The 144,179-nt window shown below is 42.2% G+C and overlaps 1 protein-coding gene across 9 annotated transcripts; it reads left to right on the top strand.

Moving 5' to 3' along the window:
- Positions 1–23,974: 23,974 nt before the first annotated feature.
- rnf220a (ring finger protein 220a) lies at positions 23,975–142,259 on the top strand. Of its 9 annotated transcripts, none has more exons than XM_083541754.1 (16): positions 23,975–24,436; positions 33,453–34,281; positions 112,576–112,705; positions 118,188–118,236; positions 120,179–120,274; positions 122,345–122,387; positions 124,772–124,852; positions 125,794–125,837; positions 126,537–126,663; positions 131,487–131,583; positions 131,685–131,771; positions 131,868–131,923; positions 132,059–132,158; positions 137,366–137,474; positions 138,330–138,404; positions 140,233–142,259. In XM_083541754.1, exons 2-16 carry the CDS (start codon positions 33,636–33,638, stop codon positions 140,302–140,304), a joined length of 1,812 nt encoding a protein of 603 aa, XP_083397880.1. In that variant the 5' UTR covers positions 23,975–24,436; positions 33,453–33,635; the 3' UTR covers positions 140,305–142,259. The 9 variants fall into 9 exon arrangements, with proteins under 9 accessions (XP_083397880.1, XP_083397879.1, XP_083397878.1 ...); XM_083541753.1 differs by having other exon boundaries at positions 131,682–131,771; XM_083541752.1 differs by having other exon boundaries at positions 125,794–125,915.
- Positions 142,260–144,179: the final 1,920 nt, after the last annotated feature.

The raw sequence follows: 144,179 nt of genomic DNA, 5'->3' as shown, positions 1-144,179 counted from the left end.
GTTCATTACAGTCATTTTCACCCATTTCTGTGGTGATTTTCTTCCAGTGTCCACTTCAATCCTGATTTTGGTGTATTGTCTGTGTAGTGTGTTTGTGTCTGTATGGGTTTTCTCCTATCTCTCTAAAACATACCAATGGGTGTATCGATTATGGTAAAGGATATTAAGAGCATGAAATCACTGTGACCCTGAGCTGTATAAAGGGTATTTGAATGTTTGCCCATTTGCTTAAAGGGTGCCAATAATTCCGGATTTAACTATACAGACTTGCAATCGCTTCATACTGAATCACTCCTTCCATTAGTACTATGATTGGGAAAGCTACCTCTGTCTAAATGAACTTACCTGGCTGGTGCTATATCTGTTATGTAGAGTTTGCCAGTGGAACCCCTTTCAAAACATCTAAAAAGAACCTGGAGAAAACCTTTTTTTTTTTTTATTTAAGCATAATGTGTGAGGCGTGGCCATGTCCAAATCCAAAGAGAACTCTATTTGTTATGTTCACTGTGTGAGAGCAGACCAGTCGATTAATTTAAACCAAATTAAACAGCAGCAAAAAATAAAGGAGCGCATTAGTGAGAAGCATCACTGTGACGCAGGTCTCTTCATTGTAAGATCCTCAGAGACACAAGAATAAGAGCAGGCTGTAGAGGGACAAAAAAAACTGTGAGGACACACACATACACACATAAACCAAACGTATATGCTTATGATTTGCTCCTAGAAAGAGATTCAGCTATTACAGTCCAGAACACACAGGGTCAGAGAAATGCGAGTGTGTTGCAGTTAATTGGGCGGCCCCTAGGGCCAGAAGAGTGATTCTCTCTCGTGGACATAAATATTGGATGAAGCATTCAAAGCCAGTGTCACCTATGTCTCACCCTCTCTGTCTTCTCTCTCTCTCTCTCTCTCTCTCTCTCTCTCTCTCTCTCTCTCTCTCTATATATATATATATATATATATATATATATATATATATATATATATATATATATATATATATATATATATATATATATATATATATATATATATTTATACCAGCCCACCTTCATGCATGTTCAACACTACTGTATACATACACACACATATAATATACAGCAATACACAAACTGACAGGATTAGTTACACTGAAACTGTTTCCGAAATACTCAATTGAGTTCACTGTATGAGAAGAAGGGAATGAAAATAAAATAATTGAGGAAATTCATTAACAAACAATAGAGAGGAAATACTGTTGCAGACAATTAGAAATAAACAATTGATCCATCCTACGTACCCCCGATTTAACATCTGTGGTGCATCTGGGGGAAAAAAATCAGTTTATTTGTCACACATGTATTGCCTGTTCATAATAAAGAGAGAAAACAACTAGGTTTTGTCCATTTTATTCACCCTTATGTTTATATAATATAAGGGATATATAAAATCGAAATATAAGTCCGTTGGCAAATGTACATCAAACATACACTCAAAGTCAGAGTGTATTGTCGGCATAAATGATTGAACAAATTTAGTGGGTTCAGACAATGCCTAAGTCTGAACTTTTTCCAAACTTGTTACACCTATTTGCAGGAATGTATGTGCGCTGCGGCCCGGGTTCGCTCCCGGTCAGGGAACCAACCCCAGCCACTCTTAGTGCCGTTCCCAAGCCCGGATGAATGGGGAGGGTTGTGTTAGGAAGGGCATCCAGCGTAAAAACATGTGCCAAATCAAACATGCGGATGATCCGCTGTGACGACCCCTAATAGGAGAAGCCGAAAGAAAGTACTGTATGCTAGCTTTTGAACTTTGTCTTGTACAACTTTCACTTAGCAAATGTGGTTACAAGCAATTGGCATGAATAAAGAATACATTTAAATAAACTTTGCAGTGCCCATTATATCTGTTTATCCAACCAGGAAAGTCAGATTGCTAGCAAAGAAGTTACCATATGTATCTTGCTAGTTGGCTAACATGCCTAATACTGTATGTCCTTAAGGAACATAAAAAGCTCACCTAAATAAAATGAGTTATCCAACGTTCTTGTTCCATGTTCTGGCTAAATAATTTGTCACTAATGGACATGTTTAGCTAGCAAAAACAGGCGGGTATCTGTTTGGGCCTGCTTAACTTTATTGACAAGTCAGCTTACAATTTAAACAAAGGTGATGTTGTTTGAATAAAAGTAATCTTGCATAGAGTTGTATACCATTAATTTCTCTCGAACACAAACAGCTGTAAGTTTGTTTTAGATATGTACAATATACTGTATATGCAGTGTTGTGCTAGTTACTAAAAAAATTTTAACTAGTTACAGTTACTCGTTATTTCATTAAAAATGTAACTCAGTTACTTTGTTGATTATTTACACCAAAAAGTAATTCAATTCAATTCAATTCATTTTTATTTGTATAGCGCTTTTAACAATGAACATTGTCTCAAAGCAGCTTTACACAGATAATGCGGTGATTAAAAATGAATATGTTCTTTATGAGTAAGTTTGTCCCTGATGAGCAAGCCGGTGGCGACTGGGGACTGTGGCAAGGAAAAAGAGAGAGAGAGAGAGAGAGAGAGAGAGAGAGAGAGAGAGAGAGAGAGAGAAGAGAGATAGAGAGAGAGAAGAGGGTGACAGGAAGAGAAGGATATGGATTATTAAGTGTACCTATTGTTGCATGAGAGTTAAAGTCACTGTGCAGTTTGGACTCCGGCAAGACTCGCTATGGCAGCATAACTAAAAGGGAGAACCAGAAGGCAACACAGACATGAGGGATTTCTGGGATAAGAGACGGCCCACCACACCACCATCAACAAACCTGAGTGAACACGTGAATGTGAGGGGACGACAGCGTACAAATATCCCAGTTCACCAAACACTCTATATCAATGTTCCCTCCAGATCTGAGCCTTTACCTGAGAAAAAATCTACTGATTAAAGGCTTGACTGAATAAATATGTTTTCAACCTCGACTTGAACACTGAGACTGTGTCTGAGTACCGAACACTGATTGGAAGGCTGTTCCATAATTGTGGGGCTTTATAAGAGAAAGATCTGCCCCCTGCTGTAATCTTCATTATTGGAGGAACCAACAGATAGCCTGCACCTTTTGATCTAAGTAGGCGTGGAGGATCATACTGGTACAGAAGTTCACTCAGATACGGTGGTGCGAGACCATTAAGTGCTTTATATGTCAATGCTTTACTGTTAAAAGTAACTTTTTAGTTACTTTTTTAAAGAACGTTCTTTAATGTTTCCCATTAATGCCCTTTTATGCGTTATGGTCTATACAAACTCAAAACTGACTTAAACACAATTTTTAAACACTATTTTATTAAAGTCAGACCAACACAAACTGAATATATAACAAGGATTTCTGAAATAAATAACAAAACAAGCTGAATAATATATTCAGAATCAAAAACTAAAGCGGCTTCTGCATCATAAAAGCTGTTGTGTTGAGCTCTTAAAAATTTTCCTTTCACAGCTTAAGTATGAAAATTATCAACAATGTAGCACAGAACACCGGGTTAGCTTCTAGCTTCTAGCTTCGTCGAGGCATGGAGTTTTTGGAGGATCTTTGACAGATTGGAGTTGCTGTTTATCGTAGTAGATACAACCTTCGAACCAGAAAGACACAGCTTACATTTGACTAAAATGTTTTTGTCTTTATACTCAACTAAAGTGAAATAATGAGCATATTTCCACTTTGAGAAACTCGTCTTGCTCTCGCCTCGACTTTCCATTACTGGCGCACAGACCCGAATAAACGGAGACACGCCCACAGTGCGTCTTCTTCGTGTTTACAGTTGTTCATCCACCAATCCTACAATGTGTCACTGCTGTAAACAGGTTAGACTGTAGGCTACACTTCAGCCCAAATTCATTCATTTAAAAAAAAAAAAACGGGTAACGCACCATACGGTAATGGTAACGGAGTTACTTTATTTTTAAAAGTAACGCGTTACAGTATTAGTTACTGTCCCGTTACTAGTAACGCTTTACTGCTCAACACTGTGTATATGTATAGCCACAGCAGGCTAGGTCATCATTTAGCATTACTTAACCACTAAAAACACACCAAACAAAAGGATCCTCTTGAGCAGAGCTGCCCACACCTTTCTAACTTGATTGAAAATAAATGTTGCATCATACCAAGCAATATATTAAAAATATATTAAGGTTCTACCCATTTATGATATTATAATATTGAAAATTAAAAAAATAAGTAGAAACATGACTCTGTAATCTGCTTAACTAATTTAGTTTTATTTTCAAAGTTCTAGCTAATTGAAATTTAAAGCACATTAAGAAATAATTAAATTTATTGTACATTAGAGTTCAGTGTTTAATTCAGCTTTTTAGTGACCTTTTATGAAAGACATGAAGTTTTTCTTCTTCTTTTTGCTTCTCCCATTCGGGGGCGCCACAGCGGATTATCCGTCTCCATACCCCCCTCTCCTCTACATCTGCCTCTTTCACCCCAACCACCTGCATGTCTTCCCTCACCACATCCATAAACCTCCTTTTTGGCCTTCCTCTTTTCCTCCCTCCTGGTGGCTCCATCCTCAGCATTCTTCTACCAATATACGCCATATCCCTCCTCTGCACATGTTCAAACCATCTTAATCGCGCCTCCCTCACCATGTCTCCGAAACGTCCTACATGCACTGTCCCTCTAATAAACTCGTTTATAATCCTGTCCATCCTCGTCACTCCCACCAAAAACCTCAACATCTTCAGCTCTGCTACCTCCAGCTCCACCTCCACCTCCTGCGATGTTGTATGGCTTAGAGACAGTGGCATTGACTAAAAAGTCAATGCCACTGTCTCTAAACCATACATCTCGTCTTACCACAATCCAAAAACGTTCCCTTTTACTCTTGCAGATACTCTTTTATCACAAATCACTCCTGCCACTCTTCTCCATTCACTCCACCCTGTCTGAACTCTTTTCTTCACTTATCTAACACACTCTCCAATACTTTGCACTGTTGACCCCAGGAACCTGAACACCTCCATCTTCACCACCTCTTTTCCCTGCAACCACACCACTCCACTGCCCTCCTTCTCATTTACACACATGTACTCTGTCTTACTCCTACTGACTTTCATTCCCCTTCTTTCCAGCGCATACCTCCACCTCTCCAGGCTCTTCTCAACCTGCTCCCTACTCTCACCACAAAAAACAATATCATCAGCAAGCATCATCGTCCACGGAAACTCCGGTCTGACCTTGTCCGTCAACCTGTCCATCACCACTGCAAACAGGAAATGGTTTAGAGCCGATCCTTGATGCAATCCAACCTCCACCTTAAACCAGTCTGTTACTGCTGTAACACTGTCCTCAAACATGTCCTGCACCACCCTCACATACTTCTCTGACACACCTGACTTCCTCATACAATACCACAACTCCTCTCTCGGCACCCTTCATACACTTTCTCTAAATCCACAAACACACAATGCAACTCCTACTGACCTTTTCTATACTTCTCCATCAACATTTTCAAAGCAAATATTGCCTCTGTAGTGCTCTTCCTCGCCATGAAAACATACTGCTGCTCACAGATGGTCACCTCTTCTCTCAGCCTGGCTTACACTACTCTTTCCCATAACTTCATGGTGTGACTGATCAACCTTTTTCCCCTGTAGTTACTGCAGGTCTGCACATCTCTCTTATTCTTAAAGATCGGTACCAGCACACTCCTTCTTTATTCCTCAGGCATCCTCTCACCTTCCAAAATACTGTTAAACCATCTTGTTAAAAACTCCACTGCCATCTGTCCTAAACACCTCCATGCTTCTACCAGTATGTCATCGTGCCCTACCGACTTTTCACTCTTCGTCCTCTTAATCGCTGCTCTCACTTCCTCCTTACTAATCCTATCCACTTCCTGCTTCACAATCTCCACACCATCCAACCTTCTCTCTCTTTCATTTTCCTCATTCATCAGCTGCTCAAAATACTTCCTCCATTTTCTCAACACACTCTCCTCAATAGTCCACACGTTTCCATCTCCATCCTTTATTGCTCTAACTTCCAGCACATCTTTCCCAGCTCCGTCCTTCTGCCTGGCCAATCGGTACAAATCCTTTTCTCCTTCTTTAGTGTACAACTTCACATACAACTCTTCATATGCCTTTTCCTTGGCTTTTGCCACATCCCTCTTTACATGCTGCCACATCACTCTGTACTCCTGCCTACTTTTCTCATCACTCTGTTGATCCCAATTCTGTTTTGCCAACCTCTTTCTCCTTATGTTTTCCTGCACTTCCTCATTCCACCACCACGTCTCTTTGTCTTCCTTTCTATTTCCAGATGTCACACCAAGTACCATTCTAGCTGCCTCCCTCATCACTCCTGCAGTAGTTGCCCAATCATCCAGCACCTCTTCACCACCACGGCGCCCCTGTCTGACCTTTTCCCTGAACCCCACACTACAGTCTTCCTCCTTCAGTTTCCACCATCTTATTCTTCTTTCAGTCCTCACTCTCCTACTTTAGTTCTTCAACTCTAAAAAAATCCTACATACCATTATCCGATGCTGTCTAGCTACACTGTCCCCTGCCAACACCTTACAGTCTCCAATCTCCTTCAGGTTGCATCTCCTACATAGAACATAGTCCACCTGTGTGCACCTTCCTCCACTCTTATATGTCACCCTATGATCCTCCTTCTTCTTAAAATAAGTAATCAAGTAATAATAAGTAGCAAAATCTTCCACTATCTGCCCTTCCACATTCCTCTGCTTAAGACCATACCTACCCATCACCTCTGTTCCCTTCACCTACATGCCTATTAAAGTCTGCCCCAATCACCAATCGTTCATTCCTAGGTACAGCTTCTACCACTCCATCTAACTCACTCCAGAATTTTTCCTTCTCCTCCATCTCACAACCCACTTGTGGAGCATAAGCTTTGATGACATTTATCATTATCCCTTCAACTTCCAGCTTCAAGTTCATCCTCTATCAGAAACTCTCTTCACGTCTACTACACTCTTACTGTACTCTTCCTTCAGAATCACCCCTACATCATTTCTCTTTCCATCCACACCATGATAGAACAATTTAAATCCACCTCCAATGTTCCTGGTCTTACTCACTTTCCACTTGGTCTCCTGAACACACAACATATCTACCATTCTACTCTCCATCATATGGATCTCTCCTCAGCTACCTCTCCCCCTTTACCAGTAATAGTACCAACATTTAAAGTACCAACCTGAACCTCCACTCTCCTACACTTCTCTTTTCCCTGCTGTCTCTGTAGATGCCCTCCTCCTATACTTCTCCTCCTTTGGCCAACAGTAGCCCAATTTCCACTGGTACCCTTTTGGCTAACAATACTTGTGGTGGTCCTTGGCAACCCGGGCCTCGACCGATCCGGTATGAATTTCTGATTTGTGAGCCCTCCCTAACACAACCCTCCCCATTTATCCGGGCTTGAGACCGGCACTAAGAGTGCACTGGCTTGTGCCACCCTAATGGCTAGGATATGAGAGACATAATGTTGGTCTTTATTAAGTTTTTACGTTTTTCCAATTTTCCCCCTTTTTTCCTCTACTTAATTAAATCGAGGGTCAACTCAGGCCAACTTTGGCCCATGGTCCCTAGTTGGGTCATCTCTACTCTAGAATTACTTTAGCTCAGCTTGCTAGGCTACTCAGGTTTCTTAGTTGCCAGACTCTGACTCCTGGACTCAGATAACCATTAGATATAGTTAATTACAGACAAAATAATGTTATACACTGGTTTAATGAGACTGGCATATAGTGCAACAATCAAAGACACCCTCTCAATTTGACTGAACAAAAAAAAAAATATATTTTTGTGCTCTGTGTTTTGTTGCTCCTTGACACCCAACAGTCCGGGCCTTATAAATCAGTCCTCCTCCCAGCTCAGGATGTTGAGTGTTTCATGGCTGATCATCTTAGATTTATCTCCAAATATACTGCTGCGGAATGTACTGTCCACTCAGACAAGTTGTTTTGCCGGGATTTGCACTCTGTTCCAAAGAGTTATGTACACGCAACAGTTTATGTCTCGAGTCATGGGGACAGAGCCGTTTACCACATATAGCAAAGGAGCTTTCTAAATCCACTTATCAATCTCGGACAAACGATCCCTGGCACCCGAGGCTTGAAGAGACGGCGTCATCTTTATGGAGTGTCTGTTTTGTTTTTTTTAAACCAATGCCAAAGCGTTGTAGTGTAAACAAGGCTGTATTTCAGGTTCGTCACAAGCAATAACGTTTTTACTTGCCCTGTGTGCAAGACTGTGCCTGTCTAGGAATGTTTCAGAAATTTCTGAAAAGGAATTTTGTACGGAGATGATCAAATGAACAAGCCATTGCATCACTTCCAAAGAAAAAAAAAAAATCTGATAAAATAAAATAAAAAAAACAAGCAATCAAGCAAACCGAAAATAAATGTAGGAAAAAAATCTGCCTTGTTTTTATTCTTTTTTTTGTTTGTTTTTACGTCCTTCTTCTCTCTCTTTTTCTTTTTTTCTTCATTGCTTTCTGTCTTGTCTCTATCTCTCTCACACACACACACACACACACACACACACACACACACACACACACACACACACACACACACACACACACACAGAGCATGACCTTTGGTACTTAGTGGTGAAACAGCAGGGACTGCATGTTTTGCCCCTAGTGTTGCCACTAGTGTTGATCTGTGGTGGCCTGAAGCAAGGCATATATCTGTTAACAGTAGGCGACAGATACAGGTGTCACTATGCAGGCTTTCCAGTATGACCATGGGCTAGAACAGGGCATCTCTCCCTCCAATATCACACTCCCTCTCTCTATCTCTCTCCCTTACTCTTTAGCTCGACCTCACTCGTTTTCTCTCTTTCTCCTCTTTGTCTTTGCACCGGCCTTTCTGTTCCTCTCTTTATCTTTCTCTTTCTTATGTATCATTTCGCTCTCTTTTCCCTTTTTCTCCCTGCGCTTCCTTTCGCCCGTCCTTCATCCGTCGTCTTTTCTCCGCGCACTCTCCGTCTCTCTTTCTCTCTCTCTTTCTCCCTCCCTCTCCTTCTCTCTGTCGCTGCCTGAGGGCTGTGAGGATGGCAGGACCCATGCTAATCACGGGTGACACATCATTGAGGGGAGCGGGCTGTTTGCTGTCAGCAGTGTTTTTGGTTCATAATTATTTCACGAGTGTCACGTCAGTGTCAGGCTCCAGGCGAGCCGGAGAGACAGGCGGCCTGCGGAGGGAGAGACGGAGGGAGGGAGGGAGGGACAGAGATAGAGAGAGACAGAAAGATGGAAAGAGAGAGAGAGAGAGTGAGAGAAAGAAGGAGATAGTGGGAGGGAAATGGGGGATGTCACTAGACCTCACTGTTAGCCATTTTCTGCCCAACACTTGCACTCCTTCACTGTCGCCTGCACTGGGAGAGAGAGGGAGAGAAAGAGGGGTGTGATTAAGGCTGTAGGGTCACTCTTGGGACTTGTTTTCTAAATCACTGTCAGATCTCTGTTAGCATTGAGCGCACACAGGGTCATGAGAGAGAGAGCTCTCACAAACGTGACTGAGTGTTGTCATTTTATACCGAAACGACGTAAAGACCCAATTCAGTCACAAAATCTTCACCACAGCAACCAGTTACAGAGTGGAATGAAATTTTGCATTACAACGATACCATGCTAAGACGTGCATTTTGTTGAGGTTTATTTCATAAACACTGTGCAGGCCATGTGGATATCGGTTCGAAAGCATCGCGTCTGGTGCACAAACACTTTTGTAATAATTCGGATGTTTTTTTAAGAATGTTAGTCAGCTACAATTCCATTCAAAATATTATTTAGAAAAAGTTGTCAGTTTATATGAAGCAAAACCAGACAAATAAAAAAGAATTGTGGAAGAAATAATAGATGAAGACAACGAAGTGAAGATTCGGACAAAGGTGGCAGCGAGAGCACCAGTCGAAGATAGGAAGAACAAAGAGTGCAGCGTGGGCTTGCTTTTTTACTCCTCTTTCTCTGGTGTCACGGGCGTCAGCGGCACAGGGGAGGAGGGAAGCAATCAATGATTTAAACAATAATGCTGCTCTCTGTATTCCCTGTCACACTCGCGCCTGCTTGCCGCTTCGAGGACTGTCACACACTGTCTCCAGCTCGACAGCTTATCTCCCGCATCCTGCTACTCCATCTTGTAGCTGTCCGCCAGTGTCCTCGTTCACACACACACACACACACACACACACACACACACACACACACACACACACACACACACACACACACACACACACACTCCTTTCACTCCCGGTCTCCATTGCTCTTTCTCTCTCTTTCTGAGCAGACTCTGTTACTCACATGATGCCTTCACTCCTGGTTAATACACTGTGTCCCTCCGTAACCCTCCATCTCTTTGGTTTCACAGCTCCTCCTCTTCTTCCTCTTCACTCGTAGGTTGGAGTGGCAGGGCCACCACTTTAACTGAGGCGTCCTTCCTGCTTAAATATGGAAAGGCCTTCAGCTTGGCATTCGCAAACTCATGTGGTAAACCACTGAGAAGACAAGTCGACAGTAACCCAGTGTGTCGTAGATAACTCCCACATCTTCGCCGTCGCCTGTATACACCCAATTCCACCTGCCATTTCACACGGCCTGCCTTGTGCTTAAAGACATCAACTTAAATTAAGGCAACAGGACAAACAAATTACATCTGTCACCTCTGGTTTTCACCGGGCCGACAGGAATTCAATATGGGCGGCCATGTTTGTTCAGTGGACTTCTAATCACACTTCTACGCCGCTTGCTCTGATCACCGACTTCAGCAAGGCGACTGGCTTCCACCACCAGGTTCAAAGGTTACAGAAGTCGCTCCTGTCTCTAACCTGCACGTGCTGAAAGGTAATCTGCAAAATCAATGGATTCATGGGGACAGACTTCTCAGGGGAACGTTAACCCCCTGTGCCATCGGGCAGGGTATGGCAACTCTGAACAGCTAGAGGTCAAGGGTCAAGCCATCCACCTACATGGCTGCCATGTGCTGCATCATTGGCTGAGCTTAGTAAGGAATGAAACTGTGGTTACTGTAGATGATTGCCAGGAAATGAGGAGTACTGATGACATAAGGCTAATCCAAGGTTAGGGCAGCACCAATGATCAGTTAAGGTCCTGTTAAGGCTTTGTGACTTTACTAAAATGTATAAAATGTGCATCTAACATGCACTGTTTAAAAAATTATGTATAACCGAAAGGTTTTACTTTAATCAAATAACAGGCAGGATATAATTAGCAAAGACACAAAACAAGGTTAGATAGCATCCATACATGAGGACCAATGGCATGAGGACATAATTAACTTTAAATATTAATATTTTTTTTAAGATTACAGGCTGTATAATGAAAAACTTAACATCACATTTTTATTGCAGACTTTTTCCTTCTTCTTTTCAGGACCTGTGCTGTGGTCAAATACTGTTAAGGGTTATAGTGATATTTATGCACGTCATTTTAATGATCACAAATTTATCGTCATAAACTGTATTTTAACCCAGTGTTTCCTGAGATTTAGTCATAGTATTACAAAAAAAAAAAAACATTCAATCTTCTTGATTAGGGCATGCCCACTTTTGTTTAATGGAGTGAGAGAATATTTCAATTTATTGATATAAATATATAGATATTAATAACAGTTACAGATACAAGCAGTGGCATCGTATTACATTCTTACTACAAAATAAGAAATATTTTTTTAAATGACAGGAACCAGAAGACCAAAACCCCTCTTTCAAAAATTATGATTTACTTAATGAAAATATATTTCATGCCAGTGTTTCAAGGGATTTAGTGATAGTTATTAAATTTCTCAACATTCTCTTTTAGCCCATGCCGACTTTTTAAAATGAAAAGGAATATGGATATATGGATATAGATATGGATATTCAGAGCCAGATAGTGTGAAAGATAGCACTGTGTTACAAGTTTACAACAAAGATATTATTAGGTAGGATGCCAATATAAAACCGTCTCAAGTGAATTTGAGCAGACGCTGCTTGGTCTGAAAGATGCAAAAGGTGCAATGGCTGCATTATTCCATAGTGCAGAGCCCATACTGAGAGCTCTTTCCTCAGGTCTCCAGCCACACCCATCACTCAGAACAGAGGTCAGAGGTCACCACACAGGATAATTACACGTCTTTGTTCTTCTAAATCTGACACGTGTGGTTATTAGCACGGGCTGAATTTTCTTAATGATGACAGAACTCGTTGTCAAACTTAATGAACACGTGTCAAATGATCTCCAGAACTACTGCAGAACGAACACTTTCAAGAGTATTCACGGTTCCTCTGAAATGCTGTATTTATCTGTTCCTGTTATACATGGGTTTTTTATACACACCGTATTATCAATATACTGTAGATTCACTGATGTTCTGATTTATTACTTGAATTAGTATTAAATCTGTTACTTCCTAGATATTGTGATTTATTGTGATCTTGACATTGGTTAAGATTGTATTAGAGGAAGTAAAGGGATACTCATTTGTGAGAAGAATATAACTGTAGTTGGTGGTCTGTGATCAGTGTTTTTGCCAACTTTTCTCCAGCGCTATCTGAGGCCTGGTCTGAATACATCTGCATAAAGTATCACTCAGCATTATATGAAAAAGCTTTGCCTTGCTCATTGTAGGAAATTCTACTTGTTCCTTCTGATGTGTTTTTATTATATATATATATATATATATATATATATATATATATATATATATATATATATATATATATATATATATATATATATATACAGTGAGGAAAATAAGTATTTGAACACCCTGCTATTTAGCAAGTTCTCCCACTTAGAAATCATGGAGGGGTCTGAAATTGTTATTGTAGGTGCATGTCCACTGTGAGAGACATAATCTAAAAAAAAATTTCCAGAAATCACAATGTATGATTTTTAAACTATTTATTTGTATGATACAGCTGCAAATAAGTATTTGAACACCTGAGAAAGTCAATGTTAATATTTGGTACAGTTGCCTTTGTTTGCAATTACAGAGGTCAAACGTTTCCTGTAGTTTTTCACCAGGTTTGCACACACTGCAGGAAGGATTTTGGCCCACTCCTCCACACAGATCTTCTCTAGATCAGTCAGGTTTCTGGCCTGTCGCTGAGAAACACAGAGTTTGAGCTCACTCCAAAGATTCTCTATTGGGTTTAGGTCTGGAGACTGGCTAGGCCACGCCAGAACCTTGATATGCTTCTTACAGAGCCACTCCCTGGTTATCCTGGCTGTGTGCTTCGGGTCATTGTCATGTTGGAAGACCCAGCCTCGACCCATCTTCAATGCTCTAACTAAGGAAAGGAGGTTTGTCCCCAAAATCTCGCAATACATGGCCCCGGTCATCCTCTCCTTAATACAGTGCAGTTGCCCTGTCCCATGTGCAGAAATACACCCCCAAAGCATGATGCTACCACCCCCATGCTTCACAGTAGGGATGGTGTTCTTGGGATGGTACTCATCATTCTTCTTCCTCCAAACACGTTTAGTGGAATTATGACCCAAAAGTTCTATTTTGGTCTCATCTGACCACATGACTTTCTCCCATGACTCCTCTGGATCATCCAAATGGTCATTGGCAAACTTAAGACGTGCCTGGACATGTGCTGGTTTAAGCAGGGGAACCTTCCGTGCCATGCATGATTTCAAACCATGACTTCTTAGTGTATTACCAACAGTAACCTTGGAAACGGTGGTCCCAGCTCTTTTCAGGTCATTGACCAGCTCCTCCCGTGTAGTTCTGGGCTGATTTCTCACCTTCCTTAGGATCATTGAGACCCCAGGAGGTGAGATCTTGCATGGAGCCCCAGTCCGAGGGAGATTGACAGTCATGTTTAGCTTCTTCCATTTTCTAATGATTGCTCCAACAGTGGACCTTTTTTCTCCAAGCTGCTTGGCAATTTCCCCGTAGCCCTTTCCAGCCTTGTGGAGGTGTACAATTTTGTCTCTAGTGTCTTTGGACAGCTCTTTGGTCTTGGCCATTTTAGTAGTTGGATTCTTACTGATTGTATGGGGTGGACAGGTGTCTTTATGCAGCTAACGACCTCAAACAGGTGCATCTAATTTAGGATAATAAATGTAGTGGAGGTGGACATTTTAAAGGCAGACTAACAGGTCTTTGAGGGTCAGAATTCTAGCTGATAGACAGGTGTTCAAATACTTATTTGCAGCTGTATCATACAAATAAATAGTTTAAAAATCATATATTGTGATTTCTGGATTTTTTTTTTTAGATTATGTCTCTCACAGTGGACATGCACCTACGATGACAATTTCAGACCCCTCCATGATTTCTAAGTGGGAGAACTTGCAAAATAGCAGGGTGTTCAAATACTTATTTTCCTCACTGTATATATATATCAACCATCAAAGCATATTCAAATAATGACCGAACTGATAGAACCCATATTGGCTACAATTAAGCCCAATATTTAATGTTCTTTTGAATAAAATAAAATTAAACCGGTGTGTTTATTGATCAATTAACTTCGATCATGTTCAGTAAAGTGCTCATTGGTGGACTGATTGGAGTTATGCGGATTTAATTTTGACTCATTAATAAAGGAGACCGGTGATCAATAATTAAGAGTTAAATGTAAGTTATAATATGGAGCTGTGTGTAAGAAACTTGTAAGAAAATGGAATGAGTGACACGAGTGAACTTCCCAGAGGAGATCTGTTATCTTCACTCTCCCCCTCTTGCCACTTTCATGGGTCAAACCATGTTTACACATTTGACACTGCAGGTGGCCTCTTTAAAAATACATGAACAATAAATATAATCCACCTTCTACTCCCCCCTGCACACACACACACACACACACACACACACACACACACACACACACACACACACACACACACACACACGCACGTATTCCTGGTGTCCACTCTTTCTAGGCCCCAGCTGCCCTTGTTTGGTGAGTCCAGTTAAATGGAAGACAGGAAATGAGAATGAAAGGCAAAGCCCCCTGCTTTTCCAGGGTGACTAATATCCTTTGTGTCAACATCAAGGCATCCTCTGCAGGCCCTATCCGAGCTTTATCTCCCACACCGGGCCGCACCACACCGCTCCATAATGAGGCCCATTTCAACTCCTTATCCAAAGCCATATAGCTACTTGTGATGGGCAATAGCGTTTGTGTTTCAATGCTGGTTTTATGGCTGCACTCAGGGTCAACATGGCAGGAGCATGAAAGTGCTTTCATTCATCAAAAAATATAACTATTTTGATCACTAGGGTATATCACATTATGAATTGTACCTGTTTTGTTTGATTATTCATCAAATATTTAATATTTTTGTTTTTGGGGTATATTTAGTGACATATTGACAAATGTTGACAAAGATTTTGCATTTGTCCTTTAAAGCAAGTCACACTTGCCACACTCACTGTGATGTAAACTTCCAGGACCAGCTCTGTCTTGTAAAATTCATTAAGCAAAAAAAGTGATATCTTTTGCGTTCTTTCAATGTGACATTACTGAGAAGTGCCAGAATGCGATGCAATTGCATCATTAAACAAATGACCTCTTGAGAAGACAGCAAAAAAAAAAACAAAAAAAAAAAACACTGGCACAAGGACAAGACTCTGAACAGGACATCCATCAATCTTGCAGGATCAATTTTCCAAAGGTCTCCCGAGCAGGGATAAAGGCAAACTGAGGTTAATCTGCAGAAATTATGCTCTTATTAATAACCATTTTTCAGATATCTAATGCCTGTGGAAGAGTAACTCAAATGTTAATCAAAAGTGATGGTGAATTCCGCTGTCTTCCTCCACCTCCCTTAAAAGCAAAGTCAGAGGCATTCTGGGGGAAAAAAAATCTTATTTTCTCTTTTTATTTATTCGGTAATCATATTTCTCTGTTTGCTTCCACAATGCAATTTCCCCATGATGTTGTCCTACAAACCTGGTACACAAGCAAGCCTTAAAAGTCTCTTTCATTTTTAACATCGGGTTAACAAAGCAACAGGGTTTCATGCCGCTGTAACAGTTTGCTGTGCAATTACAGTTCATTTGTCCCGATGAAAACATCTGAAAGCATTTGTCGGCTGAACTCGGGCTGGCTGTGTGAGAATATTCATGTCTTTGACTTTGCACGCTCAGGAGATAATTATTGTTATTACCATCACGGTTGAAATCACTCCACAAGGACATGTCATGACAGTTAAGATCCAATACACACACACACACACACATTTACACACATTCTCTCTCTTTCTCTTAGCAGAAAATGTCTTATTAACACCTTTCCAAATGCTAATCAATGCCTTTTTCCCCCCTCTCCATGACTTCACTATCTCATATGGCGAATGACTTTTATGTATACAATTATCCATTCCTTCTCCTCCATCCTCATGAATGCATTTATAGCTACAGTAGCATTATTGATTTAGCCATAACACTGTGTCATATCTGTATCATAAGCAGGGCCGTGCTGTCTAAACAAATGTCAGCAGGAACAATGGGGTTTAGTGTAAAACACGGCCACTCTGTCAGGATATATGATTAGCTGCTGGGGGGGTGACGAATAGGACGGCTTGATGCATGCACAAAAGGTGGGCTCAACCCTTTTAAAGGCAAACGAGAGGCCTCAAAGTGGACATTGCATTGACTTGCACACACGGCCAGAGGTGCAAAAGTCTTCCTTCTGAATGAGCTAGAAAAAAAAAATCAGTCAGCATCCATAAAAGTGATGCAGCACGTACCCTGTATACACATACAAAAGAGTGTGGAGGAAAGTCACTTTTCTCATAAGCTCTGGGGTTAAGAGATGCATGAGGACTGGGAATTCAGTGAGCACGAGCTCTGAAACAAAGTGCAAGCATACTTTTTTCCCATCCTGCTAGAGGGTTGTACAGTATTTTAAATGCAGCATTGCATGAGTTATCTGAGAACGAGCTCTGGGCTCGCTGCTGTATGAGAGCAGCTTTGGTGCTAGACTCAGACACATGACAAGGTGATTAGTGTAATCATTTGTCCTTATATCATTCTTTGTTCGTTTTCTACATGCTCTCCATAGTCACAAAGCAGACAGTGCATTAAAATGGTTGAAGGCCTGTTGTGACTAAGTCGAGTCCTCTGTAAGCATGTGACGAGTCACTACGTGCTACTTTTTCCTTGCTATCAATTTAACTTCTAGAATCAATAGCCTGAAAAAGAAAGGAATATTTCTTGTCCATATGTCTTGTCTTCATTTTCATGTTTCAGAAGAGTATAGCATAGTGTAATAATGATACCAGCTATGCAGTCAGGAACTGTTTGCAAGCAGCAGCAAAAACATGAGTGCTCAGCTGAACGGTGGATTTATAGGAAAGTCTATCGTAAGCTGCACTATGCAGTAAAAAAAAACACTCATAATCATACATTTTCAATATAATTTCTTTTAAAAAATCACTTTGCTCAAATTGAACAGTCTAAGCAGTGACAGGTGCAGGACCAACAGAAAAACAACATCATTTGTACCTAAGATTATTTCCTAAAGTTGAAATTGCTATTAAAAAAGTGTTAGATCTGACACATTATTGTAAAGCTATTTAATCATTGCAGTTTTTCGTTTAGTCTAGACAAGAGCAGAAGAAGAAAAGGGGGTGGGTCCTCCAAGGTGTCAGCTAAAATTGGAGAATTATACTAAACATTATATAAAATATAAGGTTGCCATAGTTTCTTATTATTTACATTTTTTAGATTTAATTATAAATAAATAATTAGAAATGATGACCTTGTAATCTGCCTAACTACTGTGAATTTATAACAGGGATTCTTATAGTACAAACGGAAAGAATCCAATTTATTGTTTAATAGATTTCAATGCCTAATACAGCAATTTAGAGACACGAAGCTTGCTCTGATTTTTCTTATTTTCTTATATATGGTATTGGGCCAAATCAGGTGTGGGCCCTAGTTTGGGCATCTTTGATATTTTGGATCACTCTTTTGGTGCAATTTTAAAAGATTGTTTATACAAGCATACTCTAATGTTCAGTGGTGGACAGTAACAAAGTAAATATACTATTTTTACTCAACTGCATTTTGCAAAATCAGTCGTTCTTTTTTATTTATGAGCGGATAAAAATGTTACTGGTCAAGCAAGCAGCAAACAACCAATCAGGTTAGAGCATCGCTCTGTTTTGAACTTGTTTTGATTGCTGCTCAGTGGTATCTACTCATCACGAACATACAGTTCAGCATCAGTTCAACAGCAAGCTGAACATTTTGAGAGGAATAAATGATGGAAGAAACTCCTGATTAGAATTCGCCACAACACCCGAGGCCTTATATACATGATTTTCTTTCAAGAAAAGTTGAGAGAGAAGTTAAAAAAAATGATGGACTCATGATCATTGTAATAGGAATCAATCAGTGTTTGACTCATTAATATGATTCTATTCATAGATCGGTGTGCTGAGAGTAACATTAGAGTCTTTTCACAGAAACTGATTTGAGTCATGGGATAAAAATGATAATATGAACATTATAGCCATAATAAATTCTAGTGCTTTGGATACTTAAGTACATTTTAAGGCAAATTCTTTTGTAATTTTACTCAAGTGAAAGTTTAAAGGGAGCACTTTTACTTTTACTGGAGTCATAATTTACCTACTGTATCTCTACTTTAAATTTAAACTACATGGTCTGTGTACTTTGTTCCCCTTCTGCTGATGTTAAAAATCTCTAGATATCAGGGCATTAGCAATTTCTGTTGTATCACTCAAACCTAGCGGGGATATGAGACCAGAGGGTCAGATATTTGATATTTGGTTACAATGCATAGAACAAGTTTTAGAAATTGAGGTTTCAAAGTGAAGGCTTTCAAATTGATTGTCATTCCATATTCATTCAATTTCCAAATTCATTCATTCCATATTTCCAACATGTTGGTCAGGGTCATGAACGGAAAGTCCTTCACACCAAGGGGCAATTTATAAAGTAGCCAATCTGCCTACTGGTATATTTTTTAAGACTTGGCAACAAAACAGAGAACCAGAAGACAACCTATGCAGACTCAAGAACTTTACACAGACAGTAACCTAGGTTCAGGAGCGAAGCGGGGACTATGCTTTTGTAAGGTGGCACAAGTACAACCCACTGATAGAAAACATTTTGCTGGATCACATTTAATTAAATGGAGAATTACTCTTTGGCTGCGTAGTTTAGCAAAAAGAAAACAAAAATCTGCCAGTTGACTAGAAATCTAAGACTCATAGTGAACTTTATTACTTAACCAAACATTGTTGCTTCTGCTTTACACCAATTTACTGTCAGTTCAATAATTCACAGCCAGATGAGTTTATGGCCCTGTCTGGGCAAGCTGCTAAATCTGAATGGTTGAATAACGAGATTTTAGCGACGGGCTCCTAAATTACCCTGGGATTTGTCGCTGCCTGTTTGTCAGTTGGCTTGTGCTCCAGGTCATGGGTGGCATTTGCTTGTGTGTCCCCTAATTGCTGAGTTGCACACAGACAGATGAGTGTTGATGCCTGATGTGCTGGACAATGGAAGCACTAATAATGTGCTGTTATCGGTGCAGAAAAAGGGAGTGCTTGTCTAGTCAAACTCTTCGGGTTTCCTTCTCTGTTCTGTTTTTTAATGAAGCCACGGAATGGAAATGTAGACCGTAAAGATTGCGTATAAGCATAGCGGCATACTGAGATGAGCAAATGTTATGCTTTATTGTTATGGCTAATGATGCCGGGAAAGAAGGTTTCGCGCTTTTTAAAAGAACAAACAGGCGATGAGAGAAAACGTATTTGTTCAACGAGTCAAAATATCCTAACATGGGTTGTGTTGCTTGTGTCGCAAAGTCTAAAAAAACTAAGTTATACGTACATTATATTTTTTACAGGCTGCTTCTGAATTGTTAAATCGGTCCAAATAGGTTTGATCAGCAGCTCAGGCAGAAATGCAAGTCGAATCAAAGATTTATGTTTATTTGCAAATTCATTATTGTTTCTATAACTACAGCTCATTCACTGGGACTAGTGTTAGTATTAGGATTAGGATTAATATTAGTATTAGTAGTTATTAATGAAACTAATAATTGGTTACGCTTTCTCCATTTTATGTCTTTCTACTTGTTATGATCAGCAACAAGAAAACAAGATCCTTTTTGGTCTTAATACATTCAGAAGGAAAAAAAAAGAGAGATGATTTCTTGTTTTAAAGTTGGTATAACAAGAGATAAGAGGATGTTGTATTGTAAAGGTACCACCACCTTTTACTGTTATTATTAACTAATAAAACAAAACAGTTGATCTTCTGTAACACTTCAGGACATGCTGCAATAAAAAAAGAACATCTGCTTTGCATTGGGCCACATTACACAGTAGCACAGTCAGTGTTATATTCCTGACATAATAAATTCTGTTATATATATCAATGCTTTTTTTCCGGTAGTGTGTACACTTATGAACTGAAAGACAATGATTGAAACCAAATCCATTCTTTTTCACTCTTACATTTCATCAGGTAATACAGACATGGTTTCGAATGGTTTAGATTAAAGAGAAGACATGTATTTGTACTTATAGTACATATACACAGTATAGATCTTTAAGCCTAACATGATAAACTGAGAAATTGGAAATAAGAGACGGAAGGAAGCCTCTCTAGACCATTACCATCACGGCAACAAAGCTAAGGTCCAATTTTTTAACAATATTCCCTCTATCATTTCCCGACTAATGGAGCAGCAAATAGGATAACAAGGCCGTGTAGATTTGTAGGCCGTCACTGGAAATTAACACATTTATATGAGCTCTGTCTGTATTAAACAAATCATTGATTTTATGTATGGGAGTTAAAATGCCAGAGCCAGGTGCTGACCCCTGATTGGATGCTCTGGCTGTTCAGTCTTCGCCCTTCCTACTAATCGCATCTCCTTCAAAGATGGAAGGAAGAAGAGAGATGCCTGGTAGACCACCATGGCAAGGAAATAATACCACTGCTCCTGAAATGGCATAGCACCCCTGGATGGATTGTTACACACACACTTTAGTTATATATTAAAGCTTGCTGTGTGTGTGTGTGTGTGTGTGTGTGTGTGTGTGTGTGTGTGTGTGTGTGTGTGTGTGTGGTGTTGGGGTGGTGGGGTATCTGGCAGGATTCTGCCATTTTCCGAGCCCCTTCCACTCCTTGCTGTTTGATCATGTTGCAGTGCCTCACTTAGAGATAGCTTATACTCTATGCACTTTCTCTCTCTGTCCCTGCCTGTGTTCTATTCTGAGCCCCCCTGCGCAGGCAGACACACACAGCTGGATGGTGCAGCAGACCTTGGCATGCTGCTGGGAACGCTGCGTGTCTTCAGGTCTGAGACTAAGATAAGACGGGAAGCCCTTAATGTAATTTCAGCGGAGGAGGCCGATCTGCCCCATGCGGCTCCCATGCCGGGCCGGGGTTCCTTTAATGTAAGGCGGCCTCTAAAGTGCACTATCACATCAGACAGGTGGCGGGAGGGAGAGACGGAACGAGAGGAAGAGAACCCGAGACACACAGAGAGAGAGAGAGAGAGAGAGAGAGAGAGAGAGAGAGAGAGAGAGAGAGAGAGAGAGAGAGAGAGAGAGAGAGAGAGAGAGAGAAAGTACAAGTAAATGAGTCACAATAGAGACTCCCACTTGGACATACTCATTAAATCTTTCTCTCTCCCACTCTGTCCCACTTTCTCTCTGTCCACTCTGTCCCACTCTCCGCACTCCATCCATTCCTCCTGACTTTTGCACGTTCCTTTTCAGCCATTACACTGAAATGATCATTCGTTTTTTGATGCAAAATAAAAACACATCACGTCGACTACACACTCCATGAAGTCCCTACTGGTCAGTTAGACACACTAACATTTCCGCCACGGTCGGATAGGGAATATTTTCCTCTTCTGTGCAGAGTATAGACAAATTCGCCGATTCATTTGGCACATCTCATAACCCTGCACGCTTCCACCGCTAAGTGACAGAAATGAATGGCTGTGTGAGACGAGCACCTGACAGACAATAAAAAGCAGGCACTCTTCATTCCCGAGCGCTGCTATGTCACAGAGGCTATTTTTTCTCGAACTCCTCTGAGTCCAGGAGCAGCAAAAGTAATAATTAAGACTCGAGTGATGGTTGAAATAACGTCTTGTTATTAAAGGTGCCAACTCCTCATAATCAATGGCTCGCTCAATTACTGCGTGGCCCTTCATTATCAGGATGTTTCAGGAAGTCAAACGAATCGGTGACGTGAGTGACTCTTTTGAGCGAATTTTGATGGCTTGCTTGTGCTTTTAGTCACTTTTGTGCTGGTGTTAAGTGAACATGGAAATCAGGGGTGGGTGTTGGCGAACACTTGAAGGGTGACATTTTGATTGGTGTTTTTTTTTTTTTTTTACCCGGTTTCTATACACATCCAATTTACTATTAACTTTTCTAATTTAAGTGATAAAAAGAAAAAAAAAACAAGAGAACCTCATACCTTATTCAGCCCAAAATGATACAAATAGTCCTAATTTTGAAAAAAGAAATTAATTATAATAATAATAATTCTACAGCCCTATAGAATATAAATAGCTTAAATTAAGTCAAAAAAATTCTCCACCCAGATAAGGCCACACAATGCTCAAGTGGAAAATAATATAAAACAAATGATTATAGTTTGCACATAAAACATTAACTACATGTCAGTGGCGTGAGTTTTATTGCTCTGAATCCCTATGATAGATCTAATGAGCTGTTAGCACATGAATAGTGAAGTGAGAAGAGACTATTTGCAGATGAATGAGCCCCTCCAGCTACTTTTCCTCAGCTTTAAATCTCCAGATCACCCATGCCTTGCTTATAATTTAGCTGTCTTTATTTGTTTGTTACAGTATCTGATAGAGTCCAGACAAAATGTAAAAAAAAAGCTTTAAATCAAATAAGAGAGAGTGAGAAAGAGAGTACATCTGTTAAAAGGAGCGTTCACATCAAAAGCACTCTTGGCCACTCGGCCGGCTCTCCACCAGTCCATTTAGAAACAATGTTTAAGAGACTGAAGGCTGAAATTTGATTTTGAATGGAGAGAGACCTGGGCTGTGGATGGCCTTTTTCCTCTTAGTTGCTCCAACTGAGGGCATTAACAACACAACAGAGTGCTAATGGTTAGAGGCCTTTCTGTGTTTCACCATGCACGACAAGGTCCCTGCCAGCAGCATGATTTCACCTTTCGACCTGTGTCGAGGTTTACAAAACAGATCATATGGTTAGTTGACGGTTGTAATGGATTTCTGCAGTGCAGTTCAACCGATTTCCAGCAGGTGGATGAGATTGATGAAGGAGTTCATTTTGCAAACAATCCACATTAAACAAGTATATATAGGATACATGATACATGTATATCATATATATTTGATATTCGTAATTGACTTGCGAGTCGAATCAAGTCAAACAATCTGGGTAGGCCATTGGTCATAGACAGTATAGCATGTTTAAATACATATATCAGATGTCTTTTAGAGCATATCAGTGAAGTATATATATATCTTATATATATCTAAGAATATATACCCTTGCTGAAATTTCAGCAAATATCCAGAAAGAAAAGATAGCTTCATTAAAAAAAGAATACAAATTATATAAACTAAATATCTATTTCCAGGCTTGCAGATGACATGAGCAGAAGCAGGAGCACCGTTATGTTGGTGTCGGTGTGTCCACGCTCGGCCCACGCGCTGCACGAGAGCGCGTACTCGTTCCGCAACACACTTTGCGCACTTTCATTGACTTTATTTCACACCGCGCCGTGGGTTTCAGAGCGAACCCTCATTCGCCCCCCAAAACGGCCCCGAAATCCCCTCGGGGACACGGTGAAAGGAAGGGAAGGGGGACGGTGTGATGGGGGGGGGGGGGGGTGGAGTGGAGTGGTGGTGGCGTTTAGAGGAGAGCAGAAAGCAGGTCAGTCAGTGAGCGGATCGGGCGCTGAGCGGCAGCACTGCACCTCTCCGACACAGCGCGCGGCACAGCACAGGACCAGTTACCACATCCACCTCCTCCCTCCCCCCCCCCCCCCTCTCTCTCTCTCTCTCTCTCTCTCTCTCTCTCTCTCTCTCTCTCTCTCTTTTCTTCGTGTGTCCGTGCGCACACTTTACCCCCTCATCGATACGTGCAACTGATACTACCCGGGAAAAACTCGACCTCACACGGCGATCGGCTCTGCGTGTGTGCGTGTGCATGTGTTTGTGCGTGTGTGTGTGCGTGTGTGTGTGTGTGTGTGTGTGTGTGTGTGTGCGCGCGCGCGCGCTCCGCAAACTTTTTTTTTTTTCCTCCGCGCATGGTCCTGTGCGCGCGCTCTCTGTCTCGATCTGCGCCTGGCACGGACCACGAGCACGAAAAAGTTTCTCTCGTGCGGGATAAAAAAAAAGGAAAAAAAAAAACACCAAAGGATCTGGCGAGGAATTACTTTATACACCGTAAGTACTCCGAAATGTTCGGAATGTTTTTGGTGATCTTGCATGGACGCGCACCCGTGTTTGTGTATGTATGTATGTATGTGTGTGTGTGTGTGTTTCCAGCTTCCATGCGTGCGTGTGTACGTTCGCGTGTAAGTGTAAGTGTGTATGAGTGTGTGTGAGAGTTGAGTGTGTGTGTGGGTTCAATTCTCGGGGAACTCGCGCTCGCAGAAAGTGTCGCGTGTCGGTGCGGATTATTTGGGTTGAATGTGAAAGCAAAGAAAAAAGTTCATAGTGCGGAATTAAAAGAGGGGGAAAAATACATCAAGTAATAAACATCTGTACGCTTAACATCTGTCATGCTCCGATTATGGCTTTTCTCGGGCATCTTTCTCGAGTGCGCACAGACCCACGATTAGGAGCAAAAATCCTTGCTTTGATTTGACACTTAAACACGAGCATAATATAGTAGAATACAAACAAACAAACAACAGACAGATTTTGCTATATATTTAAAGCAGTTTTTTTTAGGTTTAAAAATGCGCTTCTGGTAAACACCTGCACGGCCTCATCTGCCATAATCTGTCCTCAAGAGCACATAATAACTTCATAGCTCTATGTGAAGCTGTTTTATTTTTATTTACTATTTACATGTAAACCACTGTTGAAAACTTGAGTTTTGGACAAATCGCAAAGTAGTTCAGAGAACAGTGTGTGTGTTTAAAAAAAATTCATGCGACCTCAAAGAAAACTTTATTTTCTTTGCTGCTCTTTTGTTATCATGCATAAAAAATAAACAATAAAAATAATAATAATAATAATAATAATAAAAGATTTGCATGCACGCACTAACATCCTCGTAATGTTTAACGCTCCCAATCTCACACACTTCTCGGGTCTTTAAATAATTTTTCTCGGGTCACTTTTTTTTTTTATGTATTTATTGAATTATTTAAATTCATTCATTAATAGATTTGTACTCTATGTCTTAGGAGCGCGCGCGCACGCACCATGCACCAGACCACACGTACAAGCGCGCGCATATAAACGCATACAGCCTACAAGCATGCACTCGTAACCGAACACACACACACACACACACACACACACACACACACACACACACACACACACACACACACACACACTCGGATGACTTGTAACTTCCTTAACTTCAGCCATAACTTCACGATGTTTGGATCTGCGCTTCAGTAGTACAGTATGTGCAACACATTCAGGCTACACAAAAAAAATATCCCATGTGAGGAAACACCTGTTTAAATATACAGGATAATTACTCACAATTATACACACATCCTGCGCCTCAAGACAAGCAAAATGCACGCGTTGTCACTTTGTGAGCAACAATTCCGACTCTTATACCTACATGCACTACATCCATCCATCCCCTTAATCCAGGTCTGAATTGAAACTAAAATTGTTGAGGATTTTTTTAAATTGATTATTAAAACTGATGATGTGATTAAGTGTGTTGATGTGCCAATGCAGAATATAACAGATGTAACATTTCTTCGAATATGGGCGTAAAACTTTGGGCCCCAAAGTTTTTCTTTTATTAGTTTTTTAGATTTATTTTTTCATTTGAGCAACCGGCATATTTTTCAGCTTCTAGACAACTGCATAATAATGAAGTTTATAAATGACCTCTTAACACACACACTTCATTATATATATTACAAAAATGGCAACAAGATGAACAAGGATGAAGACCATTCATTTCAGCCTGGATAATATATATATATATATATATATATATATATATATATATATACAAAACCAATCATATGTTATGACTATGTTAATATATAATAACTATATTATTATTCATAATAAGTATATAACTATATCTTAATAATATATGCATGTGTCCAATTAAGGCATCAAAAAAACCCGAATTGGGGTTTATATTATTAATTTATTTGTTTATTTATATATTTATATATGTATTATTATTATTATTTTTTTTTTTCTGACATCCTTCTCGTGTGATTGAATAATGTTCACAACAATTCCGCCAACAATTCTTTCTCTCTCTCTCTCTCTCTCTCTCTCCCTTTTTTTCTTTTCTTGTAATTTCTGTTTGTGGTGCGCTTCATAAATCTTAATGATCCGAGTGGAAATGTTTTATAGACCGTCCCGAATAACGACGCTTTCCGCTGTTCCCCCGTCGTCCTGCGCGTCCTGGCGGCCGTTTCTTCACAGATAAATTGCATAATGAAATTATGACACTTCAGGATTAATGTGTTTATTGACACTTGCCACCAACCGGTCAAGACTGAATTATGTGATAAATATTGGAAGATGAACTTTGCCTTGGAGAATACTTGAGCGATCAATTGCTCATTTATTTATTTATTTATTTATTTATTTATTTATTTATTTATAAATGCGCAAAAATCTGCGCGACTTTAATTGTAATTCGATTTACACTTGAGAACCGATATTGGCCAAAGCGAATTCTGACTTGAGAAACAGAAGGGACACACTCATCTATTGTCCAACTGTGTTTTCCCTCTTTCTTTCTTTCTTTCTTTCTTTCTTTCTTTCTTTCTTTCTTTCTTTCTTTCTTTCTTTCTTTTTTTTTTCTTTCTATCTTTGTACCAGTTTGCGCATTTTAATATCTCATTCTTCAAAAGTGTTTGTTCATATTATACACCGGATATCTCTTTATGCATGGTCAGGATTATGTGCATAGACAGTGCACAGGGACCAATTTGTCCAAAAAAAAATGTATTTATCGCTACGTTTCTTCCTTTTTCTTTCTTCACCTTTTTTTTTTTTTTTTTTTTTTTGGCATATGTATTGATCCGAAGTAAAATAAATTCCGATTTCATTGAGTTTAAAAATCGATGAGTTTATTGTGATCTTGATTTGTGGGATTAAAAACAAGGAAACGAAAAAAAAGAAGAAAAAAAAATGTTTAAGTATAAAGACCAAGCCGCATTGTACAGTTGTACAGGATTTTTTTTCCTTTTTTTTTTTTGCGGGAATATTTTTTATAGACTTGGTGAAGAAGTGACAAAGACAAATCCGAAGTAAATTAAGCGCAGATTACTCAAATGTCCCGGCTTCATTAGTTCTCATCGACAAGCGCGGCTTGTTTTTTCTCTCATATATTAAAAGCAGATAAACAGCACCCACTCACACAGGCTCGGATACACGCTCGAGTGTTTTCATGCGGTAATAAAAACACGGCATGAAAGTGAAAAGCAAACGGATGTGATTTAGTTTATAGATGGTGGCATGATTGCGATTCGTTTCCGTTTTCAATCAGAGCAATTGGTTTGCGCAAACAGCATCAGAAATAAATAGAGAAGCACAAATTTCAAAAATAGTTTCAAAAATATCTCCCATAGAAGTGCTGGTTATTAAAATGAATACTAATTTGAAACGAACCCCCCCCCAAAGGCTGTGTCCTAAACGCACTTTATAAACAGCTACTAAATAGTTTGTCCAAAAAACAAAAAAAATGACGCACGAATTCTTCGAAACCAACACCGCACCAAAGGGGCCAAAGAATGTGTTCTCATGAGCCCTCATCTGCGCTGGGACTGAATACGATTTACTAAAGCAATGTGCGGTTTGGGACACAGCCTATAACTCGCCCTAATTTGTTTCTTATTATTTTGGAGCGGAGAGACACGCCTGATCCGTGTAGCTTTTCATTTCTTTGCCAAGCGGAACATTTCGGATTTTATGGTGCTGAAGAGCACTTTGTTTGCTTACAACGGGCGTCTGGACCGCACTCAGTCTCGTGCTCTAGTCCTGGGAAATACTTGTTTTAATTGCTCATTTTTTCCCCCCAACATTATTATTATTATTATTATTAATATTATTATTATTATTATTATTATTATTATTATTATTATTATTATTATTTTTATTGAATGATTTAATTCAATTTGTCTTTATGAATGATTTGATCATTATCAACTGTATTATTAATTAATTCATTTATTTATTTATTCATTGATTGATTAATTCATTTATTTCCAGGAAATGCAAAAAAACAAATAAACAAACACTTTAACATGTAAAATATGTGCTGTGCCCCCCACCAACCCAATGCCTGATTTTTTCCTAATTCATAACACCATTCTCAATTTGTATTATTATTATTATTATTATTATTATTATTACTATTATTTACTTTGAAATATATTTGCTAAAATCATTTCTTGTCTTTCCCGTTGCATTATTGCATTATATCAATATCGGCTATAAAAAATTTCTGTTCACAAATGTTTCAGTGGAAAAAAATCATCTGCCTAAATCATCTAAATGCACTTAATTACACCAAAGAATTGTTATTCCTAAAACGTGTATTTTTATTTAGAAAAAATTAGTTGTTGTCACATGATATTAGGGATCAGTCAGGCATTTAGAACACAGTTGGGTGTTTTTCTTTCCCCTTTTCCTTCTAGTCTCCTACTAGTCGATGTGAATGTGAGTTTCAGTGCTCGAGAATAAGTTAAGTTAATTTTGTGCTCCCTCCCCCAAGGCATTAGCAGTGCATTTGGCTGAGATCGATCATAGGCAGATATCTATCAACTTCTTCTCATGCTGCTCGTGACCCTCCCAGAGAGCCTGGGACTGGCCTGTCTCGCCTATGGACACATTTGCAAATGTCATTTACTCTACTCCATCCAGTATATCATTATAGGTATACTTAGAGATACATCTTATATTAAAACTACATCCTGTGTCCTGGGTTGTATTCAGTGATAAGGACTATTACTGCAATGCTGGGATGATGGAAAAATTTGCTGAATCGTCAGATCTCTAAAGATCGACTCATTACCTTTGGTCGGATATATATGTTAATAGGAAATGGTTGTCTTTCTCATTATGCATCTATAATGGAGAAGGATTCAGTAGTGAGCTCAGGCTAAGTCAGTGTTAAAACTCTGTCTTTCTCTCTCTTTCTCTCTCTCACTCCCTCTCTCTTTCACGGTGTGTCTGTGTTCATGCAGCAGTGGCCAGTGGTAGGGGTGGGTGGGGCGACTTCTTTGTAGTCCAGTGCTGGTTCAGAGCACAGAGGAGCCAGACACCTTGCAAATAATCTGGGCTTAGTGAGGAATTAGTTGGCTCAGGTGGGTGGGATGAGACAAACAGTCCGCCGGCCAGAGAGAAGAAGAAGAGGAAGAAGAAAAAAAACAGAGGCGAATAGCCAAGGCAGGACAGGAAACTTTGAAAAATCATTTTGTTCACAATGAATCAATGTTGCCCAGCGAGCCAGGCGCAAAGCTTTATTTGAAAAAGCAAATCCAAGCTCAGCTCGAGCCTGATGTCACTTCTGCTTTGTCACACGCTGAGTAAATTGTGCAAATTCTGGGAGTAGAGAGAGGAAAAAAAAAAAACGCAGTCGAACTTGAGTACCGGGCCTCACTTGTGTATATGCACATGGCCAGATCCAATAAAGGAGTGATTGATTATTGCTATTTATCGCCAGCTTTTATTGTATGTCATACACTGGGGGGGGGGGGGGGGGGGGGAATTTATTTGTTGATAGTGAAGTGGAGTGGTGAGACGCAGCTTGCACGAGCGGTATTGATCGAGTTTGCTGGATGTCCAAGTGTCATTATCTTTCGCCCGTGTGCTTGCTCTGACATTAAATCTCACTTTCGTGTCTGCCGAATGCAGGTGGCGTTTCTCTTCTTCTGCTTTTTTTTTCTTTTGTTTCTCATTCTGCAGCTGAGACACGTTATCGAATTGTCCCGTTTTAGATTTCATACGCAAGGGAGGTCTGATTCCAATTCGGCAGGATGTATGAGCTGCGTGCTTCTGAGTGGCAGCCCGAGCTGGGTTTTCAATAGCATCGACTGCGTTCTGTCCTTCGGCCTGGAGCGCTTCTCTCTGAATGAAGAGTGCCTGTTACTCATGCTTCCCCTCCCCTCAGCCCCCAACCCCGGCGTCGTCGTATGCGTCTCTTGTTGCAAATATTTGACGCTGCCAGAACTGAAGCCAGCGTGCTGGAACAGGCGACCTCCATTTCAAGTGTGTTTCTCTACTTGGTTAAGTAGCGGCTTGAGTGCGGGCTGCGGGAAAACACCAGTTTGCTCACCAAGGTGATTAAAGACTCTGAGGGGCTAGAGAGCTGTTAGACAGTCGAGACTAGTTTTCAAGAGCAAAGTAGCATGCTTTTAAATATGCGCAAGCCCGTATTGGTATTGTTTCCTGCAACATTGTTTAAGAACCCTCTGCTTCAGCTGCCGGGATTTGTGTAAAGCTTGAGTGTGGGGGAAATATTTACAGTTTTATATTAAATATATCTGTTTTTTTTATACTGTTTGTGGGTAATAGAGCATGCTCAGATCTGTGATGTTGCTAGACATTGTCCAATAAATGGCATGAAATCTTTTAGTCATGCACATGCTCGGGCCCAGTTGCCTGTTTTGTCTTTTTTTTTCATCTCCTTGGAGACTGGGAAACAGTGAGTGTGTATGTGTTTCACAGAGAGAGTGACTAAGTGTGTGTGTGTGTGTGTGTGTGTGTGTGTGAGAGAGAGAGAGAGAGAGAGAGAGAGAGAGAGAGAGAGAGTTTTTTTGGTGAGTATTGAATGACAGTGTCTGCCCTGTCCTGTAATAAAATGTAAGAGTGGCGCTTTCACGCTTGACAACAATCGCTAAACATACTGACAGACAGGCAGCCATGGTCTGAATGACATTCCTCAACGAAAACGCGCATTTCTAGGCCTCGATCGGGGCGTGCTGTCAAAAAGCCGCCGAACATTTGTTTTTTCTTCTTCACAGAAATCGAATTCATCTCCTCTCTGCTCTCCAGAGCGCACGGAGGAAATCTATTCTTGACGTCTTCCTACTTATCTTTATTGGGTCTCTGAGCTGCTTTTATCTTCAGAGTGAAAAAAAAAAAAAAAAAATATATATATATATATATATATATATATATATATATATATATATATATATGATATCACTAGGGCTGACAATTGCAGGTGTTGTTTCAATCCTGTTGAAAAAAGAAACCCAGAATTTTTGTGTGTGAAATGCAATGAGAGAATTATTTGTTGCATTTTCAGACTAGAGACGTGTGAACATTTTTGGGAAATGCTTGATTTGGAATGATTTTAATTCATTAGGAATGGAACTGAACTGAAATCATGTATTGGATGGCATCAGAAGGAAGGCCAAAGGGTCAAAAAAGCTGCTCAAGTCTCTTTCTGTTTTATACACACACTCTGTCTGGTGTGTCAGTGTGTGCCAGGCTGACTCACCACTCCCTTTGGTTGTTCTGGGACACTGGGCTTCTGTGTGTGTCTGTGTCTCTGTGTGTGGGGGGGCAGGGTACCAGGCAGACAGACCAGCCGCAGCGCTGCAGAAAATGATTAGCACATCTGTACAACACTTAGCCTACTTATACCTCCGCTCTCTTTCTCCCCCTTGCTCTTTCTCTCCCGCCGTTGGGGGATATCGCGTGTCCGTTTATTGGATTGTCAGTTTCACACTGCCTGGCTGCACTGATGGTAATGATAATAAAATTGAAATATCCAGGTACTTACCACTGTATTACCTTGCTATCAACACCCAGACACACTCATTTTTTTTACGAAGGAGAGAGATTCGATACAGTGACAAACATGCGGTGAGAAGGTAGAGAGAGTGAGAGAGAGTAAGAGAGAGAGAGAGAGAGAGAGAGAGACAGAGAGAATGAGAAACAGGGCGTTTGATATCGGTGCATTTCAAGGTGCCGGTTAGATTGGGTAAAAAGACAGCGGGTAATGTGATTCTTGGGCGCCTGGCCAGTGCTGAGCAGTGTAGTATAACACATTTTCCCCAGACCGGAAAAGGAGCACATTCCCCTGCCATGTATGTGATAATGTAAAGCTTTTTACAGGACCACACTGTGTGTGTGTGTGTGTGTGTGTGTGTGTGTGTGTGTGTGTGTGTGTGTGTGTGTGTGTGTGTGTGTGTAGGTGGGTATGCATGTGCTGGTGTGTAGATTTGTCTAGATCAGGTTCTAAAATTGATTCGAATGAGAGTTCTGGACAGCTGATATGAATAAAAATGCCTTGGTGAATTCCCCTGCAAGCTTCCCTGATGCCGCTTGATTTTGAAATAGCAGAGCTTTAACACAAGGCCCGTCCAGGCGAATTACTACCCAAATGCGGAACACGGATTCCAGATGGATCAGCTCTCGGATCAAGCCGATTTTTTTTTTCAGGGCATTTCCACAAAAACCTGCTTCGGGAATAATTAATTGGCAAAACATCTCTTGCGCATGATCATCACCATAGTGCATAAGCTCTGCTTTGTAATTAATGTATAGTGCATGTCTTAGTATTTGAATAATCAATCCGGGGTAGCCAAGCAGTGCATCGAGTTTGGATAATTACAATCAATTACCAATTTCATGTAATTCCATTCCCTGGCTACCTTGTAATAGTAGATCACCTTCGAGTTACCCCACAGGGATTTGGAATAGCATAACACACTGCTTACACACACACACTCATACTGCTTACACACAGGCGAGATTTGAAAAAAAAAAAAAGTTCTTTTCACTCATTAAATCCACTCACACTTCGGCCAGTCGGCTCATCTAATCCTCACGGGGCTCTTGGGCCGTTAGACGGCAATCAAGGGTCAAGGGGTGAAGTGCGACTAATTTATTCATTCAGTCAGATTTCCTGTGCAGATGGCAGGCAGATATGCTATCACTATGAGAATCCCATTGGTAGGGAGAGGCCTACTTCTCTTATCTGATCTAAGCGGCGAGGACTTATCAGCCTCAGACGCTGCTCTGCTCCGCCGCCACTGAGATGGAGGAATAAGAGGCTTATATGTGATTCGGCCGCAGATTTGCAGGAGGAAAAAAGTTTTGCTGGGGTAAAAAGTAAAATTTTTGAAAGGTGTATGTGTAGGTTGTCAGTGTTTAAGGTCTGCTTAAGATGTCAGTTGTAGGTCAATGCTAAAAGACCCATCCAATGTTTTTAAAGGTGCATTGCCCTATTTTGCCTTTAAATTTGTTCTAACCATGAGTCCATTCTCTTTCACAGGACGAGCCCTGTCGAGTTTGACTTGCCGGCAAGAGGCATTTATTCTAAGTATAAAGGACGGACCCAATCGGCACCATACTCCCCATACCATTCCCCCACGCTCTTTTCTCTCCACCCCTTCCCCCTGCCCCACTGAGCTCTCCGCTCACCCCTCCTCCTCCTCAGCCGACCCCCACTTCCAAGATGGACCTTCACCACCGAGCCGCCTTCAAGATGGAGAGCTCATCGTACCTCCCTGGGCCACTGGCGTCCCCAGCTCTCATGGTGCTGGCATCAACGGCTGACGCCAGCCGTGATGCCTCTGCCCCGTGCCAGCAGCCCCGGCCATTTGGCGCCCCCGTCTCTGTCTCAGACAAGGACGTGCACCTACCATTCGCCAACGGCTCCTATGCCTTCGCCTCCGTCTACCACCGGCAGCCTGGCTTTGGTGGACGTGACTTTGCGCCCTCTCTCCTGCACCTGCACCATCAGTTTGCACCACCTGGCCTGGACTGTCCGCCATCCATCGGTGTGCTCAACCACGGTGCTGTCGGAGCTTTCCGGCCCTTCGCATCGCCACCAGAAGAGCGTGATTCGGCCTCAGGTGCCTACCAATCAGCTTTCACTCCAGCGAAGCGCCTCAAGGGCTGCCTGGAGGCAGAAGCATCTCCACACCTGCGCTACTCAGACGCCGAGGGCAAAGAGTATGACTACGGTGGTGCCCACGTGCCCTCAGGCTCACCCGGTGCCCTCAAGGCTGTGGAGGATGCCGGAAAGAAAATCTTCGCTGTTTCTGGCCTGCTGTCTGACCGCGAGGCCTCATCCAGCCCCGAGGACCGCATTGAGCGCTGTGAGTAACTGTTTACCTTTTTACCACACACACACACACACACACACACAAACACACACACACACACACACACACACACACACACACAGACACACACACACACGCACACACATTCTATTAAAATGCATTTTGACTCTGTTGATAATTTTTTTTAAGCTGAACATTTAATGTTTAAAATTTCCATTTATATTAAATATATTTACAGCATTTATAGGTATTAAACTCCTAAAATAAAAAAATGTTTACAACAATTTTATTCAGTAGTAAATTGTTCATATCCCTGTGGAAAAAAACAATTAGTCAGCATGCATAAATTAATAATATTTGTATTATATCGTATCAAATCATATACTAAGCTACAACAAAATATATGAAACACAGTATTAAAACACAATGGCAAAATCACACATCACAATCACACATTTCCATTTTCACAGTGTATTTACAGTGTATTTTACTAAACTAATGATCTCATATCATTCAAAATTTTTATATTATTTGTTAAGGTAGATATGGGGTCATAATGTGTGCAGAAGCCTGCAGAAAAATGCTTTTATCAGTTTGTCTGTGTGACACGTTTGAGCCAAATAGTGTCCGTGTCACAGCCAGTGTGGTGGTGATGTTTGGACAGGGAGCCCCGGTGCTCCTCCACCTCACATCAATTCCACAGATACAACTAAAAAATGAAATTGAGTGGTTTCGTGTGTGCGTGTGTGTGTATGTGTGTGTGTGTGTGTGTGTGTGTGTGTGTGCGTGCGTGCGTGCACGTCAATCCATAAGGGATCTCCAAAAAGGGAGTTCAGGGGTATTATTGAAGGCAATCCATTCTTACTTCTCTTACTCAAATACATTAGGAATTTCAGTGAAAACACACGTGCACACACACACACACACACACACACACACACACACACACACACACACACACACACACACACACATATGCACACTTTCCTTATTCTATCTTGGGGCATATTACCTCTTGTAGGTTTGGAGCAAAAATTCCTAATGGGGATTAGATTAAAACTGTCATACATTCCTATAATTATGGATGCACATACACACACACACACACACACACACACACACACACACACACACACACACACACACACACACACACACATGCACACACACATTCAGAATCTACTCTCCACCTACATTTGGCTCACCTGCTGACACAGAGAATGTCAAAGTGTTTTAGCTCTGAAAATGTGTGCATGTGCATGTGTGTGTGTGTGTGTGTGTGTGTGTGTGTGTGTGTGTGTGTGAGTGTATGTGGATGAATGTATAACCTACATTATTGTTTGTATTGTCTTTTTTTTTTTTTTCATTTTCTCCTACAGCTTATTTGCCAGGTGTTTGTCAATTTCTTGGTTTTTGCTACTTCTCTATTTTTTCTCCCTCTATCTTTCTCCATCACAACGTTTTTGAACTCCTTCGTGTTTCATTAAATTTTACTTTGGTGTGTTTATACACACATCCTCTGCGACAGGCAAGCAGGTCAGGAGAGGCAACAGAGAACTAAAGAAGAGAGAGAGAGAGAGAGAGAGAGAGAGAGAGAGAGAGAGAGAGAGAGAGAGAGAGAGAGAGAGAAGGCTAGAAGGAGAAAAGGAGAGATGGAAACACCCTTGATCGAACAGATGAGAGACAGAGGCAGCGAGCTGAGACTGATCGGATAAAGAGGCTGGCATGCAGGCATGCAGTGCTGTGAATGACACCCAGCGACCGAGGTAGACAGGAAGGAGAAAGAGGGAGATGAGAAACAGACAAAAGGAAGCATCTCATCTAGGATTTCTTCTCCGACAGGGTCTCGTTTGATTGAAGGCATGTTTTAGCGGTACAGGATGTTTTTTTTTTTTTGGTCGTTTGTCCATTTGGGTGGTGGGATTATGACGCCTCAGCCTGGGCTCAGATTAACTGTGAGATAGCTGCTAATTCCGGCCTGTATTAATCTGATGCTCAGAGTATGCGATAAGGGGCAACACGAGAGGGGATTAAGGAGGGAGCAGAAGAGGCTCATGGCCCTTTCTCCAGCTTGGGAATATGGAGGAGAAAATAAGTATGAGAATAAAACTGGTTCTCTTGGCTTCTGTCTTTCTTTCTCATACACACACAGTTCTTTGGAGCTGTGTCTAATTAGATTAAACCTTAGGTCCACCAAGGGCCTTAATGCAATTGAGTTTCTAGAACCTGGAGTAGAAGAAACTTAAATTGGGTTTCCCTTGACTGGGCAATTTGCTACTGATTTTGAGTGGTATCCTCTTATTTGCTGTGTATGTATTTATATATATATATACAGTGAGGAAAATAAGTATTTGAACACCCTGCTTTTTATTTCATCGTAGGTGCATGTCCACTGTGAGAGACATAATCTAAAAAAAATAAATAAATCCAGAAATCACAATGTATGATTTTTTAACTATTTATTTGTATGATACAGCTGCAAATAAGTATTTGCACACCTGAGAAAGTCAATGTTAATATTTGGTACAGTAGCCTTTGTTGCATTTACAGAGGTCAAACGTTTCCTGTAGTTTTTCACCAGGTTTGCACACACTGCAGGAAGGATTTTGGCCCACTCCTCCACACAGATCTTCTCTAGATCAGTCAGGTTTCTGCCCTGTCGCTGAGAAACACAGAGTTTGAGCTCCCGCCAAAGATTCTCTATTGGGTTTAGGTCTGGAGACTGGCTAGGCCATGCCAGAACCTTGATATGCCTCTTATAGAGCCACTCCTTGGTTATCCTGGCTGTGTGCTTCGGGTCATTGTCATGTTGGAAGACCCAGCCTCGACCCATCTTCAATGCTCTAACTGAGGGAAGGAGGTTGTTCCCCAAAATCTCGCAATACATGGCCCCGGTCATCCTCTCCTTAATACAGTGCAGTCGCCCTGTCCCATGTGCAGAAAAACACCCCCAAAGCATGATGCTACCACCCCCATGCTTCACAGTAGGGATGGTGTTTTTGGGATGGTACTCATCATTCTTCTTCCTCCAAACACGTTTAGTGGAATTATGACCCAAAAGTTCTATTTTGGTCTCATCTGACCACATGACTTTCTCCCATGACTCCTCCCATGAATTGGCAAACTTAAGAAGTGCCTGGACATGTGCTGGTTTAAGCAGGGGAACCTTCCGTGCCATGCATGATTTCAAACCATGACGTCTTAGTGTATTACCAACAGTAACCTTGGAAACGGTGGTCCCAGCTCTTTTCAGGTCATTGACCAGCTCCTCCCGTGTAGTTCTGGGCTGATTTCTCACATTCCTTAGGATCATTGAGACCCCACGAAGTGAGATCTTGCATGGAGTCCCAGTCCGAGGGAGATTGACAGTCATGTTTAGCTTCTTCCATTTTCTAATGATTGCTCCAACAGTGCAGTTGCTCCAACCCCGTAGCCCTGTCCAGCCTTGTGGAGGTGTACAATTTTGTCTCTAGTGTCTTTGGACAGCTCTTTGGTCTTGGCCATGTTAGTAGTTGGATTCTTACTGATTGTATGGGGTGGACAGGTGTCTTTATGCAGTTAACGACCTCAAACAGGTGCATCTAATTTAGGATAATAAATGTAGTGGAGGTGGACATTTTAAAGGCAGACTAACAGGTCTTTGAGGGTCAGAATTCTAGCTGATAGACAGGTGTTCAAATACTTATTTGCAGCTGTATCATACAAATAAATAGTTTAAAAATCATATATTGTGATTTCTGGATTTTTTTTTTTAGATTATGTCTCTCACAGTGGACATGCACCTACGATGACAATTTCAGACCCCTCCATGATTTCTAAGTGGGAGAACTGGCAAAATAGCAGGGTGTTCAAATACTTATTTTCCTCACTGTATATATATATATATATATATATATATATATATATATATATATATATATATATATATATATATATATATATATATATATATATACATATATATATATATATATATGTGTGTGTGTGTGTGTGTGTGTGTGTGTGTGTGTGTGTGAGAGAGAGAGAGAGAGAGAGAGAGAGAGAGAGAGAGAGAGAGAGAGAGAGAGAGAGAAAGAGACACAGAATCTTCAAAATCTTTCCAGGTGAGAGCACAATGAATAAGCCTCTCTACTGTGAACCAGGAAACCTTGCTCCAAAAACCCCATCATGGTACCACTGCAGCTGATAAAGACTAACGTGAGAGGCTTATCTTTGTTTTTTTCTACTTAGAATACTGATTTCTTTTTTTTTTTTCAGAAGTGAACATTTCCAGAACTTTTCATTCCTGTTTCTCTTTTTTGTTGTCTGAATATGTGAATTCATACAGTACATATAGTATGTATGATATATGAGTGTGTTTGACAGCTAGGTCTTTGTTTGTTTTGCCTTCCTCAACCTTTTCCTGCACAAATCTTAGACGAAAGAGTTACTGAACCTGCCCCGAATCTCCGTCCGCAATTCGAGCGAGAACCTCAGCTGGAGCAAAGATGCTAGAGTGAAGGGGAAGGTATGGAGAAATGGAGATAAAAGGGAGAGATAAAAAAAAAAAATGAAAGAGAGTGGAGGGGAACGGCAAAGGGACGAGCGATGAGCTGAAAGGCAGACAGCAGCTGCCTTCCTGAGCAGTCGAAATAAAACGAGGGAACGAGGGAGGGGTGGGGAAAGGAAGAGGGAGAAGAATCCTTAAGACAACAGTGCACAGCCACGCAGGCTTCCTTCCTGATGTGACCAGGCCGTGAGCTGTGTGGGCCTGTCGCCATAAATCCCTTGCTGATTTACGGGGCAGTTCCACACTTAACCCCCAGTGCTCCATCTAGACTGGATTTATTTCCACCTGAATTGTGACAAACAAAAAAAGTAGAAAAGAAATTCTCTTTTTGTCGTGTATCACATGCATTGTTATGCTAACAAGCCCGAGTGAGGCCGTGGTGCTGAAGCATGGAGATGTATTTCTGTAGATATTTTTGCAGATCGTCTCTCCTGCCACTTTTGCGCTCGTCCGTCAGCCGCCGGCTTTGAGCCTTTAATTATCTGCCGTTGCTCTCGGTCGCCTCTCTTTCTTTCTCCCCTTCTCCCTTCTTTCTCTCTGCCTCCTCGGTTGCGATTGATTGATTCCTGTTTTCATGTTCCTTCGATTTGCCGGCGTATATCTTTTTCGGGGCGCATGCGGTTATTCCGCTGTCTCCTTCCCCTTTTTTCTGAGGCTCTGAAGAGCAACATGTGCTGACAGCTGTTAAAACACACACTTTTTTATTATTATTATTATTCCCCCCTTTTTTTTATTTCTTGTCTCTGTCAAACACCAGATTGCACCGGGGTTGTTTGTGTTTCCTTTGGATGCAAAAAAAAAAAAATAGAAGAAAAAAGCTTTTTGCAGGCAGAAGTGATAAAATTGAAAGGAAAGTGTAAGGAAAGATGAATGATGACATCTTCGGCTGATGAAGAGTTAACATATTCATCTCTTTTTCTGCTCTTCTTGTTCAGCTCTTTGCTTTTCTCTCTCTGTTTCTCTCCCTTCTTCCTCTGTCACGGTCTAGTGGCAAGGTTAAGTTCAGTAAGAGTGTTCTAATAATTAAGCACCACTGCCTGCGCTTTCCCAGATGTTAAAAGGCTTGTCCTCACATGGAACCTCCTGGTCAGGTCCCCATCCCTCCTCTCATCCCAATATCCTTTCTTTGTCACTCTCTCCTCCCCCTTTCTTGTTTGCCTTTTTTTTTTGCCATAAGCTTCAGCGATAGACGATGGACTGGGTGGCTTATTTTACCTCTCTGTCTGTCCCTTATTTTGTCCTCTACATTCCGTTCTTTCATGCAAGAAGGACAAGATGAATTAAAAGCGGTGCAGTTTGGACCGAGCAAAGTCCAGTTTCAGTTTCAGCGAGAGAGACAGATAGAGATGTAAGCTATGAGGGTGGGTTGGTTGGAGGGGTTCTTTTGCTCTGTCTCTATATCGGTGTCTTCGCCGCTCTGGGTGGCAGGGGGACAGCAGGTGTCAGTGCAGTAGCCCATAGCTGTGTGTGCATGTGTGTGTGTGTGCGTGTGTGTGGTGCGTGTGAGGAGCATTGGACTGTGCCATTGTTGCAGCATGACGCAGATCAAGGATTAGTGCTTCCCGCCTGCGCTTTGTTGGCTGCCTCACTCGAATTGGACACAGCCACCGTTTGGGAAATTAACAGGGGAAAATGAGATGATCACATGCATCCTCGTCGGAGAAACAGCTGGGTCCTCTACGCAAATGTGTACCCCCACTTCCTGTTCGTCAGTGTACTGTAGCATACACAAACACACACGCAAACACTTTCGCATGCAAACATTAATAAAACCAGGGTATAATTTGTTCCCGATTTAGTTGATGTGTTATCAATTGTAATTATTGTTAACACTTTACATATGAGCCAAAGCTGAAAGAGAATGTAGTGGGGCAAAGGGGTTAAGGGGTGTGGGGTGGGGGCTTGTTATTATTCTCCTCCACACATATGCAGACATATTCACACATGCTGCACATATCTCCAAGGTCTTGGGTCAGGCGTGTTCTTTCCTCCGGTCCAGATTTTGGGATCTGCAGCAGCTTCAGCGAGGCCTAATAAAATTGTCTACCGGGTCCAATAGAAACTCGCAGCTGGTATCACTTCCATGCTGTTCCTGCACCAGGTCATGGTGTCAGGCCTCAGTGTTGATAACTGGTGGTGTTCCTCAGAAACTCCTGTCATTTCTCTCTCTCTCTTCTTCTCTCTTTTACTCTTGCATTCTCTCTCAAATGCAGATGTGCTGAAAATCCTGTTTCCCCAGAGTGCCTTAAAGAGGCAGGAGATGAAAAACCTCCCTCACTGCTAACTGCTTCACCACCCAGAGCTTGAGCACACACACTCACATTATCTCTCTCTCTCTCTCTCTCTCTCTCTCTCTCTCTCTCTCTCTCTCTCTCTCCATCTTTCTACACACCCGTAATCTAATCTTCTCTCCTTTTGCGAGCGCACTCTTCTGTGACAGACTTTTTTTTTTTTTCGGTTTGGCTAAAAGACACAAACATATCATATATATTTATTACTTTCCTTAGATGTGAATTATTTAATGCAAGTGATTACAGAGTGGAATCCTAGGAGCATTAGAGGCACCTGGTCCTTATTTAAAAAAACGACACTCTCTGTGTGTAAAAATCGGGTTAAAACCCAGCATCCTGAGAGGAACCTAAAGGTAGCATACCAAAGGTGGCGCTAACCTCGTACACCTGTGGATACCTGCACTGAGAAGGCGCTCCATTATTTTGAAGCAGTGCATTATTACTGGTGAGTAAGTGTAGGGAAAAGGAGGCTCAGGAGGATCTATATGAAGTTTCTTTCTCTGAATGCCAATGGCCTGCGCAACCCATTGGAAAGTGTTGCCACTTTGCTGTCACTCTCTGTCGAGGTGCTCGCAGCAGCCTGATTAATTATTTAGCTGCATGTATCATCTATTTACCTTAGTAATCCATCTGTCAGCACGCTTATTGATCCAATCCTGCATTCTAATTGTGCATCCTCGCGGCACAACTAGCTCATATTTAAATGCAGCGCCTGTCACTGCGCCTGTCTGTTTCTGGAAGCCGGTAGCTGTTACCCTGCCTGTTAGCTGTTGAAAAGAGTGGCATTGAGCTACAGCTGGCTTGTAGAAACTAGAATGTGTGGGAGTTTTCTCTCTCTCTCTCTCTCTCTGTATCTCTCTCTCTCTTTCTGTCTCCCTATGTCTGTTTCGCGCTCTGTCACTCTCAGGTGTGACCGCATTGTACCTCCTGCCATGGTGCATGTGGAGATGTCGCTCTATTCTGAGTGACTGCGGTTCAGGGTGAAACAGAGACATAGAGGGAAGAGATGGAAGAAGTGAAAGTGAGGAGAAAGTATAAATGAGGGCATCTGTGTGTGTATTTGTGTGTATATGTGCTTTTTTTCCCCTTCTTCCCTGCCCCTTCGCTTCCCTGTTTCAGTCTTGGTTCTTGTTTTCAAGTCAGTGCTAACTTTTAACTGAGGAGGAATCTCTCTTATTCTCCCTCTCTTTCTCTCTCTCTCTCTCTCTCTCTCTCTCTCTCTCTCTCTCTCTCTCTCTCGCTCTCTCTCTTAAGAAAGTGGTCGCAGCCTCTTGCTGTGATTGACAGGAGTGAGATGGCAGGCAGTTAAGAAGCTAAAGCTGCTTTATGAGAGCTGTTGTTTGAATGCATGTGTGTGTGTGTGTGTGTGTGTGTGTGTGTGTGTGTGTGTGTGCGTGTGTGTGTGTTTTTTGTGTCAGATGAGGTACTTAAGAATCCCCCGATTGTGGTCCGCTGGCTCAGTTGTCTACTAACAAAGCTTTTGACATAATTGAATACAGCACCTCCTGTGGTGAGGAGATAAGTGTATAAGTGTGTGTTCATGTCTGTGAGTGTGTTTGTGTGTGCGTGTGTTCAGGTGTATATTACGTGAACATTCTGTTGAAGCACAGCATGTACGTGTTTATCTCTACCTCCTTAGTTAAAGATGTGGGGAAGTCACCCCCTTTGTTGAAGCAGTTCCTCCCCGAGTCTAATCAGAGAGGACACGTGAGCTCCCGGCGTGAGGCGGCGTGCAAATGCAGCGATCAGTAAACACTCACTGAGTTAATGACATCAATCAATGGCCTTTTAAAACTGCAATTTGATAATTACAATTATCAATGCCTGCCACCGTATACATTACAGCCTCTCCTCTCGGCCTTTCCCTCTCTCTCCCCCTTTTTACTCTCGCTTTTATTTCATGAGAATGGATCCGAAGCCCTATTATCCTGTCAGCGGAGAACGTGTTGGAATCGAACTCCTTGCGTGTAGGCTATCATTTTACTAGGGCTGCATCAATACTTAACATCTTAATTTAGAGGGATTTTAAGGCGAAAATGGGCTTTAGGACTAAAATAGGACCAATATGTAATATGGAATATGGTTTCTTTTGTATTATTGTTATTCAACCCCTGTATTAACAATTACTTGTGGAGCTGTAATATAAATCTAGTGAAAGAAGGATGGGGAAAGAGAACCTTTTGAACAATTCGTTTTCAAAGATCAGACTTCAAACCGACACTTAATATTATTATCTTGCAAAAATGGTTTTCCGCTGCCTTTTGGTCCTTTCAATGTTAGCCGGCAGTTGTTAGGACCGCTGTCTGAGCTGAGGTGTCTTCCTGTCTCTGTTCTCTGTCGCTGTCTTTCACAGCTCCATCTGATTGGCTGGGCCATGCTAAAAGTTTATTTTCACCACACATCAAAGACATGTCCACAACCTGAGCACATTGCTTTGCGGGGGGCGTAAAATCTTCTTAACCAGAGACTCCCTCTGCCCCACTTTAGCCCTATCAAAGCCCTTAACTGTCTCTTTTCAGCCTCTGAGGCCCCAGGGCCTGGTGACCCCGATCGGGGACAATTTCATAGGCGCAGAGCTGAAAATTGCCGCCGTCAAAAATGACACCTAAACGTGCTAAATGGGGGTCTAATCTGGAATTCTGCTTTTATTGGATGCAATTCCCCCTCTCTTTTACCCCGACGCGACGACCTCTCTATGTCGCTGCGTTGTTGGGAGTTAAGCTGCCTTTCACACGCTCGCTCGCGGTGCTCTGCAGGTGCTGTTTGGATATGGGCCGCCTAATATCACACCCCCGCACCAGAATGCTCGGCATTCTCTCCTCTGCCCTACTGAGCTGAAGAGTGCAAATCTGCCACTTCTCCCAACACAGATACCCCTCTGACCCCCATTCAGGGATATATTGATTTTTTTGAAGCTCGCTCTAACACTGAGCAGATGAGGGGGGTAGTAATGGTGGACGCTCGGGCTTGGTGCACAGTGTGATGGTCCTCTTTGCAAGTCTCCCACGTGCTACTCGTGCCAACATCAAACGATCTTCTCTAGACCTTTCAAGACACTATTGCTATCTCTGCATGAAACGCTACTCGGGCGAATTGCACCAGGGTGCGTGTCAAACAGAGTTTGCTTGTTTGTTATATGTCGCCGCTATATTGCACGTGTGTGTGTGTGTGTGTGTGTGTGTGTGTGTGTGTGTGTGTGTGTGTGTGTGTGTGTGTGTGTGTGTGTTGGGGGGGTCATCTAGTTTGCTTTGTGGGGTTTAAGTCGTGTTTACTAGGGGCCTGTGCGAGCCAGAGGAAAGATCCATGGTGCAGAAAAAAGCTAAATAAAGTGAGCACGTACAAACAAACTGCGTCAAGGGAGCATGGTCTAGGTCTCTCTGTGTGAGGCCATCCTTCAGTGAGCTGTCCTAAGCCATGCTTTTTACCTCTGAGTGTGTGTGAGAGAGAGAGAGAGAGAGAGAGAGAGAGAGAGAGAGAGAGAGAGAGAGAGAGAGAGAGAGAGAGAGAGAGAAACAGTAGAGCGTGGGCGGCTGGAGTGGAAGCTTGTTTTCTCAGACAGACTTACCAAGTTGAACTTCACAGAGGAATGTTTCAGTTCGTTTGCTCACGTGTTTGCATTTCATGCAGTGATGCACAGGAGGAAGATGGGATTTGTCTATTGCTTTGCCAGCAAGAAGCAAGTTTCCTCCCCATCCTCCTCTTCATGAGGCTTTTGTTTTTGGAATTTTTTTATTGCAACAAATACCTCAGACAACACCGATGTGAGAAAAGCTCAGACAGATGCTCAGAAAATGCTCAGACAGATACAGCTGCTACTATACTATATAGTAAGGTCTATCCAAACGCATGTACAATAACCTGTCACATTTCTACATGTTTTGCGGCTGGTCAAATGAAAAGTGGACAGAAAAACTTTGCATAGTATTATATATCAACATATCAAGCAGGCGTCTGTGTTCTTGGGTATTTTTTAACTTGCGGTTTGCTCAGTGGTACAATCGCAGTGTCAGGGTCAAAGGGCAACCTGGAGCTGTGAGAACAGGACTGAGGTGACCTCCACCTTCTCACATGGGTTTCTTAGATTCTGCGATGTCAGTACTTCGGCGAAAAAGCACGTGCGAGTGAAACTTTAAACAGTGCGCATTCAGTAGATGTATGCATTACTTGACATGGATTTCTGTGAGTGCATTGTAAGGAATTGTGGTTAATCAATCCATCATCAGTTTATGATATACTGTATAATGAATTTCTGCTAATCTAAGCAATGGAAATGAATGCCCTTTTTTTTTTTTTTTTTTTACTACACTCATATAATCCTTTATATGTATTCCCATAGCTCATGCTTTATTATACATAGAAAGATCGTCCCCTCTGTTTAAGGGGGGGTCCAATCTTAGGGGGTCATTCTTCCTATAGGGTCGTGGCCTGCTGTGTGTTAATAATACGCTGTCGATACCGTGACGTGATGAGCAGGCCTGTCTGCTCTGGACTGTCCTGCTCTCGCACATCCATCAACTCAGTGCTCTATGTCAATAACCAAAGCCCATGCTAATGGTGGCATTTAAGCAGCAGCCCTGACAAATTAACCAGCGCTGCTTTACAAGGGTTAAAATATTCATCATGTGTGTCTGTGTGTGTGTGTTGCACCGGGCCTTATAATGTGTCACTGGAGCTCAGAGCTCTGCGCACTACATCACTCACATTGACCTCCCGTATCGCCCCGGGAGCACCGGGGGGTTAAATATACTGCCTAGTTATACCCAGACAAATGCGACACTGGGCTATTTTTTACCTTCTTCTAGTGTCTCTTTTTAAGGTGAGGTTCTTCAAGGCAGCATGTAAACACCTATGTAGATGCTTGCCCTCATGAACCTAGTAAAGGGGTGTTATATAGTCCAGGACCTTCAGCCTTGCCTGGCTTGCTGCAGCACGTGGTGCATGTCTATGTTCAAGACATGAAAGCTCCCTGCTTTCTTCGGACCACTATTCCACTCGATTTCAGTATCTCACCCCCCCCCCCCCCCCCCCACACACACACACACACACACACCCCCCAACGCCTTAGCCTTGTCTCCTTTCCCTTCCTCCTTTTCTTTTTCTTTCTTATTCAAACTGTCCATCAGTAGCCTTATAAATAATTCATTGCTCTCTCCCTGATGCCTTGTCACCTTGCCTTCTTATTTGCCACCTTGTCTCCCTCCTCTCACTTCCCCTGCACTGGCCGCAGCGTAGCGGAACACCACAGGAGGCGACGAGCCTCAGACCACACACACACACGCATGCACAGTGCACTCACCCTCTCTCTTTCTTTCTCCTGCTCCTCCTCTCTCACCCTGGTACACCCCTGTCCCAGTGGTCATTGAAAGAGCTTCTTCTCTGTTCTTCGTTTATACCTTGCTAATTAATAGTTTGTCCTTTCTGGAGCGTCTCCTTCCTTTTAGATCGGTGCAGTCTCTGGAAACGTCTTGAGTTGGAACCGTGCATGCATATACCATCCTCTCGCACATGTTTTGTTTTCTTTACTCCTCCTGAGATTAAAAGGCAGAGCTTTTATGTTTTTTTTTTCCATTTTCAGCCCCTGCTGGGTGGCTTCCACTCAAATGTGTATTTTTTTGAGTTTTTGATTTAATATGCCGGCATTACATAGACAACAGGGATCGAATGTTCGAATGGGCCTCAATAGAGCTGTGAAGCGGGCATAGCTGGCGTAAGAGCACATAAGCCACAAAGTAAAGAACCAGGCCTCATCTTACGTCATGAAGGGGCCATGATATATTTAAAATGCAATGGCCATACAGCATACCGTGTGTCAGGAAAGAAAAGAAAAGGAAATCTTCTTCTTTTTCTCTTTTTTTGTTTCTAGTAATTGAATCCCTTACTGTATCTTTAGAGCGAGGGGGGAGGGGGGGGGGAGTCTAACCAGCATAGAGAAATTAAATAATGTCGCTATTCGAATCATTTGAGTTCAATACAAATAAATTCAAGTCATTCTGACACGTGTTTATTTTTCTCCCTGTTTAGGAAATTGCTCATATCGAAGGCAGATGATTATTATCAAATCAAAAAATTATTACGATCAAAAAGCAGTAAGCTCCCTCATGCATGCTGTGTGTGTGTGTGTGTGTGTGTGTGTGTGTGTGTGTGTGTGTGTGTGTGTGTGTGTGTGTGTGTGTGTGTGTGTGAACAGATATTGGAATTCAGCAACGAATGTTGTATTCATGAGCAGCAGCCCTTGTGAGACTTCCAGTCCATACAGAGTAAACACACTTTCTCTCACAAACCCTCACACACGCTCACACACTATGTCTGCACAGAGCTGTCTCGAGCACTAAGCATTTAGGACACTGTCTGTAGCACGATTAATACGTATCAAAAAATGTCCCCTCCACTTTCGCCGGCTGCTTTCCTCCGGACTGCAGAATCAGCAGTGGCCCCTCAGCCCAATAAGAAAACGATCAATCAAGCAAAGCTCTGTGATAAATTAGAGACATCAGCAGCCAGAAGGGAGGCAAGATCGAGCTGGCAGGGTTCATAGGGCTAGGCCATAGTCATACACACCATACACACAGTGATTGTGTCCTCATATGCACTCATATTTAGGTAAAAATAAGGCTAGGAGATAGGATTATAAAGTAATATGCGCTAATTGCTTTTTACATCTTGAATGGGATTCGATAGCTGCATTCAGAAAATGCATTTTTCGACACGGGTCTTGGGATTTAAAATCTTTACTCATTATATACAGTGATTTTTAACCCACTTTATTCCACTTGCTTTGCTTTTAAACTGTGAATATCTTTCTCTTTCTCTCTCTCTCTCTCTCTCTCTCTCTCTCTCTCTCTCTCTCTCTCTCTCGCACTCCTCCGATAAATTAATTGTAACAATGACAGCTCATGGTTCCTGGGCCGCCCGACTCATCTCGTGGTGACTCAAGTGACAGCTTTAAGGCTTGTTTTATTTAAGGCCACCTGTAATTACACGAGTATTTTAGCATATGTACAGAGAGAGATATGATTCATCTGCCAAGTGGGAGCTGGTAAAACATAGAGGGAGGGCAAGGGAGAAGAGATACGCTCTGGCAAATAAAAAAAGGGGGCATCTGTTGCGACAAAACGTTTCCCTTATTATGTCTCATTAGAGGCAGAGCCAAGATAAGGGTAACACCGGCTGTGAACGAGATCTATTGCTGCCTGAGCTGAAAGCCTCTGGCTGAAGAAAAGCCGATATCTCTGACACAGTGTGGGGGCTATTATTGTACATGCTTGAACCGGGCCAAGAAAAATGGCCGCCCTCTTTTTCCGGTCCGACCCTGCAGAGTGGGAGAGAACAGATAGTGCTTAGCACTAGCCCCCCGTGCTAATTGGCGGCGCTTTTATCGGAAAGATGTGTGGCGTAGTGGGTGAAAAAAATGACAGGGCCCGTTAATCCTAGCCTATTGTTGGCGCTACGGGAGAGCCGTGTCGGACAAATCACCCGGGGAGAGTGCCATCAAACCATGCCTTGGCCATGCACGTTTAATGGGTTATGAGCTACAGCGCCACTCAGCACGTGAACGAAAGCCGCCGTCTCCCTGCCGAATAAATCAGCGGCAATTAGGCGCGTGCACTCACGCGGGAGGCGCAAATGATCATTAGCTGTAATTATCCCGAGTGCTAAATTACTACCTGTAGTCTGTGTTTGGGTAACCGAGGAAGAGAGAGATGATCTGAAGGTACCACGGTGGCCTTAATAAAACTTCATTTCAGGGTTCATTAGGATGCCAACAGGTGATTGTTGGATATATGATTATATATAATCCACTTTAAACTTTCACTTGATATAAACCATTCGAGAATGGCATGGCTATGAGTCCGACTTTCAAAAGCACGACTCTGTAAATCAGGGCAAAGCACCAGTATATAACCCTGATGAGGCCACTGTGTAATTTACAGTGTTGTAGGCTGTGGTATCAGTCTGGAGATTGAAAAGCATTGCTAGTTTAAGATCTAGTGTTCTTTGAGGGAACAGGCCAGACTTGTTATCCAGCTTCATGTAAGTGTAACCACAACCAATCTGTTTTTCTACTGAAGATCTTGTTTCGCCGTAACCATATACATCATGAACCTGCAGAACTAGCAACAGCCATGTCCTAGACTTAGCCTACTGACCACACGCATTAGATTTAGCACGCGTGAAACCGTGACGCATCGGCACCACCTGAGCTCTGACAAAGAAACTCGTTGGCCAAATGATTTAAAAGGGTGGCCTTCTGCCACTTGGTAATTTGGTGAAATTAAAGCTTAATCAAGCATAGTGGAGGACAACTCGTGAATAATTTAGCAGGGCGGAGAGAGGCAGAGAGCTCGAGGGACACCAGAGAACGAAAAGCAGCTCCAGCGAGATGAAACTGTGAAGAGATCACGCCTGCTGCGATGGGTCCTTTTTCCTGCCTATGGAATCGATTGGTCTGACATCTCATCACAAGCACTAGTGGAATTAATACCCAGATTCAGAGTAAATTAAACATGGGCATTAAGTGGTTCATTTTCCTAGCACTACAGCGAAAAGATGGCACAGATTTGTGCCTTTTCTAACAAGGAACAACAGACTTTATCTATTACAGCTTCAAAAAAAAATCTACTCAGAATGGGGCAGTAAACAGTGCAGGCCAAGAATGACAGTCCAAGAGTGCAGGATTTGATTCTCGGGCCTTAATAACTGCTGCGATTTTCAGGCGATTTTCAGGTGCAACCACTTTACCCGTATAACTTTTAATATCTTGTTTCAATTTCCCTCGCTTTGATTTATTTCTCGTCGCAGCAAAGTGTTTCATTAACACAAAAGCCATTAGTCATTTCTAATGAAACACATATTTGCACTTTTTTTTCTTCTTCTTTTTTTTTTACAAATTGAATTTTTAATCAGGCAATGATAGGATGGATAAAGTAAACACTATTTGTCTTCGAGCTCTTTGCAGATGGCAAGGTGAGCTAGCCCCGGGGTCAGAATTAAGATTGCTCTTGTGGGTGGGAAAGCTGGTCGTTATTCTTTGCGACAAACTGACAACGAGAGTTCGGAGAATAACTTTTTTAAGTTGTACCCGATCATGTTATCTCACTGTAAGTTTGAGTCAAGTATATCTTGGGGTGGGTTTTGTTCTTTGTGGACCTCTCTCTCTCTCTCTCTCTCTCTCTCTCTCTCTCTCTCTCTCTTCCTCTCCTCTTGTCTGTGGGTGCGACCCCATACTTGGGCAAAAGTGCGAGAATGAACTGCAGGCTCTGGGAGAGAGTGTGAGAGCTGGGAGGCCTCTAATGGAAATGAACGCCGCACCGCATCGTGCCTTTTGTGGTGGCCCGCGGACTCTGATTTTATTAAGTACTCTTTAGAGAGAGAGGGAAACACAAGAGGGGAAAAGTCACTGCACCGCATGTTAATTAGGGACGCTGGAGGAGCTGGCAAAGAGAAGAGAGTTTGTTAGAAGAGAAAAGGAAGAGGAGGTGGGGGGGGGGGCTTTGTCTACGGCGCTTTTAAAAGGAGGGGAAGACTTTTTGCGTGCAAACAAAAAACAGATTTGCTTGACTGCGCTTTCCGAGGAAGAGGGTGAGAGAGAGCTGTTTCACCATGTGCTTACCTCACTGGCCTTTGAGACACATTGTCACTCAGTGCACACATCCTTCTTGCATCACATCACATACAGAGACTTGTCCATTCAGTGCACTGTGCCAAAAAGTGACATACCATTACGTGGTACTAAAGTCCTCGCGAGGCCTTGCCAGATTTAGCGCCTTAAATGGAGCTCAAATCAATCGGTTTTCGGAGCTGCTTTGGGGTAAAGAAGTTTCCGAGTGTATTATGTGTGTGTGTGTGCGAGGTGTTTTGGGGGTCGAGGCGAGCTGGTGGGTGAGCAGCAGGGATGACGGAGGGGGTGGCTCTCGACTGAAGGGCTGAAAGGGAGCGTGATGGCTGCTCAATGGCACCACCCAGCCTGCCGTGAAATCAGAGAGCTTGGCCAACAAGCCAGCCCCTGCCACAGCTCTGCTCGCTGTGTGTGTGTGTGTGTGTGTGTGTGTGTGTGTGTGTGTGTGTGTGTGTGTGTGTGTGTGTGTGTGTGTGTATTTATGTGTGCGTGTTTGTCTCACAGGGGGTCGAAAGGAAGAAAGCAGTCATGCAGCATGCTCCCAATCTCCTCCACCCTCCGAACTCACCCCCCTAAACCTAGTTACCACTCTCTCCATCTACATTCTCTGTATCCTAATGCTCCTCCTCCTCCTCCCTCCATGCCAGATTGTGTACTGTAAAACGACAGTGAGTGGCCTTGCTGAGCAGTTTAAAAGTAGTTAGGGGGTAGATTGTGGACATGCTTTACTGATCAGGCCATGAGGTGCTTTAATCTGGTAATGGCTACCGTTCGGGGTGCTTTTAAAATCCTTCGTCGTTCTCATCCATTAGAAGCTGTTTTGTTTACCTCGTTTGCTTTCACACTCTCTTTTAACCTTCTCTCTCTTGCTCTGTCTGTTTCTCCCCCTCTCTCTCTCCCTCTCTCTCTATTCACCTTGTTGCCAGCTGTTCATAATGAAGTTTACTGTTTATAACAGGGTGGGACACACATAAAGTTCTTACCGTTTGTATCAGTCAGCGTCTGCTCGTTTTTTTTAGGCCCATTCCCCTGACTTTACAACTCTCTACTCATAATCAGCATGGGGCTCTTGGATGTTGGAGTTTATGAGAGCGCCTGTCTGCGCGCGAGTGCTAATTTTTCCACCGGCGAAAGGATAGTGAGAGGGAAAGGTAGAGTGTGTGGCAGTGGGGGGTCCTGTCAATTCAGGTTAACTTGGGCAGGGATGAAGATCCTGGGAGGTCAAGAGACTAGCAGTGATACCCCTTCTCACTCTCCCCTTCCCCCTTATCCCAGGCCATCCTCCTTTTTTCTCACCCATTAACCATATTGTTCAGCCTGAGAAATTTAGTGCTGGGCAAATGCTCTCTTTCGATGAGGCACCTTGGTTTCTTTACTAAATGCTCACGTCGGTGCAGAACAGGAAAATAAAGGAATGTACCATTATGAGTTTTGGGGTGGGGTTAATAAACGAGGGATTGAGTATGATTTTGGATTGAGGTTACAGCTTAGATTAGCTAAGCATACATGTTGGGCTCAAGCCTGGCCAGTGGGAGAGTTTGGGGTTTGGAAAGGGGTCCGTATAGGACTCTGTAAGTAGAAATATCTTACATTTTAGCTATAAATTGTTGTAATAATATATAATATTAATACTATATGCTTAGGAACACATCGAGGCCTTAAGTAATGAACTCAGAGAAAATTTGGGCCCACCAGAAAAGCAATCAAAAATGAAGAGAGTGTCCCTGAACCCAGGGTCGAATGATAGATGGCTCTAAAAGTAAGTCCTGCAATCAAATACGTGAGATAAATCCAGTGTATGCACCTAATAAAAAAAGTTCCATCTTGTTTCCAGTGCGGTCATCTTGTCCTCCGGCTGCTCTGATCGAATGCCTTGCTCTGAGGCTCTTAACGCCAACATTAGTTCCTTGAATTTAGCTTCACACTATAAAACACGGTGCGGAGTATGCGTCCGCCCCACTTCCACTCGTTAACCTTGGGCGATACCTGCCTCGAATTGGACCATAAAGTTGTAGTTTTAATGGACACAAATCAACGCCTTGCTGCGAGTTCATTTAATTAAACTGTTCGGCTTCGGTCCAGTCCTGGAGCTGATATTTCACATCGATTTTTACTTTATGGTGGCCAAGAGTCATTCATCCTTGCGGTTTTTTTTACATATTTGTCATCGTTGGTAATGAATGATGTTTCAAAAGTTGGTTATCTGCTGGTTTAGCACACAGTCTGGATCCTTTTAGTTTTTTTTTTATGGAAATAATATTATTATTATTCATACATTCATTCATTCATTTTCTCCCGCTTATCCGTAATTCGGGTCGCGGGGGCAGCAGTCTAAGCAGGCCCCTGCCTTCGACTGCTGCCCAATCCTCACAGCACCGTCCCTTACGGTCCCTCCTGCAGGTGGTGAGCCCACGGGAAGATTATTATTATTATTATTATTATTAATAATAATAATAATAATAATAATAATAATAATAATAATAATAATAATAATAATAATAATGGATCCACAGATCCACTTAGTATCAGGCAGATATCAGCAAAAAATTGTAGATCAGCTATTGCAGAAAAAATATAATTTGATGTAATCCTGAATAAAAAATAAAATAGAATTGGATTTGAAAAAGATGTATTCAAAATGCTAATTGTTTTTTTTGTTAGGAGTGATTCGTTTTTTTTTTTATATTGATATTTTAGGGCTTCCCTATATTTTGTACTATAAGTGTGTAAAAATTCTAAGGAACAAAGTTATGTGCACTTAATTTATACTTTTTTTTATACAACTTTGTGGCCGCTTTATAACCTCTGTCAAGCTGCTTTAAGAATGTGTTAAAAGAGCTATGCTTATGGGAACAATAATGATGAATGATGAAATTAGAAATTATTTGAATTAAAAGTTAATTCTTTTTTTTGTCTCTCAAGATTTCTTGGAATCTTGGTAGGTTGTAAAGTGCTGCCAATTGATATCGAGTCTTAAATAAATACTAGACTAATAATAATAATAATAATAATAATAATAATAATAATAATAATAATAATATTAATAATAATAATAATAGTAATAATAATAAATAAAAAAAAAAAACCAACATAATGATGATGATGTGGTGGTGGTAGTGGTAGTGATAGTCATGATGAAAAACTCTTCCTCTTTTCACCCTGAGATGTTCTGAAGCATTTTTTCCACTCATCTCAACAGGGAACAAAAGCTCCCTCATTAACTGCCACGTGATTTAAGCTTAATGTTAATGAAATAGAACTAGAGCTCCATGCCGAAATGAACCAGACCCAGGCTAGGAGATTACTAATGCACAATTATCTCATGCTAATTGCTGTTTATGAATAAAGAAAAGCGCTTTAATTAATTGACACGGGTCGCGTGTGGATGAACCAGGCGTGTGTGTGTGTGTGTGTGTGTGTGTGTGTGTCTGTGCGTGTGAATGAGAGAGAGCGTGCGCGCGTGCTCGTGCGTGTTTTACCTGTGAATCCTTACAAGAGATTCGTTTTTATACTAAGCGCCGTGAATGCGTCCATTTTTATATAGTCGGTAGTTAAATGTTTATATAAATATATATATAATGCAATTTTTTTTTACCGACTTTTCACTATAAAAAAAAAAACAGAAATAAAAAGTAAAGTTTAAAAATAAATGATATATATCTATATGGTATATACATATAAAACATCAATATTATATATAGAAATCTAGAAAGAGAAATCATAATATTTTATAAAACAGAGTCTAACGTGTTGTAAATTATGCGCAAAGAAATCCGCAATATCACTCGATTTGGTTTATGATTCGAATTCAGTTTTTATTATTATTATAATTAATAATAATAATAATAATAATAATAATAGTAATAATAATAATAATAATATATATATTATAATTTATAACAATTGTTATTATTGTTATTATTATTATTATTATTATTATTATTATCATCATCATCATTATCATTATTATTATTGTTGTTGTTGTTGTTGTTGTTATTATTTCGTTCTAGTTAGTAAAATGACGCAATAAAATGTATTTTTATTTTTATCCCAATTCTGTGTCTATCTACACTCTTCTTTCTTTCTTTCTTTCTTTCTTTCTTTCTTTCTTTCTTTCTTTCTTTCTTTCTTTCTTTCTTTCTTTTTTTTTTTTTTTACTTTTCTGCTTAAAAACGATACTGTTTTGTGTTTTATTTCCCAGTTATCTTTATTTCACATGTATTTGTTTATAGTCTCTTTTTTAGTTACAGATTACAGATTGCTTTTTTAGCCGCTTTGTAAGGAAAGTAAAAGCTGCGCTGAAAACACTCATCCATTTCAAATCACAGATGGTCTTTTGAAAGCCCAGTCTCTTGTGTGTGTGTGTGTGTGTGTGTGTGTGTGGTTGGTTGGTTGGGGGTGGGGGTGGGGGGTGTTTAGTGCGATTCTCTTTCTCCGTGTCCTTGCATTTTGCTCTTCGCTGTTTCTTTGTGTCTAACTTTCTTTTTTGCAGCTCTTTTGTAAAAGTCGTCCCCTCCCTCCCTCCTGCCTTCTTTAGCTCATCTGCCCCGTTTTTCACCCTCCAGCTCATCTGAGCTCTTCGGCTCCTCCTGCGCTTTTTTTTCTCCGCGCGCCCGCATTCACATCGAGTACACAAGTGCCAAACCAATCTAGTGTTTACACGTGCAACAAAGTCTACAACACGATCATATAATATTACAAACAATCCGGTGAAATAATCATGAACATGAATGTTAATACTACAACAAAAAACTATTTCTATCATTCATGAATGTTTGTTTGATAATTAATGATTTAATTATTTATTTTATGTATTTGCTTGTCTGTTTTTACCTGAAATTAATTTGAGGTCAGAAAAAAACTTTTTGTTTTCTGACAGGATTTCGATCTTCTGAAATAAAAAATCCAGTAGATCTATCTATCTATCTATCTATCTATCTATCTATCTATCTATCTATCTATCTATCTATCTATCTATCTATCTATCTATCTATCTATCTATCTATCTATCTATCTATCTATCTGCATGCCTATCTATCTATCTATCTATCTATCTATCTATCTATCTATCTATCTATCTATCTATCTATCTATCTATCTATCTATCTATCTATCTATCTATCTATCTATCTATCTATCTATCTATCTATCTATCTATCTATCTGCATGCCTATCTATCTATCTATCTATCTATCTATCTATCTATCTATCTATCTATCTATCTGTCTGTCTGTCTGTCTGTCTGTCTGTCTGTCTGTCTGTCTGTCTGTCTGTCTGTCTGTCTGTCTGTCGTTATATATGTCAGTTTGATAGTCCATTTATTGGCTTTTTATATATTTTTTAATCTGCATTTTACTTTAAACTTTAAGTTGGGTATTATACTGGAATGGAAAGCAAAGACTCTGAGATCATTGGGAAAAGAAGCTTGATCAATTGTGTAATAAATGTGACCCTTTTGCAACTACACAGTTTTCCAAAAATGACCTTTGCATTTATTCATGACCTGCTTAATAATAAACCCCTGGATTCATTCGTTCCAGCGCTCTAAGAACGCTAACTAATTTTTCTGTCTTTATTTTAACCGTAAAAAACTGTTACTTTGAGGGATCAGGATGTTTTGTTATATAGCCTAGTGCTTTTTTGTCAAATGTCACATTTTTGTTTAGGTTAATGTCAGTACACATTGCGTTGTATAATAGCTGGCAGTGGCATTCGACTGGTAATGAGTGACTGGCATAAGGATTTGGTGTTGGAATCAAGTTTTAAGGGTATGGATTAGATAACCGAAATCACTCATTGCTCTGTCCCTCCCTCTTCCTCCGTCTCTCTTTCTCTCCTTCTGTCTCCTTCTGCCTTCTCTAGGTGTAATAAACTTCACGCCTGTCTCTGTCAGTGGAAAGTTCTGGCTTAGTTAAGCCCGAGTCACTGCTCTTTTTATGGAAGCCTCTTTTCAGCGCATTGTTGGGGAGTATAGCCATGTTAATGTCTTGTACCGTAAAAATTGGTGCTGCCATGCTTATTAGGTGCGTAGCAGGACTACAGGGCAGCCGAGAAGAGATGAAGCCCACACTACAAAGGGGCGGCAGAGGCGGCCGCCAGCATCAAATGCAACAATAATTGCATTGCTGTGAAGGGTTAGGCTTTTCGCCCCTCACCATTTTTTCCCTCCCTCCCTCCCTTTTTTTTTTGGTGAGTGCGATTTGTCTCTTAAGCCAGCGTGACGTCTCGGACGTGGCTGCAGAATGTGCAGAGCAAATTGGAGGTTGAGCGTGAACAATGCAACATGGGATACTGCTGTGGCGTTCTTTAGGGATGGAGGGGGGGGAAAAAACACCCCTGCTAGATGAAGACGAATAGCGACAAAGAGAGAGAGAGAGAGAGAGAGAGAGAGAGAGAGAGAGAGAGAGAGAGAGAGAGAGAGAGAGAGAGAGAGAGAGAGAGAGAGCAAAAAGATAGGAAGAAAGTAAAAGAAAGAACAACAGTTGATTTCTTTTTTTTTTTTACTAGTAAGCATTCCAGCTGACTTTTCCCCCTCATTTCTATATCTATAGCATCATAGTCTTTGGAGTTCACTCTTTTGGAAAAAAAGGAGTAAAAGTTCCAAAGCTGTGCAGCAGTGCCAAACTGATGCAGAAACAGGCTGTGATTGTGAATATATCGTTGACTGAAAGTAAACAGATTAGGCGAGAGGAAGCTTAGCTATTCGGGGCCTCTTTTTGATGTTGAAGAGCCTAATTTGATTTTTTCACCTCCTATTGTTTCAATGTTTTGCTCCTCTAATCCACTTTAAAGTTGAAACAGCTTTCATCCTAGCAGGGGGGTAAAGGGGGGGCTTTTGCGAGGAGGGGGCGGGTGTCACAGGCTACTGTTCCCTTTCTCCTCTTTTTCCAGCATACACTAGCAAAGACAGTGGGGAGATTGGGAGAGAGTGTTTGTTTGGTAAGATACTTTTGATGCACTTGACCGTTTCTGCCGTGACCACCCTCACCTTCGAGGCTGAGCTTAATATCTAAAGATGGGTAGGAAATAAAGAAGCATATGGTGCAGGAGGATAGCGAGAGCAAGAACTGAAAATTGCCAACAGAGCCAACAGTGAAATGATCAGCCTGATGGTGCCGCTTTAGTATGCCCTCCTCGGTGACCCTGAAAGCACACACACACACACACACACACACACACACACACACACACACGACACACACACACACACACATACACACACACACACAAAACAGAGGACGGACGTGAGTTCTCTAAACACCCCTGAAAAGAGTTGCGCTCCTGCTGGCCTATTGTAATGTGCAGCACCCCCATACAGAAACCACTGACTGCTGTGCTTCTCTTCAATCTGTTGAATTATCCAGAGAGAGAGAGAGAGAGAGAGAGAGAGAGAGAGAGAGAGAGAGAGAGAGAGAGAAGAGATTCGGAATCTAGCTTTCAAAACCATCTGTGGCTAACTTTGCATTCATTGGACTGCCGAAAAAAAATAATCTTGTGGCTTTGCTGTTTGCCCTCGAAGGAAACCTGCTGCTAAAAGATATATTGAGATTTTATTTCATGTAGTACTAATCATTTTATTATTAATTACAAGACCAGCATTTTATTATCTATTCATAGCAGAATTTATCTTACATGATAAGAAATTAGATCAAGATTGCATGCTTTAGATTTTTTTAAATAAGTGTTTGTTTGTGTGTGCTTGTGTGCGTGTGTGTGTGTGTGTGTGTGTGTGTGTGTGTGTGTGTGTGTGTGTGTGTGTGTGTTTGTGTGTGTGTGTGTGTGTGTGTGTGTCTGAGAGAAAGAGTTGCAAGAGGCAGAGCCAGCTTAAGCTCAAGCACAATGAACTTTGCTTGATGTACAGAGAGAGGCGTTTGGCACTAATCAGGATATTTTCCGACTCCAATATTGCACACTTCTAGATGCACATACACAAACACTGACAGGAAGGAGGAACATAATAAATAAATCAATAAACGGAAAAACGATGAAACAAATGAAAACGAATGAAAATGTGCTGAGATATGAGGCATGCACTCATGAGAATCTTTACAGAAGGAATTTGTTTTCCACTTTTCAGATCAACTAGCACTTGTGTTTTATTGTTGTTGGCTCATAAGGGGAAGCACTGAACATCAATTTGCCACTATGTACAAATGGAATGCCACTGGTTATGTGTATGAATTTGGGACTGTGTTGCACATCCACTGAAAATAAACTTAAATCATTGCTAAATAAATGCAAGTTTCTATGGTCTGATGGTCTTTCAGAGCGGTTCCTCATCCACAAAAAAAGTCACTATTCTGGAACAGAAACTAAAATGTTCCTGGAATCGCATATCTCTGCCCCGTACTTATTATGGTGGAAATTTGCCGGACTTTAAATCAATTCCTCTGTTCCTAAGAAGGTTGCTCAGCTGAATGTTACACTGTTATAGGCTGTAAAACTCAACATTAAAGTCGGCAAAACCCAAGAAGATGAAAGAAAGCAAACCTCAGCTTCCAGATGATGTCATCGTCTCCTCTCTAGTTCATCGCTCGTCCACACAAGCTGCTTTTCTCTGCTTTCACTCCAACATTGCTCGCATCAGCAACCCCGAAAATAGTTGCCAGACCATATCTACATCCTCCTCCATTGCCAGGCTTCTAAGCCACCTGTTTCTCTTTTCCATAATAAAAATATTTACTGTCTGTAATACAGTTTAGAATTGAGCTGATGCGAAAAAAAAATAAATTTGCAAAAATTATACTTTTCATTTAAAACACTAACAAGAGTAATATAATGTGTTATTAAAGTTGTTCTGCTGTACTATGAACGAAGAAAAATAGTAAAAAAATAATAATAATAATAAACCGCTAACGTGATATTTTATTATATGACAGGCGCCTTATAGACTTTTGCATTTATTGGATTCGTCATTTGGATTCAGACGACTATTTTCCTTACACACATACGTATATACTTTGTTTCATGGGCTGAGAACTATTCATCTATGGTAAATTATTGACAAGTTTTGAATTATTTTCATGTATATATTTTTTTTTCCTTGATGTAATCTGTTTATTGGAAATTGAATATTTCTTTGTGGGATAAAGGTTCTAATTGAACAAATTTCGTAAGAAACAAAGCTCCAAATAAATAAGAGATTATAAAGCAACAAGTTTAAATTGGTTTAAACGCAAATTGATATACAAAAAGGGACGATTCATAAATCAAAGTAGCAAATATTATACCAATATAAACAAAATATAATTAGATCAAGTAACTACAAAGGAACTCAGGATCTTTAAAGTTTCTTTAAATAAAGGAAGGGAACAATTTTTTTTGTGTTCTACTATTTTATTGTTTCATTGTCATTTTATTTCATTGTTTACATTTCACATTTACATCCATTTAAACTTTTGTTTTTATAAGTAAATCAAAACCATCTTGGTGAAAGTCATTTTCCTGGTCTGTCTGATTTGTTAATGTGCATTCTCTTTTCCTTGCCCTCTTTAGCGAGCCTAGCAATCTGGTCCATTACCGTGTATCCTAACATATTGATAACGTCACTGGCTACATGTCCAAGACTGAGGTACACATTCTGATACAATGGAATTCCATATTTCATAAAGACTGGTTCTTCACTTTCTTTTCATGATAAAACAATATTAAATGCATTTGCTGATAGGGATCTGTTACTATTTCCACTTCAGCATAATCTGTTTTCAGATGCTCTATATTTTAACAAGTAAGAAATTGGATTCGAATTAACCCATGTCCACAGTAATTAGTTTTCGCTTGAAAACGCATATTTTTCTCTCCGTTTTGGCCTTCTGTCCAACACTATGATGGCGTTTTTAGTAAAAAAAAAAAATTACTTTTTAAAAGTGCTCTTCAAAACACTTTCGAAAATGATGATGCGTTTTTAGTCATGTGACGGTACCTTTCCGTGACATTGCCACGTTTCAAAGAGCCAGGTCGAATTGTGTTACGTTTCGCTTATGTGCAGTACAGTTTTCAGACGTTTCAGTGTGGATGTTTCAGTTTCCAGTGTGGAAATTTTGTGAAATGATTAAAAACAATTGTGGACATTGAGCGTTTTAGTTTATCTAGTTTAGCCTTAGTTATATGCAAACCTAAAACCGATCCAGTTGAATGAAGCCGACGATCTCGTGCTGGTCTTTTGATCCTTAAACACTGCACGATAAACCAACAGTGTTTATTCATTTTCAGTCGGATACAAACGAACTCTCGAGCATGCTAGGTGTTAATTGAACTCCGAGGATTTTCATGTGTGACACCTCATATATTAAGCATAAGAATAATAAGAACACATGCATACATGGAAATTACTGAAGCCTGTTTTATATCAATGGAAGTACAGCACAACCCAAAAGGCTTCTGTAACATTTTCTCTCTTATTTATAATTTTTTCAAACAAATTGGCCAATTAAAAAACATAGCGAAAATGTATTTTGTACACACATCTAGTTGCATGCTACATATGACAAATAAACCTTGAAGCATGAAATTGCATCACCCCCATGTCGGCTCTGTCACACAGTTTTGTGTCACAAATGTTAATTTCCATAATTGTCACGGTGTCTGTGCTGTGATTTAGGAACGGTGCACTTCTCGTCCGTGATTGTTATGCCTGCTCCGTGTTAGCATGTTAGCATAAACATTAAAGGTCACAGCACAGAACCTACACACCTATAGGATATAGGATAAACTATTTATCTAGTCATGTACAGTGATTCAGATTTATATGTTGACTTATATATGATGAATGTTTTCCTATTGGGCCTAGTACTCCAAAAATACTACCTAGATCATGCCTATGCCCTCCTACAGCTAATTCGGTATATATACAGTCATGTACTGTATAGTGATTTTAGAGTTTTATTTATTTGTACATGATTGACAAAGCTGTATTTTTAAATATTATAGAGTAAAAAGAACGAGTTAAAGATCTTCCCATAGGTACATAGGTCCATGTTAGTTAACATAGCACAAAACCGACACATACACACCATTCATTCATTCATTCATTTTCTCCCGCTTATCCGTAATTCGGGTCGCGGGGGCAGCAGTCTAAGCAGGCCCCCGCCTTCGACTGCTGCCCAATCCTCACAGCACCGTCCCTTACGGTCCCTCCTGCAGGTGGTGAGCCCACGGGAACATACACACCATCACATACCAATTTATGCCACTATCTTGCATACTTTCGTGGCCACATCCTTTTCAATTCAACACACAATGCGAACATCATTTAGGACCCCAAACGCCTGTCAGGATCTTTAAAGGTTCAAGGAGCATATAGGTTTGAAGAATGATGGGGACCCGGCCCCACTCTTCTCTACTAATTTCCGAAGACGTAAGAGAGCAAGAGCGAGAGGGGCGTCAAGCTTTAACAATCCTTGTGCTTCAACCTGGCCCTGATGGAGCAAAAGTGGGCGTAGATTATAGGGCTGGGAGAAGGGGGCGTGCTGCGTGAGAGCGACAGCCACTGACATGATGGAAGCCTAATGGCAATAATTGGCGGCAGTTTTGACAGGGCTTGTATGATAGCACACAATAAACACCCTGTGTTTTTCCCAGCCAAATTTGAACCAAATTGCGGCGTCAGCCGCTGAAACCGGCTGTTTCCCTGGCCCTGTTCTCTTTGGCCTGCCATGCTCTCTGATTTACTCAGTCAAAAGGCAGCATTTTTTTTAAATCCACGATAACCAGAGAAGGACTGAAGCATCTTAGGGCTTGACAGGTGTAAAAAAAAAAAGAAAGCTAGTTAAACAGTCTTGGTTTTTCTATTCTTTTTTTCGTGCCACTCCTCACTTTATTTGTAACACTTTTTTTTTTTTTTTTTTGAGTTTTGCTCAACTGCATTAATTTGTCACCTTAAATCACATGAGCATGAATAACAACAAAAAAAAGATGTACATTCCATGTGAGTCTCTGAAACCAAAAGACATGTCTTTATTTGTTATTTCAGCCTGCTGAATATCTGTGGAATCTTCAGCACCGTAACTCTCTTTGGCTGAGCTTTTTTACGACGCCACTACTCAAGTCATCGACTTTTATTTCATAGCTTCCTGATAAGTTAGAGCCCCCTCCATAGAGGAAAAGGGGTAAAATAGATCTTTCTTATTCTAGTTTAAAACTCTTGAAAGAAGCCCCATTTATATTTTTCAATATGCTGGTTAGGGATTCTAAGTCATCACTGTCTTCCCCCTTACAATTTGGACCCTCTGGACTCATGTCGTCCCTTTGGTCTCTTTGTTCGAGTAATTGCATGGCCCTGGGTGAAAGAAATCCAAGTGGACTGTAATGGTTTGAAAGGGTGGTGTGTGTGGGGGGGTGGTGGGGGTGGTTTTAGGAGTATGAAGAAGGTGCAGGGAGGGGAGCAGAGAGGACAAGAAGTCAAGACAGAAGGGAGGCTGCATTATTAAAACAACAGACCACTCGAAAGGAGACTGGCCCTGCACCTGATCGACCGGCGCAGTGTGTGCCAAAACGCTTCCCTCTGATCTCAGTTCAAAGACGGCAGGGAAGAGACTCAAAGCGTTTGGCTTGGGGATGGAGGAGGGGACTTATGCTTGCTGGCTTTCTGCAGAAAGGCACATCCTCACTCCCTGGAGTCCACAAATCATATGAGCAAATAGCAAAGCAGGGAGACATGAAGGGTTAAAGCAGTACTCAGATACAGAGATGACCTGTTATAGAGCTCTGGACACAGCATGGCCTTTTTTCGCCCACTGCTAACACTGCACATATGTTACTATTCTCTTGCCAACGCGGTATGTCCCTGTCTGAGCGCATGTGCATGTCTGCCTACGTGTGCACATCTGTCAATGTGAGCTGATGTCAGAAAACCGGCACTCTTGATTGAAGCTCCAGCTTAGGAGTGCACACTCTTAAATGTTGCCTGCATGTGTGTGTGTGTGTGTGTGTGTGTGTGTGTGTGTGTGTGTGTGTGTGTGTGTGTGTGTGTGTGTGTGTGTGTGTCTAGGCGTGCAAATGCGTGTGAGAGCCAAGGTGCCGGTGGCCTGTCCTTGGGCTGCGTGTTTTTCAATATAGGAAACATACTTTAAGGCCAGTGAACACAGGCTGATTACCTTACCAGTAATACTAATAGTAAAGCCGCCTAAGGCTGCTTTAGTGCTCCGTTAAGGAAACAAGCTGTGTTTAAATTCTCAAATTCTCTCCCAATTCCCAAAAGGATAAGTGTCAGTCAGCTAAAGGAAATTCTCAGCTTGGTGCTGAAAAGTTCAAAAGCTTAAAAATTAGTGCATATCTACAAAATGGACATTAGGAAGTTACAGACTAAAATAAATTTGTTATTTTCCACTGTTCTCCTTGGCAGTTTAGTTTCGAATGCTTTGGGAGAGATTGGAGGGGAAAAAAGTAAACATTTATATAAATAAATGTCCTGGTTTGGCAGGAGACAGAGAAAGCAAATGTTTTACGGTGAAGTCTCAGACACGGGAATGCACTTTCACGCTGTTTCCACGATTCCCTAGTGATGTGGCTGCGGTGTAATCGTAGTCTTGCTGTGACACCATCGCCACAACATTGCTAAACCCAGGCCAAAGCGAGTTTGTAGGCGGACCAATTTAAGGACGCTTATTTTTTTGTTGAACTGTGTTGGCCGTAGCCAAGACAAAGGCTGAGGTCACCTCTAAAAGGCCCAGACCATTTACGGGAGACGCGTTTGCTGCTAAACCTTTTCCATGTAACCAAGACGCGTTCTTTACTTTGGTTTACAAATATATTTGTAAGAAATCTAAGAAATCATCTGGGTGATGACAGTGATGATGTTTCACTTCCACACATATCATTGTGGCACCTGTATTCCCACTTACACACCTCGTGTATTTTTCTTAAATGAGGAGGTGCAGGAGGAGGTGTAGTGTAGGATGTTCTTGTTGACCCCAGAGGAACACTGTTCCTGTTTGACCTGTCTCATCTGGGAATGTTTTGGCCTTTACTTCCTCTAGGGCCCTTTGTGTTGTTCAGCCTAATGAGTCGTAGTGCCGCAGTAAAGGGTCAGCTCCAAATGACCTTCCTGGTTTGTCTCGACCTGCAGATACACACAGCTTAAGAGTTAAGCACAAAGTACTAGCTCCTCCAGCTCTCCCTCTTTTAAAATGCTTTCTTCCTTTTGACCTTATTTTCTTTACGCCTCTCTCTTCAACCCTCCACCTTTCTTTTTTTTTGCTGTCTTCCATTTCCAGTCTGTGTTTATCAAGAGGGATTTATTGGCCTGAGTGGGACTGTTAGGTGATGGTGGGCTTTGCTGCTCAAGTGTTCTGGGACTCAAGGTCTGACCATGTGTGTGTGTGTGTGTGTGTGTGTGTGTGTGTGTGTTGAAGTAGTAACAGCATTCCCCAAGTAGCAGAGGGTTCCATCAACCTCTGCCACCTCTGACTCCCTTTTCTGCCTTACTGGGAGGTCGAACAAAGGGACTTCCTCTTGCTAAGATGGCGTGACCTTACTGAAAATGTAACATTTAGGATTAGGCCCAGTTCAATGGGAACGTAATCTGTCTTCGCCCTCAAATAATGTCTGGTTATGGAGGAAGTTCAGGCCAGTCATTCTGAACAGCTTTTAGATGACTTCTTACTCAACCTGGCGGAAATCCGACAAGAAATGTGCCAAAACCCAGAGTTGCTCATTTCTCCTGGTAAGCAAGTATGTCATTGTTGTTTCTCTTGACCAGGATTTTGGCTCAGTTTTCATTCCTGGCCTGCCAGGTGCACACAGCTGATGGCTTGTCCGAAGTAATTAGCAGACAGAGCTGTAAAACCCCATTACTATCCGGAAGAAGGCAAAGTTTTTATGAAGAACACATTGGAAGGCAGGGGAAATAGGTGGGCTGGGAGAGATCTTCTCATCCCTGGGGCATGTCTGGAAATTCATAGCACTGCAGGGGAAATAAAGAAGAAAAGAAAAAAAGATTTATATTCAAGAGGAAAAGATGATTTGCAGCAGATTTTTAATCAGTTGGGTAATTTATGTGCATAATTTAGACTCAGAAGTATTATTTAGGTGTTTTGCTACAAAAGGTAATCAGATTACTCCTTTCTTATTTTTTAGTTTATTATAAGTAGTGTATTGCTGTTGTGTCATTGTTCACATTATACTGACAGAGATCACCCTGCTGAAATGTCTCAGCTGCACTGTAAAATTCAATCCAGAAGAAAAACAGATGACAGCCCTGGACTTGTGAACCTCTCACTAGTTTCTCTTCTAGCCCCATTGGAATTGATTTTGGTTCTCCTGTATCTGTCTAATCCCACTTTCTGCTTCTTTCTCTATCTCTCTTTCTGTTTTTCTCACACACACACACACACACACACACACACACACACACACACACACAGATTCATTACTTGCACTGGGAGGTCTTCGATATTTCATCTGAGCATTGTAATCGCATTACATGGTTCAACGTGTTGTAGATAGCGAATTATTGGCGCAAATATGCCACATGATTACTCGTGGTAATGCACAGAGAGGTCACAAAAGACAGAAGGACTGAAGACAAAACGGTATAAAAACAACTGTCTGCATTTGCTTTTACCGGAGCCAAATGTCATATGTCAGAGAGTAAAAGAGAGAGATGGGAAGAAGTGTGTATCTAGGCTATGTGTGTGCGTATTCGCATGCATGTGAGTGTGCCAGTGAGTGAGAGAGGATGAAAGAGAGTGAGAGCGAGAGAGAGAGAGAGAGAGAGAGAGAGAGAGAGAGAGAGAGAGAGAGAGAGAGAGAGAGAGAGAGAGAGAGAACGAGCAGGAGATTGCTGATAAAGATCCGTGTTAACCTTGCGTAGCGGCAGGCTGAATGGAGGGGAAAATTAGGCCTGATATAATACTCATGCATGAGGCTCTCAGACAGAGAGGGAGGTGTGTGTCACCAGCCATGCACAGAGAACATTTAAGGCCCCGAAACAAAACTCCTTCCCCATTTCCTCCGCCCTTGTCTGACTTGCGCTGCGAGATATATATTTCAAAGTGACACGGACATGCTGCACATTATTAAAAGCCATGTTCACCGTGTTTCCCTTCGCACCAGTGTCAAATCCTGCTTTTGAGCAAAAAAAAGTGCCCTGAAATTGTTTATTTAACTATTTATTCAAAAAATCATTCAACATGAAAATAACCTAATTTCTGCTGCTCCAGCAGCTGCAGCCTTATTAGCAAGCAGGCACTTGAAGAAAGCCTAATGCCACAGTCTCCAGAAAGGAGATTTGTTGCAGGAGAATTGTTACACTTTCCAGCTGAGATGTCCTCTCCTCTACGTGTGTGTGTGTGTGTGTGTGTGTGTGTGTGTGTGTGTGTGTGTGTGTGTGTGTGTGTGTGCTCATGGTAGACAGTGGTTAAGGGATTTAGCTCAGGTTAATGGGCCTTTTGGAACGGCTTAGCCTGTGTGGCAGTGAGAATGGGAGAGAATGACTGTGGTAGGGAGATTGATTCTCTGGTTAAAGAAAGCCTAGTAACAGGGGCTATTAGCCTGCTGTGAGGAGAGCGAGAGGACAGCTAGGGCTTTTCTCAGTACCCCTTACTTCGAAGACATACTAAATAGAGATGAATATTTAAACCACAGAACAAAGAAGCAAAACACAATTACAAGTGCAATTAGAAAGAACTTGTATGCTTCTAGGGCTACAGAAAGGTTTTGAGAGGGATCTAAACTAATTTTATAATCAAACACATGTTGAAAACTATAGAGCAGCTTTATTTGATTTATTTCCTCCTCCAACTTTCACATCACTGAACCCACAACTGTGGGTAAACAAAAGAGAAAAGCCTCCCATGTATAATTTGGCCCAATCTTCACATTTGGCTCAAATCGCACAGAGGTCTGATTCGTCTCTACCACCCCCCCACCTCCCCCCCTCAAAACATGCTTTTCTTGAAATATTGTTTGTTTTGTAGTATATTATACATCTGGGTTAACCTTTCACAAATTTAATCAAGGATTAAAGGTTAGGCTGTTTCCGTCCATTATACATTTTTCCCCCAGAAAAATAACTTTAATATTATACCATCTCTGAAGGAGACTCTGTGTAATTCATTACGAATGATTAGTGGTGACTTTGTTGTGTATGCGTGTCTCACTGATACGTCACCTCTTATGACTGAGCTGGAAACATAGACCCCCTGCTGTTTTTGAGGGCAAATCGGCGCAGCTGTGCAACAGACCCCGAAAATGTTCTTCGAAGGCAGACAGACAAGAGGTGGCACAGCACGTCTAAAAACACATATGGCATCTGATTGTTGTCTGCTCTAACACCAATTTGAGACATACTCACATATATACACACAAACATCTTCACAAACGTCTATGCTTTAGAGGGTGGTTGTTGGACAAAAGACCTAAAAATGTCGAAAGGTGGGCGGGGGGTGCGTGTGTGCGTGTGTGTGTGTGTGTGTGCGTGTGTGTGTGTGGGGGGGTGTTAGGGCTTGGTTACAGAGAAAAAGAGAGTCAGTTTAAAGACCAAGGACTGAGATAGTTGTCTCGTTAGACAAGCTAACTGTGCAGAATAACACGATGATTTGTCGTCCAGGGGTAGCTGTTATTCAGGGTCCCCATCAGAGCTCATAAGTGCACATGTGAAGATGTCTTGGGATGCACTCCCCCGTGTTGAGAAATAGTCTAGTCCCCCCGTCCCAACACCCCCACCCAAAAAAAAAAAATTCTCAAAAAGAATTCTGACACTTGTGTGTGTGTGTGTGTGTGTGTGTGTGTGTGTGTGTGTGTTATAGCACAGCTCTGGCAGTGAGGTGCTCAATCCACTGTGGTGATAAATCAGGCACTGTGTTAATTGGTATGAAAACAACACTTTGGCAGTATATAATGTTTTATGTGTCTTTCATGTCCTTTATTGTAATACTAATGAGGGGCTGTATATCCAGGAGAGGGGGTGATGGTGGTGGTTTGCCTTCTCTCTCCTCGCTGTGCTGGATAAGCTCCTTAGTGGGATCACCGGAATATTTCGCCCGCCAGGCGATGCAGGCGGAACACAATCTTCCCCTCCTTCATTTGCAATTGGTAATTAGTATGCAAATGAGCCCAGGGGACCACACAAGTACTAGTGTATTACAAGAGTCTGATTATGACTCCTCAGGCTTCTAAGGGATGAGATTGGAGTGCTGGAAGAGCTCCTCACCTCCCTACGCTCCACTGGGGTCTGAGTGCCATCCGTTCACGGAGCATTCTCATTGGTGCTGGGATCTGTCAGTCATCGCTTTTCGCTTAATCTGCCCCTGCTTAATTAATATGGCATGTTTGTCATGATCTCATTTGCATATGGGATTAGTATCTCATGTTTATGAGTTAGTGCTAGAGACTCATGCTGAAGGCAGTCACTGAAGTGTTCCATATGACATATAAGAAGATCGGAATTAGAATTTGCACGGACTTTATATTTGCAAGTGCTTACAAGCATGCCATGCCTGTTAGCGTCCTTGTGTGGCAATGTACCCAGATCAAAATGGACAGTTGGTTTTCAATAATGAAGAGGACGACCTCTGAACCTTTCGCTCAAGGTTGTCAGTCGGAATCAGGTTCCTTTCCAAAGTGCTGCCCCTGGTTTCTGGTTTTCCACATGACCCGACTTAAGGAAGAACAGAAAGCATCAGGATCTATATCACCTCAGCTGCCCCCTCTCTCTTTGTTCTCACAGCCAGGCAGGCTTGGGGTATTGGTGAGAGAGATTACAGGCATATTGACGGCTTAAAAAAAGCTCAGGAGATAGGCCTGGGGCTTCTGCTAGTCTGAGATCAGGCCATTGCTGTGGTGTAGGGAGCTACAATACTTGTGGTGTCAAGTGCCATAGGGAGATCAGAACCTGGATATGTTGTATGGGTCAAGGAACTATGGCATGTTTGGGCAAAATGTTGGGTAGGGTTGATATTTTTTTTTTTTCTTCTTTGAACTTGATTGGTCGGTTGAGCTAGACTGCTTGTTGCTGAGCTAGCTGAGAATAATGAGAAAAGTGGAAAATGGTTGTCTATTCTCTTATTGATTCCAGTAGCTTAGAAGCTCTTGGAGCAATACACAATGATTCCGAGTATAGCTTGGAAACATAAACTTCTGTTCCTTTTTCAGCCCTATAAGATTTTCATATCTGAATTGTGCATTCAAACATACTATGTAGTAATGTCTTGTAGTAGTTTGAAGATGTCAGCGTGGATGTTCCTGCTGGCCAAATGCACCACAGGGGGCTCATTCCATAAGGCAAATATTATTGCACAGCAAAATAATTTATGAGTAGCAACACCCCCCACCCCACACACACACACACACACACACACACACACACACACACACACACACACACACACACACACACACACACCTGCCAGCTCTCCCCCACCTGCAATGAAGCTCCTATTCTGATAGCTCTCATAGTGGCAGTATTTATGACAGAGGGCTTGTTCCCTGCTTCCATATTTCATGAAAAAAAAGGGGTTGGGGCGGTGAGGTTGTAATGAAACACACTGTGCACAGAGGTTTGTGTTATGACAGCTGTAATTGTGGAGCACATTAAAAGCCGGTGAAGAAACCCACCACCTTATTTCTTCTGAAAGCACAATGTGACAGAAGGAATAGTGGGTGGGGGAATAGGCATTCCACAGAGTGGAGTGAGGGGTTTGATTAGTGCTGTCGTGTTCAGGGTGAAAGTCTTTTTGATGGAGTGATTATAGGTGTTGGCTGAATCGGCCTTAGAAGATGGTAGCCTGGTTTTAATGGGTGGTCCATTATGTCCCTTGGCGTTTCTGCACAAGGAGACTTAATATGCATGTACACCCCAAATTTACTTTCCAGAGTCTGGGTTAGGAGGTCAACACAAATGCCACATGAATATCAATTAATCATCTCATATATTGGTTGCAGGTGCTTTTGGTCAAGAAGGGTCAAGCAACCACCAATTTTTTACTCTATTAGTGGCAAGTGGAATGAATGCTGTAGCCTATGGAGACCTGCTTGGGGTTCATTGGTATCTTATGACCACCATCTAAATATATTATTATTAGTTGAGTATAGCCTCATACATACTTCTGAAATTTTGTTTGGTTGTCTCTTGTTGGCCAAATCCTAATATGAGGTGTCCCCCGAAATTGTGATTTAACAGTAATTATTTTATCATGATTGGCCGTTCTATCTGCATACAGGCACACAGTGAGTTTAGTGGAGCTTAATGATGCTATTCTGCCAGCTTGCATCTAGTCAATGGTGCTCCATTTCAAGGTGGTTGGCTACCGTAAAAGGGTTAAAGGACATGGAGCAAGGCATATACCCCCTGGGAGTCTCCACCAACCCCCAGGGAGGAGGCTTTGTCTCCTTGCGCAAACATTCCCACAGAAAAAGGGGAAAAAGCCATTTGGCTCCCCCAGCTTGTGCACCATTCACTGGTTGAGAAGGTCTTCCCTAGTCAACAGCTGGACATGACGTGACAAATTGGGGGCTTTGTCTATCTGGGGAAGCAGAGGGGGTGGCAGAAGAGAAAATGTAGTGAAAGGGTTTGGGGATGGGTGGGTGGGTGCTCTGGACATTGAAAGGATGCAGGGGGGCCATAGAATGTATTGTGAATCATGGCGACACAATGCAAATTGCACAGTTTAAAGGGGAAATATGTCAGGGCTTTGTTTCAAATTGCTTATTGAGGAAAAAAGTGAAGTACCAATTTTGCATGGGTCAGACAAGCAAAGAGATGACAGGTAACTGGAAGCACTAATGTGCAGGATGACACTGGATTCCATATTATGATTTGGTTAAAAATGAATCATCCAGAGGCTTTTAAAACGCTATAAAGCTATAAAAAACTTCTAATTGCTGTAAAAGAAATTGGGATTGAAAAAGCCCATTAAGAGGATTTGAATTTAGCTTTTACTGGTACAGGTTGTGAAAAAAAAGAAACCTTTTTCAAAAAAGAAAGAGGTTTAGACCCTGAGTTGCAAAGTCATGGTGGACTCTTACGCCCATCAGCAGCCATTTTATGAAGCTGCTCCTCTCTCAGAATGAGAAAAGAGATCCCCCACAAATGACCCCCGGGTGAAAAAGCTTCGTATTTGACAGAGTCCGCCTCTTAACTTGTTAACTTGCTAATTGCCCGGCAGTCACTTCATGAGCTGAACAATGGACTGCTAGCTGAGCGATGGGGCTCTCTCTTTGAGAGGCCGGCCGAGGGGGCCAGGTGGCCGTACTGGGGGAGTAGAAAGGGGCTGGCTAGCCTCGAGTGTTGTGTGTGAGGTCTGACTTGGTTGCTAAGGGGATGGCAGCCTGATATATTATCTGGAGGAGTATTGGGCTGACCCAAGAAGATGGAGGGGCAGGTGGGGCACGACTGTGCCCCCACAAACCTAACTACTACACTAACACCCCCACTCAGCTCTTCTCTGCATTCTCTCTGTAACCTCCATCCCCATTTTGTGTTTACCCAGTGGAGGCCTGTTAGTGTGTGTGTGTCTGTGTGTGTTAAGAGGGGATCTAAGTGCTAACCGGGATTCAGACTCAGAACATGTTAGGTAATTAGGAAGAGCTTACAGGGCCATTTCCATGACAGCTGCTCCTACTGCAAACACTGCACCGACCAGCGGGAGCCAGCGCATTGTGATCTGTTTTGTGGGAATGACGTTGCCAAATACAATAGTTCAGCATGTGTGCTGGGTTGGAGTCAAAGTGCCAAGAGCCTAAAACTGCTCTGTCTGTTGCTCCTCAAACACCGATTACTACAGTCACTGACAAATCAGCATCCAGAGGCTTTGACTGTCCAGTTGTCTTTGCACATTTGCTTAATCTGGGAGTAATGTATCATAAGAGTTTTAAAGACATAAAATTTTTGCCGCATAATCTGTCTTTGTACATATATAATGAATTCTTTATGGAAGAAAATTTGGAGATAGAATCCATATTGGTACTTTGTAGGCTTCAGTGGTGTACTTGGTTGGAGGGCTGAAGTTGAATTATTGGTTTTAGCACTCATTCAAATTCAATTCAATTCAATTCATTTAAATTAAATTCATTTTTATTTGTATAGCCCTTTTAACAATGAACATTGTCTAAAATCAGCTTTACACAGATAATGCGGTGATAAAAAATAAATAAGAATGCTCTTTATGTGTAAATTTGTCCCTAATGAATGAGCCGTTGGTGACTGTGGCAGGAAAAAACTCCCAGAGAAGGTATAAGGAAGAACCCTTGTGAGAAACCAGATTTAAGAGGGAACCCATCCTCATCTGAGTGGCACAGAATGTCCATGTATTAATGATAAACGATGTTGAGGTGTGCAGTTACAGCATGTTGATTAGATGCAAAACTGTAGTGCTGTTTCAGTGTAGCAGACTGTTGACATTAACTACAGTCCAAATCCAGAGAGAGAGAGAGACAGAGAGAGAGAGAGAGAGAGAGAGAGAGAGAGAGAGAGAGAGAGAGAGAGAGAGAGAGAGAGAGAGAGAGAGAGACAGAGAGAGAGAGAGAGAGAGAAGAGGGTTGACAGGGAGAGAAGGATATGGATTATTAGGTTTCCTTGTTTCTTTATAAAAGTTGAGGACACTGTGCAGTTGGGGACTTCGGTAAGACTTGCTATGGCAGCATAACTAAAACAAAAGGTAACACAGACATGAGGGATCTCTAGGAAAAGAGAAGCCACCACACCACCCCCCACAAACCTGATTGAATATGTGAGAGTGAGGGGACGACTGCACACAAATACCCCAATTCACCAAACACTATATCAATGATCCCTCCAGATCTGATTGGTTTGATTTTATTTTATTAGAATTGATTTGATCTGCTCCTTTACCTAAGAAAAAAAAAAAAAAACGATAAAAGGCTTGACTAAATAAATATGTTTTCAGCTTCGACTTGAACACAGAGACTGTGTCTGAGTCCCGAACAATAATTAAAAGGCTGTTCCATAACTGTGGTTCCTTTATAAGAGAAAGATCTGCCCCTGCTGTAGTCTTCATTATTTGAGGTACCAACAAATAGACAAATGTAGACTGATTTAAACAGGGGTGATTTGGTAATATTTTCTAGATCTAGTAAGGACTATTGCTGCTGCATTCTGAACTAACTGAAGCTTTACGCACTTACTCGAACACCCAGACAGTAAAGCAATACAGTAGTCTAATTTAGATGTAACAAAAGCATGACATTTTCTGCATCTTGTAACAACATCATATTTCTAATTTTAGCCATATTTCTAAGGTGAAAGAAGGTGATCCTGGAAATGTTATTCATGTGAGCCTCAAAGGAAAGACTAGTGTCAATAATCACACCAAGTTCTTTGACTGCTGTACAAACTGAGACAGAAACACCATCCAGAGATGCTACATAATTGAAAAGTTTACTTCTAGCATTAACCGAGTTGAGCAGAACGAAGTTATCAAGCATCCACTGTCTAACGTCCTTTACACACTCCTCAATGTCTTTGCAGAAATATACAAATGTGTATCATCAGCATAGCAATGGAAGCGAATACCATGTTTATATATAATTTCACCCAGAGGCAGCATATATAAAGAGAAAAGCATTAGGCCTAAGACAGATCCTTGCGGAACACCTAAGAGAATATGGAGAACTCACCATTTACACCAACAGACTGTTGGCCATTAGTCAGATAAGACCTATATTCCCTATAATCCCTTTATTCCAACAACATTCTCAAGTCTAGAAAGGAGGATAGTATGATAAATGGTGTCAAAAGCTGCACTAAGGTTGAGCAAAACAAATAAGGAGACAAAACCCTAATCAGAAGCCAATAGCAGGTCATTTACCATGTTAACTAGCGCTGTCTCTGTGCTATGATGAAGCCTAAATCCTGACTGATACATTTCAAAAAGGGTATTCCTAAGTAGAGCATAACTGCTGTGATACAACATTTTCTAAAATCTTGGAGATAAAGGGGAGGTTTGATATTGGCCTATAGTTGGACAGCTGACAGGGGTCAAGGTAATAAGGGGTTGATAACTGCCAGTTTGAAGGATTTAGGTACATAGTCAGTGCTGTTAATTCCCATGTGTTAACCATGTTAAAATAACAGTCCTAGCAGTGCCTGAGATTCCAGGTTTCTTGGTGACACCATGGGGCCCGGAGCAAGTGGACTCATGCATAACTGAGGGTTCGTTCTATAAGCTAGCTGTTTTGTAAAAACCAAGTCTTGCTTCGTGCCTTGTATATTTTCCTGGCTCCTCTGTGCTTATCCACAGTTACTCTGCTTGGCGCCCAATCAGAGGTAACGTATTCTCTCACTTGCTCTCACCACAAACCACCAAGATTGCAAGAAAAGGGAGTTTTTTCCCATGCTTGTTTTCTCCCTGAGTTGTAGTACAGAGAGTTTCAAACAGCATATACATGTGTGTGAGTGTGTGTTCTCATGCATATCCCCCCAGCTTTCTGAAATGTATTTGTTTGCTCCAAAGACTCAGATGTTCTAATGTGCTAGTGGAAGTTGTACTGTACTGTATCCATGGACCTGTTCCTAGAGTAACTGTACTATAGTGTATCCCTGCCTATTCTCATTATGGCTGTGTGTGCAAACATGTGTAGTCCCTAAATAGGGGATTCATAATTTACATTGAAGTAACAGAGCCTGCCTTGTCTCTCGAACAAAACGCCCTTCATTAGGAATGCCTAGCTCATCGATGTGTCCTGGTAGGTTTCTAGATAAACTGCTGTGTTCTGGACTTGTGCCTCCTAACAAGCCACTATTATTTTACTGTACCTCCTTAACTGCACAATGAGTAAATCATTACATCTATGAGCCAACATCGTCTAAAGAAGGGGTGCAATTAAGTAACTGTAACCCAAAAAGTCTCTGTTTTTAAGCAATCTGGCACGCATAAACTGTAATATCATTACACGTGTGCACATGTGCACAAACACACATACATGCACACACCTCCTGGCAAGTATGTGGCACTCCACTATGCCACAGCAGATGTTTTTCATGTGGTTCCTTGCTTTCCCTAATAGCCTTCCAGGTCTGTGGCCCTGATGCCGTGTGTGTGTGTGTGTGTGTGTGTGTGTGTGTGTGTGTGTGTGTGTTTTCTTAGCCTCAGCCCAGCAAGGGAGTTTGTGCGTGTGTGTTTGTGTGCGTATGTGTGTCGGCAGAAGTAGAATAAGAATTCCTTCAGGCCTCAATGTCAAACAATACAAACATGATCACTATATTTGGAGAGACTCTGTGCACCGCTTGATGTGGGCCGAAAAGTGTGCTCACCGTGCTATCATTTCGAAGCATGAAGTTGGAATGATAAATTAAAAAAATGCCTCTTCTTGCTTCTCCTTTCGAGTCATGGTTATTAGATCGTGGGTCATGGGTACCTCATTTCTCCTGGCTCGGTCATGCCATGTACGTGCATGGGGAGGGCTTGCACTTAATGGTTTGTGGCTGTGCCCCCCACCCCTTTTTCTGTCTCATTCTCTGCACCCTCTTCGCCCTCCCCTGGCTGCCCTTCTGCTTGGCATCTGTTAAGCTGCTAAAGAGAAAGCTGTGTGGTGAAACCGGTGCGTCTTGCTGGGTGGATTTGAACAAGCACATGCCTGTTCTACCTCGGTGGCCTATGAAATGAGAAAATCAGCCACTGTGATGCCGACGGGAGCAGGGCTTGGGTGATAAATCTGTGAGGAGGACTTTTTGCATGTGCGCGTGCGTGTGTGTGTGTCTTGTATGTGAACACTTGTGTATGTGTGTATGCAAGAGCGAGAAGATGCACAAAAGCAGGATTTGATTTCACACCAGCAAAAGATGTGCTTCTGGAAAGCCATCACCTTAAATGCACATCACATTAAAGGATGTATGAGTTCATTCTTCCTCCTCGATCATCTGACTTTCTGTAAACCCCCCCCCCCCCCCCCCAACACACACACACACACACACACACACACACACACACACACACACACACACACACACACACACACACAATTTACACATGCAAACTCACCCTTAAGTTGGTGACTAAAAGATTTTCAAAGTTTCAAAAAGAACACTCATAAGAGCCCAATCTCTGATATTAGATCAGTGAGATGTCAAGATCAGTATCTGCTCTTTAATGTTGCTGTTTAGACTGGGAGGTAATTTAATCTCATTCTTTGACATTGTTGTCTTTATGGGGAGAGCATTCCGGCAGTTAATGACACCCAGAGCAGCTGACCTCGATTTGGTGCGTCTGTCTGAAGGAGGAAGACCAAACCATGATATCAGCCTTCTTATTGAAGATGGCTACTGTTAAATGTCATGGTGGGGCTGATAGGATCTGATCTATGGATAGGGGGAAGAGGAAGAGCGGTTCTTTCATCTCCTTGCATCTGCTATCATCCTCAAAGCAATGGGGCTAAGCAAAAGGGGGGAACACCTGTGCACGTAATGCACTTTCTGCATCCTTTGGTTCCAAACATGAGGGTGATTGAAGGACAGGTGTGTATGGATGCACTGTTAAAGAGACTGACTACTAAAGAGAAACGTGTTGCATGAGAGGTTTTCAGCAAAAACAGTCCTGCTCTCGTTTCTGTTATTGTGTGTGTTAAGGTAGATTAAAGGAAACTAATTACAATTACAGGTCACGAGAAGAAATTATCTCTTGTGTGTAGGTTGGTCTCTGAAATGGATAGGTTTATGATGTGTCAGTGACTTCCTGCTCTCCACATTGTTAACCCCCAGCAGACAGCGCTTATCTGTCACAAGGCTTGAACTGCTTTCTTTAGCATAGAAAATCACAGCCTTACACTGGTCTGATTCTAAATCACAAAAAAATAATCACAATTTATATGTGTAATTCAAACTAATAAATAAATAAGCATCTATGATCACAACAAGAGAAAGCGTAAAGAGGATTAAAACCCTCAGAAGTGTTGTAAGACATGATCCGAACCCACATATGCGGAATGGGAGACTCGACCTTCCTACTGCCCTGTACTCATGTGTATTAGCGAGACGTTGAGGAAAGAAGAACTTCCCAATATGCCTTGTTCATAGGCCTTGTGGGAGCCCAGACAAATCCAAGATGGGTAACCTCTGACTAAACAACCTGACATCAGCTGTGGCCTGATCTCCTGCATCCGTCCTTGCTTTCTCTCTTCCTCTTCCTGGCGCCTTCATGTTGTGACTTGCGACAAATCCTCCAATTTGCTCAGCTGTGTGAAGAGCCAAGGGGGCATCGATATTGTGCCATTTCCAACTGATCAGGCTCTGCTCTCAGGTTTCACGGGGACTGTAGAGAAGTGCGGAAGGGAACAGTTTCACACTCCCCCCTTACTCCAGTCACACAGTTACACACCAATACTATCCTGCTTATTGATCGAGATCTGGTTACTTTTTAACACTCGCCTATGTGTGAGTCCATAGTGTGACAAAATTACCTGAATTATTGTTGAGGGTTGGGAGGATACCCCTGCCACAGTCTATGAATGCTGGGATAAAATCTAATAGGAAATATTAAGAAGCCTGGCACTGCCAATATATTAAAAAGCAAATGAGCTTCCACTTCTTCCTTCATCAATCAATGTGTGGAGAGAAGAGGATGCTGTCTCAGCAGGAAGGGGATCTCACCATTGATTAGTTGAACTTCCTAGGTTCGCTCGCATGGCTTGAGGACAGGTGCAGCAGGAAGGCCTAATACACATACACACAACACACACTTAAACACCTACACATTGCTTTTTATGTATCGAATCCAGCAATATGCTTGAGTATAGCATCAGCGTACTCTTCATTTAGTTGCAAGCCTTTTCAATAAGGCCATTTATAAGACTTGACCAACATGCACCATTCTCCCAATCAAAAGTCCTCCCATTACCAATGTGCTTTTAAGCATGGCCTTACCATTCCTACCACAGTGGATCCCTTAAAACCTGATCCTGGTTGATTTTCAGGCCTGCCTGATCGATTTCCCTGGGTGAAAATAAGAGGATACGAAAGCATGTTAGACTCTCTGGAATCAGATCCAATCCATTAGAGGAATCAATACGCTGAAGGCAAAAGGGAGGAAAAAAGAGCCCTGAGTGTTGACAAAACCAAATAAATATAGATGCGCGAGAGAGCAGAAATTAGATTACTGTCAAAGAATCTAAGCACAACACTTTTAACCCCTAACCTAACAATCTGTGTTTACACCACAGTGCAAGGGCACAGGAGGGCACACGGTAACACACACAAACGCTCAGGCAGCATGCGGCCTCACACCGGGAAAACATACAGAGCAGGACTTCAATAACTAAAACCACACAGGGGTGCTAGCCTTTGACTGCACAATAGGAAGGATATCTATTGTACTTTTTCCTATCTCTAACCACAGTTCTCCTAAATTTATTATTGTATTCTATGATTTCTTGACATTTTTATCATTTTGCAAATCTATTATAAGTAAAATGAAACGATTAAGTTTTTTTTGTTATGCAATTTCAAAAAACGCATACTGAGCTAATTTTTCTTTTTCTTTTTCCATGCTTGACTCATTGTTCCATCATGGATTTCTGCTTTTAGGTAAGTCAAGTTTTGAACATGTTTCTCCACCAAACATTTGTTTTAATACATATACTGACTGTAAAGCACTAGCCCACCCCCAGCCAGCTTTTGTTTTCATAAGTATGAGGAGATTAATCAAACCCAGCAGGTTCATTATTTCACTGGTTGTTTCCATGTCGATACCACATGCTTTCACTGACATTCCACTGACTCCACGTGCTTGCTGAAGCAGATCTGCCATCTTATTACCGCGCTGGCGACAGCCATGCATAGATACAGCATGTAACATTTTTAAAGTGTTAGCAGTGGCAGAGAAAGCGACCTGTTGGAATGCAGACACTTTAACCCACACCACACAACTCCCATAATCCCTCTCATAATGGACTGGCAGCAATGCCCAAGGTCTGCCCTCCAGATGGAGTCCCTGTATGGTAAAGAACTGGCACTAGCTGTGCCCAAACCCCCACTGTTCTTGCACTCCCAGACACATCCGCCCACAGATAAAGCAAATGCACACACACACACACAAACACACACACACACACACACACACACACACACAGAAACACACAGACATTTATAATAAATGTCGTAACAAAATCTTAGTTAAGATCAGGAATCCTGGCCAGTTTGCCACAATGCATGAAATGCAGGTTGTGCGCGTTCTCTCCTCTCGCCACCTAACACTTTCTTTGCCCTTCACCTTCTAGCCAGGGAGAAGCTTCTCCATGCTGCCTCTTTTGCTCTTCCTCTTCCTCCTCCTCCTCCTCCTACTTCCCGGCTCTTTCTGGCTCTCCCCCTGATGCGGAGGAGGCCAAGGTGCCACTCAGGTGATTCCCATTGATTTCCGCTCCACGTCGTGTCCTCTCCAGGTGTAAACGTGGTGGGTCAAGTCGATGGCACTTGACTGATCAGACATCTGTGGCAGCAGGGCCACTCAATAGCCCTCTCTACAGCAGACGGCTAGAGATCTATGGCTGTAAAAGAACGAAAGATTAAATAGAGGATTTTGAAGATTGCTTTTGGAACATAGGTGCTGCTTAGCCACTTATCAGCTTGAATAGAATCAGCTTTGGGGAATATCTATTTTAAGCTTTCTTTATTATATGGAATGCAGCCTGCAAGTGTTCAGTGTTCAGTTTAGTATAATTGATGCTTCGCAGATACCAAAGTTATTCATTTATCTTAGTCGAGAATTATTTTCTAAAATATCCAAGTACACTGTAATATGATAATATGCAGTTTACTGTCACTGGTTACTCGTGTCATCTTTTAACTGACACTAATGAGAGTAGAAAAAGGAGGGAGGCTATTTATCATTCGATAATAATTGAGCCAAGTAATAGTTCACAGTGTTTTAGAAGCAATATTATTACCATGTAACGAACAGGCTGATTACTTTATTGGCCCCTTCAAATCATTCTGCAATCCTTACCAATGCGACCTCAGAGCCCCTACCCCCAGCATCACGCCTTTGTGGTGCACCCCATGAAGAAATCAAATTATGGGCACTGCATGTTTAAATCATGGACCCTGTACCCTGAGTGACATAAAAAATGACTATGGGGGGGTTACACAGAGTTCAGTTCGGATAATGAAACGGCCATGGAGGTAATAGAGAGAAAGAGGTGTTTTGAATGTAGGGGGAGGCAGCAGGAGGGGTTAATAAAAGGGGTTCATTTAGAGGGTATCTGCTTACTGTGACCTGCTTTGGAGCGTATTCATTTTTCCTCCTCTTGTTTTTCTGAGTCCTATTCCCCCACATGACAGACTGCCCCAATTGATTGAAAGTGTACTTTTATTTAACTCATCATTGTTAGGTTAGGGCAGGCACTGAGCTAGATCCCATAAATTCAATGCTATTTACCAGCTGTTTGGTGTCTGCGAATCAAAGAAGGCCCTCCTTCGTCTTCAGTTTGCCTAATCCATGTTGTTAGCAACATAATACGTGTAATTTGACAGCTTCATCCTGCTTGCTCGTGTTGGCATAGTTAGCTGTGGCTGACTGAGATTAAGCTAACTCTGATCAGATGGTACGTTTCTGAAGAGACTAATTCGAGTGTCATTTTCAGTCATAACAGGCGTGCCTGAATTTGGCTTTTGAAGACAGTTAATTCAGTCTGAATTCCTACCACAGGGAAAGCACAGATGGTGGTGGAGGTTTCGCAGGTGCTCTTCCCCATCTGACACCTGTCAAATGTTTACGGCTCAATCCAGCATGTTCGAAGCAAGCCTCCTTCTCATTACAAAATACTTCTACCCCTGTGTCTCTGGTTGCGTGCTGCCACAGAAAGCATAGCGTTTCACCTTTGACCTTAGGTCAGTCACCCTACTACCTGTTTGCATTAACCTTGTGGTCTGACCAGAAGGAAGGTCAAACCTGTCTGATGCCAAACAAAGATAGTTTTGGTTTTTAGAGAGTTTTAGATAGTAGTAAAAATTAATTAGAAAAAAAGCCATTTTTTAGATAGCTCATCCACAAGAAAAGCTATTTGAATTATTACATCATCACCTAAAGATGTCTTTTCATGTAATATTTAGTTTTTTAAAACCAAAATGCCGATTTTTACTAACTTACACCACTGCAGAACAACATTTATCATTTCTCTCACTCTGTCCTTTTGGACTTGCGCTCCCATTTTCAGAAACACAAAAATGGAAAGCTTAAAATTGTCTGGTCTTTGTGACCAAGAGATAAAAATAAAGCCTATAACAGGACACTTCCAGCAAGCAGTTGTTGACTGCCTTTTTCAACACATGCGACTGATATCTTCATTTAGAGCACATCCCTGTGGCATAGCCCTACTGGGGAGTCAGCAGCCCGAGCAGCAGCCGGGTGATTAGTAGTAAAATTTTAATGGGGATCCATACATATGTCTAGCTGTCATTTTTATGAGGACGTTTATACAGCAGCCTCCATCATCATCAGGCCCGGTTGGCCAGGACCCGGGAGTGAAGCTGAGCACGCATCCTACTGATATATACACACACACACACACACACACACACACACACACACACACACACACACACACACACACACACACACACACATCTTACAGCCTGTCCTGCAGGGAGTAGGAAAGGGTGAAAGGAAAAGGAGGGGAAGGGAAAGGGGCCCTTATGGCGTTAAATAGCAGCCCTAGCTTTTAGAGTAATAGGATAGTGGGGATTTGGGTGCAGTTGGAGTCAGTCTGATATGATATTTATTGGCCCTGGTCCATTGGGAACACTGAGCTTAATGTGGCTCTCATAAGAGGGGTCCAAGGTTCCTTCCTCGGAAGTATTTACAGTAGGTCCCCAAGCCGTTGCAATTAATACATTTAATCATGTCGCCAACCCTTGTTTTTTTTTTGGCATGTGCCATTATGGCCTTTGGTGAAGCAGCATTGGTGTGACCCATGTTGGTCTTCTTTTAAATATTAATTCAAACATGAAATGTTATAGGCTTTTGACATCCTAGAAACATAGATGTTGGTCACTGTATGATAACAGTCACATTTACAGAATCAAGTGGATCTGTGAGGTGGTAAAGTCCACAAGTGTAGACCATAAAGACCTGCAGTTCATACCTTATATGGTCTGGCTGGATTCAGTCAGAGCTCATGAGAAGCATCACACTGCATCTCCATACAGAGCAAATAAATACAGTCAGGGGGTCATAAAGGCAAAGGGCTTAGAAAGGTGAGGCTTCTAGTGGAATCGATATATAGGCAGGCAGAGGGGTGAACATTTCCTCCACTAACAAGTGCACTAACATAGTTAGAGGCTGGTCACACCTGAGCCAGGCAGAGGAGTTGACTAATGTTGTATAACGAGAGAGGACGAGATCGAGGAGAGTCCTTTATCCCAAACAGTGAAGCAGACCTACCCATTACAAAGCTTCCATTTTGGCCCCTAACACAATTAACACCACTGAGTGAGGGGTTAAGACAAGGTTGCTGCTGGTGTTGCTACAGCCTGAGGCCTGGGCATCAAGGGAGGAAAAGCAGCCTGGAATTGAATCACGCAAGAGGACAGAGGTGATGGTTCCCTGAGGAGAGCTGAGTACAGGGAAGTAGAGTAAAGCCAGGCTAAGTTATTGCTAGAAACACACTTGCTGGACCTCCATCATAACAGAGCCCACACTATAGGACAGGACCTCATCATCAAATACTAACCAAACTTTAATCTGCATACTTTACCCAGCACAGGGTCAACTGTATTTTGAAGCATCGTACTCAGTGCAACATCAAGTCAAGCCAAATAAACATTCAAATAGACTTGAATGATCTGAAACATTCAAAAATATAGTTTTCATATCCACAATATAGCCACAACAGGGAGCCGCAATTAGGAAGGTGACATGATTGTAAATGTCACGATTGGCTTTTTGTTCAACTGGACTACAGTAAAAATGCCATTGTAAATAATTAGATGGGGCATTCAATACAACTCCCCCCGCTATTACCCAATAATGCTTATCGCCACATTTCTCGAGCAGAGTCTTCACCGCGATAAGTGAACATTGGTCTGCTTTATGGCTGATAATCTCCGACGGCCAGATATGATCAGAGGCTTTAGGGGCCACTGACCACTTAAACCAGGCAAGGCCCTTTCAGTAGCGTAATAACCAGCAATTGCGCAGCTCGCATCTATCAGTGCACATATCGACCTGGCATGGCTCTGGCCACAGATGCAGGGCATATTAGCCCCCTTTTGTTTGTTTTGAATGAGAATAGAAAAGGAATTGGCTCATTTTTGATCTTATTGTCTGTAACTCGAACTCCCTGGTGGCCAGAACCAAAACCAATTCTAATCTGGTTAGGGAAGCATCGCTAGCTTGTCTAATGCTTTTTAAGAGACAAAAATATGGTGACAGATAATAACATAAATAGAGGAAAGCTTTCGGGTCTGCCAACCACAGCTATAGATCCCCCTTTCTGTACCTCAGCGGCTCCAGCCAGGGCATTAGAGCAACTAGGATTGGTTTGAAATTTATGGCAGACATAAGTGCGTGTGATTTATAGGACTGTTTAAGAGCAGTCTACATGTCCATTTATTTAATTTCCAAAGAACAAATGAGTAGATCCGGAAACCTGCTGCATACAGCTATGGACTCGGTGACGGAAAACCGACGGCTCGTCTTTCCTGCCAGAATGGACAGAAAGACAAATAAGCAGTAAACACGTCTTTCTGTTATTCCCCAGTGTAAGGCTGTTTGTTGGCAGTGTTGGCAGGTGATTCAATTTAAAATGATATTTTTAAATCTGGTGATCAATTTTTCGCTCCAGATTGTTTACCGGTTCTATTTGTTTGTGCATAAGTGTGTGCAAGTGTGTGATGTGTGTGAGGCCAGTACACAAGTGTACTCCAGCCTGTGGCTAGGAAAGAAACTCAATCTGCTTATAGCTACATCCTGTGTCCTTTATAACCCCTGTGAAACGAGGTTCTCTGACCTCTGTAAAAATCACTGGACTCCGATGACAGTTGTGTGCTGTGTGTGTGTGTGTGTGTGTGTGTGTGTGTGTGTGTGTGTGTGTGTGTGTGTGTGTCTGTGTTTGTGTCTGTGCCTATGTGTGCATTCTTTTCACCTTTAATCTGGCTCATTCAGTCTCTCTCTCTCTCTCTCTCTCTCTCTCTCTCTCACACACACACACACACACACACACACACACACACACACACACACACACACAGACATAGTGTTTGATAAGTACCTATGAGTAATAGCCTTACTCTGGCAGGCAGCTGCTGGCTCTTGTTTACATGCTAAGTGATTACCCTAATTTTGCGAGCAGTCTGATAAATAGTCTACCCCTGTGACAGCCTCCATGAGAGCCATGGCGATAATAATGTTTTGATTATTCAATAAATAACCCATAATTCGACATTGATTGGGCTGTGAATGTGACGTTGGGGGGGATGTATTGACCCTTGTGGTCAGTTCTATACTGACCACTGGTCACTAAGGTCAGAGCACTCTTCTCAATGTCCACTCGTGTCCCTGCTTATCTGATTTGTAAAGGATGCACCTTGTCTCTCTTTTATTGCCACATCCAAGCCCTCCCCCCTATAAATGACCGCTACTTAATAACTTTTACAATTATCTCATGGCTAGTGATGACCATATTTTGGTGCCAGGCTTAGCATGAAGTGTATTGAAATCAATGCAAACGGCTTTGCTGGTCTCTTGAATAATGATTCATTTTTGGAAGTCGCGTTCATTGAGGCCGAGGCCTGATCCACTTAGCGTGGTCGCTCCTTTTCCAATTGTGTATCATTTTTCCCTCCACATAGCCATCGGTGGCCACTGATGCAGTTATTGGAGTCTTCCTGCTCTAGTTATTGGACTATTGATCCTCGAATGTTTTGCCTTCTGTCCATTTGCTTTTCATTTATATGCAGATGCCCTTGCACAGGGCAGCATCAAGTCCTCCCTTTCTCAGCTGTCTGTCAAATGCTCACTCCACCTCCTTTGTGACTTCACTCATTCTTAATGGGTATACCATGGGTGTTTTGGGAGAACGCGACAGACTCATTGGTCTTCAAGAAAAACCTGGCCAGAAAGACAGGCTTCTTTTTCACCAGGCTGGCAAATGGCTTTTCTGCCGGCCGATACAGTGCTGCGCTTGGTTTTGCCTATTAAATACCTAGCCTCAATTGCCCATTATTTCCCCCAATAAAACTGCTGCAGACTGTGCGATTTCTGTTCCCCCCTGCTGCTCCCCTTCTCGTCTTTTGTTTCGGAAAACATGCTTCAGATGCGACTAAAAAAAGGGGGCCTTAATGAAGTGAACCGTTTGATGTTTCGAAATAAGAAGCAGACCTGGGGCCTCCATGCTCGGCTCGGGCGAACGCGGCGGTTGATCATAGGTGTGGAAAGCCAATCTTTTTTTAAAAAAGCTGAAAGGGGGAAAAAATGCCCCAACACCACCCCTCCGCCCTTACCCCTGGCTATTGGCAGCACTCGCATTATTCAATTACTGCAAGCTACAGGAAACATTGGATCACTTTGTAAGTTTCATGCCCCAGTAAATAAGATTATATGGACAGAAAAGAAGTAAACATGTGTTAGAAAACTCTTAACTGGTCAGAATGAACAGAGTGGCGTATAGCTTGCATGCATGTATAATTGACAGGCTTAGGCAAACTCACACAGTGGAGAAGCTGCAGTCACACACTCCTGCTCTCTGTCTCTTTGGGAATTAGAAGCAAAGTTAAAGTAGTGATAGATGAAGGGAGAAAATGAGGCAATATGTGTGAGAGAAAAAGACAGAGAGAGAGATAATGCAAACATAGCTTGAGAGGGTCAAAATGATGATTTAGGACCATGGTCATTATGCTTCACTTTTGTGTGTTAGGAGAAAATCATTCCATTCATAATTCATTCCCGCAATTACTATTAATAAAGTGCTATTGCAGCGAGGGAAAATGGCAGAGGACAATTACATGTAACATGGTATTAGCGTTTCTATTTGAACACTGCCAACCCCAATTCCTCACAGGAGCAATAAGAGGGGATGATCCCGCTGGACTTTTTTTCATAGAATTATAGTATGGATGTGGTATTCTAATTTATTACCCCCCTTGTGTAATGTATTCGCTCAGTTAATTGAGAACATTGGAGAGTAAAGACCAAGGGACAGAAAATGGGAAAAGGGTTGACACTATTTAGTTATGAACAAGGGGCCGGATGTGAGTTTATGGCAATGAGAATATGTGTGGGGGGTAATAATTACTGATCATGATGGGCCCCTCAATAAGTCATGAAGTAGATGGTTGTCTACTCTGTCATTTCTGCTCCAGAGAGAGACAAAGGGGGCAGGCTGTACTTCACAGCACTCATTTCCCAGCTCCTGGCTTGCTACAGGACTGGTACACTTGGCACATCTTGTAAAGCTCCATTACATGCACAGACGCACAGACACACACACACACACACACACACACACACACACACACACACACACACACACATGCACACACCTGACTGCTCTGCCTGCACCTGGGCGTTCAGTCCCACCTCAGGGAGCCACCTCATTACAATAGTGCCAGGCCTTCTGAAAGGCTGCCTAGTGAGGGTGGAGAGGCATACCCCTTCACAAAGTGTGATAATTGATTAAAGAAAGAAGGAGATTGTAAAGAGCTTGTAAAAGCGCTCAACGTTTCAGCCACCGCTGAGATTATCAGGTATGGCGCCACGTGCCTTTTCCCAAGGCTACAACTGTAATAGGTGGTTTGCTCAAGCTTCTCCTCTTTTCTAGGGAAATGTTTTACAGCCTCTTTGTAAAAAAAATGGGGGGAAAAGGGAGTGTATTTGATGCCCATAAAAGTCCCCTGATTGACAGCTTTGTATACTATACCAGAGATGAGACTTTAAAAAGAAAAAAAAAAACCTTTAAAATCACAGTCTGCTGTCCAGAAGCTAAACAGTTTCGTGCCAGACATCCTTTCCTAATTTACTTGCTCTTTAAACTCTCACTGAGATGGCTGGCTATGGTGTAACTGTATTGCTTTATGTCATTTATCACAATAATTATTTACACATACACATAATAAACTTTCGTCCATATATTAGCACCCATTTCCAGTTTTGATCAGTTATCCAGTTATAGCCTTTCCACTCTCACTCTGTCTCTCTATCTTTCTCTAAATCTCTCTCTCTCTCTCTCTCTCTCTCTCTCTCTCTCTCTCTCTCTCTCTCTCTCTCTCTCTCTCTTGGTGGTCAGGCTTGCCAAGTAGGGGCTTATAAAGGCAGACTTTAATTAATGAAGCCACGACGTTGAGGCTTTATGTAGCACATGCATATCTGGTTTGATTTTAACAAAATGACCAAATTCCTAACGTTGGAAAACTGTTAAAATTGGGTTGGGGATGGGCTGCGGTTTGGAAAGCGAAGCTACATGGATTTAGGAACGCTACATTTGCCTAAACACATATAGAACACCAACACCGTTTCTAGGCATAGGCATACTACGTGGCCATCGAGGGCGCATGAAGCTTGGGGGGGAAGGGGGGTCAGTGAGCACTTCTTGCCTTGCTGCCACCCTCGCCCAAACCCCTTACCCATTTAAATTATTTAAATTTTTTTAATTGAATCTAAATAAACAGTAGATGCTTACATATTTGAATTCAGGCACTTTTCCAATGATTATTAAATCTGTTTCAACTTTTTTATGGAAGGTTACATATGATTGATGCATGGTGTAGGGGTAAGAGGGTGGATCCATGGCGGGGTTGTATGACAATAGGCCTAGGGTGCCAAAATACTCTAAAAATGGCCATGAAGAAGACTGTAAATAGCAAAGTAGTCTTTTGGCCATCCATCTACAAAAATACATACATATTGTGCACACAGAGACAGGCCATATTTTCTACCCTAAAACCAGATCTTTATTTTGCAACATACATATTGCATACCTTGAATGTTTCCAACCTATAAAATGTCCAATTCATTCTAATTGAATAATGACCTGCTAGAGAGTGTCATAGCCAGGTTATTACTGTCATCGCTAAACCGTTATAAACTGACGCACATCTCACCCATTTAATGTGTGTGAGTCAGAACCGAGGGTCCAGAAAGTCCTGGCATGGGGACTTTTATTTGACACATACCGGGCCAGAGTTCCCTCTCGTAGACTAATTCCCTGGCCATTTAAGTCTCCAGCAATATTTTTAAGTGCTGCTTTACTAGACATCTTGTATTCAGCCGGTTGGCAGAGGAGTACCAGATACGATCTCATAACAAAGGAAAGAACAGAAGAATAAAAAAAAGTCCCCCTCTTCAGAATGGACCTGAAATGTCGGGACACATTCAAAGTAAAAAAAAAAACTTTCCCGAAATGGCACAGCCTTTTATTTGGCTAATTTCTACATGCATAAGTGCAGACCATCCATCCTCCATGGACAGGTTTCATAGGGAGTTGGCTGCTTTGACCGTGATATAAAGCTGTCATAATTTATTTGAAATACTAAAGGAGAAGACCAACATTAATCACTCTTTCTTGTTTATTAAAGCAATAAAGATTTCACGAAGTGCTTTATCACCTCATGCCAGATTGAGGAAAGACGGGCCTTTCGTATGGAGCTCACAAAGACAAGAGCCCATTACACTATCTGAGAGACAGAGAAATAAAGCGAGAGAGAGAGAGAGAGAGAGAGAGAGAGAGAGAGAGAGAGAGAGCAGAACAGGAAGACTGACTAAGACAGTCTTTATTGTGTTGCGAGGATGTATGACATCATGCTGACCTCTCACCTCGTGTGCCGCATATTGCTGATTGGACAAGTCTCCCTCTATTGACTGCTCCCGAACCGCTGATGTAAGGGAGCATTACACCTGCGCTGACATGCACAACTACTCTAAGACATAAGAGACACATGTCAGGATTTTGCATTACTTATATCTGCCCTTCAGCTTTAGGCTATGAAACATCATAAGTCTGATGATACCCTCTCTCTGTGTGCTCCCTTATCTCCAGACAACAGCTCCATCAGGTAATCAATAATGTGATTAGGAATTAGGTGATCAGTGCCATCTCTTCTGTTGTTGGTTTATGTAAAAATGTCCACTGGCAATCGCTAGAGTCAAGGACACAGAGGAGCTCTGTAAGAATGTGTACCTTTGACTTTGAAGAGTGTATTACGAGTGCCTTTCGAAGGGCAGCTTGAAGCTGCGTTTTTTTTTTTTTTTTTTGCATGGACAGCGAAAGATAAGCACAAAGAGAAGCTCTGAACTGAAAATCCACACCGGCTCGACATTACGACAACGTGTTTCCTTACCCTTTTACGCTCAGGCCAATCGTAAATTTCCCTGAACCTCAGTTTGGGTTTGAATAATATAATCTTAATTATTATTTTTGGCCTGTATAACATAATTCTTGGGTGTAATGATTTTTTATGCTCTTGACATATTGTTTGGAGGGTGACATAAAACTCAGATGACATGTGACATTTGGAAAAGGTCACCCCGCCCATCTTGGATCATGTCTGTCTTCATAATGCTGGCACTTATCATATTGAAACTGGCATTGGCAATCTATGTCTTGCGAAGGGAACTTTTTTCTTTTTGCTCATGCTGGTGCTGGGTTTAAAGGATGCTTTTTTTTTTACATAGCAGGGGAGTGTAGAAAACACAAAATTGTCACTGTAGGGGAAAACAAGCCAGATCGCTCCACCCTTGGGGGTCCTGAAGGGCCCGGGAGAGTGTGCGTGATCTGCAGAATGACAGAGACTCATGCTAATGTGAAAAGAAAACGTCAAAAATTACTTGGAGGGGGGTCTCAGGACTAGGGTTAGGTGCATTCAGTTGGATGACAGAAACATGTGGGATTTGACAAGGGCTGATCTGCTGGAATTAAATAAAATTGCGTGGCAGCATTTTTTTCCAGGTTGTTTTTTCGGGGCAGCTGGTGAGAGGCTGTCACCACTATTCATCTCAATCTGATCTGAGACCCACTTATGAAAATGTAAAAGGACTGTTGGCAGAATTCAGATGCAGCTCAAGTTGGTTCTCTAACCTATACATGTGTAGATAGCCCTGGCTGAAGTATTTCAAAAAATGTGAAAAATAAAAATCAGTTTAGAAAATAAATTGTACATTCTTTGCCTTCAACAAATAGGAAAGGATAAAGTATTTATTTAATCGTTGTAGGCTTGCCATTTTTCATTGCTTAAATCTTTTATTTCTGTGTTTTACTTTTAGTTCACACTTCAAGTCTCATTGCACCAGTACAACCAAAACAAAAACAGCATAACCAAAGTCTTAATTGCTCTCTGATCCTTTTCAGTTTAGCAAAAAAGCTTTTGCAATACCAAAGATGTGGCATATACAGATTTGCACAATTGCTACATGTTTATACTGGCAAGAGTTTAGTCGCTAGCGCAAGTCTAGCTTTATCTTGTTTGGCAATGTAGCAATGGCTAAGGCTGCTTCTTGCTCAGATAAGAAACCTCAGGATCCATATTACACATGGGGTCTGTTTTTAGAGGCATTGAGTCCTTACTAAATGTGTTACAGTGATGTAAATCATTACTGACTATCATTGAGGTTTTTATACCTGCAAAAGAGTCAACAGGAAACTAATGACAATTTAACTAATAATGGGTGGAAATGGGACAGGACACTACAGGAAGGGATTGGTAGAATGCATGGCTGGGAATGCGGTTGTAACGGCACCACAGCCAGTGTGTGTGTGTGTGTGTGTGTGTGTGTGTGTGTGTGTGTGTGCGCGTGTGTGTGTGTGAATTCAAACACACAGTGCTTTTTTGCTGTGAACACGTAAATAGTGATGTGCCACATTATAGAAAGTGCACAGGCAGTAAAAACCCTGCTTATAGAGATCACTATGACAGAAGAAAAATACAAGAACAGCATATGTGTGTGTGTGAGAGAGAGAAAGAAAGAGAGTCTGGTGCTAGATGCAGTGTTTGTGTGTGTGTGTGTGTGTGTGTGTGTGTGTGTGTGTGTGTGTGTGTGTGTGTGTGTGTGTGTGTGTGTGTGTGTGTGAGTGCATGCACACAAACAGAGTGTGTGGGCTAATGAAGAACAGCTGCTGACTAATGAATCAGGATGAGTTTAATGACGGCTGCTTAAAGCTAATGCTCCATCTGAGGAAGCTCTTGCAGCTCGTAGCGGTCTCGCCCCCAGATTGACATGTTTTGTGGTATCTGCCTTCCGCACTTGTTCTGTTATCTAATCCTGCTTTCTGGGACAGATGCCGATCTCGATGGCACGTCTCGGCGTTCATGTAACATGTGTGGTGTCCTAACCTCAGTTTCCTGTGAAAGCTCGCCGTACTTTTCTCTCAGGTCACTGGAGGAGCTGGATGGCCGTTACTGTGAGGAAGAGGCCCTCGATGGTGTGGTTAGCTAACGGCCTTAACAAGCAACACACACCGTCCTGCTTCATCCTGTTACACAATTCGCACCTGTATATGGCACACTGCTTCTCACAGACATATCTCAGTCTTTTTAACAGCTTGCTGAGCTTGTATAGCTTCAGTCATGGTCACAAATCTGTCTCACTCACATTACAATCAGTCTCGTTTACTATTACCAAATTGTCTTGCTCATGCTTATAGAGAAGATGGTAGCTCAGTGGTTGAAGAGTTGTGAGTTCAAATCCCAGCCACACCAAGCTGATGCTCCTGGACCACTGAGAAAGCCCCTTACCCCCATAGCTGCCCAGTTGTATGAATGAGATAAATGTAAGTCACTCTGGATAATGGCGTCTGAGAAATGCCACAAATGTAAATGTTCATTTATGAACTTAATGTCCATAGTTCTTCGTTTCAGATCAGCAGCATTTTCCTGGCAAAACCAAAACAATCTTTCTGGCCCAAATCTACTTCCTTGAAAACCTATAACGGAGAGGAATTAGGAAACTGCACCTCCATATCATCCTGGAACGAACATGCTCATTTTATTCACTCATTCACATTTCTTCTACTCTACTAACCATCTAGCACAATTTCACACACTTCAAGCGTCATGTTTTGATGCTTGCCCAAAATAAAATTTTTCAGACAGACAGACAGACAGACATGCAGATTTGCCCTTCTCTCCTGGCCTTTCAAATATACTTGAGTTACAAGTGACAGTTGCTGGAAAGCCTGAGCCTCCTGTGATTTTATGCGTTCTAATATTTCCCTGGCCTTTTCCCCCATTATCCCTGACCTTCAGTGGCGCAGCATGCCAGTTGTTGACGCACATGTCAGGGAGCATTGTGGAGAAATGTCATCAGGAAAATGTCCCATCGACTGCTGAAACTGCACACATGCTACACACCTCCTTAAAAAAAAAAAGTGAGAGAGGGAAAGAGAGAGAGCCTTTGGCGTAGGAATTTAGCTAAATCATTTTAATTAAATCTAAATTTACAGTGATTTGGTTTCGAGTCTTTACCCCTTGACTTACTTATTAAAGGTGTAGAACCAGATTTGGTATATCACTTCTTCTATTAGCCAAATTCACCTTAATTGATTTAATTTGAAAATTACAGCACAAACATTGGTAGTTAAAAGAAACAAACCACTGAAACCCATACATTATATAATACGATAATACCTAAATACAAATTCTAGACCGGTGGAGGCTGGAGCCATTAACGTGAACTGATTGAAGGCTTAATGGAGTTTAGGCCAACAAGTATCTCTCTGTCAACACGCTGAGCATTTAAGCCTGCATTAGTCTCTGTCTGTAAATAAACACATTTACAGATTTCTGCTTCAGGCCTGTCTGACTCCCATGGTTCGTATTCGTGCTGTGGTTAGAAGCTCCATTCTCAATTTCGGTACATCAGTACACGGGCTATGAAAAGGGCCAAGTCATAATGTTCATTACTGGTTTGATGGGTTTCTTGACATTCCAGTGGCCAGAAACTTTGTGTAAAATTGAAATTGGGAGTGCAAAACTGCACGCATTCCTGGTATAAATGTGTTATAAGTTCAAGTGCTGGCTGTGAAGAGATGAAATGACATTTTCGAAGATATTTTTTCCCCCGCTTCTTTTTTTTTCCTGAGGAGAGGAAACTGTCAGCTTGTCAGAGCCAGTGCTGATAAGCACCTAGTGATTGATTTTTTGATTCTGTCCTGACGTCTAGTTTACCCTTCGCTGCACTTCTTCATCTACGATAAAAATGACGGCTGCGCTCTTTTGTTTGTGCAGACAAGCCTGGTGCCTGACTTGTATTATTTGCTAATTTAACACAGCAGACTAGGACTTTCTATTTTTTCTTGTTTGGATAGGAAGCACAGCGGATCAGGGTGCTAGAAGAGACAGGGATGTTGTGAATAGAAAGACATGAAATATGTTAATATTTAAATATTTTTGATGAGTTTAGTGTTTATAGTGTCATAAAGGGACACTGATAGAACAAGTACAATGGCGTTAATAGCAGATCGACTTTCAGTGATCTCGGGTCTCAGACATGATGGCTTTGATAGCGATATTAGAAGTTGATCTGTTATACAGAGTGTACAGATGAGCATGTAAAAGAGCTGGACAAAAATACGAAAGCATATCTGTCTTCAGAGCAAGTAAATCAAAGGCTGTAATATTAATATGCAAGTTGTTCAGGCGAGAATTTTATTACTTGAGACGAAACAAATTATGCTTTCATGAAATTGTAGATTAGAATTTTACATAATCTGAGGACTCTCTCTACTGTTCGAAAGTTACATTGTACAGGGTCATAATAGTGACTAGCTCCTTGTCACTAGTACAACATGGTAATACCCTCCCACGTGTACACATGTACAAGCCTTCATATGCACCTATCTTTAACATGACCTTGGCATGATATTCGAGGTTCATGGATCATGATAAAGTCAGCGAAACTAAAAACTTTTCTTTAACACAGTTAGGAAACACTGCTAAGTCTACTACTGCTAAATCTACCACTTCTGTGTTGCTCAAGTGATAATCGCGGCGAATGTTAAGCTAGGTATTCTTCAATTGGGATTTTTACTCGTAAGGTACATGTAGTAGACAGGTGAGTGGCCTTATCACGGCTGTTTGAGCATCAAGAGTAAGGAGGTGGAATAACCCTCGCCCCTGCTCCTAATCGTGTTTGCTATTGCTAAATGAGCTGTTCTGGCTAGGTGTGTTAGCGACTAATGAATTTATGACCTGATATGTGAAGGCCCAAACCACTGGCGAGGAGCCATAAAACAGGAAGGCAAAGAAAAACAGTCATTAACGTTTATTAGGACGGCTTGTCATCTGTGTTAGTTGGTTGGCCAGTATGGATAGTATTGCACTGATCAATTAATTTTTAATCATCTCAGGAGAGATTATGGAGACTCCCGATGAACTCCAGACTGGCTGGAGTCTGTCAATAAACAGGGCATGGGTCACACTGCAGTACACACACACACACACACACACACACACACACACACACCTACACAAACAAAGACACACACAGACACACACACAAAGACACATGCTCCACACTTAGCAACTGCTATTACACCCATTACCTCGCTTTTATTAACCACCAAGCCACAGGAAACCGACACAAGATATGACACAAGCACAAAACCTTCTGTGCAGATTGGAACTTAATATTTAGACCCTTTTTTTCTCATTTGAGACAACGCCTCTCGTACACACATAACCGGCTAACGAGAAACTCCTTACCATCATGTCATTCACCTAAATGGGGCTACTGTGCTATTTTAAATTTCATATTCTTTCTCAGATGACTGTAGGAAGCAATCATTGTCGAACACAGTGACACACATGCTTTCCTCTGCACCGTGATCTCCTAAGAGCTTGATGGGGAATGGATAGTAGCTGAGCGGCCCCCCAGAAAGATGGATTGGTACAGGGAGGAAAAGTTGGGCCTGACGTATAGACTGGCACCCCAGGGGATTCACTCTTGGCGGACGGCTCTCATGCCAAGCAGTCGGCGCTGGTTAAAAGTTAATAATTTTGTAGCCAGAAAGGAGCTCATCCATCATTGGGAGTTTGTTTAGGCAGTGCGGTCAGTGCTGGGCGTTTACTGATAAATGGTGATTATAGGGAGGGTTCTGTGCAAGGTGGCGCTGCATGTTTAGTGTGCGAGTGAGTGTGTGTGTGTGTGTGTGTGTGTGTGTGTGTGTGTGTGTGTGTGTGTGTGTGTGTGTGTGTGTGTGCCAGTGCTACTGTACACACATATTGTGGCTAGCAGTGCTATCATAATTCACAGGGAAGTGATCTTTGAAGACTAATCTAAGAATCATTATATAGTATTTGTGTTGCGGTTTGTCACAGGAAACAGATTTTTCAGTTTTTCTGGTTTGCTTTTTTTTTTTATTCAGGTAATTGATTGGTCTAGCGGCAGGGAGGTGAGGTGACTGGATTTGTGGGATAGTTTTAAACTTGTGTTCTAATTGTAAAGCATCTGAAGTGCTTTATTACTCAAAAGTCTAGTCAACTCGATCTACAAGGATTATATTGATTACTTGTTTCGAAGTTATTCCCATATTTTTTACAGAATAGAAACAGATGGTCAGCGTGAAAATCCTGATTGTGTTGTAGGTGCCATTTTTTTTTCAACAGTTTTCATTTCACTCTCTCTCAATCAGTTTGTGTATGTGCGTCTGTGTATGTGACGTATATGTGTGTGTGTGTGTGTGTGTGTGTGTGTGTGTGTGTGTGTGTGTGTGTGTGTGTGTGTGTGTGTGTGTGTGTGTGTGCAAGCCTGTGTTGGAGGTGGGGCTGAGGTGCTCTCAAAGCTGTAAAGGAGCTGCCTCGTCTGGAGGGTTGGGGTGTTAATGACTCAAGGTCAGAGGAGAAAACTGAATGTGAGAGACACATAGAAAGAGAGAGAGAGAGAGAGAGAGAGAGAGAGAGAGAGAGAGAGAGAGAGAGAGAGAGACATAATGTCTCTTTGAGCTGCAACAAAATATCTATATATAATAAACAATTAATATAGCATTAATCTACTATAGCTATAATCTACACTTTTCTACCACACTTTGCTTTATATTTTTGAAAATATTTCACTATGCCCTTGATATTCCTATAATTTCCATTATATTAATGCTTCACAGTGTGGCAAATTCTACAAACTTCACCTGGCCATTCATATAGCTTTTGCTCCCTCCATGCATCTACCTGTAACTCCGTACCACATCACTCATTGTGATCATATGAGGTGAAAGTCACAGACCGTTCCCCTGTCGCCCTGCCGCCACCCGTCACCAGCAGGCCGTGCCACCCGCTTGCCACACAATTGACTCTTTGACCACACAGCACAGAGGCACAAAGAGATTTCTGACCTCCTTGAGGCCAACACAAGGTCAATTTTTCATCCAGAGTGAGTGTATGGGCAAACCTGCAGGATGGGTAGACGTGCCTACACAATGCATGATTACAGGAAAGCAGACTTCATGAAGAAGTCATGACTAAAAGCAGCAACGTTGTTTAGAGCAGGAGTGTCTATATATATATATATATATATATATATATATATATATATATATATATATATATATATATATATATATATATATATATATATTACAATATTTATTAAACAGTTTTAATGAGTTCTCAAGTTTAATGTGTTCTGTGACTGAGACAACATGAAACAAACAAGTGGTTAGGGCAAGTGTTGTGGCAAGTAGGAGTGCTCTTGAAATGTGTATACATGTCTTTTGGAGTCTTCACCATGCAGATATGACTTATTTATGACTATACAGTAGTAGCTTGTATGTCATAGAAATAGACTTGCAATAGAGACAGAAAATCAAGTTAAGGTCAAAAACTGCAACATTTACATATATCAGATGTGTGTGCGTTTGGTGCACATGTGTATGTGTTTGTGGGTGTGTGTTGTTTTCCAGCTGAGCGCGCTGTAATTCAGGCTCTGTGAACTCCCACTGGCCACTGCTGGTTGCTAGACCTGTTGATGGGACGCCTCTGTCACAGCGCCGCGGGAGTGATAAATGTCCCTTATCGGCGTCGTCATTGTAATGGCTCCACAACGGGCTGCTGACGGGCCAATGGGCCCGAGTTATCGCCCTGCTCCTGCTGGGGAAGAATACACATCAAGCTGCCAATCAGGCACTCTGAAAATTGCTCTGAGATTTGAGTCCCAAGACAGCAAGCTGACAGCCAAAGCTCCCTTTTCTATCTCTCTCTCCCTATCTCTCTCCCTCTTGGCCATTACATCGCACTGATGCTTTCTCAAACCTCTTTTTTAGTGCCGAAACTCCTAAACACTGCTGTTGCCCTGTCAGTGTTTTTTTTCCCACAAGGGAAATAGGCCTGTTGTGGACGTAGCAGCATGTTATAGACGTGAGGGACATCTAGAGAGAGGGAAAGAGACAGTATGAGAGTGTAAAAAAAAAGAGAGGGAAAGAGAGATGATAGGGGAGCTGGGAGGTTAATGTGTGAGCATCACAAGAGCAATTCCAGGCTCTTTGATTCGTATTGATCGCCATGTTCCTGGTCTAAAGGGAGAATTGGGACTGATGTGTGTTGAAGCAGAGGTTTCCTTCTGTCGCCTCCCTCCTTCCTCTTGTGCTCCTCCTCTGCTCCATGTCGCTTACCCCCCCACATCCCCAAACCCACCCCACCCCCTGCCTCCGGGGCAAACTGACACTGTGTGAATAATGTCCATAATCTGAGAGGTTAAACAGGCAGCCTGCCACACACACACACACACACACACACACACACACACACACACACACACACACACACACACACACACACACGCATGGTCCTACACATACACCCGCACACTCACGCATTGCATCCAAAGTGTAACATCCCCCTCTACTGTTGGAATGCATAAACCACTCGTGATGACAGAGATGTCCAGAACAGAGATAAGTAGAAGGGATTGAGGTTGCCAGGCCCAGGAGGCGCTAGGATAAGATCGCAACGATGTCCGATGATGATGTGAGATGCAATCGTGGCATGTCCGATTGTGCACCATCTCCATCTCGTTCCTTTTCCGCCAGCCCACGAGAACCCTCGGGCCCTGTTTTTATCGTTCTCTTGTAAAACCCACTTCTCCTGATAGGCATCTCCCACCCTAGCTCCACTCCTCCAGCATTTATTAAGCTCTCACCGCTACATAGCAAGACATACAGGGCGAGTGAAGCATACAGTATATGACAGCTAAAGCCACAGATATGGTGCTGCAGTGAAAGGATTAGACTGCTTTTTTGATAGTGGTCCAAGAGCTCTGAGAGTGAGGAAAAAGAGAACGAAGGAATGGAGAGAATGTGGATGTCCTTCATATAATTATACCCATAAAAATAGTATGGAAGGAGTCAGACAGGCATTACAGTTCATACTTCAGATATAAAAGATTTTAAAAAGGAGAAAAAAATTAGGTGACGTCAAAGAGACAAACGCAAAACAATCAACAGCAGAGCCAGAAAGTAGAGAGTTCTCTGCTTTTCTTTTCTTTTCTTCCCTTTCCTTCCATTACCTCTCCTCTCCCCTCTTCCACCCTTCCCTCTTCCGTATAACTAGACCAGATTTGTAGCTTTTGCTCCGGTCGCTCATGGAGAATAAATCACAGCCCATTGTAGTGAGCGATGTCGAACCAGTGGCGTGCTGATTATCCCCCTGCTCCTTCGTGCTGACCTTTTGGGTCATATTTTTGAAGCTCAGCGCTTCCGACACGCACCTTCTGATGGACGAGGACACACACACATGCACACACACAGTCAGGTCAGCAAGCGCTTGTGTCAGGTGCTAAGCAGTGAGGCTGCGTGATGTATTGTACGTTAATCGTTCTTGCAGTAGTGACCTTTGGCAACGCAGTATGCAGATGAGCCGTCTAACAAGACCCAATTTGGTATCTGTTCCATCCATCTGATGGTTTTCCTGCGGACATTTTAATAAGTCGTGGCACTGGGGTTGGCGCAGAACAAACCAAGTTACAAGATAAGACTAATAATACCGTGTGCATGACAACAGATTCGAGGTTTCTGTGTTGACTGCATTTCAAGACAGGTGCTGTGTTAACAACAAGGTCCTACCTCCAAAAACAGAAGAGAGAGAGTGAGTGGAAGTGAAGGGATGAGGTTGAGGCTGTAAATGCTTTGTGCAATGAAGGGGTTAGCCAGTGTCAACTCACTCCAGAAGCTGACAGATGAGCAGCAGCTAGGAACAGGAAGTCCCTGGCCCTGTAGCCCAGAGGGGGCAAACACACGTGCGCTTGTGTGTGTGCATGTGTGTGTGTGTGTGTGTGTGTGTGTGTGTGTGTGTGTGTGTGTGTGTGTGTGTGTGTGTGTGTGTGACAGATGTTGTACTGCAGAGCCAGGCAGCAGCAGGCAAGCAGACACAGGAGAGTCTCCAGTGACGAATCAATCAGTAGCTCACTTTCTCTTCCCCCCCAACCTCCTCCTCCTTCTCGGGCCTACACCAGAGCTGTGAGAAGACAGATCGCTTTTACCCTGCGTGACACTTCAGCCTGACTTTGAGCCTTAATCTCAGGGACAGAGACAAAGCGAGCGCTCCCCCCGGAGTGGACGCGACTCCATAATTCCGACTGAGTGCAATGGAAAACCGTGTGTTAAACCACGACTTCCAAAAGAAAAGAAATCAATGTCGGTTTATGCAAAGAAAAAAAACTGAGAGAGAGAGAGAGAAGTGAAGCCAGAAGTGACTGCGGCTAATCGCGCATAGTTATGCCTCCGCAGCTTTTGATTTATTCGAAAGAAGGCCTTAAAATAGGCGAATTGATTCCAGTTAAATGGTGCAAATGATACAGTTGTGTCCGAGCTGTTTTTATTTCATCTGATAAAAAAAAAAATAGAAATATAATTTTTACATAAAATCAAGAGATTTTCTTTTCTTCTTCCAGGGCAGGATTAGTTGATTACATCTAAAATGGTCATTATGATGCTTTTGAGCAATATGAGGATCATGATCACATTACATGGACAATTATAGAAAACTAAGGGAAAAAAAAACAGATTCCATATATCAGGGAGATACAGGTTAAAATTAATTTCTATTGTTTGCAAAAGTTTCACATTATAATCAAATGTTCCCCGAATGTACCTCATCCGGAATGGACTGCATAGTGAACGGTCCAGAATCCCAAAGGACCTGCGGGTTCACACCTGCATCCACAGGACTTGTCTTGGGAGGTCAACTATTACACACACTCTCAAATTCCCCATGTATGTGTATGTCGTTGCACACTGAGCGTGAGGCCAGAAGCCAGACCATTTGGCTGTGCTAGATATGATTGATCGCCATTCGCAACAGCACTTTCTCTTGTAACTTTCAAATGATTAAGCCTTTAGAGTGTCCCCATGGGTTTTTATGGCTCGCCGCTATAGCGCGATGGGTTCGGCATTAGAGTCGTTCATTTAGTCTTTGGCACTGTGTGACTAACTGAGACGACAGACCGGAATTAGCAGAGTGAAAGATTAGCGTCTCCATAAAGCGGTTCCGAAGAGACAGCGAGAGCAAGGCGAGAAGACAGGTCCTTTGTAAATACATTTGCGAGCCGTTCATTCGCGCACGTGTGTGTGTGCGTACATGTAGTGTGTGTGCAGTGTTAACCCAGGCACAGGCAGGGGCCCGTCGGTGATGACAGCTCCGAGCTGCTCCGTTTCGACAGACCTGCGGCTCTCTCCTCCACATCGCCGTCTGAATTCAATTAACTCCACTGGCTGCTGTTCTGTTGCCATTAGTGCTAATTAGTTAAAACATCAGAGTATAAACAGCAAATTGGCTCTGGTAATTAATTCCCACTCTCCAGCATATGAGAACGAAGAGAGGAAGAGTGAGGGAGAAAGAAAGAGGGGGCAGAATGGAGAGTGATGGGGCTGTGCCTTTGCGAAAGGAACCTTGCAGAGGTTATCTGTGGCTTTGTGCTATCAATTATGGTTAGGCGTTATTTGGGAAACAGTGTTTATGTATGTCAGAGAAAAAGATCCCACTAATGGACAGACAGAAGCCAGCAGCACTTAGTATCGCTTACAGGCTGGAACAAACTGCACTCGCAAACTTAATTGACATTAGCTACAGATTTGGTTTCTTCAGTGTTGATTTTTTATTCTTCATCATACAATTTTTTTTTTGGCAAAATGTTTAAAGCAAACACGAGTAGCCAAATTTACAGAAAGTTGCTGATTACCTGGTTACCAAAGTTCTCTAGTGTTACTAAGCTTCCTATTATAAATGTAACTTTTGTCCTGACATTCATGTTATCGATATATCTTAGTTCAAAATAGAACACCCGCATGCCAGTTTTTTGGGTTAATGTTAAATATCCAGCCATGATCAAAGCAGAATTCTTGCGGATTTGATGTCCTTATTATAATGAGGTTCAATTGATTAAATTAGATCTCCTGTGTCTAAAGCAGGAAAACCCTATCTTTTACAGGGGTTCCCCAGGAAAGTGTCTTTGAGGTAAAGAATTTCTAAGATAACATTAAACTGTACTTTGTATAGAAATTTTTTAAAAGTTATATATATATATTTTATTTTTCAATGTTTTGTATGCCTTTATGGCTCTAAATCTTTCCATATTGGTTGTAAGTAGTATTAATGCATCAGATTTGGACTGTGTTAATATCAGCAGTCTACTACAATGCTTTAGGACCACAGGTTGCATTTAATCACTGCACATTGAAAAATTCAATAAATGGACATTCGCTGCCAACCAGATGAGATAGAGTTTTCTTTTGAGTCTGGTTCCTTTACGGGGTTTTTTTCTCATGCCATGAGTTTTTCCCTGCCACATTTACCATTGGCTCACTCATTAGGTAAAACCTTACATTTATAACAAATGTATACATTTTTTGTAACTGCTTTATCTGTGTAAAGCTGTTTTGAGGCAATGTCCACTGTTCAAAAGGCTTTACAATTAAAAATGAATTAAATGGAATCCCTAGCTGATTGCAAGTCACTTTGAAAGTTTCCAAAAAAACTTATCAGAATGAAAATCAGGAGAAAATTAAGAGCGCGAAAGAGAGAGAGAGAGAGAGAGAGAGAGAGAGAGAGAGAGAGAGAGAAAGAGAGAGAGAGAGAGAGAGAGAGAGGAACAACCACCATTTTTGCAGAGTCATAATTATGGTACTTATTATTTATCGATTAAATTATGCTTTTTTTCTATGCTCATTGAAAGGTGGCCTGACTGGGAGAGTTTGGCCAACATGGCAGGGTCTCAGTAGGGCTCCCTTGCTCTAGGTTGTGACCTTACTCCTGCCTGGCCACCAGTCTGAACAGGTTTTCGTTGAAACGTTTTTCTGAGCCGCCCAAATCCATCCATATTTAAGTAGGCCCGATGCCCTCTCCTGCTCCAGCCGGCCTGGCAGGGAGTGCGAATCGTAATGGCTCTTTCCCCTAGGGACGAGCTGAGAGCCAAGACCAAGACATACACCACAGCTGGGACTGAGTGCCTTAGTGTGTGTGTGTGTGTGTGTGTGTGTGTGTGTGTGTGTGTGTATGTGTGTGTGTGTGAGGGAGAGGAGCAGGAAGGGAAGCAGCCTAAGCTGGCAGATCTAACCCAGTAGTGTCAGACTCATTTCCTGGGTCAGCGGCTGGGTAATGCTCTATTAATTTGCTCCATTCTCCCCGTGAGGCAAAACTCAATCTCCAGCCGAGGCAAACTGCTGTACCAAGCGCGAGGTGATTGATTGAATAAACAGCTGTCACTACTGTGAGCACCCGCACCCTCCAAACACAAGCACTCATCTCACCAACACCCCCTCAGTCCACATGCACACTGAACACGACCTCCTGAGACAGCATTTGGACACTTTGCACACTGGCAAAAAAAAATAAAAGTCCTCACTGTTTTTTTTCATTTTTCATATAATACCGTCTCCTCCCCTCCGTTAACCTGCTATATGCGCCGCTGAATCTTGTTTGCGCCTGAGTGGCGTCACTCTCCCGTAAAGGAGAGCCTCGTCCCGATTACAGGGATCACACACACATCATCTTTAGCAAAACACTCCGCCCCTCGCATTCACGCCCTCCGTCCCCACTCGCCGCAGCATGATTGCATCTGCCTATTTAAACGCGTGAGAGAGTGTTTGTGTGATCGGCTTCGAGCCGGAGTGTGTGGCGGCTGTTATTAAACAGCACAATGCATCACTGTCAGTGGCACGTGGCCTTGCTAGACCTGATGCTAACACAGGCGCTCAGTGGGCACAACATGAGGTCGACCTCATTCCATTTCATCAGGAAGGGAGAATAATGTCTTATACCTCTCCTTTGGTACCATTTTCCCATCCTTCCTCCTTGCTCTCCATTCCTCTTGATCCCAATTTCCCCTTGTCTCTGTTATCCTTTCCTCTCTTCCCTTCTTCCTCTACTCTTCTTTTCCATTTTTGCAAATGTCCACTGGTCGGCTTTTTGCCTTTCTGCGCTTCCACTTTTCCACATTTCCTCTTGCCTTTTCCTTTTCTTCGCTCCCCAATTTTCACTTGATTTCCTCTTTTCACTGATTTCCCTCTATTTCCTCTTTTCTTGGTTCCTTTCACTTAATTTTCTTTTCACTATTCCGCCTTTCCTGTGTCTTCGTTTCACCCACATTTATCCTCTTTTCCCCTAATATCTCCTAACATTTCTCCTCATTTAATTTATATCAATTCTTGAATTTTGTCACTTCTACACCTTTCCTTTTCCCTCGATTTAATTTCATTTCATTGCTTTTATTTGCTTTTGCTACTTTTTTCTTCTGTACTCTTTTCTCCTCTTTTCCTCTTCCTTTCTCTTCACGACTGGTATCTCTGTATCCTATGAGTCCAACCTGTTTAATATCTCCACAGCCCTGCATAAGAAGAATTTCTTTCTCTCACTTGTATATACACACACACACACACACACACACACACTCTAATTCCCTTCCTTTTGTGCAGAGCATTCTTATTTGCCGTTATGGAGATGACTCGTGGCGTCTCACCTTGAGTTGATTTAAGAAGGTGCCAAGCCAAAGAATGAAGGTTGACAGGCCCGCTGGATTTATTTGATTGTGCATATGAAGCAGTGTCATTTTAGCAGCCGAAGATGAGAGCAGAGAGGAGGAGGAGGAGGGTGTACAGCCTGAGGTAAGGAGAAGAAGAAGAAAGGAGGGGGTTCTGTGAAGGAGAGGCGGGGGGAAGAAGGCCATTCACGAATCAAATCAAATTGCTCTTATCGGGCGTTATTTGAAGACGTTATCGGGCAGGGTAATGTAGTTACGCGCGGTAAGGGGCTGAAAGATTTCACTGTTTACTGATGTTGGCATGTTTAGGGGTGGAGGAGAGGGAGAAAAGGAGGGAGAGAGGGAAGGAGGGATGAGCAGAGACAGGCAGGGTGGTGTAAACGCTGTATGCACTTCAGGAAAAACCTATTTAGGATGAATCAAAGGCAGCAAGGAGATGCAACAGGGTGCAAGTGGCTTCTTCAAGGACATAGGCAAATGGTCCTTGTTCAGGTCCTCACAGGTAATCAGGAATAAGGTGTTGTCTACATACAAATGCGGAACCAGTTCTAATGATTCATTTTAAAGAGTTCATCCTCAGTTGTCTTCAATTGTCCATTAAATTTATAGCATTGAAATGCAAGGAAGAAACTGTGAACACACAAACTGAAATATGCTTAATGTGTGGCTGTATTTGTGTTATAGTGGTTAAGACCCATTAATGCTTTTGAACCCTTAATCCAAATGAAGAGGCTAGGCAGTTTAAAAAAAAAGTTCCTCCAAACAACTGCTGTGATGAGCTAAAAGTATTGTATTGGAAATATGTCCATTAAGGACTCTTTTTCTCAGCACTATTATGTCTTTTTAACTCAGTCAGCATGCTAATAATTAGGCTTTAGATTAAATGCTAATTCATCAGGTTCTTTTTTTTTTACATAGACAGTGTTTTAAATTATCTAGCTCATTTTCTATTCTATTCATTATTACCTTCCAAACATGAGACAACACCAAAACCATGCAAAAACCCTCATCTCTTTTGAAACATGACACCTTTACCCCATAGCCAATCAAACAAATTCACTTATTACCACATCCTACCTTCTACAACTTCTAACTTCTTCCCTTGCTTCCAAACAGGACTTATATCATAAGCAAGTGTGTGTGTGTGTGTGTGTGTGTGTGTGTGTGTGTGTGTGTGTGTGTGTGTGTGTGTGTTTGTGTGTGTGTGTGTGTGTGTGTGTGTGTGTGTGTGTGTGTGTGTGGTTAGAAAGTTCAGCTTTGTTTAAAATATTTGTAGAGGTATTATAGCATGTAGCATGGAGGTCTATCAGTCAAGAAAAGATGAAAACTACAAGCCCAGTACTAGCTTTTCCCTTGTGAGGTTACACACAAGCCTTGGAATGATACTAGCAGGGACTGTATGTAGGTGTGTGTGTGTGTGTGTGTGTGTGTGTGTGTGTGTGTGTGTGTGTGTGTGTGTGTGTGTGTTTGTGTGCGTGCGCACTTGCCTGCACATGTGTACTTACCCAGCAGAACCACGTTGTTAACACAGAAAGAATTCAAAAGGCTCCCGCAACTCCCTCTCTGCCCATTAGCAGAGGCTTTGTTCTCTCGCCAGTGCGTTAAGAGAACCACTTGATTCTGCTTAGTGAACACACACCTGGCAAACACACACATGAACACACACACACACGTACACTGCATGCTCTTGCAAACAACCAAACCAGACGACCGCAGTAAAGCGACTGAGCGAATGAATTCACCGCATGTTATAAGCTTGCTATTTTAAAAGGCCATTAGCATCCTAAGCAGTTCCATGAGATATTTTACATTTATATATATATATATATATATATATATATATATATATATATATATATATATTAGTATAGTATAGTATATAGTATAGTTTTTTTATGTAATTGATGTATAAAATATACCTATACATCCAAAAAAATATATATACTTTCTATGCTCTAACACAGCACCATTTACTGACGTATACTTTTTTTTTTACTTTGACATCAGTGTTTCCATCAAAATCGACAGTTTAGCTTTATTTTTATGGACAGATATATTAGTGTATTTTTTTAAACAAACCGTTCGAGTTATGCTGCTAAATGAGCGTAAAGACAGACCGCTTACAGGCCCAGAGCTACTCGTGGATGGCTGCCAGCCGCCTAGGAAGAGCTTGTTTGATTCAGCTTCTGTCAAGCATGATTTTTTTTTTAACACAGCGGCTCATAAAACAACTTGTAAGGAGTGTAAGAGCGAGCTGGAGAAAAGTGCTACATCGTTGAACAGCTGGCAGCTGCTGGATACCGCGCTTGGATTCCAAGGCGACTAAAGCTTCCATAGCCAGAGAGAATATTAGCTCGCCAAGAATATTAGCATACACTACATTGCTGGTCCAGTATGTAATTGTGCTTCGAGCGAGGTTATGGAGAGGTTAGTGGTGATGAAAGTGCTTTTAATAATTAGGGATCATCTGAGGCTGAAAGCTGCGATGGGGCCGCGCTGACCCTCATTAGCTGCGCTATCCGACTCAAGGTCCGGGTGAAGAGACCCGGTAAAGGGTCCCTGAGAAAGTCTTGCCACAGCTGAGATTAAAAAGTAAGACGCCGCAAGGCAGTGGGAGATGGAGAGCGAGAGAGCAAGAGATAAGATGATCCATCTTGGCGCATTAGAGAGAATGAGGCCTGCACTCAGTCATGGCTGTCAAAAGCATGTCTCTCTCGCTCACGTTTTCCGTCAGTGTGTCTCTCCCACCCGCTCAGTCTCTCTCTCTCTCGCTCCACATGGCATTTAGGTGAGGAATCTCAGCACTAAAAAGTTCTGTCAGTCCTATTTCCTTGTTATTGGCCCTCTCTGCACGCCGGTCCCGGCGGTCCCACAGATTAAACGGAGGCCCTGCCGCCATGCCGCGCAGGAGGGCATCCCACATTAATCATCTTTAAAGCGCTGACAAGCGCCGTGCGCCAGAATCCCCTCCTCTATTCCTCCGTCCACCGGATTTATCTCTCTGTCTGCTACCAGCCATCAGTCACCTGGGAGAGAAAGAGAGAGAGAGAGAGAGAGAGAGAGAGAGAGAGAGAGAGAGAGAGAGAGGAGAAAGGTAGCATGTCTGCGAGGAGGGTGAATGATTAAAAGAAAGGGACAGGAGAAAAAAAAAATACTGAGGCGACTGAAACAGAAAGGTTTTCCTCAGAGGAATAGCTTTAGCAGCTGAATGTTCGTCTAGTGCTTGCCTGTGCTAATACTAAATCTGTTACTCTGTTGGTGTTCTAGCTGGTCCCCCATGACATCTCAAATACTGTAATACATAAGCTAATGTGTCTGTCATAATAATATCCCAGAGTGTAACACATATTTTGAAAACCATGGCTAATCGTTCGCAAAAACTATCAAGCTTAAATTTAAATAACCTAGCTACGCTTACAATAAGGTTCATCGTATCACTAACTATTGAAGATAGAATCTCCCTAAAACATCAGGGGAGTGTCTAAACATGTAACTAACAAATAGGTGGCTAGCTTGACAATTCTACCACACTAAAATTTTGTTAGCAGTTTGTTTAGGTAGTTAAGGTAGACACAAAGTGGTCATTTTTCAAGTAACTAAACATTATTTACGTAGCCTAGATTAGCATTTGAGATACTGTTGAAGAAATGTCATGGGGTCACTATGTTTGTACAGAGAAAAAATGTTTTGTGCTTGAGAGTGAAGTTAAATGCTATCAGTGTGCATTTTGGGGTATAGTGGAAGTGTGGTGAGAGAGCTTTGTGTGTGTGTGTGTGTGTGTGTGTGTGTGTGTGTGTGTGTGTGTGTGTGTGTGTGTTAGCCTAATGCTTTTCCTATATACAGAGGTATTATGTGTGTGCTACTGGTGTTCACAGCCTCCCCGGAGAGGATTGACTAATAGAGACAGAGAATGATTAATCATTTCTCCCTTGTGAGATGCGCATACACACACACACACACACACACACACACACACACACACACACACACACACACACACACACACCTAACCCTTTCAAAACACTATGCAGACCCACGTTCTTTGCCACACAAGCACCATTAGTCTGCGGCTGACATTTCATCAGACTGTGTATTGATGGATAGTTGAGTCAGCATATTTTTTACCTTCAGTGAGGTGTTCTGATATCAGATCTGTCAGCTGTGTGTTCGAAAACACCCTCACTCTAATCACTAGCATCACTAGGATCACTAGAATCTAACTTCGGACAATAATTGGACTAAATTGAAATCAATAGAATGTATGTTCTCATCGAGTATTTTCCTCCCAATATATAAAGCTTTTACAACTGGTCCAGAATGAACAAGAAACTTGTCCTTTAATGCACAAAAGTCTGCTTTGACTGATCAGACTTAATCTAAGCTTATCAACAACAGTTGCGTATTCGCCATAGAGCCCCAAAAATATTTTTTGAAGACTTGTACTGGATTAAAGTCAACAACAGCATAGCTAATTTAACTGAATTTAATTTCAATGTTATTTGTGTAGTGTTTTTTGCAATAGAGCATTAAATGAAGCAAAGGACCATCAAACAATGTTCCTTAGGTAGTGTGTATGTGGAGGGGAATGTGTGTGTGTTCAGGGTGACAGGTGACAGGGAGGTGATTAAGGGTGTGACAGTTGCTCGACCAAGCTATCAGGACTCAATTACTGTGCCTATTGATTGTGTACGGATGAATTAAAGAAAGAGATTCGAGAAGCATTCCTTCATTGTCTTCACACCCCACTTACACACATACGTGTGAACTGGTAACTCCTCAAGCATCACATCATGCACATCATTACCTACTGGTTCATCAAGCCGCTTGTCATGTCGAGAGAAGGAAAAGCGAGCACAGGTGAAGATATATGCAGGCAAGGCAGCCTGTATAGCCAATATTAACCCACATTTTCCATGTAAAAATAACTGTGGTTGGAGAAAGAGTGAGCACATGCTACATTTGTCCTCCACTCTAGAATGTATAGAGCGTGGTCTAACTGCTGAGCTAGATTGGACCTAGCCTTGTTTATTCTTGCAGACAGTGATTGCTTTGGCACAACTCGCATTATCTTGTCAGGGCAATAAAGCTGACCACCGTAGAGCCTGGACATGAAACAGGGGAAGAGCAGAAGAATGGGTGATATCAAGAGCTGAAGGGGAGGAGTGAGATGAAACAGAGAGAAAGAGAGAGGGATGAAAAGAAAACGAGAGGGATCATAGAAGATAAAAGAAACATTCAACGTAAAGGCTTGGCAACCAAATAGGACAGAAAAGAAAGAACAATAGAAATAGGATAAATTAAAGGAGCTGGGAAAGTAGCAAAAGGAGACAACCCTCTGGTAAATAAATACAGAGAGAAAGAGAGATGATTAGAAATAGATGTAAAGCGATACTGCAGGATGGAACGAGAGAGAGAGAGGGAGAGAGTATGAGGGAGGGAGGGAGGGAGAGTGAGGAGTAAGAGAGAAACAGAGGTGCATGGGACTGTAATCGATTACCTATTTTTCAAAGTCACTTAAAGTGTCCAGAGCACAGGGCCGTTAAGTAGTAGTGCCGGGGAACAGGGTTTAAGTATGCGGCAGCACGACTGGAGAGTGCAGAGGGAGGGAGAAGCCGAGACAGAGAGAACGAGAGAAAAAAAAAGAGAGAGAGAGAGAGAGAGAGAGAGAGAGAGAGAGAGAGAGAGAGAGAGAGAGAGAGAGAGAGAGAGAGAGAGAAAAGGGAGGGGGGGAGATTATTGGGGCAAGTTGGCATGCTAACATTGACCCTGCTTGCTTCTCACTGATGGATCTGTGCTCTTTCAGGAAATAGTTCTGACAGGCCAATATGTGTGCGAGGATATGTGCCCCCAGAGGTTGCCTGCTACGCATCTGTGTGTCTGCGTGTATGGCAGTGGCAGTGTGCATACGGATGTATGGAAGCGCGTGTGTGTGTGTGTGTGTGTGGGAAAGGAGGGTTACTGATCCATCACCCACTCAAACAGTAAACACATCATGTGAAGACAAACACAACAATGCCCTCTGAAGTCAAGGACACGTTCAGACTGAGCTCTGGACTTTATATAGAGAGTGCTTGGATTACGGATACTCACTAAGGGTGTGTATGCGTGTGTCCATATGTGTGTGTTGTGAGAGAGATAGAGAAAGAGAGAGAGAACATGAGACAACTTTTCTCCTGGGTTATCTCATCATTTGAATAAAAAGTGACCTCTTTAACTGATAGCCCTGATAGACGATAAGCTTTCGGCTCATCTAGATTACACACTTTACTTGGCGTTCGCGCACATTTTCCTGGGTCACGTGCCACTTCAAATTGCATTTGTCATTTTACGTTGATGTACTCTGCAAAAGCAGGCACTGTATTTCGCAGCTGTTATCTTTATATCCATTATAAACAAAGACGTAACGCAATCTGAGCTAGATCCAGACAAACACAATTAACTCCAGCCTTTCCGGTTATTCCATTGATTTATGGTGTACATGCGAGCTGCAGGTGGCCACGAAAAACAAGTCTTTCACTTCCTGTTTGTGGTTTGCGCAGGGTATATGCGATGAGGTAAGCACCTATCACATTAGTACTATGTAGACTGTTCATAATGTCCAGTCCATCCAGGATATCCTGTTTTGAGGGCAGACCCATTGTCCAGGCTGCTAAAAATAGCCGCTGTGATTGGCCGAATCCAGATGCGAGAGGAGCAAGAAACAGCCGAGCGGGACTGGAAGTCTCCAAATCGTGCTGAGAGCTTTCAGGTGTATTTTTACACTTTGAGATCATGAACTCGGTTTTATATACAAGGTATGAGTTCATACAGTGCGCGCACACTCACCATGCCAAGCCCACACAGGTGGCGACTGCAGTGTTATTTTAGTGTTGGGCTTTTGGAATATAATCATGTGCAATTCATTCATTCAATCATCCATTCATTCATTGATTCATTCCTGTTCATTAACCACACTATTCCAATCCAAGGTACAACACTTTAAAACGTAAAAAACCTTAACATATGATTAGAAAACAGGAATGTGGGCCTTCATTACAATCCAAATATTCCAACATTGCCCTTCCTTCCTGCCAGCTGCTCTCTTCCCCCTCACAATAAATGTTTTTTCTTTACTTTCAGTGGTTTTTTTTGCCATTAACTTCAATAACTCGAGTATCTATATTTAACTTTCAAACACATGCGCATTATGGTGTAAAATACATTTACTGATAATATTTCAGAATAGTTATATCCGTTGGGGATGTTTATTTACCTGTTGGTGATGTTTTACCTGTCAGTGATTTAATCAAACATCACTTACACTACCAGCCTAAACACCATATACAGTACATGCACATATATAAATAAAGTATATGCACATATATAAATAAAGTATATATACAGTATAGCTGTATACTATATTGTGTATAAAAGTGAATTTTTTCAGCTCGTTTTGTGTTGGAGTAGAAGTTATCGAAAACTGAGCTTATGAAGTGAAGTGGAGATGCTGTAGAGAGTCGGTGAGGTGAAGTAAGTTAGCAGCTCCTCTCAGGCTGCTGGGCTGACTGCGCTCGCCTCTGCTCTAATGAGGGAACTGGAGACAGGAGGCCGAGGGTGACGGATTCTCCTGCTACTGAAATCCGAGCCACTTAATCCACGAGCTACACACACACACACACACACACACACACACACACACACACACACACACACACACACACACACACAGTATCCTGAGCAAGCCACAGCTCTCACCCCTGCCCTTCAACACACACACACACACACACACACACACACACACACACACACACACACACACACACACACACACACACTCACAACAACACCCCACCACCACCACACACACAGAACACTCACTTATACTTTTCCTCATCCTCCGTTTCCCTGTTCTGCAAATCAGATTCAAATACTGTGCTGCTTGACTGGTTTGGCAATGTAAAGAACATTTTGAGTATGTTTGAGAAGTTTTCATGTAGGTCACTTCGCTATTGTTGGATTCTTTGTTGACTCTCTATCTCTGCTCTCTCTCCCTCTCAGGCAAGAAGAAGGTGTCTTTGTATGACAGCCAGGCTCCCATCTGCCCGATCTGCCAGGTTCTGCTGCGTCCTGGAGAACTGCAGGAGCACATGGAGCAGGAGATGGAGAGGCTCACCCATTTGCACATCAGGTAGACACCATACGGTGAATTCTTATGTGATAGGAGCTCTCATGTCTGACAGCAATGACCTGCTCTTGACCTTAAGGCCCAGCATTTGCTCAGTCAGTTTTGAAGGCCCATCTGTCATAAATCAGCCTCGGTGCTGTCATGGCTTTGGAGCCGGCCAGGTTAAGCATGTGGAGTGGATCAGAGGGATCCATACAGCGTGCCATCACTCACCGTGGTCGCCTCATGACACAACATGAAAGTCGACAACCTGTAACACTTAAGCTTACAATGAACTCCTGATGAAAACTCTAGGCTGAAACAATCCAGTATCCTGTCAAAAAGGAAGTCAGGAGTCACAATATAAACAAGATCCAGTACATGGCTTATGTATTGCTTTTCTAGATAAATCTGTATTATTAGGGATAAAAGTTATGCAGATAGGTTGCAGCTCAATAATTCTGTGCATGAGTTCTCTCTCTAGCATGTGCTAATGCTAGTTATCCACCACATATCATTGAAGAGTTCAGGTATTAATAATTAATAAAGGGCAGTGTGTGGCCATCAATGCTGCCAACCTGGACAGCGGGGGCTATTTAAGGAAACACTATCATCACTCCTCATTCATCAGAAGCAGATACTGCAGAATGTCTGATTTATCCTGGCGCGCTCAACTCTTCTTAATCCCTGTGATTACAAGCTGCCATCTTGTCATTTTCTGTTGAATTGTTGTTTTTTTATGTGTAATCTTATCATATGTATACATTTACAGGTTTTCCATTTTATGCTAGTATGGTCCTATAGCTACCTCTTAGGCTGCATATTGACGCTATAAGACTGTAGAAAGGGCATCCTTTATAATAACACACTCCAGTGCTCAGGATATTTCTCACTTCAGGTGTTTGTAATGTTTTAATGATTTACAATACTCTTTGTGTCACCCAAATAAGGATCGGTTCCCTTTTGGGTCTGCTTCCTTCTCAAGGTTTCTTCCTCATACTATCTAAGGGAGTATTTTTTTCCCCCACAGTTGCATAAATACACATAACTTTAAATATATGTGAACTTTATTCATTCTTACATTCTTTAAAGCTGCTTTGAGACAATGTCCATTGTTTAAAGAGCTATAGAAATAAAATTGAAAATAGCACTGCGCTCTGAGACATATGAGGCAAGGTCAATTTTTTCTTTTCCAAACGGCTGCTTATGTACCACTATAGAATACAGCCGTAAAGCCATGACCTTCGGATTCCTAGTAATCGATGAATATGGTATGGTATCCATAGGATTCTGGAAATCTAATGGTCGCCCAATTATAAAGTGAACACTTGATATTAATTTTCTTACTTTTTCCCCTCCATAAGGGGACCATAAACTACATCAAACAAGAATCTTTTGTTGTTTATTCATTAGTTTTCTTAGGCTATTATAAAAAGTGCAATTAACATGGCCTTTTTTATATTAAGATATAACATGTAACTTTGACATGACATTCAATTCAAAAACAACAGAGATCCTTTTGCATGCTGATTCAGAGAAGTAGACCTCTCCTCTTCCTCTTCCTCTTTCTCAGGCAAGCCAGTGCTGCACACACACAAACACACACACACACCAGGCACCCACTCACAAACACACACTCGCACAGATCATTGAAAGTGACATGGCAAATTTGTGGCAATTTGTAGTAAATCTCCCTTTAATGATACCGTTTCATTCAGCAGCAAATGAGAATGGAGTGCATGTAAAATGGAGAAGGCTATTTAAGATGTAGCATTAGGCAGATGTCTGGATGGATGTGGGTGAGCGTGTCTGAGATTGGGACTGCCAGCTTTCTCTCCCTCTCTCTCTCTCGCTCCCTCCCTCTCCCCCCAATCCTTTCCTTTTCACTTCTCTCTTTCCTTAGCGCTTCCTGGTGTATGGAAATGGGAATCCATCATGCCCTTTACACATCCGCCTGCACAGGGCAATCTACATTACACGCCCCCATCTACCGCTACAATTTCCCAGATGCTCCCAAACCCCTCCACCTAATCAGTTTGCCACCAACCCCAGCGAGGAAGAGCAGGGTGGCTAACGGTACCAAAAGCAATCTTTATCTCTAGTGTACAACCCCACCCTCGGTCTTCGACTGGTATTTATTTAATTTGAAAACATCTCCTTTGTGCACTCAAGCCTTGTCTTCCTCTTTCTCGTTCTGACAGTCAAAGCATGAGCTCGGTTCATCCAGAAAGAGTTTTCTTGAGAGCCTGGAATTAATTCTTGTTCTAGGACTGTGGCGCTGATAAAAAGAAACTTGTTCTTATAGATTTGTCATCTTCCCACTCCTGAACCGTTCATAACCACAGACCGTAAGCCGTAGCCGGGCTCCTTTTTTCCTTTTCCTTATTCTCTTCTTTGTTCTGGTGTCTCGTTAGCGAAAGCCAACTCAACCTTTATATGTCTCCTCTGTTCCTTCTGTCCCCGGCTTTGTCGCTCATATCAAAATGGGCTGACAGGACAGACTAAAAGCTTGCGCTGATGTCTTTGCACGACATTCCCACCGACGCAGCAGCCGTGACGCGGGAAAAAGTGTCTCCAGCCTTCCTTCTGCATCTCCCGATCTGTCTGTCTCCGTGTCTACTTTCATCTTTTTCCTCTTCTCTCCCAGGCCCTTCTCTCTCTCACTCTCTCTGTCTATGTCGCTCTGTCTCTATCTCTTGCCGTCTTTCTCGCTCACATATCTGTCACATTGACAACAGGGCCTCAACATTCCCTCTCCTTGTTTTCTCTCTCTGGCAGTGATGGCTGCCTCTTCAAAAGTCAGTCTCTCTCATTGTCACCATGCATGGTAAAGCAGTAAAGAACAAGGAATAAAAATCTCCCGCACATGACACAGAGCATACCCCCACTGCCCCCGCTGTTTTGAAGAGGTGTGAGACAGGACCTGATGCTCTTGTTGTGTCTGTAAAGTTGCCACTCAGGTATACAAATTCTCCATTTCAGCATTATATAGCAAAGGAAAAAGAGAAACAAAATGGCTTTGGATGCTTGATGGTTCTTGTTTCTTCTGAATTCTTTTTAGAATCCTCTCCTAGCTGAGCGAACGAGGGGTACCTTTTAGTGTATCTCCAGAAGGACACACTTTAGGGTGTAAGACGAACCGTTTTTTTTTATGCTTATGAACTTGTCGGTATAGTACACTCATGGTATATGTGTGTGTATGTGAGTAAGGGCCAGCGAGATCCATTGTGCCATAGTGGCGGATTTATGACGCCGGGGGAGTGTGTTTATTATCCCACAACCAGTGCACTGCCTCCGATAGGGCAATTCATCCTCTTTCAAGGCCCTGTCCTGTTTTTTTTGTCGTCTCTTTCACTTCCTCTCTTTCTCTCTCTGTCTCTCTTTCTATCTCTCTGCTCGGGTCTTGTAAGATCAATCATGTTAACTGCACGAGAGGCAGGCATGAAGCTTATTACCTGGATGAGGGCGGAGTCAGCTCCTGACTCCGCCCTCACTTGTGGTTGTTAGCTCGTTTTCGAAGCACTAATTTAATTAATATTGTATGATAAATTGTTGTTGTTATGTGTGATGTCATACTTTGCAGTGGAGGATAATGACTCGTGAAAGTAGACACTTTCAAGTTTTAGAATTTGCAGTATTTATTTTTTAGACTACTAGTTCTAGATATTATTTTATTGTGGCTTTATTGTATACAATTTTTAATCGCTCTATTAATGCTATTGGCCAGAAGGGGGCTCAGCTAAACGCAAAGTCACAGTACTCTACATACTGATTAATCTTATAATAGTCTTGTGATTAACATTTTTTTTCAATTGATTGAAATTATTCTATACAATATTATAGAATGGAATGCCAGTGTACTGTAAAGGGTTAAAAAGAAGTCACACCCCTTTGCTGTATCCATCCATCTCATTTAACTTTGTGCTCCTCCTTCCTTGGGTGTAAGTGGCAGAGATGAGCACACTTGCCAAATCGTGTTTTTGGTTTAGAAGCTGGAGCAGATTAAATTTCAAAGCTCGGGCAGTGTACAAGGGACATAAAGTGAACATGACATGGGTGACGTTTTTTTCCCCCTGTGTCAGTGCAGTTCACCTCATCATTTCTCAGCATTAGGAACCCCAGAGCAGGCCACAGCCATTACAGGACTAGTTTAGGGAAACACAAGAAAATTGAAAGCCAGAATGAAACCAAAAAAAAGGATGCATTATGGTGTCTATGTTGATGTGTATAGAATATCGGAGAAAGAAGAATGCAGGTTGAATGACTGACTAGAAAACATACATATTCCATATTCTGTAATATTCCATATAAGAGAAAAAACAGACACAGAAAAAAAGAGATTTATGAAAGTCATTGTGTGCAGGTGTGTGTGAGACAGGGAGAGATGAGAAGGAGAAGCTGGAATAAGCAATATTAATGTTTCAGGCAGAGATCTGATTTGATGTGTCTGTCCCTATTGTCAGTGGATGCTTTAGCCGGCTCGTTTAATATTTCCTGCTTTCTAATCAGTCAACTTCAATCGGCTGTGTCCATGAGGCGGTGATTCAATGTAGTCCCCCCGCCCACCTCCCCACCAGCACATCACCCCCCAGGCTTGAAAGAGTGTGTGTTGTGTGTGTGTGGAGGGGGGTCTTTCCCCTCTCACCTCCCCTACTCCCCTCCGTTCCTTTCTGCCTCCTTAATACAATGTTTACAAGCCGGCGCATTGTCCTCGACATATTTCAAAGTCCTAAGTGCCCAAGGCGCTTCACTGACAAATCAAATAATGGCAAAATCATTTATTTCCTCCTGCCTGAGCCAAACTGTGTGTATATATATATGTGTGTGCGTGTGTGTGTGTGTGTGTGTGAGAGAGAGAGAGAGAGAGAAAGAGAGAGAGAGAGAGAAAGAGAGAGAGAGAGAAAGAGAGAGAGAGAGAGAGAGAGAGAGAGAGAGAGAGAGAGAGAGAGAGAGAGAGAGAGACAGGGAGACAGAGGGAACATAGACGCAGAGAGGGTATGAACGACTGGATGAGCACATCCATGAGAATGATTACTTCAATAAAAAAATTATAACCCAAATCTGCTTAGCCGAGGTACTTTTGGACAGTAATTGTTTCAAATACAGCATGGCCCTGGGCTGCCAGGATTGAGTGGCACAGAGGGCACGGCTGCAGCAGCAGCAAAGCACCACTTTTTTTTTTTTCATCTGCACATGATTAAAACTGTGATTTGTGTTGCTTTGTGGACTTTTGTCTCAGCTGTCCTGTAAAAATGCCCATTTGGGTTTCAAAGCGAGGCACCTCAGAGACTTGGTCTCAAGCACAAATGAGCATTGATGGACAAGGGACAAAGTAGGCTCTTTAAAATGCTCCGAGAGCCCCTGTCTGTCTAAAATGTGATAGACTTCTTTTACATCTAGTCCATATTCTACTGTTTAAAAAGCATCTGTTTTTTTACTTTGGCCTCACATTGTTGGTGCATTGTCATATTTACAGCTCTGATCTTTTATTTCCTTCTTTCTGCAGTAAGAACCCGTTACAGAAGGATCTCAGCACAGCGCCCGGCACACCCAAGGTAAGGATGGTCTTTTTGGTCCGAACGCCGTTAACGGCAATAAGAGCTCTTCTCCATTCTATTAGGCCAAACGAAGAGCCCCACTTAGCTATGAGAGAGGAATTATGGAATTATGCTCCTTTATTTCCTGCAGTAATGTACTTATGGAAAAGTGAGAGCTTAAGATGGTTTCCTGCTGGGCCTCATTAACAATCATATGGTAACTATGCCAGTGAGGGTTTATTGTTCCACTCAGTCTTAATAGGAAGCGAGGGGATTGCGCTAGCCTTATTGTTTGAATCTGAATTTTGTTTGATATTTCTAAAACTACTCTTCATATCTATCAATATGTCATTGGCATGGTAAAGAAATGGAGAGAAAAGGGAAACAGAGAATGTGAGATAAAGTAAAAAAAGAAGGAGAGATATGACATTTCCTATCACTGGAGTCTTGCCAAATATGCAGGCTCGCTTGGCACAGAAGTCTGCTCTTATCGCTGACTTCTGTAAAAGAGATTTGTTGGTTCACATGTCATACGTGAATGATTAGATAGGGCTTTTAATATCAACTTAAAATAACATCAAGTCATACATGTAAAACTGACACTTTGAGCTCACTGAGCTCTATTTTTAACTTTATCTCTCTTCAAATGCCAGCTCAGAGAAAGCCCTCATCGAAAGAAAGGAACCTTTAAACAGTGCAATGATTTTGATCGATGGGGCTTGTAAAAGCGATTCACATCATTATTCCAGGCTGGATGAGACCCATGCCTGCGGCGGAGGGAAATGAGGTTCCGACCTGTGCTTATGCAAAATCGGGAAGCTCCAAAAAAATGGGCAAGGAAGTGGGCGAGAGGTAGAGTGCAGACGTGACTGAGCATTCCACAGCTAGCATTTAATATTCCTCAGCGGTGTGTGGAAAATGAAGAGGCCAACTGGGACTGGGGGTCCATGCTTGCTGACGGATCTGGCCTGGCATGCGAGTTCTAAAGGGGATTAACCCCGATCTGGCCCGATCTGCTTTTCACACTATTCTTGAGCGCCCATTGCCATAGCGACTCCATGCCAGCTCAGGCTGGCACTAATCCAGTGAGTCAGAGGCCAATTCCATTGCCAAATTCCTCTTTTCCCATCGGCCTGAAACGAATGACTCCAATTGGTCTAAAAGCAAAACAGCAACCTGTGTCATCTACAAATGTCATTATTTTCGATTATTTTTATATTCCTGCACAACTAGCCGCGGACAATTAGAAATTTCTATATTGTGAAGCAGCTGTTCCATTTCTCATGCTCAATATACCACGCAGCCACATAAATGCTTTACACACACATCTACACGCACACATTCATTCTCTCTCGTTCTCTGTCTCCCTCTCTTCCAATATTCCCTAAGCTCCAAAGGCTTTGAGTTGGCAAATAAATTGTTTCCTGACCTTGCAATTCAAAAGCATAAGAAGCCATGCATAATGTCTAATTTACTGTCCCCGTGGAGCGAGCCTGCCATTTTTCACATATTAATATTAGATTACAGTTGTCACCCACTAAAGCCACTACCCCTCCTCTCACTTTGATTAATTGGAGAGGATTGTAAATACAAATATTTTATAGCAGGCTCATAAAAGGCAAGCCAGAGATCAAGACTCCTAGTAAAAAAAAACCCGGGTTTGTGCCTCTGCCCTCCTGCAGCCATAAGACAAATCAAATCTTTTCCCTCTAGCTTTTTCTTTTTTTCTTTTTCTTTTTTCTCCCAGAGACTTGTAATGAAAATAGACCAAGTGTATCCTATGATTCTATTTTGTGTGGTGTCTTTATAGCCTTCTGGCAAACTTAAACCTAGTGCCCTTAAACGGGTTCTATAGCATGCAGCGGTCCGTCAGAAATGATGAACAGGGCTGTGGGTGACATATTTATCCTGTTGGATGACGGCAGACTGTTCATCTCTCACTGTCTCTTTCTTTCCTCAGTCTCTCCTGTTGTCAGTGCACATCAAGCGTGAGGGAGAGTCTCCAGTAATCTCACCACTGTCCTCCGATGACCCGCACCATTCTGACAGATACCAGGTGAGCCAGGCGTAGAACCTCAACCTCAACCACACACACAAGCGCTGCTCAAAGAATCCCAATGCCATACACACCTGAAGCAGGGCTTTTTTTTTCCACACACATGCATATTTGAACCCTTTTATTTAAGTTAGATTTAAAGCCTTCAGGGGAAGCTTAAGATAGCGAATGACAACTGCTTCTTACCAAAACAAAAGCAAAGATCTTGTCGATTAAAGTGCAATTAAGTGCAATGTCAAAGTCAGGATAGATTATATATATATATATATATATATATATATATATATATATATATATATATATATATATATATATATATATATATATATATACATATATGAGCCGTTGTGTATACATGCGCTTTGGCATTTCCTCTTCTCCTAATATTCTCCATCTTATCCCTGAATGGATCTGACTGCTGGCCACATTAACAGGGACAGAGATCTCCTCTCCCGATCTCCAGCTGCAGATTTGCTCAGGCCATAATGTGTGCCCTGCTCTAATATGTAATCATGCATGGTTTAACCCCGGGGCTAATCTCCACTGGCCTCCACACACCATCCCAACACTCCGATGTCCTTGAAATGTTTGCTACTTTGCCTTCTTCTTGGAGTCTTGGCTGGATGGAATCAGGTCTCACCTCAACTGTCTCTCGGGCTTGGGAGGATCTTATCTCTTCAGACTGTCATGTCGGTTCAAAAAAGTCTAATATTCAGTGCCCAGATATAAATCAGGCCTTTTCATGAAGTTAAAATTATAAAGCCTAAGTATATACTTTCGACTTCGATGTATAAAACTCGTCTTTTTACTGTAAGGCCTACTTTTAAACCAGAATTCGCATTAAACCAATCTACAGTCACATAGGATTGATGTCACAGAGACTTATATGTAAATCACATATTTAAACATGTATGCAACAGATCATTATTATTATACCTCATTTTAAACTAGACTAAAAAAAAATAGCTGAGAAATAGCTATGATGCGAAAAAGCAACTAATTAGGCACTAAATCATTTTATTTCTGTATGTATCAGGTTTCCAATACTTATAAATATAACTTATAAAAACTATTAAAAAAAAAGAATGCTGGTGTATTAAATATTATTATTGCATAATTATTTTAATAGCATTTTCTTTTATATTAAAATATTACTGTTCAAGAGTGAATGTGTATGAATGTATAGAAGATGATGATAATGATGATATAATAATTGTTATATTATGTATTATTATAACAATTATTATAATAATAATATTATAACAATTCTATTTTTAATAATAATAATAATAATAATAATAATAATAATAATAATAAAAACTCATAAAAACATAAAAACATAAAACTCTGCATAATCATTTTAATAGTATGTTCCTCAGTATTAAGATATTACTGTGAAGGATTGAACATTTACGCATGTAAAGATGAGGATGATGATGATGATTATTAAAATAGTCATTTTGAGAGTTTATCATCCCCATGCACATACATTTTTATAGCTTTATTATATTATATTATATTATTACACTTAAATTAATGAAACACTATTGGACCCCCTATCAGACGTTGACTCTGTCTCCCCCCAGCGGCGTGCGCTGAAACAGCAGCCGTGCGTCGCTTGACCTTTCGCCGGCGGTGACGCGCGTCGATCACGTGACTCGGGCCAAAATGGCGCTCGCTCGTAGGGCCGAGTAGCTCGTTACTATAGTAATGTTTTCCCAATCCTTTCCCATCCGTTTTTTAAATCGAAAATGCGGGCCTTCGCGGGCTTGTGAAGAAAGACACGCACCTCGTCGTTTATCCAGCGACATGCGTTTGGCGGGTTTCAGTGTGTTCTCGCGGAGGCGGTAGACATGGAAGAGGAGGTGAAAACAAGTGGCAAAAGAGAAGTAGGTGTTCGAGTGTTGTTGTTTTTGGGGGGGGGTTTGAATGTGTTGCACAATCCGGCGGCATCTGGCAGAATTCGCTTCAATGCGCGTGAGCCGAGTGTTTCCACAGGAAGTTTGCAGTCTGAGTTCTAACTGCTGTGCTTTCTTTCTTTCTTTCTTTTCCTCCCTTGTTCCCTTGCAGACATTTCTGCGCGTGCGGGCGAACAGACAAACACGACTGAATGGTACGTAGATGTTTTCATCCTCACCTCAAATCCCTCCTGATTCCATCCATCCTGGTTTGTCCAACTAATGATGCAGGTTCCATTAGTCCACATAAGCTCCCTTAGACTCTTAATTACTTCATGCCAAGTGAGGACCAATTTTCATTTGGAAGTTTATTGAACTATAGTTTGAGATCAATTAGAAATAAGAGTCAATCCATCCGAGAATCCCGGGAATTTATCTTTTAACGGGTTTGAATTAGGAAATGTTTTTGGGGAATCTCGGGGGTTTGTGGTGTCTTCGTACATCCCACATTACCATCAATGTGTAATTACAACGTATTCAAAAGAAGGGGAAAAAAATAATAAAGCGATAATCACCTGGTTGTGCAAAGTAATCCTTTTCATACGTCAGTAAAATAATTGTAGCTATGAATTCTAGATCTTTCACGTCTGACGGGACAGTGAGACGCCGAGGCACGCACGCAAATGACCGAAACGGAATTTAGAATGGCGTTCAAAGGTACGTTGAGAACAAATAGCGGAAAAGTGAGCGCCATTGCCAAGAACCAAGAACGGGACGTCCCTCCAAAAAAAAAAAGGATGAGGCCAAAACTTCTGCCATTTCAACAACAGCAAATCCAACATGCACTCATATTCTCAGCGTGTCCTGGCTATGATGCTCGTACTTAGAAAAGAATAGTTGTTTTCTCAGTAGACGTGATCATACACCATTGAATTTATTTGTAGCTATTATTTAAAGAATTATAGTATCGATGGGAACGAGACGAACAAGTGTCCACGGTATCTGACTCGTCGAAAGCGAATCATCAGGAGAGACTTGTTTGGAGAAATCGCCAAAAAATAGATGGCCTTTAAGATGGTGTTCAACCCATTTGAAGAAACTGAGCACCACAGCAGCGTCACCAAGGACAGGACGTCTCTTCAAAGTGTATCAAAGGACGAGACAAAAACCTACAAGCACATCAATATTTCAGATTCTCTGCATGTCCCTGCTATGACCGTCTTTGTAAGAAAGAAAAAAATCATTTTCGTGCACCAGTGAAATGCGAATTATTTTATCCTTACGTCTGATGGGACGCAAAGAAACGACCAAGCGTCCGTTATAAAGGCCGTCATCAAGAAATAAGGAGAAATGAGGACCACGGTGACGTCACGAGGAACAGGACATTCCCCAAAAATGTAAAAAAACCAACAAAAAAAAAACAGGCAGAAACTTGTATGGTACAGCATTTTAATTTTTATCTCAGAGGCTGTGACACTTTTTCTCAGGGGAAAAAAGTAGTTTTCAATATCCATTATCATACTGCCAAGAGACGACCAAGTGTCCCCGGTATCTGACTTGTTGAAAGCAAATGATCAGGAGACGGGTGTGAAAAAATGTCCAAAACAGGCTCTTTGAACATCATTCCAAATGCCATACTAAAGAAACAGGGCAAAATAAGGACCACAGTGACGCCACCAGGAAACAGGACGTATAAAAAGGCGACGCTGAAACTTACCTGCTCAGCTGCTAATGTGCCCGATATATGACAGCAATGTTTTTTTTATAGTCTCAACATGTCTGGGCTATGACTCTCTTGCGTGCGCGCACACAAAAAAAAAAAAACGAGATGTACTAAATCACTCCAAAACGTGTGGCAAAACACGGCAGCGGAGACTTTAATGCAGGTGTGTCAGGTGCTAAAGAACCCATTATGAAGCATGGTGGTGGAAGCATAGTGGAGCTTTGTTTCTGCTTCCAGAGCACAACAACAGTGTCCCAAAGCGAACATCCAGATCAAGGAATGGCTTAAATTGTGATGAATGACCAGGCCAGAGCCCGAATCCGAATCCACCTAAAAATCAGTGGGGTGTCATGCGTTTCGAAAACCCATTACAGTTTGTTTGGATCTGGGATTTTGGCAAAATGATAGACTTTATGCAAAAAGAGCTACAACAGAAGTTTAGACTCAGGGGTGCGCATACTTCTGCAACAAAGTCTATGTAGAGATTTCTTTACAATTTTCACTAAATTCCCCGCTTTATTGGTATACGTTGTAATTAGACATTGATGGTGGAGAAAAGATCTAAAAAGACAGATATTTTTTTCTTTAAATTTTTGGATCTTTTTTTATTTTTTGGATCTCTACTAAACACAGTTAATGATGCCTTTAATCCACATTGTGCATGATTTTCCTGCGCTTTGATCAGTATTTGAAACTTTATTCCATCGTCTTCCCTCTAGCATGAATTGAAACATGTCTGGGTTTTTATATCAGTGCAGCAGTGATTTTAGGCCGAGCCGGTCAGGTCTTGTTCACGTTTCTGTGCAGTTCCCTTGTCTGTAGCGCCTGCCCTAGCAGAGGATCTCTTTAACCCTTCGCTTCTTGATATGTCAACAGTCGGTGACCTCTGCTGGCGCAGGCGTTACGGCAAGGATGTGCCCCGAGATGTGCCCCTAGCTTCCTACTGCCTACACGACGGTGAGAATTCCCCCAAATCCCACACACTTCCTCCTAGGCAGGCGGCGTAGCGGCTAATGGAGCTGTCTTTATTTAAACCGTGGCCCCTCGTGCCGTATTTCACCTCTCGCCTGAGACACTGGCTGGGAAAACTCCTGCCCTTCCTAATTAATCTGCCTCTTTTTCTTTCTGTTTAATGATGCCCAGCGGCCCCCTCTATTACCGTCCGCCGCGAGATTGAGACGCAGACCATATCTTGCTCATCTCTCTCATACACACGCGCGCACACACTCGCACACCCTCCCCCTGAAGTTATCACACATGCGCCCTTCTTTTTTTTTTTTTTCTCTCCCCCCTCAAGTCTCCCTCAGCCTCTCTGGCAATCACAGCCACCTAAAAATTAATGTCCCCGCTTGCCATTTGCAGTTAAGAAAAAGCGACAGAGACTTACGGCGCAATGGGCTCTGTTCTGCTACGTTAAATTTCTAATTACACGCGCACTGGTAGAGGGAACACCCCCCCCCCCCCCCCCCCCCCACACACACACCTCTTTTTTTCTTTCTGCATGCATCACAGATGAGTGGCATACGAGGGTATCGGGGTCTACTACACCTCGGAGGTTCTCTGCCCTTCAGCATAGCGCGTTCAGTCTCGTTCTCTGTTGAACAGATTTGCGATCGGATCTGTTCTCAGTGATCCTGCCAATGCACTGTTGGAGGAACTTTGGGGTGGGAGTAGGGATTTGTTCATGTATGTATAAAGAGCCCAGCTTGGCCTCTTTGTCGGTTCTGAAATGTCAAGAATGTTCCATGTCATAAATCAACTGTCCATGTGTCTCATGATTCTGTCTTGTGTTAATAGAATAAGTCTCAACGAACAGTAAAAGCACATGATGATACTTTATTATGTCGCTTTGGAGCTACTCACCCCCTCCATTCTGTCTTCCCTTCTGTCTCCCGCAGCTCGGATCGGCAAGCTGAAGCGGCGGAAGCCAGAAGATGGACAGGTATGTCCGCTGTGCAGCGCTCCGCTGGAAGGAACAGTTGAGGAAATGAATAGGCATGTGGAAGAGTGTCTGTTAAAGGTAGCCTCTCAAACCTGGGCTTTCCAGAGCCTCAGAATCTCTAGAGTTCACCCTGTCTCTTCCTTGCCTGCTCCTTTCCCTGGACTGCAAATATATTAAGACATATACACACATACACAAGTGGCAAGCATTATAAAGCATCAAGTCTGATGACATGACAGTGTCCAGGGGAAGCCGTACGGCCATCAGTCTTTTCTAAAAAGGGTCTCCTACTTTCTCATGTAGAATATCTGATCGGCTTGGCGAGGTTGGCTTCCTGAACCCACTTTTGAGTATTTTTAAGACAACAAAGTGGGGCAGGTGTGTTTCGGTTGCTTCGTTGTGTTTTTAATATCGAGTGGTTCAGGATGCAGGATGCCTACCCATCCATTTCTTTCTAATTCTAATCCAGTAGCATTACTAATGCACTCTTGGTGGTGGGATTTGCACGTGTTTCACCTCACTTTAAATGCAATAGATTTTAGTAGTATGTAGAAGTAGATGTGCGCTAATAGACCGTCAGCTTGCTGCTATAGAGGTAAGAATGCTAGTAAAAGCTTAGAGGAATGCAAGAGCGTAGAGCAGTATTGATTCAGCGTGAGTTTGGTGTGCGAGTGTTTTCTTACGGCTTTGTTTCCTCAGAGGGAGGGCGGCATGGAGGACGACCAGGCCGAAGCAGAAGGCGAGAATGGCACCCGCTTCGAAGAGTACGAGTGGTGCGGCCAGAAAAGGATCCGAGCCACCTCTCTGCTGGAGGGAGGCTTTAGAGGTAAAAACGTGAACAGAAAAAGAATCAAGTTCACTAAAGCCTGACTGGAGACCTGAATTTTGGAACACGATGATCTCAAGATCACATTGCTGTTGCAAACAATATTATTTAAATATGATAAACCTGCATTTGTTATTGGTTTCAGCTCTTGGTACACAATTTTGCAGGCCATTTTTAGATACTAAGGACAATTACCGATCATAAAACTGTTAGCTTTGTTTTAATCTTTAATAAGCATTAAAAAGTATTTTGCTCTTATTTATGCTTATGTATACATAATAATAAAATAATTATATTTATAATAATAAAAAAATAATAATAATAATAAAATCTAAATTACTAATGTAACTTGCCAGGACATGTATGAGGACAGTGTCTGAGAGTATCTGCAAGTAAAAGAGAAAGTTTATAGGACTGTGGTGGGACCTGCTATGTATGGTTTAGAGACAAGAGGTGGAGCTGAAGGTAGCAGAGCTGAAGATGTTGAGGTTTTCGTTTGGACATGTGCAGAGAAGGTACATGGAGTATATCTATATCTGATGGAGCTGCAAGGAGGAGGTTTATGGAGGTGTTGAGGGAGGACTTGCAGGTAGTTGGTTTGAAAGAGGCAGATGTAGAGGACGGGGAAATCGAGACTGATGATCCGCTGTGGCGACATCTAATGCAAGTTGCCGTTGTATTGCCTTCGAATTCAAAGATTTTGCTTTGGTCAGTAGGACATTCAGTTCATTTATTTGGTCTGCATTTTAAACAGTGGACATTTTAAGTTGTTAAGCATTTGACCCACGCAGCACCGTGGGAGAGAAATGTGCCGGTGACCTGCAGTCCACTTGCCGCTATGCAATTATAACTCCCAGCCTGCCTCCGCTCACCTGGGAAAAGAAGTCTCGCACACTGTCCCGGCCCACTCGCAGTCTGTAGTGGCAAGCTTTTAGAAAAGTTTTTCAAGAATTCAGCTTAGTTTATTAAATAAATAAAAAATCACCACATCTGATGAGTTTCTAACTCGGCGTGCTGCTCTTATTCCTTAAGAGGTCGTTTGTTCAGTATAGTGTTTCGAGTAGTCTGAAAGCTAACTCCGTGTTTAGTGCTTCGCGTAACGCTTTTTAAACATGCACAGCTTAGTTACGGTGCATGGATTTGCGCTTTGTTTACTTCAGCGTCTAAAACCCCAATACTGCTTTATCCTCACGGACACACTTGGTGAGGAGCTTCTCCTCCTCCTCAGGGGCCTTTTGTAAACTTCAGTGCTCTTAACGGAGGCAAGATGCTTCGATCGCGAGTGGAAGAAACCGAATAACAAAGCTGTGAGCATGGATAGATGGGGGAAACAGCTTAGCTTTTTCTCTTAGTCCCAGCTAAACAGCCAGTCTGGCCAAATCAATTTGGAATGTGACCAGCTCGGGGGTCCGCGCCGGAGATTTTCAGGCTTTGAAACGACGACGATGGAGAGCCAGAATCATGCAGCGAGAGAGCTCACCGGCCTCCAGAGCACTTGAAAGCCTCCCGTATTTATCTTGAAAGCGCTCAGCTAAAGTCCTCAGGCGGCCAGCAAGCCCAAGTGGCGGAATCCCTCCAGCCCCCCAGAGAGGAAAACGGGGAGAAGAGAAAGCAGATAGAGGGGAAAGAAGAGAGCCATCAATGGGATAAGAGGCCTCTTAGCTCTGAACCTCCAGCTCCGATGTCTCTATCTCTCAGAAGGTGTAGGAAGAAAGCCGAAGGGAAGCACTTTCAACTGAACAAAAGGTGAAAGAGAGGAAAGAAATCGAAGCGGATCAGTTTTGGACGCTGGAGCTCCAGGCCTCCTGTGTCCAGGCTTAGGAGAGCTGTAAGGCTGATGAACAGATAGAGACTAGCCACAGTGGACAGAGGGATAGATGTGGTGAGAGAGATAGAGATTTGGTGCAAAGCACATGGGACGATTTAAGCCTTTGTAAATTATTTCTTTAAATATATACTTTGTATCTCCACCCCCCCCCCACCCCCCCTTTTCTAGTGGGACATGCTAAATGCCATTCTGATTAGGTGAACTTTGACCTCTGCTCCAAACAGAAATAGGGTGACTTGTGTGCAAGGCTGTGTTATTTTTAGTTAGTTTTTTGTAGTTAGCTTCTTGTCATCTCCTGCTGTGGCATATGTAGATTAGCATGGCATGTCAGTATGTAGATTAGGATGTAATATTTATTTCAGTCAGGGGATCACAGAGAAACAGCACGTTTTATGCATTTTACGCATGCCATTTATGATGTTGCGCCACTGACATTTGGCCTGTATCTATGTGTGGGCAGCAAGACTAGTTTTTTTTTGTAGGGCTCCAGAACTTGCCTCTGTGCTAGAAGTAGACTGCGCTAACCAGTAAAGCTACATGTTATGTGTGGCTGAGATGTTTTATTGATTGGGTGTGTGTTGACTGGGTGGGAGGAGGACACTCTCCCTGGGGGGGGGGGAAACAGGCAGAGAGAGACTGTGCAGCACCGTGCATAATGCGGCTGAAAGGCAGTTAGAGCGCCACTGACCTTTTCAGCACAGATTAGATTGCCTGCCAGGTCCAGTTAGCAGCAAGCCAGCGACTCTTCCAACACCTCTCAGGTACAAAGGCATTTGCATTGGCAAATTTTAAATTTGTATATGTGCAACTGAATGGAAGTGGTGGAAATTCAAAGCCGAGTGGTTAATAAGTGAAGTGGCTATAGAATTATTATTTAAAAAATTTTATCCCAGCACAAAATGCCCTCTGTTTATCTTTATTTTATGAATGTATTTTATGTCGTCTGAACATATTGTGCTCATTAAAAACCTTGTGCTTGATGGGGAAATAGTGCTGGGTTTTGGGTGCAATTTTTATATGTGGGAATAGACGGGTTTTGTTCGTACCAAAGGTCGTCATAAAAAATAAACTGATTTGCTAATGTATTTTATACACTCAACAAATGCAGTTTAACACGCACAGTGTGTGACTGTGCGCTCAACTCCCATCATAACCTTGCAGCAGAAGCTTAGATTGTCCTGTCATCGTGAAGATGCAAGTATTGCGTATTGGCGTAAACGCACATTCGTACATTCGCGTTTATGGCATTTGGCAGACGCCCTTATCCAGAGCGACCAGTGGCGGAATGGTGTGGCTGGGATTTGAACTCATGACCTTCAAATCCATAAGTCCGATGCCTTTACCACTAAGCTACCACCTCCCCAATACATTAGTATTGTCTTGAACATCTCTCATGTGCTCGCTTCTACACTGTTTTGCATCAGTGTCCTCATCCCAGTTATTTTGTTTACAGGCTGTTTGAAAGGTCTACCACTTAGCTATTTATGCGTGATAATGTTTTACAAACAATGGTTAAAGTGAAGCAAAAACACCACTGAAGATTCCCTCCGGATTGGTATTCCTTCCTTGAAATGGCTCCTTCCTTGCATTAGTACCATCCATGCACGATCCACAGCTTAATCAATTGATTGAATTAACAAAGAATTTTTGTTTTGCTCCTTTTGGCTTGCCACATCCTCCCCAGGCCTTGTAATCATTAGTGGTCAGGACAATCTATTTATTTGGCCGTTTTCCCCTTTCCGCTTGTACTCGTTCCCACATCTTCGTAGCGAATTAACGCTTCAGCGTCTTTTGCCGGTTAATCTTGGATGGTGGGTAGGAGTTTCAGATGCGGTCTAGACAAGGTTTCTTACCTTTTTGCCGTCTCCTTCAACCAATGGTTTTGGAAAAGGGAGCTTTATAATACTAAGGCATTGCTCACATACACTAGCACAGCCATAGGGGCCAAATAAAACTTAAAAGCTTTCTTTTATTTGCTTACTAAAAACCGTCACAAGGTTGTTAGAAGAGGTAAAACAAAAGGGAGCGCTTGCAGCACGTTTTTATCCCCTCTTTGGTCCATTGGGTTCCCTTTAGAGAGCTACAGAGGGAGGGGGGGTTGTGTGCCTTACTCCTGCCACTCTTTACTTTCATTTCCCCAACACCGCAGAATGGAGATCACTCCAACATCACTCAGTGGGATGAGAGGAGGCAGCAGTCCCGTCTCACCCCCCCCCCCCCCCAACTCTCACACTCAACACACACACACACAAAGCGTAGCACCTTTTGAACCTGTCAGGATGTTCTGGGAGCCTCCTTATCTTAACTGGAGCTGAAGGCGACGTCTGGAGTTTGTGCGCGCTCATCACCTGGTTTATAGAGGTGCCAGTCGGGTGCTGCGCTCCACTGCACCAGGCTTCTCTCTGTGACTTGTACCTCACTTCATCTGGGACACTGGCGAGTGAAGCCACAGCCTTGTCGCCTTCGATCAGCGTGCAGCTGGGGCTTTTAATTGATGTTGCTCTGGCCTCTATAACGAGACCGGACTGAAAGTGGACATGGAGACATTGTAGGTTAGAAGCTATACGGCAAGGCTTATATAGTATATATTGCAGTGTGGTAAAAAATTCTGAATATTTCACAGATAAAATTAGCTGATGTGATTTTTAAATAAAACAAGGCAAACGTTAATGTTTGTTCAGACAGGGTGTTCTTGATATGTTGTTCGATGTAAACATGAATGTTAGTATTTGTAGCCAAAAACAAACAGGTCAACAAAGTGAAAATGATGAATTAGATCGTCTGGAAGCAAAACTAACATTGTGCTCAGGAGATTGCAATTCCCAGGTAAACAAGTTCGTGCTGAAGTTTGTTTGGTGGCCGCTTGTGATTAAAATCAAGAAAACATTTCAGCAGATGTTGAAAGTGTTGCATCTGTGTGGATAATATCAACCGACGCAACTGATTGATAGCATTTAATCATCATCGAAACAAACCATGTCTGTGTTTATAACAGGAACAGGCTTTGCCATGTGCAGCACAAAAGAGAGCCATGACAGCGATGCCGACCTGGACGTGGACGGAGACGACACGCTGGAGTACGGCAAAGCACAGTATCCTTCCTTAACCTCGCTCAACTACATTCATGGAATTAAGTGTTTACTGATATAAACTGAATGGCTGTGGGCTGATTTCCTTAACCTAGCGTTTGCAGGTACACCGAAGCAGATATCATTCCCTGTTCCGGCGAAGACCAAGGGGAGACCAAAGAACGCGAGGCACTCCGTGGAGCCGTTTTAAAGTACGTCTTTGACCGCTGATGTTTTCCCCTTAAAATTTGACTATTTTTCAAGTGCGATTATTTGATTGTGTTGTTTTTTTTTTTTTTTTGGCTCAGTGGAGGCATGCCATCCAACAGGATAACACCGGAGTTCTCTAAGTGGGCTAGCGACGGTAAGTAGCACTTTAAAGTGTCCCTCGTTTTATGATACTTTATTTCGTTGTAGACTGCATTCCGTGGTGTATTTAAAACCGGATCATTTCTATATGACTTTTCCTCCAGTCTAATATGATTGTCTGTGTCTGCAGAAATGCCGTCCACCAGCAACGGCGAGAGCAGCAAGCAGGAGGCCAGTTCCGCGTCGACGTCCACCGTGCCCAGGACCTGCAAAAACAGTGAGATTGAAAAGTAAGTACAAATCCACACACACACACACACACACACACACACACACACACACACGGACAGTTCTTCCCCTTTGAGCCCTCCCAGTAGCTCATGTATTGGGATAAGATGAGTTTGTGTTAGAGGTGATGGGTCATAAATGATGCATTTTATGTGCTAGTCTCTCTAGCGCAGCCTCGATCACAGGGAGGAGCTCGTGCTATTGATCTCAGGCAGCTGAGCCTTGTCCCTACTACCAAGATACCCTGAGAATGCTAATGCGACACTTTTTTCAGTGCTTGTACACCGGCAGTTAGTAGTTGTAGTGAAGCGCGAAGTAATGGAGGAAACTAAAGGTGAGCGAGGGAGCCCAGGGATGCGCGAGACCAGGTTATGGAAGCGTTTGTGGCAATGTGCAGCATTTAGTACCTTCCCAACTTCTCGCCCTGAACTGTAGATGTGCAGCAGGTAAGGTAGTAACTGAACCGACTATGGACTTGAGTTTGGATCGGACATTAGCCACAGATTACCATCGAGATACTGAAAGGTGGGCTAGAAGGGTGCCCAGAGCAGAAGATGAATTTGAATAACCTGGCTCGTGTGAAAAGGCCGGCCCCTTTAATTCCCTCATCTCCACGTCCTCATCCATATTCCTTGACAAGTGCACCCGCAAAACAATTTGCCCCTGCTAGTGGTGGAGAGCGCCATCCCCTCTGCATGGGTAATTGGGTTCAGCACAGCTCTTTTTGTATGTGTTTGTGAGTGTCTATTATGTTGTTTGGTATTTTTTTTTGGCATCCATCTTTTAGATTTATAAATCTAATATATTTGCTGCTCTACTAATATTTTTTCTAAATATGCTCATTTATTGTCTAACATTTATGATTTACTTTATCCAGAGCGACTTACATTCATTTAATTCCTACAACTGGGCAGCTATGGGCTTAAGGGCCTTGTTTGGGGGGCCCAGGAATGGCAGATTGGTGTGGCTGGGATTGAATTTATAATTTTTGGATCCAATGTCTTAACCAATAAGCTACAGCCTCCCCCCATGCTCGTGATATTTTGAGGCTAGTTTGTTAAGAAACGGCCAACATTTCAATCTTTAAGTTTGGTCGCACAGCTTATAGATGCAAAGCAAAGTGCACAGCAATAATACGCATTACAGCACATATGGGGCGTCCAGTCATTTTCATACCAAGAAAACGCTTGCGCTTTTCACACTCATTTGCCGCTTAATGCATAATTGCAAAATTCCTTCCATTCTGCAGCTCTTAGAGGAGGCCTTGTATTCAAGGCCTTGTAGAGGCTTATATTAGATTGCTGAGCTATCCTTATATCCACAGCATTTTTTCCTCACATAAATTGGTATTTTTTCCTTTCATTATTTTGTGCATACAAAAGAATTTTGGTATGCACAAAATGTATTTTTGTATGCTTTTTTTTTTTTTTTTTTTTTAAATATATAAAACTCCCTCGTTCCGAGTGCTCTTCTCACGGGAGAGCTGTCTAGTGCGGCTGAATCAATCTGCCATGCGTGGCTGCCCATCTCCGTGCCCCATATTAAATATCAGAACTGAGAACTGGTGAATAGGCAGGGTAAAGCTCGCACAATTGATTCTTCCATCAGTGCACTGGAAGCACGTCCCTCCCTAGTGTGTGTGTGTAAGAGTTTGTGTGTGTGAGCGAGAGAAAGGGAATGGGTTTATCTGACGCACATCTTCCGTGACAGTTGCAGAGTGCATGTTTAACCATGTTTGCCTTTTGGGAAGAAGCTGTTGAAGTTATGTATTTTGGAGCGAAATTGCATTTCATGCATGTTCAATGTGACGGACAATATCTGGAAATGAATGAGTCAACGAGCGCCACCGTGATGACCGTTCTCCCTTTTGTGTGAGTGGGGAGGGTGGGGGTGGGGAGAGACTGTGTGGGTATGTGAGTGGGAGGATGAAGATGGACAGAACACTTCCTAAGTGGTACAGCAGAAGTGTGACAGGTTAGATTGATTCATCACCGTTTCCACAAAGACCCTCTTGCTCTCTCTTTCGCGCACACAACAGCCAGACATTTAAGCTAGACCAAACGTGTGTTTGGGGGGAAGCATTAAGTATTTTAGCCTGCTGGAGTATGAATCACTGAAGCTGTTTGAAGTTAAGCAAGAGGAGGAAGCAGAGAGCAGCCCTCCTGCTGTAACCTTTCTTTATTAGCTTAGCGCATAGCTCCAGACACACACACACACACACACACACACACACACACACACACACACACAGGCACGTGTTTATTTAATATCTCCCACAATATTTCTTTATGGCTCGTCCCCATCTATCTATCTCCATGACAGTGAGCATCTCTACACGGTGCTTCCTCTGTCTCAGCACACCAGCTGTTACACCATATCACATTATGGAAGGAGCAGCGCACACAACTCTGATGATGATGTCATTAATCAGCCACTGAGAGGTTTTAAGCTGTGGGCGGGGGTTTGTAGTTGGTGGGTTTTTTTTTTTGTATCTGTGATAGAAGTGATGATATACCTAGATTGAGATTAATTAAAAAACATTGCGCCGATTAAACGCTAGCGATCACGTTTTTGAAAAACGTTTTTTTGCTTTGCTGCAAGAGTTGACCTCAAAGCCCCGAATTCAAAAATGTGGCCATGCGGTGATGTTATTTCCAATTTCCTAAAGTGAAGGGCTTTAATCTGAGTGCACTTTAAAGATGCCAGACAAGTAGCTGAATGACTCCTCTCCAGCAGAGAACGCTAAAAAACAACCCCCCCCCCCCCCCCCCCCCGCAATGTTTTGTGAGCCGAATGTGTTTCAATCTGCAATGAAAATGAGATTTGTCGAGTTTAGTTACAGTGATTCATTGTGAATGGTTAAGAGAGGGAGAGGAGAACTGCGCACGCTTTTTCCAAGGTGGGATTGTCTCGATGTGAGAGCGTGTGTCATGATTAGGGGTCAGACAGGGATTTGTGATCAATTCTATGCCTGCAGTGTCTCAGATTTATACAAGTGGCCTGCTACTGCATTAAATGCAAACTCCTTCTTTTAGGCTTCAGGATGCTTCACACAATGTCCCAGTAGGGAGGTGTTGGCATCATTGGGTCTGTATTGTGTAAAATGTTAACCTCGTTTAGTACAGTCTAAGGCTTTAGAAGTCCAGTTGAGTCCATTTCACACATGCACTTCTTAGGGCTTCTAACCTTCAGGGCTGTGCAGAGTCCCTGGACATACTACTGTACGAGTTGAACTAAAGGCCTTTTTTTAATGCTTACTTAATTTTTTTTCCTGCTGTTTTCTATAAAAAAAACAAAACAAAAAAAAACAGGCTTTTAGGGTTATTTTTATGTGAATGCATGTTGCCCTGAGATGACCTGACCAGTTCATTCCTTGCTTTGAGTTTCATTGACTGGGCTCTGAATCCATCATGACCCTAACCTGGACAAGGCATCACCTAAACGTGAACAACTGTATGAACCGATAAGTGAATAATGTGCAAATGCTGCATTTCTTTCGAAACGATAAAGCCGCTATTGCTTTCTTGACATTGAGGCTCCCGCTTATTTCCCAAGACCACACCATGGTGTTTATCCTCCGTACACCAAATTGGAGCAACTCTGTAGCTCTGCAATAAGGGTATTGTCTGTAAAGTACCTGTTTAATATCTCTGTTCAATCCCCATGTTGCAGTGCGATTACCTGCCGGGGGGACTATTTCCTGCCTTTGCGAGTGAGCTCATCCTGACCTGTGTATCGGGCGTGTCCCTGCACTTAGAAGAACGCTGAGCTCAGTGCTCCATCTACCGCACCTCTCTGCGCACATAAACAAGGATTAAACCCTTTTATTACCCGGAGGGATTAAATAACTTTTCAAATGTGGTTTTCAATAAATCTCAGCCAGATGAATATTCATGGTGTTGTGGCCTTGTGTGAGAGGGTTTGCACTTTATTGCTGGAAAGTTCCGAGTGGCGCGAGCGGAGTGCGCCGCAGCGATTTACGAAGCCGTTAAAGAAAACGGTGGGCGCGAAGTGCAGCTCATACACCCGGGCCCCTATCTGCTTTATAAGCAAGCACGCTAATCAAGGCTAAATGCTTTTTTACAAGCTGCCCACCAGTAAGAAGAGATTTTAAAGCTTTATGGTCCCTGTGCTGATTGTAGATTAGTGAGTAGCTGACCGTCGGTCTGTCCGGCCTGCCAGACGTACAGCTGGCTCTCCTTGCTCAAGGTCTGTGTCCTGCCTTTTAAGACTGATCCAGGCACATGCTGAGACTCTGAAAACTTTATAACCTGCGCTTTCAATATGGGTTACAGCACTGAAGGCATTGCACCAGTTTACCTCAGTCACCTCAGTACCATGACAACGCATTAAGTCCGCTTCAGATATAGCCATTTTTATGTATGTGGTTCTTTGTTGAATTGGTTATAACTCAATCTAAAGGGGACCCCAATGATTCCTTCCACCACTGTAAGCATCACTCTTTCCATTTTGCCTTGAAGCATAGCTGCAGTCCATATTTGTCCCCCCCCCCTCCCCCCTTTCCTTCCTTCCCCTGATTTACATCCTGTATACTGTGTTTGTGTGAAAGGTAGACAAGTCCTCATTGAGGCCCGGCACTGGCTTGTAATAAATGGCGCTATTGGAAAAGGCGGCGGAACGGAACAGGCACTAATCGGAGGGAGAGTGCCGGGGAGAATGCCAGCGCGATCAATACCGTAGATCAGCGCTCCATCTGGCTGGAAAATGAGCGGATCACCATAAACATCCCACCAAGCAAGGCGTCGCCCAATCAATGGCACCCATATCGATTTAGTTATTGCGAGTTCATATGCTACGGACAGTGTTAAATGTACATTCACCAGCCCACGGGCATTCATCAGTGGATGAGTAGTGAGTGCTTGAGATGGAGAGATAGAGGGGGAGAGAGAAGTAGTGGATTAAGAGACTGCATTACCATGTGAGCATATAGTGATGATGCAGTTCTACAGGATTTAAGAATATTCTGAATGATCAGGGAGAGGCATTAAGTTTTTGCTTTTTTTTTTGGGGGGGGGGGGGGGGATTTTTTTTATTATTATTTATTTTTATTTTTTTTTATGAAATAAGTTGTTTACATATTTGACTCTTGTTGTTTGTACAGATAATTAGCAGCTTCACTTCTACCTAATGATACTTAATGAGAAATGGACATTTTTTTTACATTTCCATTATATTTTTACTCCCACAGAATCACAGAAGATTCCACAGGCACCACACTGGACGCCCTGAAGGCTCGCATCCGAGAACTGGAGAAGCAGATCCTCAGAGGAGACCGATACAAGTGTCTGATCTGCATGGTATGAATACATTTCATACAAGACATCGTATTACTTACTTATGCCAAAGTGAGAAATGAATGCAGACTGATTTGTGTATCTTGGTCATGATTCTTAAGGCTACAGTGACTCTGTAAAAGTCATCTGTACAGAGATATTGGCAAGATAAAGATTTTTAGCCTCAGAGGGTTGCTGTAAAACCCGGCCAAATATATCATACTCTGGCACTCCGAGTGTATGTCCTCTTCTTTCTTTCTTTCTTTCTTTCTTTCTTTCTTTCTTTCTTTCTTTCTTTCTTTCTTTCTTTCTTTCTTTCTTTCCTGGTTGCATTTTTTCATTTCCATAGATTCTGTCTAACATTAACAGGACAGGGTGCATATTGATAAGTTCAAGTGCCTGAGTGGTGCTGATGCGATTTGCCATCATCCCTGGCCTTCACTCATTGTTCTGAATAAGCTATTTCCATTCATGCTTTACAGTTCTTCAGTTCTCTAGCCAGATACTTGCATCTTTAATGACTTGCACTGCTGGTTTGCAGTGGATGTCTGCTGCCACCTGCTGCTCAGGTTCACTTAAGCAGACCTCCCTGTTTGTTTCACTTCTTTGATCACTGTCCAAGTGATAATGGGCTGCGGTTTACTAGTAACGAATAAATGTGCTTAGAGTCATTTTGGTAATTATCTATTCGGACCCTGAATTGCTGCTTGCTTCTGTGTTCTTGGGTGGGACATGCACAAAATCAGAATTTGAATGCTACTATATACGCTTTAGTAAAATACTACGTTGTTTATGCTAACATTCTAATGTTTCTAATGTTTTTAATTAGGTATAAAGACTTTTTTTTTATTTATATAAACAGTCTAATTTCTTTTGCAGGACTCCTACACAGCGCCCCTCACCTCTATCCAGTGTTGGCATGTCCACTGTGAAGAATGCTGGCTTAGGACTCTGGTGAGAATCTCTCATCTTGCGTACACTTCTGGTTACCTAGCAACACGCACACCCTAGCCGTAACACGTGTTCTTCTATCACCATTGATTCCACTTTCAGAATGAGGAAAATGAATAGTGAACCCGTGCTGAATAATGTTGCTGGTTGTCTGATTGATGGAACTCATTAATTTAGCTCAGGCACGCACACATTGCATCTCTCTATGCTCTAAGCTGTTTGCAGCATCTCCTCTCAGTAGTCCATCAGTGTGTTCCGCTGCTCCACGAGGAAGCAATTAATAAATGCTTCCCAGCCACAGCCTTTTTTCCAATATACATTGTATTAAATCAGCTCTTTCCTGCCTGCTCTGCTCTCAATGCCCTCGGTGTCCACTACACTGATGAAGGAAAGGGGTGAGGGATCAGAGAAGAGCGTGTGCGGTGAGCCCACTCCGCCACCGAGGCTTGTTACTAATGCAGGCATTAAAACCGTTGCCTTAAGGCTGCAATAAAAGGCAGCACGCCGGGGCTCCTCGCATCTCGATCAAAGCGAGTGTGTGTAATTTGGTTACAGACAGGGCTAACCGAGGAACCCGCACCTCACACATACTCGTTAAATACAGGTAACCCCTGCCTAGCTAGAACAAAGTAACCAAATGAAACTTGCAGCACCCTGTGGTTCCGGGGAAAGGCAGTCAAATCAGGTTTAGTTGGAACTGCAATCCAGAATGAGGTATTTGACTGTGGCACTGTGCAAGTAGCCTGGCATTTCGCTCTCAGTTTATCAAAACACTACATAAACTGGAAGTAGTGCAACAGTTGGAATGTACAAAACTGCACAGAACAATAAAGGAATAAAAAAAAGTGCGTTGTTGAATCAATGATGGATGATTGCCTCATATTACACACAGGCACAAATCCTTTTTATGCGCTTAAAAGTCGAGCGAGAGTGGGAGGTTGGCATGCACTGCTTCCAGACACCTGTGTTTGCTCACAGCTGTGTGTTCTCGTGTCTGAGCTAGAACCTCTGCTCAGCCTCTACTCGACTGATCTTGTCGATGTGACCCCTCTGGCCGTGGCACCGACGTGTGAAGGCACTGTTTGGATGCTGGAAGTCGTGGTCTAGAGATTATATAGAGATTCCTTACGCTAGTGTGTGGACATGAGTCCGTCCTCAGCTACGCAAATTGGCAATGCAGAACAGTCGGCAGTCTTTTTGTTTGACACGTGGAAATATCGCACTCAGCTGGTCGTCCTAACGTGCCTTATCGTGCTCTTTAAACTCGACTCACGCCGTCTTTATTAGTGCTGAAGACTTCGGCTGACTCGGCCTCCTTTTTTCTGAAGCTTCAACTGAAGTATGTGCATGTGATCTCCCCTGCTGTGCTTTCTTTACTGCCTGCCATTTATGGGTAATGGCTGAGGTTCTAAGTGGCAGGTTATATGATGTGTGCCTTCTCTTATACACTGTATTGCCAATAGTTTGCAGGCTCCTGGTCATGAGTACAGTGTGTGCTTTTAGAGCGTCGCACTCCAATTTTCCTCCACTCTTCTGGGAAGATGTTCCACTAGATTTTTGAGTGTGCTTGTAGACATTTTTGTTCATGTCTAGCTCTATAGCAGGCCACTCAAGATCTTCCTCTCCAAAGTATGATAAGTATATGTTTATGCAGCTGGCTTTGTGCACAGATGCATTGCCATACTGGAACAAGTTCGGGTTTTATTCTACAGTGTATTAAAGAGAATATGTGATTTTTCCTGTGAATCTTTCCATCTACATTGCATCATTGAATATGTAGCAGCCTCATGTAGGCAACCAACTGACTGTTTTCTCTCTTTTTCTTTAACAGGGAAACAAGAAACTGTGTCCACAGTGCAACACCATCACGTCGCCTGGAGACCTCCGACGCGTGTATTTGTGAACGAGCCACCATCAGCGTCCAGATTCTTCCCCTGTTTTTCCTTTTTTATTTTTGTCTATTCTGTTCTGGTGGATTTCAGTTTCCTTTTCCAGACTGAGAGTCTAGTGCCGATATTAGCGAGGATCATCCGATGTAGCAGCAAACTGCACAGGGACTTGTAAGGACTATGTATAGACTCGGAACTTCCCTGTGAGTGAGAAGTTCCTCCCACTTCTTGCCCAGCCTCTGACTCTAATCCCCCCCACCCCCGCCCCCTCTTTGTGGTGCTCCATGTTCCGGTGCAGGTTCATAACGCTGCTGCCCACTTCCCTGCTTCGCTTTGACACATGCCTCTGTCCGTTACGATGGAGTGTGTGTTCGTGTGTGTCTGTGTGTGCATGTTGGATGGATCTCTCTCTCTCTCTCTCTCTCTCTCTCTCTCTCTCTCTCTCTCTCTTTCAGCAAGTCCACTGAACTAGTCTTCAGCTGGTACAGCCCTACATCCCGGCAGGGACTAAAAAAAAAAAAAGATAATAGTTTAGCCTCCACCCTTCCGTCACTTTCATTCCTTTCTTCGAAGTGTCATTGTGTTTTTTCTCTTTCACCCACACACAATTTTCACTTCTTTTGTGGTGTTCTAGTGACGTCAACCAAATTCAACGAACCAGTTCAAGCACATGTATTATAGTCTTGTATGTTTACGGTGTTGTGAGTTAATGACATAGAGAACACACTCGTATACACACGCATAACATGCGCACACACTTGAAAAAAATAAACAAAATAAAAAAAACGACACACACGAGTATATATTGCTAAAGTCCAGTTTTAGTTGGGGTCAGGATCGGGTGGGTGAGGGGAGGGGCTGATGTTTCAGTCTTTGTGGAAAAAGAAATCCCTCTGTATTTTTAAACGGGTGTTGTTGTCTTGAGGTTGAAGTTGTATTTCATTGTACAGGAAGAAATTTAATAATATTAATAATGAAGTACTCGAACTAGGCTTTAAAGGTTTAGGCTGTATGTTTTTTTTTGTTGTTTTTTTCCCCCCCAACTCTGATATACGATATAAACTGTAGATTCAAATCTAAAGCTCATCTTTTTTTTTTTTCTTTGCCTTATATTGGAAATATTGGACTGATTTTAATTTACTCTTAACCACCCTGATGACAACAAAATCATTTGAATGAGGAATAAACAACTTTATCATTGTCATTTGGTGTAAGTTTGACACCTTTCCAGAATGGGTCTATGTGAATGTAAAAAAACAAAACAAAACAAAAAAACTATCTTTGGATACCCTTGTTTGTTTAGGATATGTTCTGACCATTCTGTCCCATTGTGGAAGACAGTGATGCGTTTCTTTTTCTTTCTTTCTACAAGAAGGATCAGACAGGACCGGATGATTGACAGATGGCTTAGTCCCTACACTCTGTCCAGGAGTGAGATGGTGAACTTTTGTATTTGTGCAACTGCATATTTTGTGACTTTTTTTCTTTTCTTTCCTATATTGGTATAATCAAAGGGGAAAAGAATTCAAGAAAAGAAAGCAAATTGCTGATCCCAGTCCTGCAATAAATGATCAAATGTTGCAACAATTATTATTTTTTTTTATTGATATTTTCTTTTTTCATTTGCACCATTAGCTAAGAGATTAATAAAGAGAATAATCTCCTTCAATTCTGTAAATAAACCAGTTTTCAAATTTGATATGTGGCGTTCCCAAGCTTCATAGAAGACGAGGCTGTCCTTAACAGTTTAAATGTATGAGATTATTGATCAGAAATAACTCCATTTCATTTTTTTTTTTTTTTTTTGGAGAAAAAAAGGTCCTGTCCCAGTGCAAAAAAAAAAGAAAAAAGAATTGCACAAGACAATTGTGTGAGCCGATCTGTGTCCTTGTATAATTCTTGGAAATGGTACGTGTCTTACCCGTTTGTAAACTTCATTTGACAGTAATTAAATGATTGTACATCTGAACCAACTGTCCTGTGCTGGCCTTCTTCCCAGATCTACTGTTGCTAATTACTTGTGCCCATGATCTTCTCCCTTGATGGATCCAAGCACCTGGACGAACTCAAATCTTATCAAAGTATCTGTTTCATTTGATAGATTTCACCAATTTCGCACTGATTTAAAACTGAAATTGTCTTGATTTTTGTATTCTACCAAAAGATGCAAAAATATACAGATGATCATGAGATGAAAAGAGGCAGATGTTGGGAGCATTATGTAGTAATACTGATTACCATTCATGTGTTAGGAGCATGCTGGTACAGCAGGGGAAAATCTCCAGTGTCCCTGGTTCAAAAAGTTTATTTAGTGTGGGGTTTCCTCTGGGTTTTCTGGTGTCCTCTCTTGTTGCCAAAGGACTGGTTTCATCCTAACCAGGACGTCCACACCAAAATTCTACCTGTTTAAATCTAATGCATTTTCAATGTCTCTCAGGTGTGGCCCTTGATTGTTTGGAATAAAAACCTGCACCCACACTGGCCCTTTGTGGAAAAGATTGAACACCATGTGCTAAATAGACTAAACTGGTTCTTGGTGTGTATAGGCTCTTTATTCATTTTGACCCTTACCAGTTGAAACCACTCACGGCCAGTTAAGGCTAGCTTACATTCTAGCCATAATCAGATACTTACAAACTAGTGCTAAGGAAACAGAAGGACCAGCAACAGATCAGGCTGTGGTTTTCGAACAAAATGGCTACAGCTCAAATACCTGTGCTGTTCTGACAGTTCAAATCCATCTTGTCCTTCCCCTGATGAAAGGTCAATCGTGTTAGCATTGACCTGTGGATGCTCTCTGCTCCGTTTCATATCCAGCGGCGAGCGTTGACGAGATGTAGCGGTTACATGCGCGAGAAGTGGGATCAGCTGGTGTTAATGTATCAGGTGTGTGTCATCCCACCACTCGGCCAACCAGCCCAGACCTCAGAGTGTGATGGCGGTCCAGACGGATCCATAGAGTACATTAAGCGTGGTGGTGGGCTCCTTCTCGGGTTACCAGACGCCCAATAGGCGCTGGATCCAAGAGGTAGGTCCTGCAAGCCGATCTATCGAAATCGCTTTTGGAGGTCAGAGCCTTTCCTGTCTGGGGAAGGGAAAGTGCAGGGGGGATGTTATTGCCAGTTTACAAACATCTCTATGGGTCGATCGATGGGACAGACCTCCTTTGGTGCGCTGGGTAATTCCTCGATCGTTCCAGTGATCTGAATGTGATTGTAATTTACACCTACATGTGGGAATTCGACTTGTTCTTACTCACTTTTCCACTCTGACTTCAGTGTCCACTTCCTCCTTCTCACCTCAGTTTGAAGTGCTACTACAACTCATTCAATTAGGAAGCTCTCCCTTCTTAGCCTCTTCGCATGATCGATTCAGCTGAGGCGCTTAATAAAAAATAAGCTTTGGTGTTGGGATTGACTTGACTTTTTGGTATCTTGAAGCCACAGAGATGCTATCTTTGTTCATATATATATATATATATATATATATATATATATATATATATATATATATATATATATATATATATATATATATATAACAATTTGCATTATTACTAAATACATTTCTTCAGAAATGGCTGACAAGTTAGAAGTTGAATGTGCAGGCTTTTCAGGGATCTGAGTGTTCTAGAGATCGCTCACATCGAGTAGTCAAATGTATTACTATTCTGTTTTCGAAATAATTGAATTTCATGGAACATGAACGAAAGTGGTAAAGCTGTCAGCGATTTTGAGAGCCTTCTTCTGTAGGCTAATCTCATGATTACAGCCTTGCCAAATTGCTTTCATATCCACCAATGCTTAATGACGTTATAATCGCAGAATGGCATTGTGAGGATTTGGCTGAGCTGTTCTTTCAATAACAAGCTGGAGTAAAATTGTGTTTA

The sequence above is a fragment of the Silurus aristotelis genome (genome assembly GCF_946808225.1).
Source record: "Silurus aristotelis genome assembly, chromosome: 5".
Taxonomy (NCBI): Eukaryota; Metazoa; Chordata; class Actinopteri; order Siluriformes; family Siluridae; genus Silurus; species Silurus aristotelis.
This window is presented reverse-complemented; position numbering and strand designations above follow the sequence as displayed.

Bases quoted from the DNA above. Each gene is read 5' to 3' on its own strand.
- rnf220a (XM_083541751.1), top strand. From the start codon at position 33,636: ATGGACCTTCACCACCGAGCCGCCTTCAAGATGGAGAGCTCATCGTAC. The intron at 34,282-112,575 runs GTGAGTAACTGT...TCTCCCTCTCAG, and splicing joins CGAGGACCGCATTGAGCGCT to GCAAGAAGAAGGTGTCTTTG. The intron at 125,916-126,536 runs GTAGCCTCTCAA...TTGTTTCCTCAG, and splicing joins TGGAAGAGTGTCTGTTAAAG to AGGGAGGGCGGCATGGAGGA.